This window comes from Netta rufina, assembly GCF_964035555.1.
Source record: "Netta rufina genome assembly, chromosome: 12".
Taxonomy (NCBI): domain Eukaryota; kingdom Metazoa; phylum Chordata; class Aves; order Anseriformes; family Anatidae; genus Netta; species Netta rufina.
In genome coordinates, this window is record NC_140135.1 from 11,522,341 (window position 1) to 11,664,557 (window position 142,217).

At 49.2% G+C, this 142,217-nt stretch overlaps 2 protein-coding genes across 2 annotated transcripts; both read left to right on the top strand.

Annotated features, from left to right (window-relative positions):
• Positions 1-16,216: 16,216 nt before the first annotated feature.
• Positions 16,217-67,718, top strand: LOC311213976 (gamma-aminobutyric acid receptor subunit alpha-3-like; the record flags this gene model as incomplete). The annotated part of the gene is made up of 9 exons (XM_084294330.1): positions 16,217-16,305; positions 19,643-19,764; positions 39,878-39,945; positions 43,974-44,194; positions 53,455-53,537; positions 56,430-56,573; positions 57,835-57,987; positions 60,827-61,038; positions 67,389-67,718. The coding sequence occupies 9 exons, from the start codon at positions 16,217-16,219 to the stop codon at positions 67,716-67,718; spliced, it is 1,422 nt and encodes a 473-aa protein (XP_084150456.1).
• Positions 67,719-93,455: 25,737 nt separating this feature from the next.
• Positions 93,456-121,117, top strand: LOC311213788 (gamma-aminobutyric acid receptor subunit gamma-4; the record flags this gene model as incomplete). Its single annotated transcript, XM_084294026.1, has 9 exons — positions 93,456-93,514; positions 98,129-98,277; positions 98,477-98,544; positions 114,684-114,904; positions 115,516-115,598; positions 117,118-117,255; positions 118,380-118,532; positions 119,974-120,176; positions 120,824-121,117. The coding sequence occupies 9 exons, from the start codon at positions 93,456-93,458 to the stop codon at positions 121,115-121,117; spliced, it is 1,368 nt and encodes a 455-aa protein (XP_084150152.1).
• Between the last annotated feature and the right edge of the window lie 21,100 nt (positions 121,118-142,217).

Consider the following 142,217-nt stretch of genomic DNA (forward strand, 5'->3'; position numbering starts at 1 on the left):
ACTAATTACAAATCAAGAGGGTGTTGTGTGCAGTGGCTCCCAGACAAGAGGAGCTTTCATCCTTAATGGGGGCAGGTTGGGAAAAGCAGAATGGATCCTGCTAATTCTGTTATCCTTTCCCATTCTATGCAATCAGTTGAAACAAAATAAAGCTTGCTCTGGTAAATCCTGAGAAATTTGGTGCTCAGATGCTGCAGCTGGCTCCTAACAGCTGGGATCCAAGTCAGCACTGTAGATGAAGTGTATCAGAACTGGGGACAGCTTAGAGCCAGGATTCTCGCTCAAGCTATCAGCTTTTTTTTTGAAGTCATCTTAATGCTATTTAGTCCCCTTAATAGCCAAGGACCTGGGACTAGGGGGCGTATGAAGGAAATGACTACCCTAGATCCTTGCTAGGTGTTTGACCAAGCTAATATAGGACCATTTAGTTCTGTTTCCAGCTGTTGTAGGAGGGAGAAGACTTAAAACTTGCTCTTTCAAATTTCCTGGAATTGAAGGGTGAGGTGTGGGGCTGAGTGGAAGCAGTGACCCACACTGCAGTCCCACCAACCTCAGGGCTTCCCTCTGTAGGCTCATGCAACCTCATCTCAGTACCACTGCTTTGGGGCAGTTAGAGCATTCCTTTTCTCATATCGAGTGTCCTTTGAATCCCTGGGTCCATGTGTTCCTATTTGGCTCAGGCTGACAGGCATTTCCAGAGGCTCTGCATCCCACTGCCAGACAGCTGATAGCAGCAGCACAACATCTGCCTGCCTCAGTGCCCTGTGGCTCTTCCTCCTGTGCATAGCTGCTTTGCTCTGCCGTGTCTTCCTGTCATCAAATGCACGACTCCTTTTGCTGCTTGTCTCTGATCTGTTCACACTAAAAAACCTGAAGGAGACAGGCCGTGGGAGAGCACTGCCTGTTGGTGGTACGTTTGGGAGAGCCACAGGCAGCTGGATACTCCGAAGCACTGTGCCAGGAGGAGTCCCAGCTGCCTGCCCTGGGACCTGCAGCCTGATGCTGTCTGCTGGCATGGCAGACTGGCAGGGGGTCAGGGTGAAGGGGTCCCAGAGGGCTCTGATTGACAGAACCCTGTTCTTGCAGCCCATCAGGCTTATCTAAGCCTTGGTGTTGCCCCAGTTCTTTTGGGCAACTGGTGCAGTGGTTTCTATCATGTATATACATGAAGGTATTTCTGAGAGTGAATGTTCACTGTCAGTGGTGATGTAGTTATGGACAGAGGAGACTTGAACTGGTGGCTAAGCCAGTGCTTCTGCATGCTTCCACCCCTGGCAGCAGCAGTGCAGATAGTGTATGCATGAGAAGCTGTGTGAGTGACAGGGAGACAGCCCTTGAGCATGCTTTGACTGTCCCTTTTTTGGTTTCTTCATCCCATGCCAGGAGAAGGCTATCATGCAAGCCTTTCTGAGCAGTTCTTTCTTTCACTAAGTGCTGAGCTTCTGGCTCAACATCGGCTTCCCATGTGGCTGCCTCCAGGAGGCAGAGATTGGAATGTCCTGTCTCCTGCAGCCACCACTCACCTTAATATCGTGAAGAGCTCTTATTACCTGGGTCTCTGCTGTTTTGTTTCAGCTAATTAGCACTGATGAGATCCACTCGGTGCTAGGCGGTCTCCCATCCCTCGGCTTCCTGCAGTCCTTGTAAAGTTTACCAAACATGGCAAGATATTAATCCTTTCAGGGACCATAGCACAAGCAATGTGGTGACATTTAGAGCCCTTGTTAAAATAGCAGATTCAGCTGATGTCTTTTGGAAACTTCTGCTCTCCTGCTGACAGGCTTTATCTACAACCATATCGTGTGGCTAACTATCTTGCTTGATGGAGAGGATCCTAAAATTGCTGTTTCAATGAAAGTACAGCCAGTCTCCAAATGCAGTAAGTTCTGGTGTACACAGAGTTCATACTTCCCTCGGAATTTATTGATGTAATGGCCTTTGCACCCAAAGCCCAGCCATGTCTTTCAGCCAGGAGCTTTGCTGTTTGGTGTCCAGCTGTGAAATAGCTTATTTCTATCAAGCTGTAATGAGATCAGGATTTCCTTCAAAGGAGAGGCTCAAGCTGATATACAAGGCTGAGGAAGGTACCTATGAAGGGAAGGGGAGACCTGGAATAATATTCTATGTAATACAAACATAGGGCATTTTCCAAAGACCTTAGCTGATGCTATCAACTCCTGCAATTTGGTGTGAATCTTCTGTTGTTTGGCCCTGCTTCAAGCTCCAGGTTTTGTCTTCATACCAGTCTCCAAGTTTTTTGAAACAAAAAATGAGTTCAGTTTTGTAGGTGCAGAGAGAAACAGGAATCCAGAAGGATCCAGATGAGAAAAACAAAAAAGCCAGCCCCTCCCTAAATCTAGCCTTCCCATAGAGATGATTTAGATGAGTATTTAGGTACCTAAAATGCTTAAGTAATTTGGATTTCACAAGCATGTGTGGTATTAGAAATAGAAATGCTGAAGCATCTAAAACCTCATGACTCCACAGGGGGATTTTTGAACTGATGCTGCTATTGTAACTGCAAGAGAGATGAAAGTCTGTGACTAGGTCTCTCTCCAGGTTTAGTTTTGCCCTTGCCAAGGGACTGCAGGACAAATACAGTCTCTTTCAGGCCCATTAGTTTTTATGAATTTGTTCCACTGCCAGCTTATAGTTCTTGAAATTCAAGACGGTGAGCTAGCCCTGCTAAAAGAGCTCTGGTACTTCTCCATGGAGTTGGGTCTGCCTTCTGGAGATATGGATGGGCACACTTTGTCGTAGAGACAAGAGTCTAGCTCTTTTGTTCTGTCAGCATCTGCTAGGACACAGACATGGAGTTCAACAAAGTGCTATGAAGTTTTTTGGGGTCTTTGATTTGTTGGGTGGATATACGAGCTGAGCATCTATATAAACTGAAGGTATATGGCCATCCCAACGGCCTCTTTGGATGTCTGGCCACTTCTAGGCATGTCTGAGCTTGGGTAAAACCCCAGATCTTATCTAAAGGAGCAAGGACTGTGATGCTGTGTACAAACATTGTGTTGTACCTCAAGCATCCCTTGGGATTATGGAAAAGTGAGGGGAAAAACAACCATCTTCTTGCTAAACCTATCTATTTTGTCACGGATTATCTTCAATCTCAAGTGAATCGCTAGAAAACTCTGCCCTGGCCCATTGCCCTCCTTTTTCCCACCAGCAGTGCTGCAATGCACCAACATCTACAGATGATGCTTCCTTTCTTGTCTGCTTTGCCAGTTTTCTGCAAACTAAACTCCTGGTGGTGGAAACTACCTTTGTGTTTATTTCCAAGATTTATTCCCAACATCAGGTGCTTGAGATGTATGGGTGAAGTCACAGACTGCATAATATATTATGTGGGGTGTAGAGATAGCTGTCTCCTTTCCTAAGGTCTGATATTTAGGGTTGGAGAGTTTCAGCAGCAGGGATGTGTTTTCTCTGCTAGAGAGGATGGAAAGATCAGTGTGTCCTCCAATCCCTTCTTAGGGCCACAGGGAACAAGTGTGTGGGAAAGTCTGCTTCTGGCAGGGACAAGCAAATTCCTGCCTCCCACCAACTCCTAACTGCCCAGCAGAAACAAGATGTCAGGCAGTGGGTTTGCTGGAAAAGTGGTACCCTAAGGGCAGTGCTGATGAGAGCATGCTTTGAAGGGGAGCCTCCGCTTTGCATAGGCTGCTTTTGCTCTGTTTCTGGAGACCAGAGCGAGCATAGCATTTCAGGTGGCTTTTTGTCCCCTTTGGGGGCTTTATCCTGGATATGGGGAGTTCTGTGCCCTTGCTGGCGTGGAAGAGGTAGGAGGCTTTCTTACACTGAGGGAAGGAGATGCTGCCTTTCTGCCTCAGCCCAGTGCTGTGCTTGCTTCTTCGGGAATGGCCTTCCTGCGTGCTGTAGGAACTGGACCCCAGTTCTGCATGACTGCACCTGGCCCTAACCCAAGGCTCTTCCTCCTGTCCAAAGGAGGACAAGTACCAGATCAGTGCTGGTTTGCATGGGAGGTTCCAATTTGCTTGCAAGCTGGGAAAGCCACCATCTTCTTGGTGCTGCTTTGTCTCACGGCTAGACTCTGCCTGAGGGCTGCAAACGTGGTGCAGAGCAGCTCTGCCGTGCTTGCTGCCTGCGTGGGGCAGCCCCAGCGGGGAGGCTGCGAGGGCAGCAGCGGGGCCGGGCAGCGTGCAGGGTGAGCAGTGACCCCCGTCCCCGACCGAGGCTGCAGGCGGGTGGCTGATTTATGGCTGTGGTGAGATAGGGGTCTCTCGGAGTTAAGCTGTAGGCGAGTTGCCATGGAGACAAGCTAATAAAGCACCAGGCAGCAGCTGGCTCCGATGGCGGCCCTGCTACGGGTGCAAGGAGCGGGCGAGCGGGTGGGTGGGGAGAAGGGGCAGCTGATTTGGTGGGGAAGGAGGCGAGCACTGGGATAGCAGGACACCAGGAGGGTTTTTGAGAGGGTCTTGGGTGCTTTGAGAGGGAAGGAGGTGAAGGAAGGAAGATCCTCCCTCTTCCAGCCCTTTGGGGAGGGGGATTTCAACATGGTGCTCCTTAGGGGTGTGTGGGACCGGCAGCCTTCGGTGGAGGAGCTGGCCCCATGTGCAGCTTGAGCACTCTGTTCTGGCCTCCTGCCTGCATCAGCAGCCTGCTCCCTTAGTGCCTAGGGCTGGGTGCTTCCCCCACAGCACGAGGGGGCCTCAAGGTGGCTGGGAATGTCAGCTGGTAGAGGCTGCCTGGTGCAGTGCTGGCACACAGGACTCATAGCTGTGATTAGGGTTGGGTTACGTGTGGGGTTATGTGTGGAGCCGTGTGTCACTGGGCCATGTCTCCATCACACACTGCTGCTTCTGCCTCGCAGCACTGGGGAACATCACCCGTTCCCTGGATCAGCCACCTGCCCTGGCTGCTGCAATGTGACTGCTCCCATGGGTGCTGGGCCTGGGTGTGAGCTGGGATCAATGTGGATGGCACAAGATTGCCTCCAAGGAGCTGAGGACATCTCGAATCCCTTGATCCAGCCTGCACCTACAGAAAGACCTGTCCAGTCTAACAGCTTCACTGGGCTGGCAGTTATTAAATCTGCAGCTCCATTCAGTTCAAGGGCACTGTAGCATGGACCTAAAACTAAGCACACTTTTATTCTGGCTGGTTGAGCAAGGGTGGCAGGAGGAAAAGGCTTAGCTAATTATTAGCAAGATATTCCCAGGCTGCTGTACTCCCATTTTGAGAGATTACTCTTCAGCAATATGGTGACAGCCTTAAGGTTTAACCTTGATCACTTTAAGAAGGGTTTTGCCTCAAAGCAGTCTTCTCCTGGAGTGTGCCAGAGTTCAGGTAGACATTCCGACAAGTAAAGGAGGATTTGAGGGTGTGTATAATATTTTAAGGAAATAAATAAACCAAATACTGATTATTGAGGCATGCATTAAAAGATGACTGCTTACTGTTTTCACGGGATGTTTTTATAACTCTTACATTGATGGATGCTCCCCACAGAGACTGATGCTCTCAGGTCAGGGTTACATATCTTCCAAACAGGGTGAAGATCAAGACAATTCTGGCTAGCTAAGGCCAGCTATTGATAAGGCTGCTTTCCCTCTGCCTCCCAGAAAAGGTCTCCTGTAGCTGGACTTCCTAAGCTAACTAATGGCTTCTTCCCTGTCCAGGGCCTCCTGTGATGTCCCTGCAGGGCTAGCTGGCAGGAAGGGCTGGCCAGCCCTTATCGCTGCAGCCAAACCAGAAGGGGCACAGGTCATACAAAGCTCTGGAGCCTGCCCAGGAAGGGTGATGGCTGGGATTTGGCTGGTGGAGATTTTGATTGTTGCTGTTTGGCTGGCTAGAAGCAGGCCTTGCTGTGGAGCACAAGTGCCTGCTCTGCCAAGGATTTGTGTGAGCCAATATGGCCTGAATCCAGCACATCTGGGGGAGTAGGGAGGGCTGCAGTGTGCCAATCCACTGACCTTCTAATTTAGGGTGCTTTTAGGTATGGTATCTCTTGCTCTGCTGGCAGCAGCTCACTGTTCGTATGGCTACATCCCTGTAATTTTTCAGCTTGTACTTTTGCCTGACCCAGTCACAGCCACTTCTCTCTGCCTTCGCAAGGAGAACTTGCTGCATGGTATGGCTCCAAGGGGAGGGACTTCAATTGATTTTGGACTGATAGAAAAAAAAAAAAAAACTGCAACAACTTTCACTAAAGGGCCTCATGCCCAAGACTATTTCAGGCTGCTGGCAGTGTCAGAGGAGACCTCTGAGTGAGCTGAGGAGGCATGTCAGAGTGGTGTGAGCTATGGTGTTCCTGAGGCAGTCTGTATTGCTGTTGGTTGTGGATGAACAGGCCTCAGGAGAACCATGGTTTCCATTGCCTGTGACTATTGTTAGCACTACTTAAACCTGTAAATCTTGGAATGTTCTTCAATATGAGCCATTTAAAATCCTGAGTCACTTGTCTCCGGATATGCTTGTCTCGCTGATTCTGTTTCATGCCTGTTCTCCTACCCAAGGCAGCTCATGCCAGCAGCTGAGTCAGTTTGGAAAGGAGGGAGAGCGAGTATTAGGGCCTCCTCTGCTCTGATCCCCTAGGCAATAAATGTTCTTGAGTTAGCCAGGTCCTATGCATGGTCCTACTTCTGGGCATGGTTATCTCAGCAGCGTTCTCCAATTGTTCTCCAATGGAGCCAGTAGGAAGGTGGTTGACCAGGTCCTTGGGGTTTTTTATTAAGTGAATGGCTGTGCCTTGGGTCTTCCTCTGAGCTTTCCCTGTTCCCTTGCCAACGCTTGTTTGCAAGCCTATAAATCGGGAACAGAAGGAGATGTGCCTTTGAAAAAGCCTTGAAGTAAACAGAAACTTGGTGTGAATAAGTATGGCCAGCTTGTGTTGCTCCCCGGGCTCTTCCTTCGCTGAGTGTGCTTTGAGTAGCAGATTAGACTGGATGATCTCTTGAGATCTCTTCCGATGTGAATTTTCCTGTGATCCTATGATTTGCCACAATTGTGGAGAACAGCAAAAGCGCCTCTGCTGACATGCACGCATAGCTCACTCTTCTCTGGAGTGATGCTTTAGATAATTGTAGGAGGACTCCAATGCAGAAAAAAGATTTTTTAAAATGGGAACAGCCCCGCACCATGCACTGGTTGCTGTCATTCATGCAGAAGTAGTCTAAGGACAATGAAATATTAGCTGTCTGCATGGGATCTCAAAGGCAAAGGTCCCTGCAGCTCAGACAAAATACGTATCAGACCAGAACATAAGTTGGAGGCCTATTTGCTTCAAAATTGTCTGCTTCTGTTGGCTAGGGCTGGGTGTGGTGTTGAGGGCTGGAGAAACTTGATTGCTTATGGCTTGTGGTAGCTGGAAGGCCCTGTAAGAGATCCAAGTGTTGCAATAACACTAAGGGCTCTCCATCCTCTGGTCCAAGAGGTGTCACACTTGATTGTGGGGGCACTGTGCAGGTGCAACCTGAAGTCCTTGGTCAAGATTTTGGTCTTCAGATCTGTGTCGTGAGGCTTGTCAAATCTTGCTTATGGCCCCTATCTAGTAGAGGAAAGCTGAACTCTGATGGCATTTGAACTGCTGCTAACAGATGTATAGATAGGTACAGGCATATACAGACTAGCAAAAACTGCTCAGATCACAGGGAACTGACTCTTTGCTTTAAAAGAGTCTGTTTTCTTCCTGCTGCTCAGGAGCACATAAGAACAAATGCTGCTATCTTACTAAAGTCGGGATGGTCTTTAGGAACAGGGTAAAACAGTGATTGTGTCTAACTTCTGGGTAGCAAGGGCTGGGTCACTTTCTGATACAGAAATGCAGAGAACTGACTCCTAGACTGGATTTAATTGTTCTTGTGCCCTCTTTCAGGGCTCTTGCTGTGAAGGATGTTTGCACGTTACTTTTGATATTCAAAAATAAGTGCTAGAGGTATTTCTGAGGTTGTCAGTGGTGCTTGCAGTTATGAACCTTTATCTCATCCCAGCTCCTCCGCGCTGGGTGGAGGTTATGTACCAGGCACAGCTGCGGCTGAGTCCTGCAGAGTGCTTCACAAGGAGAGCTCTGCAGGGACAATATATTTTGAGTGCGCTTTACTGTCAGCTCTTGTCTGCCCAGCTTCAGTCGCGGGGCTCCACAAAACCTCCCGAGCCCAGCCAGCCCTGGCCAGTGCGTCTTGTACCGAGCCTCCTCGGGGACTCTTGCACTGCCACCCTATTCTTTTTTTTTTTTTTTCTTTTTTTTTTTCTTTTTTTTTCCTGCCTGCTCCTTGCAGCATTTTAACCTCTCTTCCTCCTCCTCCTCCCTTCCTCTGCGTTTGTTTTCCTCCGCATGCTGTTTTATTGCGATATAAACCTCCGCAATCCCAACTTGTGCTCCAAACTTCCCTGCCCCGCCGGCAGACCGGGGCTTTTGGCCGGGCCTGGCAGCGAAGAGGCATTTTGGCAGGGTTTGGGTTGCGGTGCCCTTTGGGGTGCGGTGCCTTTTAGGGTGCCGGCCCCCTCCTCGCAGAGCAGCAGCGCCTTGGGGAGCTCCCACCCTTCAACAGGTAGACGCTGCGAGCAGCCAGCCGTGCTCTGCTCATCCGCCGGTGCAGAAAGGATGGCGGGGACCGGGGCCGTGCCGGGCTTCGGCGGAGAGCTCCGGGGCACCGCTCGGGGCAGGGAGGGCGGCAGGGTTGGGCTGGGGTGGGGGAATCCGCCGCCCGCGCCGCGGGGTGGGCAGCTCGGCACAAAGCGGGTGGTTAAACCCTCCTCCGGGGCGCGGGGAGGAGGAGGAGGAGGAAGGCGGGGGGATGCTGCTTCCCTCCCTCCATCCGTCTCTCCCTCCCTCGCCGCGGCCGGAGGAGCGCGCAGGCGGCGGCTGGCAGCCCCGGCCCGGGGGGCTCGGGGGTACGGAGCGGTGCGGAGCCGCGCGGGCTCCGTCCCCCCCCGCTGGGGCAGCCGGCGGCGGCGGTGAGTGCGTGCGGGGCGCGGCGGCTCCCCCCCCCCAAAAAAAAATCCCGGGGCTCCCCCCTTGAGATGGGTGGCAACCCCCCGGCAGGCATCGGGATGCTGGGGGCGGTGCGGAGCCCCCCAGCTGGGGGAGACCCTCGGAGCTGCACCCTCCTCCCCATCGGTTTTTGGTTTAAGGGGTGGGGGGAGAGCGATGGTGGGGGCTCGGGGGGGGTGGCTGGGGGGTCGGAGCCGCTCTGCTCCCGCAGCAAGTCCGGAGCGTGGTGGTCCGGGGCGAGCAGAGCCGAGCCGTGCCTCGGCACCCGCCTGGGGAGCGGGGAGAGGGGCAAGAGGCAGCGGGGGGAATGTCTGCAAAAGGACGGTGTCGAGCTCGGTTCGGAGAGCCGGACGGCAGATGTAGGGGAAGGGCTGATCGGGGAGGACGGCGTAGTAAAAGCAAAGTCAAATTTCCCCCTGAATCCTGCAGCCAGGCCTAATGGGTACTGATGCTGACTTGGGGTGGGGAGGGAAGGTGGGAGGGCGAAAGGAGTTTTGTGGGGCTGCGGTCTCTAAGGCTGCTACGGGAGGAAAGGGAAAAGAGCTCCAGATCCTTCCCCCTCCCCCCCGAGTTACTGGGACTGAGATACGGATCATTTAAAGGGAGTAGCGTAATGCAATTAAGCATTAGACAGTCCCCACTGCAACGTTTATCCATTGTTCTTCGCTTTGCCTTCTGCCAGAATGATTCTAGTCTGGATGAGGGAAGCATAATTGAGCAAATAGTTCATTTCCCTGGCCAATTGCATCCATAGTCTCTCTCCTGAATCCGCTGGCTGCCTGCATACACAGCAGCATCCTCGGGCAGAACGAGGGATCCGGGACCCTCTGGTGAGACTGCCACTGTCGTGGGCCAACTGGCGAGAGCAGCTCTCATCCCTGCCCACCTGAGGTGTTCTGACAGTGGCAGAAGGGCACGCTTGTTCCCTCACCTCTTGATCCTTGGGGGAGGTGTGAAGAAGAAAAATAACAGGTGGAGAGGCAGGTCCAGCCTACAACTAGGAGATGCTGCGTGTGGTTCAGGCAAGTCATCTGTTTTGTCTAGTCTTTCTTAACTTTCTCTTTACCCCAGCGGATAAAGGATCTCCGGCTGTTTTGAGGTGATGCTGTTGTTCTGGTGGAGTTTGTCTGCCTGTCCTTCAGCCTGGGTCTGTGGTGGCTGGGTGCCCTGCAACGCGTGCGCACACAAGTGCGGCGGCAAGGGAACGCAAATGCTCTGCTCCTGCTCTTTTTTTCCAGAGATGCAAGCAGCTGGAGCAGTTGTGGCTGCACCTGGGCCAATGGCACACGCTTGGCTGGGGGCTGCAACCTTTTCCCTAGAACCTCCTCCCAGTTCACAGCAGAGCTCTGTGTTAGGGGTATGCACACACGCATTTGCTGCACCGCTGCGAGACCTCCTCAGCACTGGGAGGCTGCTGCCTTTCCTCGCTTCTGGAGCTTTATCAGTCTGCATCACGCGGCTTTCCTCCTTCTGTTCTCTCCTCTCCTCTCCTTTCTTCTTTGTCTGTAGACTGCCACCTGTCCCACTTCGCTGTCAGCTTCCCCTTCGCCTTTTTCTGCTTAATCCATTCTTTCACCTACATTTCTTTTTCTTGAAGTAGACCTCGTCCTCTTCACTTTGCTCCCTCTCAACACTAGAGAAGAAGCCCAGCTCCTCATCTCAGTAGGAGCATTCCTGCCAACTGTTTACAAAAAGTAGCACAATACCCAGGCTGAATGCTGACATAATTGCATACCCAGCCAGAGAGTGTAGTAAATAATCCTGCCTTTCAAGCTTTTGCCCAGTGGTGAGTCTTTTGCCATCTCCTTCACCCCTGGGCTAAATGTATTATACTTGGCTTGCTTTTACTTATATTATGGAAACACAAAGTCAGCACAGTTAGCACACACATATGGTATCGAAGTAGACATACACTGATGTCTTGCACTGTATGCACTGTGCACGCATGCATTGTGTGTGTGTGAGCGTGCATCACACAGCTCTGCTCCTGGGTCCAGCCTTTGACAATATTGCTTGGCAAGCAGGAGGTCAGAGAGGAACGACAGAGCCGTAGATATCCTTCCACTGGGGAAGGAGAGATGGCTGTGGGGTGAAGGTCAAGAGCACCAGCAAAAAGCAAAGGGTTTGCCTAGCTCTTTGCTTTGGTTAGGGTGCGAGCTAGTTCTCCAGGGGTTTGTGTACATACAACACGATTGCTGACTGTGGATATTGTCAGCGTGGTTGTATTTCCAGTAGTGCTCGGGAGCTGGAGTCTGTCTGCAGTTGCTCTGATTGTGAGTCAGTCTGTCTGCAGTTGCAGTAGCCGTGAATCAGTGTCTGCCTGTAATTATGTGGGTGAATCAGTGTTGGCTTGTTACACTTGTGAGTGCAAGCGGTTTCCTGTAGCGGTTGTGGGTGTGAGTCACTCTACAGTCCCTCTGGATGTGTTTTCAAGCAGAGAGCTGCAACACTGGGATTAGTTTTGTTTTGAGAAATTGTCAAGCGGCTTCCCATTTTGAAAAAATTAAAGCTGGGCTGAGAGTTGGGCATGGAGCTTGCTCAACATCACCAACCTTCTGCAGGAGAGACCCAATTTAAGGCTTGCTTTCAAAATTTCCGTGTTGATTTGAACCTTTACATTTCCTTCCCTTGTGCATCTGGATTTGTGTCCTCTTAAGCTGGTGTCTCCTGCAGAGCTGCAGACAATGCGTTTGGTAACCATCACGTGTGCCTTGTACCTTGTGTGGCAGATTGATGGGAAGGTGATTTATGGCTTGTGCAGTGTGTGTTTATAGGACTGCTCAATGTGCACCTCTTGGGTGCATTTTCACGTTTGAGTCAAAGCCTGGTTCCTCTGCCATGAGCTGCCTGCTGTGTGCCAGCGCTGGCTCTCTAAGATGGCAAACAGCAAGTTTGATTCAGGTAGGCAGGGGCACCGCTGCCTTGTTCTTGTTCTCACATTCTTATAAATGCTGTGGTAGCTTTTGGTCTTCTGGTGGTATATCTATTTAGCACAGAGCTGAACTGAGAGCCAAGTTGGATGGAAGCAGAGTCCAGGCTGACAAACCAAGCCTTCCTCTGCACTAGCTGGTGCAGGTAGAGCGCGCTGCTAGTGGGGCTGGACTGCTTCCAGTACAGGCTGGCTTGGTGTCTGCACCATGCAGCACATGTGTGCATCCCAGCGAGCTCATCTTGCAACAAAGGGATGTGAAGAGCCTGTGGGACCAAGGTCTTGTGAAACACCACAGTGTTATTCTACTGTTTCCAGGCTCCAAGACAAAATATGTCTGCTCACTGCTAGCCCTGCACCCCAAAAAAGGAGAGAGTTTTATTCCAAGGAATCCTCCTTTTTAGCTGAAATGATTGAGAACTGAAGCAAACCCACCCCAGCAGGGACACAGGGCAGCATGTGCATCATCTGCATTTTTTCTGCTGCACCGAGTGCTTGCTGGCTGCCCATCGCTGCAGGAGGGCTCGGAGCTGTACCCAGAGCAGTGCTGGAAGAGGCATGGCAGCGATGATCTCAAGGCTGGGGTGTCTGCAGAGGATCAGGGACAGCACAGCCTGTGCAGGCTGGATGCTTCTGGAGTCCATAAAGGACATCAGAGGACCTCTCCTGAATACCCAGGACCTGGTCTGTGAAGGCTGCGGTGCAATGAGGGAGGGAGCAGCTCTGAGGAGCTGCTTGTGCACCTGATCTGGGGGTAAACCTGCAGGTGCTGAGGTCGCATACAGCACTATGCTCAGTTGTGCAGGTGGGTGGATGGTTCAGCACCAAGTGGGGCTGGATCACCCCCTTCCTCCTGTGCTTGTATCTGAGCCATCGAACTGCGGCTGCCTCTGCTTCCCAGCTGGCTTCCCAGCACAAGCCCTTCTCTGCTCACATGCCCCTGAGATACCTGATTTGGCAAAGATGCCGAGCAGCTGCAGGTCCTGGGGGCTGGGGGGGAGCTGTAAGCGTTCAGCACTCCTCTGGCTGATGCCACCGCTATGGGTGCGCGGCACGGCACGTGGGCACGCCAGCGGTGATGCTGCAGGCACGCTGCCTCCTGGTGTGTAACAGGGGCAGATGTGTCCTCTGGGCTGCTGCTTCACAAGTGCCACCTGCATGATGAGACTATTGCTAAGTGAATCAAATTGCTCCCTTGGCTGTGCGTGTTTCAAGGAGGCAGTAATTTGGGAGAGATACTAATGTGACTCTCATAAATGTACCCATGTGGGTTTTTGGGACCCTTTTCTTCATTTACTTTCCTTCGCCTGCATTCTCCTTCTCTGAGCTCTACTCTTTTTTTTTTTTTTTTCTCCACCTCCAGAGCTTTCTTTTCCTTGTCAGCACTAAGCCTGTGTTAATCACTCTTTCCTAGGAAGGCATTTCAGAATATTTAATGGCTCCTACAGTAAGGATTGCTGAAAGGATCAGACCTGGTATGCAACGTCAGGAGAGCCCCAATGTTAACATCAGTACTAGGGGACCTTGCTGATCCAAAAGATACCAGCATGTTTTTGATTCCCAAACCCACCTCAGGAGGAACAGGAGCTGGAGGATGTTTTGGGGAAGCTTTTCCAGTTCCTCTTTCCAAAACTGCACAGCCAGGAGGAAAGCTGTTTCCTGGGAGTCTTGTTTCGCTGTGGTGCTCTGGAGATTGGACAGACAGCATGTGCTGGAGAGGAGTGGGTATATTTACAATGCCTTTAGGTATCTGGTTGTAAAGAAACCTGCCAAAATCCAGAGTGTACTGAATTGTAAACTTCAAGTGTTGCTTAATCCCAGCTGCAAAATGTTAGCAGGGCTCCTTAGAAAATCTGCATTTGATTCAGCTGGGGAGGTTACCAGCAACTGCAGAATTAGTGATGAATGCATTTGCTAAGTGTGCCATTAAGAAATGAGCCATGGGCAGATGGAACAGAGAAATGAAGAGCAGCTTTGAGCATACACCATCCTTACAGAGGTGATGCTGGGAGCTGCAGTGCTATGGGAACCAGCAATACTGGGCTCTGGCTAAGGTGGATGTACAAAGGAGCTTTGAAAGAGCCCCAGAACCGTATGCCTTATGGAAAGGAGTGAAAACCTCCCCTGCAGTGGCTTCCTTGCATCCTCCAGAGATGGTGCTTGTCTAGTAATGGGGTGATGAGCAACAGTGCTGGGGGGAACTGCTCCTTCTGTAGCTGTCCTAGTGCTGCCTGGCCAGCCCTGGCTCTGTCTCAGTGCTACCAGGGTTCATCACCAACAGTTACAGACCCTGTGTTAGTCAGGAATGTCAGTCATGATCCTCAGGACTGGGTCTGTTTTACAATCCATCTAAGTGTAACAGACAAAGAGCAAGGAAAATGCAGCAGAGCCTCTTCTCTCCAACTCCCCCAGGCAAATATGGAACAAGAACCAAAGGAAAGAGGTAGAAAGCAGTGCCAAGCTATTTTTTATGCTGCGCAGTCCTTCCTGAGTCCATAAGAGCATCCATAGCAAAACAGGCATGTCTGGCAAAGTAGTCACTCGGAAAAGTGGTGAAAACAGAATTTGTCCCAATGCAGGTATGCAGAATTGGTCCTGATGCTTAAAATGAGACCAGAGCATGCATTTAACTTCTTTTCAGGCAGCCCTGTTATTCTTGGCTCACACCTTCAACAGAACTATCCAAAATACAAAATTAGCCATTCATCTTCACATAATAATGAAGGAAAACTGCACGAACAAGGTCTGGTGGAAACATAGCTGTCTTGAGCTTCTTGGCTCAGACACTAAGAAGTGGCTTTTGTCACTGTTCCTGGCTGGATCTCTTTCTGCATTACCTCAGTGCCTCATTTTCTGGTCCTCTTTTCTTCAGCTGCTCTGTCCCACACTTGGTGTATGATCTTCCCAGCCTGTGGTCTCACCAAATATGAGTTCCTGCAGAACCAGGAGGCACTACTGAGAAAGTGGAGGGTCCTGGTTCATGTGGATAGTACTGGTCAAAAACTGCTGGCAGTGCGAATCCTGCCAAAACAAACCATTAATTTAAATCCACATTTGAATGGGCAAGTGTTGATTTCAATGAGTCTTTTCAGTGGTGGTGTGGGGAAGGGAGGGGGAAGCGAGCACTGGATTTCTGCTTTTGGCTACTGCTTGAAGCTGTCTCAGAAAGAAGTGTTTAAATCCTATTGTATAATATGCAAGTTTAAGAAAATTGAAATGAAATCTGTTGAGCTGCTAATTTAAGGACTTCTGGATTTGCCTCGTAAGAAACATCAACATTTTAGCTGTCCTTGTTCTGACTTGGAACACGCTTCCCTAAACTGTTGGAATTTCCCACGGAGCACATGTTCAATCCCTAATTTGTGCTTCGTCAGCAAATACTTGGATTCCAAGTCCATCCCTCCCACCCTGCTCTGTCTGTATAGGATGTCTGCTGGGGGATCCCATGTCTGCACACCCCTGGTGTTCAGTACCTCTCACAGCTCAGCTGTCCCCTTCACCTTCGGGCACCTTGGCTGCTCTGGGAGCTCATGGTCGTGCCTGGCTGCTGCGGCACTGACCAGCCTGTGCCAAGTGGAGGTGTTATTTCGGGCAGGCATCACAACAAGCTGTATTTATACAGGCTGCTGCTCCAAGGTGCATCAACATAATGGGGTACATAAAAGGGGAAAGGTGGTTAAATGTGTAATAACATCACAATAAAAGGAAAACCGAGCATTAATGAAAAACCTGCGTGTGCTACGCGTGGTACAGTTGAACACTCCCACTGCTTGGGCCTCAATACCCAAACTTTATAATAGTTTCTGGTGGTGTCATTACCAGAATTAAATGAGGACCTAACTGTCCAGAAAGACATTTGGGGAAAAAATGGGTCTTAAGACTCATTTCTGCTGTACATGTGTCTCCAAGCAGCATGGGTGGAGGGAGCTGCTGGAAGGGGGCATGGTGGTTGGGTGTATGGGGTGAGGAGGGGGAAGAAATGGGTGTAAAAAGAGGTGTTGGAAGTGAAACTGTGCAGTGACTGGAAGGTGTCAAAGCCCCTAAAGCCCCTGGAGAGCTCTGTGTATGGACACCCCTGGCTCTGACCCCACACAAGGTTCTCCAGGGCCAGCAGTGCTGCAGGCAGTGCTGCTGGTCCCTGTGGGGCCTTTGGGACTTCACGTTGGAGACCCCAGAAATACTGAATTCTGGCCAACAGGCATGAACCGCTGGGAAAAAAACAGAATTAACCTGATCGTTTTCCTGCCCATAAATAACATCTTTCCTCTTCTCTCCTTCCCCTCTGTGCCCAGGTTGTGAAGACCCAGTGGCTGTGTGCTGAGGCCATGGCGCCCAGGCTCCCAGGAAGGGGGTCTGTCTGTCTCACTGGCCTTGGAGTCCTGGTCCTGCTTTCTGCTCTCCCTGCCGATGCTGGGTAAGGTGGTGAGAGCCAAGGCCCTTGGCTAAGGCTGCAGTCCTTGCTATGCTTGAATATATCTGAGTTGGTGCCTGGATGAAGCAGTCCAGGGTAAAATACTAAGAAATCTGTTTCCTTGGGTGCCCTAGTATAAATGCAGAGCCTTGCCCCTGGTTCCTCCGAGACCTCCTGACTTTGGACACTGCCACCAGCCTTTCTTCCTGGCCTCTAGGGGTGGGTGAAAGGCTGTTAGACTGTGACAAGCCTGGCAAACCTCCTCCTGTCCTTCCTGAGCCTCTGCTGAGACTTGGGGAGCCTGGAGAGCCCTTTGAGGAAGTGTGGCAGGTCCCTCCCTGGCACAGCTGAGGGGGAGAGATGCAAATAATTTGTGGCTTCTATAAAAGAATTAGAAAATTATCTTCAGAGTGCTCAGTACAGACACAAATGTCTGCTCTGTACAAGTCCAACAGCACTCAAGGACTTTCATGCAGGAACAAATGTCCTGGTTCAGTGCTCTGCCCGTGCCCCCTCTGCATGCAGCTGTTTGCCCAGCTGCAGGCTCTTACCACTTCAGCTGCTTGCACCCAATTTTGCATAAACAAATGCATCCCGTGTATGCCTGGACGTGCAGATGCTGACCTTGGTATCGTGGTGCTGGCTGCCGGGGGACAGCTGCAGTCACTGCCTCCCCCTTCCCTCCTGCTGACCTTTTGCTTCCAGTCGTCTGATGGCTGCTGCTGCTCCCTTGTCACCTGCCATCCCCGCTGCAGGATTCATTTCCTAAATCACATACGAGGGGCCCCTTCTTCAGACACTAACCTGCCAGCGTGGCAGCCAGCTCTCAAGAGAGCATGTGCACGGGGATGAGCGGTGAGGCAATGACTTTTCCTCAAGCCTCTCCTAATTAAATTTGCTGTAAAACTGTCTTCTCTGCCTAAAGGCTTTTAATTGGTTTTAAACCATGAGCCACACACCTCTGCACAGCTCCTCTGAGTTTTTCAGTGCGGCTGGTGGCTCTCCCCTGCCGGAGCCCCTCGATCCTCTCCTTGCCTGCACCGTGCTCCCACGGTGCCTCCCCAGCTGATCCCACGCTGCTCGCGTTCAAGTCAAAGCCTCAAATGTCAGGCTAAGCTAAAGTGGCTTTGAAATTTGTAAACTCACTTTTCCCATAGCTGCTGAGACTCTGCCAGGAGTTCCTTCACAAAAATCTGTCCTCTCCCTCTTTATATTATGGGTAATTTTTAAAGATAGCTTATAAAACATTAATGAATGAGCTTTCATGAGCATGCTAGCTATTCATAAGTTATAGATGGTTATACACCCATCAGCATACTCTGGTACAGATTGCTTTTAACCATGACATCTAGTGAAAGCTGACACAATTGAAACCTCACTAATTACTGTAGACGTTTGTTAAATTCCTTAAAATCCTCCTTACCTTCAGGGAGTGCAGATCCTTCAATTCTGCTTTATGATCAAGTTCAGGTGCAAAGCCAAAACTGTGTTTTGATTCAAGTGAGTCTAAAAAGGATGCGATGCAGTTCATAATAGCAGGGGTGTTTTGATGTTTCAGAACTGATTTGGGGATGTTTCCCCACCCTGCCCCATGCTTATGGGAGCTGCAGTTCGAGCACTTCACGCCTGCTTCTGGAGGCTGAGCTTCCTGGCTTGGCCACTTCTCAACATGAGAACATGAGCGAGTGGTTTGCCAAAAATTACAGACCGAGAAGCCTCAGGAGAAGAGGGATCTGGTCCCCAGAGAAATAAACCTCAAACACTTGGAAAGCAATTTCCCACAGTGTTTGGTCATTGACTGATTAATGTCAAAATCGCCCCAAATGAAATATTTCAATTAGTGACAACGTGCTGAATAACATTAATTCAGCCTGACTCTAAAATTACCCACACCCTTCCCTCCTCCATTTTCTTTTTTAAAAACATTTTTTTAGTCCCTTATCTAACAGAAGCTTGGTTTTCTGTTAGAACATTTTGACAGAGAACTCCAATCCAGCTTTGCTTCTTGTCACCCTCTCAGCCCTCTGCAGAGTATTTGCAGATGGACCCAGAGTGTCAGGGGTGGTTGGTCTAACCAGATGGGATGCTGCAGGATTAAGCTCTGAACTGGTTCACTGACATTCTCACCCCCACCCCCTTTTCTTTTCTCTCCATAATTACTTCTCGGTCCCTGCTTTTTCCTGCTTAAACCCGCGGCAGCACCCCACAAACTGCCAGGGGATGCTGAGGCAGCCTCGTGGGCTGGAGTGAGCTCTGTGCTCTGGGGCTGCTCATGCCTCCCATACAGAAAAATGGAGAGCAAAATCTATACCTGGGGGTTGGCTGGGCTTCTTCCATTGTCATGTAGGTTTCTGCCTTTTTTTTATTTCTTTTTTATTTCTTTTTTTTTTTCTTTCTTGTTTTTATTAATCGGTGTCTGTTTTATTCCCTTCTCCATCTTCCCTGCAATCTCTGCATCTCTATAGATTTTTACTTCTTTCGGTTTTCTGTTGCTAAATTTTCTGCCTTTCCATTAGTTTTAGTCCCAAAAGCTACTTCTGCTGGGAAAAGCTGTGCTTGGAGCTGCAGCACTGATACCCTGTGCTGCCCAAAATCTCTTTTAGAAGCAGCTGTTTTCACTAGGCTCCATGGGCTCCTTTTCCGTTGATTGAGAGGGAGACACAAAATGCAAATTTACTATTTGAGCCCTTTGGGCTTGCAAAATTGCATTGGATATTTTGTTTGGTGATATGAGTTTTGTTTGAGAAATTTGCTGCTTATTTTATTCCACCCGGGGCAGAAAATGCCCCAAGGAAATCATCTTATTTGGGGCTCCTGGGCTTCTTGGGCTGAGTGGAGATAGGTACATGAGAACTCATTTGATTTTATAAACAGGGAAAGTTCAACAAACTGCAGAAATGGTTCACAGTTTTAATGATGGACTCAGCCTCCCATCCTGCTTTACCGATTTCAATTTTTCTGCCTCCCTTCCCTCTTCCCAGGAGCAGAGTACTTGGAAGTGGGCTGATAGGGTAAATTACTGGCACCTCTTACTCTGCCTCCTACAAGGAGAAACCAGGACTTGGGTAACCCTGAGGTTTTGGAGCCTCTGTTCCTACAACATCCTTCTTAGGGGCAGCCTAAGGCTGGGCAGGTTGGTTTGAGGAGCCCTGCAGAGGGTCCTGTGCATGTGGTCCTATCAACAGATGTGCCACATCCTGCAATTTGGGGCTGTTGCGGTGCAGGCTGGGGAACAGATAAGTGTTTTTTCATTTCTATAAGTGCTCGGAGAATATAAAGAACGTTTCTCTTCTGATCATGGCTTTTTTCTCTCTCCTCTTTTTTTCCCCAAATGCACCAGGCTTTCTCAGAAGCATGTTTCCGACGTCATTGATGACAGCAAAGATAACATCACCATTTTCACCCGCATCCTGGACAGGCTGCTGGATGGCTACGACAACCGCCTCAGGCCTGGACTCGGAGGTTGGTTGGGTGGAGCGAAGCTGTGCTCTGCAGCCACATAGCTTTAGGACAGAGGGGCTGCCCAGGGGGCTTGAACAGGTCTGCCCCTGTTGGGAGAAGAGTCTGGTTCAGTGCTAGAGCCAGTCTGTTGCTGGTTTCCCCCATTTCGGTCTGTGCTATCTCACTGGTGTTTTGTGAGAAGAGTGGTGCGAGTCTCCATGCATGTTGTGGCCTGCTATGACATTACATTGATAGGCCTGTAGATGGAGCAAATAGGATTTTATTTATTTCCACTAATTTAATAGATATTGTAATGTCCTAAATTATGACACTACTAGTCTCTAGAACCTTTGACTCATGTTGGTATTACATTTTAGACTGTAGGCTTTGCTGCACAGCCTCTTTTGATGTCCTTTCAGGTGTTTCCTATGTAGCCACTCTAGGGAGCTCTTTGGTGTGCTGTGCTTTAGAAAGCAAAAACATTGGTGGTCAACTTCTAATGCTTATGGCACGCACCTAGCATAGCATACGGAGTGAGAAGCTATGGGAAGATGTTGCTCCCGGTGCATTGCTGGGCTGCGATTCCCACACAGAGCTGGACTTGCAATGTGTTTGCCATTCCCTGAAGGCCAGGCTGCCAAGGGGGGTTGGGAATGAGCTTTCTCTCTCCCTTGCATACTGATGGGGGCTCTGGTGATGTAGTAACAGGCTGGAATTGCACCAGCTGCTCCTCTGCCCAGTCCCCTCTCCTGCCCTTGCCTTGTCCCTCTGCTCACATCTCTCCAGGACGGCTATGGCCCCAAGCAGCAACCATGCATAATCTGGGGAAGAAGGGTTTTTTCCAGTGAGCATCCTCACCTCTGACAGGCTGCCATGCTGCAGAGCCCAGCCAGGAAAGGGTTACAGCATCTGCATAGGCCATCCATCAGCTTTATTGCTTTTGTTGCTTGTTTCTTTCCCCCAGAATTAACTGCGGTCCCACTAATAGCTTTGCTTCCTCAAGTCTCCCCGATGGCTGTATTGATTTAACTGAAACGAGTTCTGAGAGGGGACTGAGGGGGCATTTATGTTCACTGTAGGCTTGGTTGCAGACAACCCTGTGCAAAGTATTAACAAGAGGACTCCCAGGAGCCCCCTTGCTGGGAAAGTTAAAACCTTTCTTGGAATATCTCTGCTCTGTTGCTTTAGATCCTTTAATAATGTGCTTAACATAATAAATTGCCTTTGCCTGAACCAGACATTGCACGCTCAAAGAGTGCTTTCACCTCTGATTTCCCCTCACGAAGCACTCTGGCAGACCCAGGTGGGAAGTTTTGACAAAGGTTACAGGTCTGGGGGGCTCTGGAGGCCAGAAGGGCAGAAACTATCTTGCTGCAGGCTTAGGGGTCAATTGGCAGTTCTAGGGTGATTGTTAGCATGAGGTGAGTTTCTGTTGTCCAAGGTTATGTGAAAACTGGGAAAGGGACTGCTTTCCTCCAGATTAGCACAACTAGCATTGTGTTGCTGGGTGGTTTGGTGACTTGCACGGTTCCTTGGCTTGCCTGTAGATAGCAGGGGGCAACCCATGTTGACCCAGCACCAGGCTCTTGCTGTTTCCCTTGGGAATATCTTCCACTTGCTTTTCTTTGTGAGGACTTCAGGAGGAAGCATCTCTTAACACCATGCAGTCTTGCTTTGGTATTTGAAAAGGGCAGATATGGTGGGGTGGTGCCGGGGCCAGGCTAATGGAAGGAAGGACTGGCCTAAATAGCGCGTAACAGGGCAGCAGGACATGCAGGCTCACTTCTTGGCCCCATTTTCCCTGCTTCCTGTCACAGACATCCCTCTGAAAAGGTCAGGATATGAGCAGGCTGTGGGGCTGGGTGTGCCCAGGCACCTGCCCCCGCACCCAGCAGAGCCTCCTCCACACGCGCCGGGAACTGAGCAATGTTTGTTTAGGCTTTGGGAGAAGTCTGTGTAAGCAACAGAGTGTTGATGTGGTGACTTCTCCCCTCAAGATAGCCTCTTTGTATTTATTTTCCTATCCCCTCTGTTCTCACCATCTGCTGCCACCCACTCTAATAGCTGCCATGCCAGCGCTCCCCTGCCTACCGGGATGCCGCCGGCACGGAGCGCAGCGCAGCGCAGCGGCGCTGAGCCTGCTCGGAGCACCCGGGGCTGCAGGAGGGTGTCCCCGTGCCTCTGTGCTGTGCCTGGCCCTGGGATGGGGCTCAGGGCATCCTCTCGAGCCAGTAGTCCTTGCAGTCTTGATGGCACGCTGAGGTTTGTGAGCACACACTGAGGTTAGAAGAAGAGGGATGCTTTTCCTGGCCAGGAGGGAGAAGGTATCTGTCAGCCCCCTCCTTCTTCTGGACAACCCCGTAGCAGTGGGGACACCACCACTTGTGTCACCAGGAGGTCTTATATGGCTGGTAGAAAGTTTCTTCCCTGTTTCTGCCTGGTGGCTTGCTCTGATCAGGGCCGAGTCCTGTGCTGAGTTTGGTCCCACAACCACTGAACTACAGCCTGGGTTTGGGAAAGGGGCAGCTTTATAAACAGGTCACATTATGGGGCTTGGAGAGGAAGGAACTTTCAGCAGATAACCTGTCTTTCCCCTGAGAAAACACAGTGCAGATGGGCTATTAAGTCAGAAGGGGAACAGACAAGGACCCCGAGGGGATGCAGACATCTGCTGTCACGGCCAACCTTGCAGGAGAAGAAAATCTCCTGCTGAGAGAGTTTCTGTGGGCAGCCTTGGCCTCCCCTCCTGGTCCGGATCTGTGCGTTCATGTGGATCCTGTCCTGGCCCTGCGGGGCCGTGGCGAGGGGCATCTATTTATAGCCCACAAATTCTCTTTGCTGCTGGGGCTCCCTGCAGAGCCGGCGTGCAGAGAGGTCTCTGCTTTGAACCCGGAGCTCACCTTTCTTGTGGAGGGTTGGAGGCAGGAGAGGTGGCCAGGAGGAATAGGTAGAAATGGCAGACAAAGGGAGAGGCATCCTATAGCTGAAAAGAAAGGGTGCTCAGGGAGTGGGATGTGAGTGATGAGGCACTGGGTGATCCACTGAGAACGATGCACAGAAAACCCTTTATGCTCCTGTGCTGCTTTCTGCGAGGAGTGATTGATGTGCAACCCTTACACAGCCAGATGGATGCCTGGCACCATGAGAGGGGATGTAGTGCTTGTGGTTGGGTGGTTTGGGGTTCAGCGGTGGTCCCTGTGCAGCTCTTACCTCCTGCAGCCTTATTTCCTAACTGGTGGAGTTTGGGTATGCTGTGTTGTAACCTAAACACACCTACCTTTTGTGTGTCTAGCTCTTTGCAAAGCAGGGTAGGGATTTCTCTCCTCTCAGCCAGAGGATCTCTGCTTTGGAGAGGGTGTCAGTGTCTGCGGTGTTTGGTGTGAGGCTGAGGTCCTGAGGACATGTGGAGCAGCGCTGAACAAAATCTCCATACTGGTGACCAGGGAAGCCTCGACTCCAGAAAGCTGTTGGCCTTTTCCAGGGGCTGCCAAGGAGGAAAAGGTTCTGCCACAAGGAGAGAGTGGCTGGTCATTTTCTTGGAAAAGATAGGCTTCAAACTTTCTAGATGAGCCAGTTTCTTTGCTGCAATTAAACAGCAATTTTTAGCAGCTGGGCTGCTACTGATGATTGTTGTTCCTCCTGGATGCAGCATCACCTGCAGCATAACTCTCAGTATTTGCCTGAAGAAGCTTCTACATCTTTCTGGGGCCTGCAAATGGCTGGCCTGGTCCTGCTGGAGGAGCACTGGCAGGACAAGCATCCTGCTGCCCTGTGTCCCAGTGCTGTGACAAGGGTTAGGAGCCTTCTGAAGAGCGTGGGGTTTACCAGGACCAGCAAACATGGGCAACTGGATTAAAGCAATGCACCTGCAAGAAGAACAAGGCATGTGGCCCCCTTGGTCCTTTCTCTCTTGGGGACAGGGTACGGCACCCCTTCCTTGGCCTCAGGGTTGGCAGCGAGTGGGTCCCCCAGCAGAGGGGAAGCCCCACGTTGTGTCTTCACATCTGGGTATACCAGGATGAGAGAGTAGCCTGGGCTCATGGCTGCCTTCTTTTCCTTTTTCTCACCTCCACCAGGCTGCTTTTCATGGCACTGTGTCAGCATTTCCCTGCCCTTGCTGGGCTCAGCACAGACACCCTTTGGGTAAGGCAGGATTTGGGCTCTGCCAGTAGGACTCAGATCAGGGCTGCCCACCACGGGCCTCTGGTGCCTTTTATCTGGGTTTGTTTCGTCAGCTCTGCCCTGTGAGTGGTTTTGATCTGTAGCCACCTGTTAATATTTATCCTGCTGATGTATTCCCTTTATTCTTCTGTAACTGAAGTGCACTTCAACTGTTTTTTTTTTTTTCCTGTTTTCTTTCCGTGGTGTGGTGTCTTCTCTTCTTTTGATGATGGTGTAGTTTGCATGATGGCCTCTAAGCAAGCAAGAAACATCTGGATCCATGTTCTGCCACCTGTGTTTCCCTGATTCAAGTGCTGACAGCCAAAAAGTTTTGGTCTTGGGTTGAGAGTGGCTCTCTTTAGGTTGAGAGACACCTGAGTGACGTTTGGTGCTCAGTGTGTTGCATCCTCATGCCTCTGTTATTTTGTCCTGACCTGCAGGTAGGAGCTTGTCAGCTGTGTGACCATCAAAGAGGAGGGGTTGAGACAGAGTAGGAAAATTCCCAAACTGCTCCTTGTTGATGCAGAGCTGATCCCCAGTAACCAAGGCCCTCTGGCTCCTCTGCTCACCAGGATGCTGTCTTTTCACCTGTGTTGTGAACTTACATACGGTTTGCATCATAAACAGTTTCCTGATCTGCTGTTTGTGCAAGAGAAACACCAGATGTCAAACCCAGTGTGTTTCGTTGTGATTTCCAGGATTTCAGGACTGTGTTTACCCTGTTTTTCTCTCCAAGTGAGATGAGTTTTTCTCTCCGAACTTCTCATCTTTTCTCTCTGATCTGACTTCATGCCTTGCACTGATTACTCCAGGGAGGAATTTGACTCTTTCTTAGAGAAAATCCATGTCTTATCTCAGATTTTTGTCTTTGGCTGAGATTCCTTGATGAGTTTTAATTTGAAGCCAAGGCATAGCCTGAACAGCGATTTCTTCTATTTACCTTTCTGGGCAATGGGGACCCTGCTCTGTCTTGTCGAACTTCTGAAGTTAAGATCTATGAACAAATACAAAAAAAAAGAAAGGTTGTCTTCCCCTCGAGTGCAGTTCTCTGAAGGCAGCTTTGCTGTGGATTTGCGCAGCCCCTGATGCTCTCCTTTCTCATGTAGAAATCCCTGGTGCTGCTGCTTAAACCCACAGAGCAGAGGGAGAGGGAGCTCCGCGCGTAAAGGCATGTACACATCAGAGGGCGAGTGAGGAGTACGGGCTTGACAGCTATGCCTAAGGGTGAAAGTCTTCTCTTAAATAAGTTATGAATTTGCTTAGGGCAACAAGCTTGTATCAGAGCTTCAGGGATATCACAAACATTCCGGAGGGGTCAGAAATCTGTTGTGGAAAGATTGATCATTTCTAGCATGAAATGGCACCTGAGCCTCAGGTCAGCGCCGTGTCCCTCAGGGCCATCGGAGCCATGGCCAGGTGGAGGGGACAAGCACGGCATCAGGTCCCTGAAGGAGCTGTGCAGCCGAAGCTGAGCATCGTAGTGAAGCTGTCCTTGGGCTCCTGGGTTCTCCGGAGGGGAAATAACCAAGTCCTTGGGCTGCAGGGACTGGGGAGGGAAAGATGTTTATCACTCTGCTTTGTGTGCCGCTCTTTAGGTAGTGCCTTAGCTTGCTGTGTGTTTTCAGTGAGGAGTCCATCCCACTAACTCCTCCATATATCCATGTATGTGGGCAAGAAGAAAGATTTCCTCAAAGGGTGAGAATTTTATAGGAGGATGAACCCCTATGGAGGACTTCTAATGCCAGAAATTTGTACTGGAGTAACTCAGAGCTTCAGTCCTACATCAGGCACCTGCACCGAGCCATTGCCAACGTCAGGCAGCTCATCCCTGCCCTGAGGGAAGCTGGTGGGTATGTGCTGGAGACAGGATGATGCTATTTGTTTGTAATGACTCCGGAAGGCGTGAGCCGATATTTAAGCATGTTGAACATGTGTTAGATGGCTCTAAGAACATTAGTAGATGGTGTTATAGATGGCCATAAACTGCCTGCAAGGATGTCTTTATTGATCTGTTGGATTATGGCAGCAAGTCATTTATTTGAATTTCCATCCGTTTAGTCAAATGTAAAGGATTTATAATGTGTCTTTAATTCAGAGTGTGAAGTAAGGTTTTTTATTAGGTATTACTGGGTTTAAAAACAACTTTAATTGTTTTATTCAGGGAAGCTGATGGAGAAACAACTGGTCAAATATTGAGAAAACAGCAGGTATTTTATTCATTGAGCTAGAAAATAGTATGTCTGCAGCCATTCATGTACCTATACAGAGGCACTGATGGCGTCTGTTGGAGGATGTTTTGTCATTGATTGTGTTGGTGGATTTCAGACTGGTTCCATCTGGAAGGAGAGATCAAATCACATCTATGTGGGCCTCCTGTGGCGGGGGGATTAACGCTGCTGATTCAGACCAGTTTGTGGTAATGCTGTTTCATTTATTTAAAGGTTATTGTTGGATTAAATAAAAGTATTGGAACGGTCGTGAGGCTCTGGAAGATGCAGGGGACTTTGGGGAGCGCGTTGCTGTTAAGGCTGTGCAGGCTGAATGGTACAGGGTCCCTTGGCCAAACACTGCTAAAAGTCAGAGTGAAATTCTCACCTTGTTGAGGGTAAATGGCAAGCTTTACAGACTCTGGTGAAGCCAAAAATGTAATGATTTGTCTGTGCATACTAACCTGTAGTTTACTTTAAAAGCGTGTCTCTGAAAGACATACAGTTAATATTCTTTTTTTTTTTTTAAGCATGTTTTGTGGAGTACTGGGAATTACAAGCACAGAGTATAGCCTAGAGAGTTTTCAATCTACAATTTGCATTGTGAGAAAGGGACAGCCTGTTCATTTTACCTTTTGGGAGAACATAATTCAAACCAAAACGATGAGAACAACAGGCTTGGAAAAAACAAGTGATTTTTTTCCCAAGCCTACTGGAAGATCCTATTTCTGACAAAGTTCAGACTGAATCAGTGGATGGGATGATTCATGACTGGAGGAAAATAAATTGAGAATTCTGCAGACACTATTTCAACCCTGTAAAAGTCATTTCAGGTGCCTCTTTTCTAGAGGATCAGTTGCAATTCTGATAGAAGAAACTTGTCAAGGAAAGGAGCTGATGACCATAAAGAAGACACCGCAATTTGCAAAGGGGTAGGAGGCAAAGGCTTTGCACAAGGCTTACTGCACCCATCTGAACTCTTGTCAAGGAAGTTATTTGTATCCATACAGACCAGATAAGGTTTTTGCAGTCCTGAATTCCTACTTACTTGCAGACATATTGCCTGTAGAGCTGTGAATGTCACTTTAGCCAGATAAAGCCCCTGTCATGCAAAAAATGAAGGTGCAAACTTCTCTTTCCACAAGTTGCCCTTTCTGTAAAGGGACTGTGTGTATGTGTGAATTGAATTACAGGTATTTGTTTGAACGATTAGAGCCCTTTCTGTTGGACAGATTCACCTGTTCACATGTTGAGAATTTGGTAAAGTCTTTTCCTAGGAAAGGGTTCTTTCTGCTTGTAGAAGGGTTAAAGACCGAAAGCATGAAACCTTGTCTCTTCTTTCCTCATTGATCTTGCTGTCATTATGAGAGAGGCTTTCTGATTGCTTCCCTTTGTCATGTAATACTAATACCATTAAGTCCACTTTGGCAAAGAAAGGTAAGTATAATTAATTTGCAAATCAGGAAAGTAGATGTGATTTCTGTACAAATGAGATGGGCCTGAACTGCAGAAGGCACTGCCTGGGCATGGCCATAGTGCAGGTGGGACCAGGGGTTTGCAGGTGCCTGTGACTATGTGTGGAGAGAGTTGCTTGAGCCAGGTGAAGGTATTTTAAGCCTCTGCCTCCAACTGTTCCTTTTTTTTTTTTTTTTTTTTTTTTTTTTTTTGTGAGCTGCAGCTCTATCAGAATTATTATTTTGATGCACGATGCATTAAAAAGGGAAAGAATAAAACCCCTGAACCCTATCCTGACTGATTTGTTCCCAGAAAGATGTTTAATTTTGTATGTATAATTGAAAGGGGCTAAATATAGCTGTATTAATATTTATGGGCCTTCTGTTGGAGTCAATACAAGAGTTGCTGTTCAAGGCAATTAAGCTTTACCTTTTCACATCCAGGATTTCAGTGTTTAGAGATGACATTAGTTGTGTGACCTGCATCCAAGAGCGAATAAACTAAAAGCATGCCATTATCTGTTGAATATGATACCCTATATTTAATGCTGTTTGCTGACAGGCAGTTTGTCTCCAGCAAGGATGATCTCCCAGAAGAAGGACTGCTGCTTTAAAAGGGGCGAAATCAGAGAGATCGGAGGGCTCGGAGGTTTACAGGAGAGCTGTCCATGTAGCAGATGTGGTTTTGGAGGAACTAAGTGACTAGATTATCTCATGGGACTAAGTGAGTAGACTGTCTCATGCCCACCTCTGCCCCAGCTGTAGCTGCTGGGATGAGGGGAAGGGGTTGTGGTGGTTCTTCATGCGCTGTGTTCATCTTTGTGTCATCTCGAGCCTGGAGCTGGGCCATAGGAAACGTGACTGTCACTAGCTCATGAGGATGTGTACAGGGCAGGAATGCTCTCTGCACCTTTTTCTTGGTCTTAGACTTTCCGTGCACATCTCTGGGGCTAGTCACAATCTTCATGTCATTAAAGCCCAGGGAAAGCAAATCCTGTCCAGAGATCTGAGCTGCTGTAGGGAACGTGTGCGCAGGGAATTAGGTCGAGGCTGTAACGATGAAAACAAGTCAGTTTGTGTTAATAACAAAGGCAAAATGATGATCCATTTGATTTCTAAAGCACTGCCTTTCAAGAGAAGGGTATCACTAGGATAACATGACAGGAGTCCTGGCAGCGCTTGAATTGCCCTGCATTGCTGCTTTTTGGAAGCCGCAGCTCCTCACTGCTCCAGTTAACAATGAAGCTGTTAGAAGCTGTAAAATCTCTTGCTGATAAGGGCTGTCTGAATCCTGCCTTTCTACTAAATTTGATCGATGTGTCAGACTTTACTTTCTTCCGTCTGGACACTAATAGCTGCCTTTGAGGAGAACTGCAGAGAAGAGCCTTGGTCACTGCTGCTGTCCTGGCTCTGCAGGCAATGAGGGCCAAATCCAGAGCAGATGTTTCCCTCAGAGGCTGCAGAAGGGAGATCCTCTCCGTGAGGGTGAGCCTGGTGCTCAGATCTTCTCCCGGGACTCACATCCCATGCATTTCAAAGCTTTGTGTGGGTGTATTTCAGTCCTTTCACTGGCCTGTTAGATATTTTGGTTGGTGGAAGCTCCTTAATCTCCTTCAATAAGCATCAGGAAAAAGCATTTCCCATGGTGTCCATTTATTTGCTTTTGGAGCGCATGAGGTTCTTAAACAGTGAGGAAAAGCAGAAATCAGATGGTGCACATCCGGAGGTTGCCGCATACTCTTAGGGGCTGGAAGTGAGGTTTGAACTCCAGGTGGACATCTGAATTCTGCTGTGGTGCTGGGGTTGCAGTGAGCGCAGCAGACTCCTATTTCCAATTACAGATGACAGCATCTTTGCCAAAAGGTGTTGGCCAGAGAGCAAGGGATTGTTCCTTGGTGTGCTTGAGAGTGAGCCAGCGCAGGGCCGTGTCCCACCTCGCGTTATTCCTGAGCGTCCTGACCAAGGGCAAGCCAAGCTGTATAGTTTGGAACAAGGAAATTGCACAAGTTAAATTTAAAAAACTCATTTAGCTAAAGCAGCACAAGTCCCCATGAATATTTATCCGGTGTTATGGAAGCATGTGGACTCCCACCTACTTTATTAAATTGATTTCCAATAAAAACGCCAGTGGAAGACATTTGATTAATGGCTGGTGGGATGGTACAATTAACATGAAGTCTGGAGTCAGCAAGAAGTGTCCCCTGGGCCTGTGTGTCCCTTCTGGAAGCTGGGCTAAGAAAACATGTAGAAACTTCTCTGAGGGACGACGGGGCTGTTTATCTGCATGGTGTCTGCAATGGGGTGAACAGGAGGTGCAGCTTTGGTGCTCTTTGGCTTGTGTGCAGGTTCATTGAGGGCCAGTGTCTTGGCCTTGAAGCTGTTGCTCCCAGTTCTCTGCCTTATTCTGTGTTTTCCATGCAGGCTGCACCTGAGAATCAGGCAGAGCAGCGAGCTTTAGTGATCACGTAGGGTTTGAGTGAGACTCCCTGGGCCTTTGCATTTAAACATGCCTGGGATTAGCTCCATCAGCCTCCGGATCCGCTCAGCTCCCAGCAATTAGCTTGCTTGGATTTGTCTCCTGAAGGAAGGCAATTTGAAGCTGTGATGTTACAGCTCTATTAGGGAGCGCTAGCATGGTTTCCAGCCGGGGCTGGCGCTGCCTCTCTCTGATCTGGTGGGAGAGGTTCAACACGGCACAAGGGAGGTACCCAGGCAGCAGCACTGCCACCAGCTCCTCTCCCCTCTCCTATCCCTACCCCAGTGGGACAGGGATACCCCAGAGGCCCTGCAGGTACCTCCAGTGTGTGTGGAACTGGGCAGGCACCCCCCAGGCTAACAGAGAGCTGGGCTGAGCCTGGGCATGAGGAGCAAAGGGAACAAGGAATTGAGGGAGAGGAGGAAAAAAATGCAAAAGAGTATCTTCTAACTAATATTTATGTGGCAGAAAAAAAGGGAGAGTTCTGGCTGAAGACAGAGGCTGAGAAAAGGCAGCTTGGCAGCCAGCATATTCTGGAGACAGCTTCTCCTCTGTAGGCTGTGAATTGCCTAAGAAACGTGTCAGCAAAGCACACTTGTACGCTCTGACTCTAATAAATATATATTTGAGAGACATTTCTTCAAAACTTCTGCTAGGAGATGTCTAATTCCGAAGGGATGGGATGAAAGATGACATCTAAATGGAAGCAGGGAGTTGCCATGGGAACTGGAACGCTTTGAGTGCATGTCGCTGAAACAAGAAAACATTCCCCCCAGCAAAGGAAATTAAAAATCACATCTGGAGGTATCTGCCCTCTGCTCATCTCTGATGGGAGTGTCAGAGTACGGTGCAGCATGTCGTAATTCATGTAGTGGGTAGGACAGAGAACTTGCTATTTATTGCCTTGTGTAAGTGGTAAACGAAGAGCCTCCCTGTCCGTGGGACAAACAACGCTATTAGCTGGAAACTGCTGTGGAGTGAAAGATTTACAGTCGTCATAGAACTTACTTCAAGAAGGTTTTCTTCATGTGGGGATGAAGCAGCAGCCCAAGCACACAAACAAGCCTGCTGTGGAGCACCTCAGTGCTCCTTGCACAGGCAGCACTGGGAGGCAGTGGGCTGGACTCCAGCATCAGGGAAAAAGCTCCAGTGAGCAGCGCAAAGCAGTGCGAATTAGAGACTATTTGCTCTGCATATCGGCGTTGCTGCAAACTAAATGAGCAGTGACCATGCAGCCAAGTGACCCATGCATCACGGCCGGGAGACAGCTCGGTGGAGGCCTTGGCTGTGTGCACAGCCCAGCTTTCCAAATGGCACAGAAAGCATCGGGGTGCGCGCAGACAGGAGCGCACCGTCTGCCATTGCCCTGGGGGTGGTGATGGATGCCAGTGGTGTCACCAGAGGCACGCTGCTGCAGGAGCTGATAAAGTTCTCCTGCTGATGGACACGCCAGGCAGGAGCTAGCGGGCGAGATAAGGGAACCAGTGTGCAAATTACTGCATTGCTCCCTGCTATGGTTTTCTTGTATCTTCGTCTCACTACCTGGCATTGGCCTCAGGGGACAGGCTTGAGAATTAAATGGACTCTTGTTCTCAGCTGTACAGCAAGCCCCAGGAGCTGCCTTTATTTTTATGTTTTTAACTTCTTTTTGCATGCTACTGTCCATCATGCAGCCTGGCAGTCCCCAGCCTTCAGAGCAGTCTGGGACACAGTACATCCAGAGGCATGGGAAGGTGATGCTGAGGCTGAGAGACAGGGAAACTGAGGCACAGCAGAGCTGCACTGCGCTCTCAGGGCAGGTTGGCGCTGATGAGGTTGGAGCTCAGGGCTCAGCCTGCAATCCACATGCTCTAGTGGGCTTGTTTATTCTGTCTTTCTCTGCAATGACATAAAATTAATGTAATGCAGCAAGTCTCTCTGATTTTTCTTGCATTTCCCCGCTTGTTTTCCAGTGTTTCAGTGATTTTCTATGTATCAATGATTATCAGGTTAGAAACAGCAGTTTTGTATTGCACCCTAGTGTTATCTTTTCTCCTGGAGATCTGCCTTGAGCTCTGATGAATTACAGAGCTCTGTAATTGCTTTACAAAGCGAAGGATTTTGCTGGCAATGATCTGTAGCTTTGCAGCTCCTATTCAAGCATGTGAGTGGCCTGTTGGGACTTCAGAGGTGATAGTTTGTGTTAAAGAAAGATTCACTGAGACCGAGTTAGGAAGGGAGTGTGTGATAACCTGCCAGGGCTGGTCTGCACGCTCCCTGATGGAGGAACCCGAGCTGTGTCTGCACGGGGGTTGTCTTCCCCAAGCGCCTCTGGCTTAGCTGTCATGGGCAGACATCAATACTGAGTACGCTTAATTATGTATGCTAATTTATATTCACACATCTTCTCATCGTATTTATAATATATAACAAACATGTTTACGTAGCATCTCTTCCATTACCACAGGGTCTCAAAGAGCTGTAGCTCTCAAAGCACGCTCGCACATATGTATTCTTCCTCTGTCTTTACAGCATCTGAGGGTGTCCTAAGTCCTTAAAATAGTAACTACAGTAGCTTTGTTCATTCTTTTTTTCATCTCTGTCTGTAGCAAAAATAGCTCAACTAATTTGTAGTCTCTGTTTGTAGTCTGGATGTGTGAGAACGAGGGGTGTGTGTGAAGCCTCCATGACTGCACATCCTCGCGCAGTTGCTGCTTCTGACTCTCTCGTCTCCTCTGCCTGGACTTTGTTTATCAATAGCTTGCACCACATACTGCTTTTAGCCTCTGGATGTGTATTTAATGTCACTCACTTAACCCAGTAATAAGAATATGTGTATGTCTGCATGGAGCAATGAGGGAAAGCTAAATTAAATTACCTGAGCTGTAAGCATGGTTTTGTTGAGTCGTGTGGTAGATTTTTTTTTTTTTTTTCTCCTGGACTCCTAATGGGGCGAGGCTTATGTCTTTCCTTCTGCCTTTTGTATTCTAAAAGCTCTTGAGCTGGTTTCCTGATCTGAACAAAGGCTGACTGAAAAGTAGATATCAAAGATTTTAAGTCCCTGCAAGATTTGTGAAATTATGCAGATGAGTGGGAAAAGATCTAAAGTAGAGAGAGGGTTGCTGGGTGAGATCAACTGGTGTTAGGCATCAGGAAAAAACAGGCAGGAAAAGCTGATCTGCAGGCAAGCAAGGTTTGTTGGTCCCACCGCTGGTGGAGCAGAATTGCTCCTAGGCTGGTTGGAGCCCCTGTCTGTTCGGGGAGGCTGCTGGAGCTTCTCCAAACTCTGCAGCCAACACTGCACAGGTACAGAGAGAGCTCAGAGCCACGAGCATTTGGAGACCACTTCGTGATTTCTGTCCCGAAGACTGAGCTGATCCTCCCCACATAGCCTGAGGAGTTTGATCCCCAGGTGGCAGCAGGGGTTGCTTGGGAATGAGACAACCACCTAGGCATGGTGGTGTCATTAATCCCGGACAAGCCATGCTCAAGGGGTGACTGGGTCACTTCTTGGTCCCATGTCTAGCTCCTGCAGAGGACACTAGGTGCAGCTGGGTCACAAAGCTGCATACACCGTGAGCTGTGTGTGACAGGACATAAATCTCTTTGTTGCATCAGCTCTCCTCTGGCCCTGCTAAGTAGGAGAGCCAGGGCAGCAGGCTGTCTCCTTGAGGGATGTGACAGGCACCACCTCACTTCATCTGGGCTGAAAAACTGAACGCTTGTAATTGCAGGCTGCGCTGGCTTCATTGTTGTCTGTTTCTTGAGAGGTTCCCTGAAATTCTTCTTAACTTCTTGCCCCTCCTGTGCTGAAATATCTAAGCTGGGGGGTAGAAAGGAGAGAGCGCTGCTGGCAGTGGCACCACGTGCAGATCTGTGCTTACAGATGCAGTGGTTTGTCTCGAGCCTGGCTGGAGGACGTGCAGCTGCCATCGCACCCGGGCACAATTTGTCACCGCAGCTCAGGGAGCAGCATCTTTGCAAGGAGATGTGCAGGAACTGCTGGTGGTCCCGGGGGATTCGAGCAACAGCTGTGGGTGATAAGGCATCCCTGTGAGAAGATGCCTCGGCACCCCAGGACAGAGGGACAGGCCTGATGTTTTCAAGGAGAGCAGCAATTTTTCTCGTTTTCTCTACAATTGCAGTGCCTTTTTGATCACAAGGCTTCAGAAGACCCTGGGAGCGTAACGGAGGGGGGTCAGATCTGTTACGCAGGATGAGTTATCTCAGCTTGGTGAGACGGGGAGACCACTTCTGAAAACAAGCAAATAGCTGAGCAAAACTGCATTAAATAAATAGTTCATGACATATAGGCAGAGCCAGATACGGATCTGATCCAAAGGTCTCATCGGCAATCCCCTGCAGGCTCTTACTCACCCCTGCTTTTGCTGAGATAAGGCATTTGTTTCAGACATTTATATTGTTTCTTTCCTTGCTCTGTGGTTTATTCTGCAGGGTACAAATTTCCCCATGCTTGGTCCTTGGCTGACCCAGTCTGCAGTGGACAAGCATCCCATTATCTTTAACCCCATGCCCACTTGCTTTTTGCAGGTGGGAGCATGAGGCTAAGGCCAGCCTTGATCAGCAGGACCCTACTCACCCTCATGTCCCTCCCTGCTCACTAGAGAGAGGCAGATGCCACCAGAGGGTGTGAGGTCTGGGTGGCCTTCAGGATTACCATCCCTCCATGGACAACACGGAGTCAGCAGGGTCTCTGTTGTCTCTTGATGTTGTCTCCTCCACCCAAGTGAGATTTCCTGTGCGTCTGATGGTGTTTTAGGTAGTTCAGGGAATTAAACTTGACGCTGCTGTTAGCTCTGTCCGGTCAGCAAAGCATGGGCCAGCTGCCAGCCCTGCTGGTGACACTCTTGGCTGTGATGGCTGCTGTTGTGTGTGGGCTGTGCAGGCTGCGTGCTGTGCTGCTGAGCACCTTGCTGATTTCAGACGGCTCAATTCTATTGAACATCTCTTGTGATGTTCTTGTAAGAGATAATAAACCTGCCCCGTCCCCTCCATATCCCTCTGTGACCCATTGCTGGCTCTGGCCAGTGCTGGTGTCTAATGTGCTCTGCAGGGAGGGAGCCCCAGGGGACCTGCCCTGGGCTGAGGCTAAAACTGAAAGGAAATTAAATCCCTGCAGTGGGAGACTGAGAAAACGAAGTCTGAGACACCCAAAAAGCTTGCGTGCAGCTGCAAAAATTAGATAGTGTGGCAATTGCCTGGGGGAAGGCAGGCAGTGGGGGCTGGCTGTACAAACTCCTCTTCTGTGGTTCCCTTCCTGGGGATGTTGTGGTGGCTCTGATGCCCCATCCTGTCCCACATGCTCACTGAATTGCCTGATGTGGGACAGTTGTGTCCCCTCTCTCTGCATGGTGATGCTGCCCTCGCCACAGGGTGGTGGGAGTCCCTCCTGGAGGATTTTGTGTGTTTGAGGGGACACTGCACAGGTACTTGGAGGAAGATCACTGAATAAGGGACCTCATCAAGCTGAGAAAGTCTTGAGCCAAGGATAAATGCAGCCTAGGGGAGCATTAAGGGGCATTGCCAGCCTGTCACTACTTTTCAGGTTGTGGCAGTTCGTAGGAGCCTGGTGCAGAAACATCAGCATCCAGACACTGCTCTGGAGCGGATTTAGGGTTCATACCCCTGGGTGCTGCAGAGCAGGGACAGCACCATCCTCCTCTCCAGCCCCATCCGTGCCATCATGCTCAGAAACACGGCTACCGCCAGGCTCGCAGCCTCTGCAGCCCATGGAGATCCCCGTCCCCTTGCTCACCCAGCTCGGCTGCGAGACAGGGCTGCGAGCCTCCCCTACGTCAGCACCGCAGCCAGGAATCCCCGGCACGGAGCCGCAGCAGCTTTGCTTTGCCCCTGTTTCAGCAGCACGCAGCAGCAGGGAACCTCCAGTGCTCCTGCGAGCCTGCGGCACAGCCTCTGGGAAGCCCCGGCTGGGAAAACGTGACCACGTTCGGCACACCCGCAAACCTCAAGAGCTGAAACACAACCGACCGAGTCGATTATATTCCGGCCCAGAATCTTAAATAAACAGCGCTTGATGAGTGCAGCGGGATGTTTAATAAGAGCTTTCTCGGTCTCCCCCGCCCCGTGCCCCCCTGCCTCCTGTAATCACTTGTCGAGGCAGCCCTGCAATCGACAGCCGGGCTGGGAGAGGCGGCGTAATTTGTATTCCAGCACTGCCGCTGCTTCCAAGAAGAGAGTAAAAATAGCACTCGGTCGTTTTGTAAATAATAACGATCTCCTCGCAGGCCTAGGGAGTCATGAGCACTTAAAAGGGGGATTGCAGGAAGGGGGGTTCTGCCTCTCCGCTTGCAGAGGACTGCAGGGAGCCAGCGCCAGCAGGAGGGGACAGGGAACTCTGGGCAGCAGCAGAGGATAGGGGGGAGTGTGTACTGTGAAATGGGAACCCCAAAGCACCCCCGCAGCAGCCTGCACGTGAAAGGGAGGCAACCCACCCTGCTGGCATGGGGTGGCAGAATCCAGCCCTCTGTGCAATGCTAATAGGGATATTTATTGCCTGCACAAGCAGCTAGATGCGGTGTGGCAAATTCCTGGAGAAGGAGCTTTTAAGGAGCAGGCAGGTGTAGGGAATGCCATGGTAACACTGTGGGAAGGGATGTTGCAGCTTTTGTTTTACATTTGCATTGCAGATCTGTCTGGCAGTGGGGGATTTCTGCAGCAGGAATAAGCACGGTGCTTGGCAGGCAGGGGCCAGGCTTTGTGCCCTGTGAGCAAAGGGGCAGCTCCGAGGGACCTGCAGAGCCTCACTCCTGCTCACATGCTTTTGGAAACCCAGGTGTGCCAAGGCTTGGGAATAAGCCGAGCCTACAAGTGGGCAAAGGCACAAACAAGGGAACCAGCCTTGAACGGCTTGGGAACAGGATACACCACCTGGGTATCTAAACTCTGCCAATGTTCAAACGCTGAACCTGAAAATCCCTTTTTCTTCTTGTTTCTTATCTGCTTCGAGGCATTTTCTTTCATTCCCAGTCCCCAGGTGTCAGCTGCAGGGCCATCATGGGGCTTGGCCATGGGGCTTGAGGGTGCGAGTGCCAAGAGGCACAGCGCGCCCTGTGCTGGGCAGTGGTGCGGCCCCCAGGGTTCTGCTCTGTGCTCTACTCCAGCTTCCCACCTGAGCCAATCCTCTCTTTTTTTTTTTTTTTTTTGTTTCCCCAGTGATAAAATAGGGCTGGCAGCATCCACCTGCCTCCCAGCGGGCTTGAAGGCTCAATTCACCCTGCATATAAAAAACTTCAAGCGGTAAGGAACAGCAGTGCTAGGAAAGGAAAAACAGCACTTAACGTTCTGCAGCAGGCCCAGGGAATGCACCTAACTACAGCACAGCCCTTCATTATCACATCTTTGGTGGGAATTGCAAAAAGCAGCCAGGCTGGGGATTAGGGTGTCCCTGAACTGAGGCAGGTGATGCTCTTCTCTCTGCTGCCACAAAATAAGTGAGGTTTCCCCTTGTCAGGGCTGAGGGGGGAACATGCTAGGGCAAGGAGGAGAGGCTGGCTGAGCAGCTCCCCATCGCTGCAGCAGAAGGCGTCACCATCATGGGCTGAGGTGCTCAGAGCAGTGTGGGAGCTCCTGGGTTGCAGCACCACGCAGGAAGGGGAGCTCTGCTGGTGTTTTACCGATCTCAGGATTTCCCTGCTCTGTTGAAATCCCTGCTTGCTCAGGGACGATTTAATTTCAGAAATCCCTCTGGATCCTGGCCAGTCCATGCCCTGCTTTAGGAGCACATATTAATGGGGAAGTTCTGTGAGGCTTTTGCCACAAAGGGTGCAGGCATCCTGCTGGGCAGGAGAACATCCGTGACAGTCTGGGTGAGCTGTCTGTCAGTCCTAGGTAATGTTTTTTGTTTTTTTTTTTTAACACAGGATCTTAATAAATATCATCTTAGATTGGGTTTGCCAGATTGATGGGGTGGGAAAGGGTCTGTGGGCTCTGTGACAGCCAGGTTACAGTATGATAAGGACATCATCATCGTATGTAAAGGTGCCCCAAACTAGTCCTGCCTTTTCACCTCATTGTTGCTCCCCAAATCCCTTCCACAGAGCTTGGATCCTGAGGGTGCCTTTGTAGAGTGGGGATCCTTTCACCCCTCTGCCCAGCTCAGTTCCCCTTGGCTGCATGGGCAGCCACGTGTCTGCTCTGAGAGCCGTGACTACAAATTATTTATTGTAGATAAGCTGAATGCTAGGAAGGGAGGAGGGGACGGGAGGGGAGAGAGATCGAGTTTTATCTAAAATATAATTAGTTTTCTCGCTGCATGTGTTAAAGAGCCTTGCTTCACTAGAGTTTTCTTCTGTGTATCTCATTTGAGGACTTGCTTGGTGGGAGATGGAGAGAATACCCTGAGTCTTACAGAAGTAGCTCATTTTGCTCAGGATGCTGTCTCGTTGCTTTCAGAGTGTTTCAGAAAGTGTACCACATACATATTTCTCTTTAACCTTCTTTTTATCACATCGAGACAAGATCAAGGGTTACTTATATAGCACAGCAATATCAGCCACAGGCTGCATCAGATGCTTTCCAGCCATAATAACTAAGGACATGTATATGTATATTTTAGCCATTAAGGAGAAAACTCTGCCAGAATGCATTATCTTATTTTTGGATACAAAACTTTGAAGCATAAGACTAAGCTTCGTAATACTGCAAAATAACTGTCAGGGGATGGAAGGATTTCCATAACTGAATTGAGCAATGGGCCATCCAGGCTACCTGCGAACTGCTGCGGTGGCCAGAATGGGATACTACAGATAAAACATGAGCTCTTACTTGTGGCTCTAATTTGATTATTCAAAAAGCAGCTCCGAGCCAGCTAATGCCACACAAAAGGAGCACAATTGCATGATCTATCCCTAAAGCAATGGGGATTTATGGTAGCATAGTGCTAAGCTCATCTCATTCATCATTTTGCAGCATAACCCAGTGGGCAGAGAGTGTAGGGCTGTAAACCTGGAAAATGACCCACTCTCTGTGCCTTCATTTCCCTGCAAACAGAGATATTTTTTGGGGGAAACACACCGAGATCATAATGAAGGAAGCCAGAATGAGAGCTGTGTGTGCTGTTTTGGCCATGTTCTGGGCAGCACTTTGGTCCGTCTCTACCTGAAGGCATATGAGTAAGATTGCCCTGAGTTTTAGGGCTCTGGGCAGGAACTGGGGCTCAGGGCTCTTGCTGGGCAGTGTCTGGAGGTCAGCACCCATGGGGGCAGTGTGTGTCGGCATGTGGGTGTTTGTGTAATGCATGGGAGCAGCAGCTTTGCAACAGCAGCTGCTCATCAGGAAAACAAGCGCGATGGGAGCAAAAGGCAATCAGAATATTGATTCTTTTTATGTACAGATAAGCCTGGAGCTGTAACAAAACCAGGGTTTCCTAAAACCAGTGGAACATTGCTAGGCTATTTATCAGGCTGGGAGACACAAAGGGATTGCAGATTAAAAGGAGTTTCAGAACATCAGGGCTTTACCTCTACATTGAAAATGTGTGGATCTGCACCCCGTTATATACTGCATAGCTGTATGCATTTTGCAAATACACGTCGTCTGGCTGCGTGGGACCTACTCATCCTTGGTGTAAAAGTGGAAAGCAGCAGAGCTGCTCAGAGATGAATTTGCCCAATTACAAGTGATAAAATCAGCCCTTGTTCAGGGTACAGCAGAAAGTGTGATGCCAGCTCACCAAGGGCTTCGCTAGGGTGGCATTTGCCATGAAAGTGCACCATGTCAAAACCTTTCCTGGATAAATGAATTCTGTTCTCTAATTACTTTTTAAACATGCCCTTCCTCCTCCCCCCCACCCCCCCCCCTTTTTTTTTTCATTCCAGACAGCGTAACTGAAGTCAAGACAGACATTTATGTGACAAGTTTTGGCCCCGTCTCGGACACAGACATGGTAAGTGCTGCTGGCTGGTTGCCTCACATGGTTTGTCCCATCAGATGTTGATAATGGCAAATGCAAACTTGAAGAGCTGATGTCATTGCACTATTCAAGAACACTGCAAGGGTCTTTTTATCTCCTGTAAGCACAGCTTTCTTCAGCCTGACGGTGTGCGGAGGAAGGAAGGTGCTCCATGTGAAGAAGGAAGGATGCCAGAACCTTGCTTGTTTTGATGGCAATGCCAGGAGAGAACAGGTTCCACCAAGAAATGGTCCTTAGTGCTTGAACCAGAAAGGAGGCAAAATAGGAAAAAGAAAAAGAGTGAACTGATTGCAGTATTTTGACATGTTCAGGGAAAATTATTAATGAAAAGGCCTGAGGTCTGAATCTAGGCTTGTATTCCCACAACAGTTTGTCTTCTAATTAAAACAGGACTGTGGAGCATAATTAATAGTGAGCTTTCTCCACAGTGTTTCTTGCAGCTCGTACTCCACACGCGCCCAGCCGCTCAGGGAGGAGCTGGCTGTTGGTGGCTGCCCAACATTTCGGGGCTGCCCCACGAGGACGGTCTCAGGCTTGGTGCTGAGCCCCTTCTGCACGCTGGTCCCAGAGGGACTTGGTGCTGGGGTGACCCGGGTGGGAGGTGGGCAGCGCTGAGACTGGGGGGAGCCCACCACAGGAGGGGGAGCAGACAGTGCTCTCAACAGCTGGGGCAAGTAGAAGCAATGTCCTGCAGCTCTTGGAGCCCCTTGGAAGCCAGGAGGGTTTCATTTTCCGCGCCCACAAGGTTGTGAACCTGGGGCTTCCCTCACCGACTGTCCGGTGCTAGGAAGTGGAGGAGCTAGTGGAGGATTACATCTCGTTGCAGTGCTAGCCCCACCGCACAGCCTCATGTGGCTTTGGAAGGAGCACTCCTTCCAGGGTGAGAAGTTAATGTCAGTGTAGCCGAGAGTATTAATCTCATCTGAGTTCTCTCTCTATCTCACTTGCTTTTCTACTGCAGCGGAGACCCATAATATATTCAGCAATCTCAGCCCTTGGGGAGTATCTGATAATTACTTCCAAGGTGGAGCATATTTGATTAAGGGAGCGTGTATAATGAACTGTGAAGAAGAAATATGAGGTATTGGAAAGAGGACAGTATTCTCTGCAATGTGATTTGACAAAATGAATTTAAAATTAGGAAGACAGTTAAAGAATAATAAATTATTTCCCCCTTGCATGCTTTAGTTCCGTGTATTTTGCAAATGCATAGCGAATGTGTTTTAGCGTGCCATTCCGGTGTTAAATGCACTCGGATGTGTGAGAGAGAAACCCCATCTCCTAGGGAAGCGTGGGGAGAGCCTGCTCCTCTGCGGTGGTTCCTTTCATCTCGGAGTGGGGAAGTCCCTCCCTCCCTGCTCGCATCTGCCTGCTGATCTGGCTCCTGTCCCTCCCACAGCCCTTCCTCACTGCCATGGAGAGCTGCTTGTGCGTCCTGGTGCAGGCAGAGGCTGTGATGATGGTGATGGAGCAGAGGCAGGTAAAGCTGCTGTGCAGCACGGAGGAGAGCAGCTGCTTACAGAGCATGGAGGAGGACATGAGCGCCTTCTCCCTGAGATGCTCCAAGGGCCTTCTAGACTCAGTTTGGTTAGGAAAGAGCCTGATGGGACCTGACATGTTCCTGAATCTGCAGTAGTGAGCTCTTGCAGTTTTGTCTTAGTCCCCAGGAAATAAAAATAAATAAATCCCAGGAGTTTTAAGCTTTGATGGATGGACTCAGTCTTCATGTTTTCAGCCACTTCTAGAAGGTGGAGGAGAGCACAGCCTAGAACTAAGCGTGTTCCTTAGAAGGGGTGACCTGGAAATGATGCTCTCGTGGAAAGAAGGATAGAAAAGAGGGGAAGAATCTGTACACAGTTTCTCTTTTCTTTAGGAATCTTTCCTTAGCATAAAAGAAGACCTGCAGGAATGTATCAGAAAAGTAACTTATTTATTTATTTATTTATTTACTTTTATAAGTAGGAACAGAGAGTTCTGAATAAGATAGCTTTTCTCCTGATCAGGGCTTTTCCCAAACCTACCTCCTGGGACTAGACACAGGCTCATTCCTTTGGGTTTTTGTTTTTTCACTGAGCTTAAAACCACTAAGGGATAATTGCCTTCTGTGAAGGGACAGAATATCCTCACAGGGCAGAGCCTGTGGGACCACGGGGTCTTTTCTCTTTCCTTCCCCAAGCCAGGCTCCAGAAACCCCACGTTTGGGCAGAAGTGGCCCTGTGGTCAGGGAGCAGGGAGGAATTTCTTTACCGAGATGCTTTCGCTTAGCTGCCATCTGCTGCAAAACCTGCAGGAATTTCTATGACCTATAGGAAACTGATGTGCAGCAGCTTTTAAATGCTGCTGAGAAGAGCTGCAGGAAAGAAATCACTCACAATGATAAGTTTAGTTGGTTCTGCAGCCTCCAGGAGCCCATAAATAAAGACTGTGAAACTGCAACGGCAGGGGAAGAACAGCTGGGACAGCTTTTCCAAAGTCCCTGTCTCTCTCCACAAACCTTGGGAGCTAATGAGATCCTTTGTTAGCCAGATAAGGTGTGTGCCACAGAGGTGAGCAGTGGAGCAGCTCACGCTGACGGGGTCAGGCAGTTTTCTCAAGGGCCGTGAGCCCCAAGAGCACACCGAGTGGCTTGGGTCAGAGGCCCCACGTGCCAGGCACCAGAGACAAGTTTAATTTTACCTCGGGGTGGCTGTTGAGCCGCAGTGCCTTTGCTGCTCTGTCAGGTGGCTGCCGAGGCTGAGGACACTGTGAGCCTGGCCTTGGGGACGTGAGTCTGCCACCTCGGTGAGGTGATATTTGCCGGGGTGCATCCCGCTACCTTGCATAACTGCTAATAAAATGGTCACGAGGAGCATCCTTGTGAGGTGAAACCTGCTCATCACCACGGAGCCCTGCCTCCTGCACAAAGTGCCCTGCTCTGGCTTCGTATGGCTTTGCACCTCTTCCTGTCCTTCTGCACCCAACTTGAAAATAATCTCCCCAGTTTTTCCCCTCTCCTCTCAGAAGGACTTGAAGACAGTCCTTGTCTTGTGCTCAGAAGCATAGGGACAGGGCTGACCCTTCAGCCTCTGCACACTTGATTCTACCTTGCCACCGTTTCCGTGGTACAAGAGCTGCAGATAAGTGAATGCCCCGCCACTGGGAGAGGGGCTGAGGCATGGAGGTAACTGCTGAAGTTATATTTCTCCAGCACCCCCTTCAACATTACGTTGTTACTGAAGGCTGAGGTGTGTTTGGTGTTTATTTTTCTGGCTTTCTCCTTGGATGGCAAAAATCCATTTTGTCAGTAACACTGAGAAACTGTGAGCTGTCTCTAGCTGCAGGATTTCAAAGAAATAGCTTCTAATTGCCCCAGCTGGAAATAAGCCTAGGAAATGGGTTTCTACATTAGAAAGAAAAAAAGAACAAAAAAAAAAAAAAGGAAAAAAAAAAAAGGAAAGAAAGAAAACAGAAGTCACTGAATCTTGTATAATGACAAGTTTATGTGGTCTTTGATTCAATGTTTTGCTGGAGATGTTCTGGGGAACAATAGAACATTAAAATGATGTCCTGAAACTTTATTTGTATGTTTGTTTTAGGAATAGGAGTAGAATTACAGGCATCCTTGCCCACTTGCACATCATGGAACTTCATTTTTGCCTGTTCAAACTCCCACACAGCAGCACACAATGGTCCCCTCTCCTGTGACATCTAGATAGAAGTGCAGCAGTGCGTCCCCAGGACTAACTGCTTTGTGCTGCAGGCTGAATTGCAGCTTGTCTGCAGTCTGTCACAAACACTGAGACGCAGGTTTTGGCATCACATGTAAAACACTTTCCAAAACACAGCAAGCGCCTGTGATCCTTCGCAGTTTTCCCCCCTTCTCGTTGCATCAGGCTTCTTATCAACCGAGGACTGCCCAAACAGAACCTGCTCAACGATCAAAGTTGTTCACCATTTCTTGAAGCACTTCGATGAGAAGTTAAGTAAAACGAGACTTATTTTTCTCTCCTTTCTCCACAAAGGAATACACCATTGATGTCTTTTTCCGGCAGTCCTGGAGAGACGAGAGGCTGAAGTTCGACGGTCCCATGAAGATTCTCCCCCTGAACAACCTGCTGGCCAGTAAGATCTGGACCCCTGACACCTTCTTCCACAACGGGAAAAAATCTGTCGCCCACAACATGACAACACCCAACAAGCTGCTGCGCCTGGTGGACAACGGCACCCTCCTGTACACCATGAGGTAAGCTCGTGCCATGGCCTTCCAGGTCCCCGCACACACGACAGTCCCATGCAGGCAGGTTTGGATCCGTACTTTATGCAATTTCTTTGCCACCAAAGTGATTTTTGTTCCTGATCTCTGATGGGATATGAAGTCAGGTTTTTGGTAACGGCAGAAAAACTTTAGGATGGGAGAATCTGGCATTCTCCAGCAGCTTGAGAGCAGCTCTGAATTTGTTAGCATATTACTCCAGAACCCTCCGAAAGATCTAACAAGATCTAACAAGCTGGGGCCTTCCTTCCAGTCACAGGTTGCTGTTGGGGAACCATGCCTGGGGAATCATGGATTTTTCAAGAACAGCCCTGGTACATACACTTGCCACTAAACTGCAACAGGCAGAGAACATGGAGGAATAACTTTGGGTTAATTGTATGTTAATTCAGGAATTACTGAGTTGTTCCTGTATGCTTGGAAGCTATTCACCCATGTAACTAAAGTTTGCCACCTGGGGTTGATGTACTAATCTGCCTTCCAAGGTAAATGGACCTATAAATGAAACAGCAAGATACTCAGAGATGCAGAAGAATGGTACTGAGTTGTTTATGGGAAGGTGTAAATCCTTGTTTTCAAAAATTATTTTCTGTGCCTCCATCTTCAAGCCAACCCAAACTAATAACACGCTTCATTGTGGATGCTGTGTGCCGAGATGCTGCACTTTCACCTCTGCTGTTCGAGGACCAGACAGGATTTCATCTCTTCATAGCTGAGCTGGCTGTGAATCTACACAGTGTCAGCAAGTTTTACAGCCTACATTGATAAACAATGCTCTGCTCTTGTGCAGCACTTCTCAAATATGAGCTAATCCTGCCAGTGCCCTGGGGGTGGAGGTCTCTGAACATCAGTGATCTCACGTTACTGAGGCAGATGGGGTAAATGAAGGGAGAAGCCCAATTTGACTTAAGGGCTCAGCTCTGCTCCTGGCTGTCTGACCTGCATGTCAGATGACTAACACTCCCCCAGTTTGTATCCCTGTCTGACTGCAAAGCATTATAGGAGCTACTGGCATAAAGCAGCAAAAAAGGACCCAATTTCAGGGCATTTATATCATTTCACTTGCTCTTTATTTAGCAAATAACCATTACCTTCTTCAGCAAGTTTTGTGTGACTGGGGAAGTATTGAATTTGCTCTTTCGTTTAGAGCTGGGAAGGTGCCAGGGTGCCAGCATCACGAGGCTCTTGGGAATGAGCTTCTCAGAGGGAGTGGAGTCACAGGGGGTTTTACATAAATTCAACACATCCTTCAGTGTAGCCGTCTCCCAGGAAAGGAGGGGGGACAATGGTGACCACAAAGGGACCTACCTTTGTTTCTGCTTTTGCCCCCTGTAAATGTACTTCCAAGTCTTTGCAGGAGGTGAAGAGCCCACTCAGAGATACCCAAAGGTGAGGACTGGATATGTCATGTTGCATTGCTCAGTACCAGGAGGCACAGTGCATGTAGACTTTTTGCTTGTCCAGCAGAGCTTGTCACTTGCAAACTTTCCTGATAGCATGTGTGAAACTATTCCAGTGCGGCCCCAAGCAGTGTTGGACCAGCCTGGTGCTGGAGATGTGGTCAGAGCTGGCCAGAAAGGCATCTGGAAAGCACAGCTCTGTACAGGACAGTGTCTTAGGGATGAAAGAGGTTTTACATGTATATCATTTTTTGGTTTGCTGTTTGATACATGCAGGACAGGATCTCTGTCACAGCACAGCTGATGGTTGTTCTTCTCCCTGCTGCTGGAGAAAAAGCTCACTCAGGGCCACGCAGGGTCTTTTGGGTGGGAGCTCAGAAAGAAGAAGATGTAAGGGCACAGGCTGCGCAGCGTGTGATCAGGCTGAGGCTCAGAGACCAGACCTGGCTTTGCCATGGGCTTGTAGATACTCATAGGCATCTCAGTTCCTCTGTAAAATGATGGTGATGGCATTGCCCTCCCTCGTTAGGTGCTTTGAAACCTCCTCCCAGGAAAGGGCTGGAAGAAGACTCATTTTATGTTGTGCTTCCTTCATCCCAGACTAGCTCCAAGTGGCACACATGCGTGTCCTTCTGAAAGGAGGGAGCAGGAAGGCAGTCTCAGCCACAGAGAGCTGCCATCCAGCCAGGTGCAAATCCCCAAGGCCCACACTGTGCTGCTGGCTGGGGAGTGAGTTTTGACCTCCATCAGCTTTTCCCAGCACTGTCAGGGCTGCGTGCTGCCTGTCCCATGCAGTCCCTTGCAGGCTCAGTCAAGGCTGGTGCATTGCCATGCAGTTTGACTCCTGAGACGTATCTTCCTCCTTTACCTTGTACCAGACAATATCCTTGAGGGATCAGCTCTGCTGATGTGCAATTAGAGGCATGTCTCTTGCTATTTATCCTGCCGTGAAAGCCCACTTCTCTTAGTCAAGGCTTACATTTATAGATGAAGTTGCTCTGGTGGAACAGCAACTCTGACACATGCATCCAGCAAAATTACACCGGTGTGACAATATTTATGGCTCCTGGAGAGAGCCTCTTTATCACTGACCTGAGCTTCGAGGAGCTGCACACCAGCTGTAGCTGGGCGTCCAGAGATTTCCCTTAGTCACATCACAGCGCAGATCCCTTAGGCACCATGGTTCAGACATCTGATCCCTGACTCAGGCCTTGGCACCTGGGTGACAAGATGGCCTTTGTGACCGCAGCACAAAATTGTATTTCTCTCTTCCCTTCCTTCTGGCTGCTGAGCAACGGACAGGATTACTGATCCTCCTGCCTCTTCCCTGCTGCTCTGGCTGCCATAGAGAGTGCGGGGAACACAGCTTTGTCATGTAGCCCTGCCTCTGCTGTCTTGTTTTTGGAGCTCCTACAAGATCTAAGTAGCTCACAAAAGCCCAGTTAAGGCCTCAAAGCTCTGGTGTCTGAGCTGAACACAACAAACCGGGGATTGCACGTGGATTTACATAAGGTACAGACAAAAACTCAGCTGCTGCAGCAATCTCTGGATGTAATCTCTGGCTCAAATTGTGTGGGGCACATCGATAATGTTCTGGTTCTTCCTGGCCTTGAAACATGAAAATAGCAAAAGCTTGATGCTGTGCCGATGGGATTCAACTTTGTGAATCCAGGTTTTAAAGAGCTCTTCTACTTTTCACGGGCACTGTCAGAGTGGCGTGTTGAGGCTTTGTGGTTATTGTCAGAGTGTTTCCCAGACAATATGTGCTCAAGTTATGCACTCAGAGGATGTTTTCTTTAACTGCCAGGCTGACACATTCAACTGCATGCCCAAAGACTTTGCCTCAAGAACCAGTATTGCTGAAGACAATGTAAAGTCTTCAGCTGCAGTGCACGAGCACCTGGAAAGGACAAGTGCAGCCCCGTGTGAGGTGGAGGAAGAGCGTTAGGGAAAGATGGGCACAAAGGCACCCAGGGCATGTGGAGCCCCAACGAGGTGGCTGAGCCCTAGATAACAAGCCCCATACCTGCTGCAGCATGCTTAGGGGGTTGTGACTCCCAGGCTGCTGTTTGAAATTGCAGTCTTGCAGGATCTCTCCCAGCAAAAGCTTTGGGTTGCTTTACCGCCTGTTTTTTGTTTTAACCCCTGGGTAATTTGTGATAACTGGAGGCTGCATCTTGCAAAACCCTCCTGTACGGTGGAGGTGCAACCATATTTCTCCCTTCTGCAAGAGGAGCAGCTCAGGCATCCCAGAACCAGCTCCTCTGCATAGTAGAGTGCTGCAGCTATTTGGCTTCATCCTACCTTGTGCTTGGTGTAGGCAACAGCATAAAGGGACCCAGGCAGACCAAGTTACACTGCTAGCACACAAGCCCCTGAATAGATGAGGTGAGATGTTATGAGTCAGTTTGAAGCTTCTCCCTTCCATACAGTTTCCTGAGTGGATCCAAAGGCAGAAACGACCTATTTTCCAAGTTTGCTTTTATGCAGTCACACTTTCATAAGGAAGCTGTCCCAGGAGGGAGAAATCTTCAGGGATCGCCTTATCTCCCTGCATTTCTGCCATCATGGGCTGAAATCTCCGGGGTATGGCTGCAAAGTGAATTCTGTGTTTTCAGATCCAGCACAAGGATCCTAGAAAAAACTTGGCTTTCAAACTCAAACCCCAGCAATTAAACCTAACCTAGATTTGCACACAGCCCAAACCGCAAACACTACCTATTCATCCTGACTGTGGTTATTAACAAACCTCCTGGAGGAGAAATCAGGACAAAACTCAAGCAATCTCCCCGGCATAAACAAAGTTGGCTCCGCTGTGCGGGGTGCTGTCATGTTTTTGGAGCACACGTACACCGAGGGATTATTGCGTTTTGCGTCCCAGAAATTGGACCGAGGCTCTCCCTCATCCTGCAGCACGAGGCAGAGGCAGGTAGCGACGGGGGCTCTAATGACACATCAAAGGCTCTGCTAAGCTGCCGGTAACCATGAGAACGCAGCTGAAGAGGTTTGTTGTACCGCCAGCCCTGGGAGAGGTATGTTTAGCCTGATTCACGCTTCTTGCCATTGTGTTGAGCAGTTCAAAGGGCTCCCCGTGACTTTAAAGAGGAAAAACATGGCTTCTCCACTGGATGTTCTACTTTTGGTGCTGCCGTGGCAGCAAAGCAGAGGAAAGCACGAGGAGTTGGCAGTTTGATCCCAAGACAGGTCTGCAGAAGTTGTTGTTAGTGACTGGGATGGACGAGCCAAAGGATACAGCAGCTGGATGATGTGTTTGCTGGCAGTTTGGCTATTTTTTCACATGCTGACGAGGCTTTGCAATGGCATTTCAGGGCTCAGATGTCCAGACCTGAACAGGACACCAGGGCAATGAAGCAAACCTCTGTGGCTATCTGGCCATGAGCTCTCTTGTACAAGGTCAGGGGCAAAGATGAGAATTTCTGTAACAGGCTCTTTAGCACGAACGCCGCAGAGGCAGTGGTAATTGTCTGGGAAGCGAGGTACATTCCTCTTAGCCTGACATTTTGACGTTTCATTAGGCAAAGCATATGGTGCTGAGGAGCCCTCTTCCAGCAACAGGAGGCTGTGGGGAGAGCTGGGGGGATGAAAGAGGAATACAGGCACTTCCTCAGCGGTGATTGATGCCACAGCTCACCTAATGCTGCTGCTAATTAGTGCTCTGAACGATGAGTGTGTGCGAGAGAGGCTGCAGGAGAAGAGGGCACAGCAAAGGGGAGTGAAGGATAGCTGAGGGACGTGGGGGGTAAGGAGGAGCAATAGTGCGTGGGGCAGAGCACCTTGGGGCCAGCACACACGGGGCAAAGGCAAAGAGGTTTCAGGCCAAGGAGAATAGCTGTGAGGGGGAATGCCTGTGCTCCATTTCTTTTCAGCAAGGAAGCTGACTGCCTTCACGTGTTATCCGTGAATGTGCTGACTTCAGGCTGGTTGAAATTGCTGAACCACGCTCATCTCGCTGGGATGATACGGCATTTTGCTTTTATTTAATTTCAGGAGACTTAAAAAAAAAAAAAAAAAAAAAAAAAGGATAAAAAAAGACCCAGCTTCTTCAGTTGTGGGTGGAGGAGGTGGTGGATTAGGTTGCTTTTTTCAGTAGTTTGTTGATATATTTATTGTGTTCTGTTGTTGCTTACTGGCTCAGCTAATAAGACACACTTCAGATTTAAATTGTGACTGCTGCTTTCCCACACAGCCACGGAGTCATCTGGCATTGTTATAAAGTTGTGTCCTTCTCTTGATGACAGTTGCTCTTGTTGGCCATGGCCTGGAGTGGGCAGTTGGGTATGGCCAAGGCCAGCTTGTGCCCAGCTGGTCTCTGCTGCTGTCCTGGCCCCCTCTGAGGCTCTTTCTGGCTACTCTAAATGGCACTCAGCAACCAGACCCACAATCTGTGGTCCCTTGAGCTGTCCATGTTCAGCTTTATCCCTAGTAGTTGTTAATCACAGCCAAAATTTGCAGCCAGAACAGTGGACGAAAAAGGCCATTCTGGTTTGGGGGAGTTCAGGATAAATCAGAAGGAAAGCACTGACTAGGAGAAGGCTTTTGGAAAAGCCGACTTTGTGAACACCCAGCTAAGAGCTTTTTGAAATGATAAAGCAGTGAGTGAAGCCAAGGCAGCAATGGGAAGGTTAAAAGGAAGAGTCTTGTGTGGCCTCCTGAGGGAAACAGGTGGAATGCTAAATTTTGCATGCAGAGGCATCAACATTTCCTTTATGCAAGTGACAGTGACAAATACTAGAAGCAAAAAGTCCACTGCAGTTGGAAAGGAAACAGAAATAATTGAGTGGTAAAATCAGTGAGGATATGCTTGACATGCTTACAAACAACAAAGCTCCCCAGGTAAATTCCAAGCTGGAAAAAAGAAAGCATCACTCAAGAAACAGAACAGGAAGAGCAAGACTGTTTAACTTATGCCTTGCTACCAGGTTTTTATACTCACTTCTTGAAATCTTAATCTTCATCCACATTATAAAAAAGCAACATCAAAGTGAAAGAGCAGTTGGTGGTGGCATTTGGTCCCCAGCAGAAAGTCATTGCAGCAATGTGCTCATAGGCTTGTTGAAACTAGTAAGTCTTGGCTGATGTCCTAAAGCTCAGCCCTGCTTTTCTCTCATGTAAGGGCACGTATGTTCAGCGCAGAGGTGAAAATGAGATCAGCAGGTCAGAGGAAGATTTGCTTTCAAGGAAGTAATGTTGTCCACACAGTGGTTGTGGGGTAGGCTGAGGAAGCTAAGCTGGGGTCAGACAAAATGAAAGTAGGAATGTCATTATCAGCTCTTTCAGTAGAACAATTACCACAGACATGGTGTTCGCCAGCCCCTACTCAGCAAGGATTCACAGACAAGGTAAGGTCCTTGGTCTCTTGTGCACTCAAAAGCCTAAATGCAGCCTCTGAAGCATGGTAGCTGTAAACCACCAGCTCTGGGAGAGGACAGCAAGGAGAGACTTGCTCAGAACGCACACGGGTTTTGTACTTCCCCATAAGCACCTCCTGGCCTCCTCTACTAGACATGGAGTCTGTCTGTGCAGACACGTTAAACCCCTTCTGACTAACATGGCCAGAGTATGGAGCATCGTATCAGTCATGGCTGGGCTGAGAGCCCTTGAGACCCAGCAGCAAATGTGACCTTAACAATCCACACGGGGTGTATGGGGCCACATCCTGCTGAGACGTGTTTACCAGAACTGAGCCCGTCCTGCCTGTGGGAGCTGCTGCTTTTATAGTTGCCCTTGGCTGGATGTGCCTGGTGGAGATAGGGCAGTTGTACCTGGCTCTGGAAAACATCAGAAAAAAATATTTGCTGCTGTTGCATTACAGAGCAGGGAGGTATCACTGAAACACGGTGGGGATGGATGCAGAAGACCTGCAGGAAACCACTTTCCTCACCTGTTTCCTTTGCAATCTCATGCAAGAAAACCCAAAGGCTGGGTTTGCAGGGTTTGAAACCCCTGCTGTGGGGGCTTCTGGTCACACAGGAGGGTTTTGGCCACCCAGCCCTACCCCATTGAGGTTATGCCAGCTTCCAGCTCTGCTTCTTGATTTAACACCTCTGCCTGGCTGAGGATGCCAGCTTTTGCAGCTCCTCGAAAAGGAACTGAACTGATGATACTGGATGTGGCTCCAAAATCATGAGGTTCGTTCCCTCATGGTGGCAGAGCAAACTTCCTCGCTGGAGGGGAGTTTCCAGGATACAGCCGCTGAGGCGGAGCAGCTCTGCAGGAATCTGCTGCTGCTGCCCTCCCTGGCACAAAGCTCGTGTCCTGCCTGCCGCAGCACCATCTGCTGCCTGCGGCCACCATCGCCGCCGCCTCTATCCTCTCTGGAGGCCCCAAGCCATGCTGCCACTCTTATGCTTCCTTACAGAGGTACTTGGAGTGATTTGGGAAGTGTTTGCTGTCATCCAGCAGGACTCTTTGATGATAACTTTAAAAAAGTCCTTCTTTTTTTTTTTTCCTTTTTTTTTTCTTTCTTTCTTTTTTTTTTTTTATTTTTTTCCCCTAGAATCATTTAAGGCTTGCTCCTATGAAAACAAAATCCCCCCTTTTTTTTAAACTTTCTTTTTTTTCTCTCTCTCTCTTTTTTTTTTTTCCTCTCTTTTTTTCTTTTTTTCTTTTATTTTTTTGCTAGGAAAAATCTGAACCCACTATTATTTTTGAGGTTTGTCTTGCATTTGACAAATCCTTAATATTTCCTGTGGAGAATAACTGACCTGAACATATCCCATTGGTTAAAAGGCCATTTTCCAGCTAAAGGAAAATGTCTTGATAGAAGGTTTCCACCATGCCTCCTGACCTGTGTTTTCCACAAGCCACCTTCAGCCTTCAGTCTGTGCACTTGCCCTTTGCACTCACCCCTTGCTCCCATCACGGATTATTTGTTCCTTGTTATTTTTCTGAGCCATCAGAAGTGGGTCCATTTTGACAAAACTGTTCCTCCAGAGGAGATCATATTAGAAGTCCCCGGGGAAGCCATCTGTTCTGGCTCTCCCTCCTAGTCCGCAGGCTTTTTGGTACTTCAAGGAGGAAGAAGAAGAGCTCAGAGCTTCCTTTTTTAGAGACTTTTATAACAGATCCTTTCATGCCTGGCCCCATGTTCTGCAGCGTGCTGTGATTATGCCTGCGCCTCCCTGATGAAACCACTTAGTGATGAGGCATCCCGCTGGGAGTTGGTGGATGCACAGAGCACAAAAGCAGTCCAGCACTCCTGCCAGCATCCCCGGGATGGGCACTTCTACATCTGCCCGTGTGCATCCTCTGCAATGCCACTGCCACAGGAGGTGGGCTGTGGTGCCCCACACGCGCTGCGGCCTTGTGCCCTGCAGTGCCACCTGCGACCTCCTGGCTCTCACTTTGCTCAGCATGCCCCTTAATTCTTTGGCTTTGGTGAATAATCTGCCAGCCCTTGGCTCCTCCCAGCCCATCGGGAAGAAATGGACGTGTTAGGTGTCCCTGGAAGCTCTTCCTTCTGCTTTCCAGCACCATCCGTGAGGTGTCCCCTGGCACCTGGTGTTAATGAGCTCTCTGCACAACACAGAAGCAAACACACGTCCTGGCCTTTGGCAGATTTTCTGATTGCACTGAGTGGATAAAGAGGAACTCAGTCAATAGTGCTGAGTTCAAAAAATGGGAAAGGCGGCCAGATCTGCATGCCTTCTGCTCTCTCCACAGCTGATGGCCTTCTGCCTGAAGACCTAGGAGTTAGAGACCACGTTAAGGCCTTTGATGGATGCGGTGTAAAGATGTCATGGCAGAAGGGCCAGGTGGGAGCCTCTGCAGCCGTGTGTTTCTGATCATGCCCTGTGTTTTGTCTTGTAGGCTAACGATTCATGCCGAGTGCCCCATGCACCTGGAGGACTTCCCAATGGATGTGCATGCTTGCCCACTGAAATTTGGGAGCTGTAAGTACCTTGATCAGCCCCTGTAAGGTGGTAGCTTCAGAGATAAAGAACAGTCCTTTGCGTGGCCAGTGTCTTCCATGATTTTATTAATGGTGTTATTAATTGTAGCATAGTTGCTAATGGTAACATGACTAAAAATTTGTTTCTGGTATCTCAAACGCAATTCCTGCCATCGTCACAAATGAGCAGGGAGCAAATCTGTGGTTAAATCTGTGGAAAGTGGAAGAATTTGACTGACACCAGAAGAAATCATGTTTATCATGTGCATCTGCCCCTCTGTCTTCTGACAAAATGCATCCATGAAGCTGGATTGTTCAAAACTTCTAAAAAGAAGTATTTTCTTGGGTAGCTTCTATTAAATGTAGAACTCATTGCCACAAGACATAACTAAGTCCAGTAAATTAGCAAGCCTTAGAGAAGGATGAATTATTAATGTTAATTGACCTTGTGAGGAGGGATATAAAATCTCATACCTCAGGCCTAAACTTTGGGATTATTACAAGACTTTCAGGAAGGCAGATTACTCTATATCTAATTACTTTCTTGGTGAGGAAAAGAGACTAATGTGCATATTCCTGCTGGAACACCCTTTGGGGTTCTTCTGGGCATTTTTTTACTGATTTGCCCTTTAAATGATGGGAGTTTTGAAACAAGCAGCTCAGAAAGCTGCCCTTGATTAATGTTACTATGAATATTTCTAAAGCACCTATTTGCATAGCATGTGAGTTCACCTCTCTTATGTTGGAGTAGGATTAAATCACTGTTTGCACCAAAAAGCTGCCCATAGCTGGAAGCTGCTCGTTTGCAAGAAGCTTAATGTGGTTCAGATTCTGTAAGTACAAGGGCAGTGCTAGTGCCAGATGTGCTGTTCAAAGGATAGCCAAATTTGCCTTGGTGACAAGTGATCCCTCAAGCTGAATGGCTTATCAGAGGCCTCCTGTCCCTGTGCCACAGTGGCATGCACCCCGAGTGGGAAAGCAGAGAGCTTGCAGGAGAAGTAGGGTGATCAGCCACTTCAGAGAGCCACAGTTGCCCAAGTGCACACCATGTGCTCACTTCATTCCTTGGGCCAGAAGTGTAGTGAAGGTGATGGCTTTACCTCTCCCCACGCTCCCTAAAGATAGATGAGCACAGCAAAGAACAACTGTTTCTAAGCCAGTCATAGGAGATTTGTATAGCAGCTGAGACTAGGAAAGCAGAAGATGTTGCTAGACTTATCAGCTCCACTAAGTGTTACAGAACTGTCCTTGGATTGGACTAGACTGCATTGCAAGTGGGTCATTGAACAGAACTAAAACAGATTCCTGGCATTAAATAGGTTCCAATTATCCGTGCCGTGGCTACATGACAGCAGGTATCACAGGACAACTAGGTGAGAAGAAACCTGCACTTTCACGTATGAAGCAAAGTGGATGGTGCTGAAGATGTGGACAGGTTTCCTCTGCAGACTGAGAGTGGTGGTGGGAGAACCGTGACTGCCAGAGCAGAAGGTGCCGTCCACCAAGGCAGAGGAGCACTGGCAGAGCTGTACAGACCTAAGCCTGAAGGAGGAAGGTGCTCTCCAGAAGCATGTGGAGAGCTGGAAGGAGGGGCTGGAAAAGCAGTGTTGCACATCAGATGAGAAGTGCCAGTCTGCATCTGAAGTGCTTAAGCAGCACCGTGGCATGCTGAGAAACATTGGCTGATCATCAAAACCACTCCCCCTGCTTCACACAGTGCCTGCTTAGTGTTTAGCAGGTTTGCCAAAACCCACAGTGCAGGGATAACAATGGTTGTTTTTAAAAGATCAGGGAGATCTAGCTGATTTAGGACACAATCATCCACAAAGCATGAGCTGAGAAATTTCCATAGTAGACTTGACCCAATGCTTGGCCTGACCCTAGCCAGAGATGTCTTAATATCTTAATACAAGAAGCTGGTGGTAAAAATGAATGAAAAACACATGTTAAAATGGCTTTGCAGATAGTGAACATTGTTTTTGCCTAGAAAATTACTGCAGAATGGGCCTGGACAGGAAGCTTGAGCATTACGGAGAGTTGTAGCACCTAGTAGAACCTGGAGAAACTTAATTTCCAGATACTGGAGGACTGGCGACACTGAGAGAACAAGTGGGAAAGAGAGCAGTTATGGGAACAAGCAGGGTTTTGGTCACAAAGGCTTGTGATGGTGATGGTGACCATGTGTTTTAGGGAGGTGTTGGGCAAGGATGGAGAGGGGAGCTTGCAAGTCGCTGGAAGGCTGCCCTGGCCGCGAGCCCGGCACTGCCCCTTGCAGCAGCTCAGCAGCACTTGCCTGCTGTCTTCTGCAATGTGCAGGCAGGCTCTTCCCAGCACTGCCCTGCAGGCATGGGGTCGCACAGTGCACAGAACACACTGGTGGGAGGGCACACCACCTCCAGGGCTGTGAGGCTGGGGACAGCTGTGCCTGAAGGTAAAGATTTACATTTATTTATTTTAAACTAAACAACCTGAAATTCAACCCCGTTTGTGTGTAACCCCTCTTGTCAGCCGCTGACAGAGTAACTGTCCCAGCCCCTGGCATTGCAGGGTGGTGTTCGTCCTGCTGCCCCAGCACCATGCTGGCCTGGATGCCTTCCTATTTTGCCTCTGCTTGGAGCCAGCCCTTGCAGAGCCACTGTGTCAAGGCGACAGCATTTTTCAGAGACATTGCTCTGCCCCTATCTTCCTTCCAGCTCCCTTCCCAAAACCCTTGTTCCCTTTTGCTCATTCAATTAGCAGTTGCTGAGCTGTCTTTGTCTCTGGCCATGCTTGGCTGTGCTCAGCCATGTGGCTCTGAGGAATGTACAGCAAGGAGGCTGCAGGCTACAGGCTAATTTTGGTATATTTTAGGTCAGCCAGAAGCACGAACCTCATTTTTCTTTCTCCTCTGCAGATGCCTACACAAAGACAGAGGTGATCTACACCTGGACTCTGGGGAAGGATAAATCAGTGGAAGTAGCAAAGGGTGGATCTCGCCTGAACCAGTATGACCTGCTGGGCCATGTTGTTGGGACAGAGATGGTTCGATCCAGCACAGGTATGTGTGGGACCATGACGAGATGTATGGGCTGAGCACACTGTCAGGCAAGACAGACCGATGGGCTTTGAGTACCATGATTTTGCATAATTATGCAGGCAGTACATGGAGGCGACGAGGACCATGGTGCTTCTCAAGCCCTGTGATGTTGGAGAATATGGCTGAGGACATCTGGGGCTGTGACCTTCAGGCACTGAGATGTTTAGCTTCTAGTGGTTTCTACAGAGAGAGCCTTATTACCTGTACCTTCTAGAAAATTGATTTCACGCATCTAAAATGACCTGATGTGCAGAAAATTTGCCCCATCTTGCCCAGCTGGTCCTTGGTACTGTAGACTCATTTGTCTTGGATCCCTTTTCAGCCTGTCAGGACAGCATTGTGGGCAGGGGAGGTGAATGCAACATGATGTTGTGTGATTTTCACTGCATCTGCTTACACAAATATTATCACAGCTAATAGAAGATTCTTCCAAACAAATGTTTCCTCTGATTAATGACCAATATTAATCATCTTTCTCTCCCATCTGCTGCTCCTCCCTTTCTTTCTGAATTCAGGTACTGATAGCTTCTGTTATCTCGTGTGTTTCTCTCATCTTTCTTTTCTTCTTTGCTTTTTTTTTTTTTTTTTTTTTCCTTCTGTATGCACCAGTAATTCTCTCATTTGAGAATATTTCCTCTCTGGTGCACTTGATTTTAATAGTGTCTGTCTGTAACAACTCATATCACCTCCCTTGGGGAAATGTAGGGAGTCCAGAGGACTAAATGTCATAATATCTGGCCCATCTCTCTACTTAAGTTGTAGTAAAATGTACAGATGAATAACCTGAAATGGCAAGAAAGCTGCTAAAGGCTCCTGCGTGTAATGACTTAGCAGAGCAACGCTCACAACAAAAAGGCACAATAACCCAGCGAAATATCCAAAGCTTTGGTGCATTGCTTTGAGTGGAGGAATAGGGTACTGGAGGAAAATAGAGACGGCTGCTCCTTTGGTCTACAGCCCAGACCTTTAATAACAGAACTTGCCCTGATTTTTTTTTTTGAGATGGTTAAAGTGAGGAGAAGCAAAATATTGTCAGGATTGTCAGAAAAAAACAAAATCGTGCCATCCAGCACCAATACAACTCACAGACTGGAATTTCATCTTGGAGTTTGCAAATTTGCTCAGGACAGACCGTTGGTGTTTTGTAGAGGGACTGGTGCTCAGTCGGTGCCATCCTGGAGCAGAGTGGTGGCTCTGTGTCTCTAACCGGCTGTCTCTGCAGGGGAGTACGTCGTCATGACCACACACTTCCACCTCAAGAGGAAGATTGGGTACTTCGTCATCCAAACCTACCTGCCCTGCATTATGACTGTCATCCTGTCCCAGGTCTCCTTCTGGCTCAACAGGGAGTCCGTCCCTGCCCGAACGGTTTTTGGTGAGTCTGGGAGCATGTGGGGTTTGTGGTCAGGTCAGGGGAGAAAGGCAAGCAATGGGAAATTGCTGCTTTGTCCAGATTCACAGCGCAGAGCAATTTGATGTATGCAACGAGCTCTTCGCCTCCCCATCCCATCCATGCCTCCACCATCCCTTTGGTGGACAAGTTCACCATGCTCCAGAGCCAGCTCCCCTTGCCCTGGTGGCCTGGGGGTTTGCAAGGCAGCTGGCACCAGGCTGATGGAGCTGGTGAGGTCTGGGGCCCAAACACCAATGTCCATGCCCCATGCAAGGAGATGAGCTGAGGCAGTGTAGGCTGCTGCCTTACAGGGAGTTTCTGGCTCGTGACCCCAGTGGACAATTTCTCCTTTCCTGGGATGCCTTATTAATACATAGCTGGCAGAAAAAGCTAAATTATCAAGAATCCTGATCTCCAGCACACATAGGCTGCCACAAGTTGAGTCAGCGTGTCCTGCTTGGAGCACAGCTCAGAGGGGAAAATGATTCTTTGGGAAGAGAAAGGCTACAGAAAGAGGCAGGCTTCAGGGCTGGCTGGGAAACAAGGGGAGGAAGGACCAGCCATCAGAGCTGGTCTTCTCCAGCCTTGACTGGCATCAGTGAAGCCGCTGGCCATTTCCCATAATAGCTCTCAGTGTCTTTCCAGTGCTCCGATTTCCACGGAATCTCTGTAAAAATACTTCTGTCCATGTTTCTGCTACAAGCCAAGCCATAAATATTAACAGTAATCAAGGTATTGATCATCTAATTATATGCATTTGGCTGTGTCTGCTTATCTGTATGAGCTTTTGAGTTGAGGAGAGGGTGGGTACATGGGGAGGCATTTAATGCTCTACCTTTGCAGTTGCTAATGTGCCCCTGGTCAGACTCCACGGAACAGGATCCTGAGCTGCAGCAGTTTAACTGCACAGTAAATATTTTGTTATTATTTTCTTCAGCTGGTTTCAGACCCTCTCTCTGAAGCAAAGCCTCAGGCTGGCATTGCACATGTATTAATAGCTTCAGCAAATACATAATAACAGAATTTCTCCGTGCTTTCCTGCCAAGACCTGGAGTTCAGGATCTATACTCCCAAACCATCACCCCACCATACCGCACTGCCAAGGGGCAGACAGAGCCTTGGCACTGCAACAGGGAAAGGCTGGAGGGGAGGATGCAGACCTGCACATCATAAAGTGAAGGATGTGAAGCTCTGTACCACCTCAAAGAGCGTTTCTCAAAAGAAACTCCTGCACCAACTCTGGAGCACCTCTGCTCTCCTGATGCCTGGGCTGAGCCCTTCTATGAGGTTATTTGATTCCCTCTCATGTTACCCTGATATTTGCAATTAGACAGGTTTCCTCAAGTAGCAGCACAGATTCGTCATGAAAAAGCTGATTGAAAAATTAAAAGCTACCTTTGTGAAAAATGTCTTCGCTCCCAAATTGCTTTGCTTTGCTATTAAGGGAATAATGAGAACTCCAATTGTTTATTCTTTTTTTTTTTTTTCCCTCTCAGAAAGTATTACCAACGATATTACTGAAACTCTTCAATTACCAGGAGTATAGCTTAAGGGAAGTGAAAATTAGTCAATATTTTTATAATGTTTTTAATGCATTTTTAATTGAAAAGCATATTATTGAGGAAAATGGATAGCAAGGGTTGCTTGCTTTAATGAAAAAAGCTTTAATAGGCATTTTGCTACAGATTATTTTAAAAGATAAATCCTTGTGACACTTTTTCTGGCAGCATGGGCCACTGATGGGTGCCTGGCCATGCAGGCAGGGCCTGCGGTCCCACAGTTCATCCATGTAGCCCACAAAACACTTCTTCCAGAATATTCTGAGATCTGCATTGTGAGAGTGGCCAGCTCCTGCTCCTCCATTAAATCCTAACTATTTAGCTGTACCTTATTATTGTTATTGTTGTTGTTTTATTTTATCACAGTAGCAACAAGAGGCTTCTCCACACCAGCCTCCATGTGAGGGAGCTAGGCCTAGTGTCAGGGAATTCACAAATGAGGAATTAAACTCCCTGAATTAATGTGGGTGCCCAGCTTTGAGCTAGGACTCTTTTATAGTGAGCAGAAATATATTCAGTAGAGTTTGGGTCAGATTCCTCTTACCCTGATGTGTAGGCCATTGTTTATATGAATTAGAGATATTTGGAACTGGCCCACAGAAGGCCTTGCAGTTGGCCCGACTCAAGCAGGGGTTGGACTAGTTGAGTTCCCTTTCAACCCAAACTTGTTTGTTATTCTGCAAATTGCACCATGGACTGGTGTGGCTAGGGGTCCCTTAATTACAGCACATTGTGCTGGCTAGGGGTCCCTTAATTGCAGTGGGAACCTGGGCCCCATAGCTTAGAGGACAGCTCCCAAAAGTATGTGATGGAAATGCCAGCTGTGTGTTTTGTGGGGAAAGTGAAGCACAAAGATGTGAAGTGGTTCACCAAAGCCTGGTTTAACGTCAGTGGCAGAGAGGGGAGCAAATTTCACTTCTTAAGCCTGCTCTGCTCCCTGCCCTCTGGGCAGTGGGGATATTTTTCTGATATATCCCTTTTGTGGCCAAATCACTTTTGATATTGGTAGATCCATATGCAATGGAAGCACCTCGGGCAGGAGCCTGCTTTCTTCAATTCTTGTATCCCTGTCCATGTGTGTGGTGGACAAGTTGCCCCCCTTTCTCAAGGGGCCAGTACATCTGTGGGCCAGGCTGGTGTGACCCGTGACAAGGTTTCTTGCAGGCTTTTCCCCTGAAAGGGCAGGGCACAAAGATGATGGGGGTGGGTGAGTGCAAATGTACGGTCTGACAGCATCCTTGCCTCCTGCTGTGTTCCCACAGGTGTCACCACCGTCCTCACCATGACCACACTAAGCATCAGCGCAAGAAATTCATTGCCTAAGGTGGCGTACGCGACGGCCATGGACTGGTTCATAGCCGTCTGTTACGCCTTTGTGTTTTCTGCGCTGATCGAATTTGCCACCGTCAACTACTTCACCAAGCGCAGCTGGGCTTGGGATGGCAAGAAGGTGCTGGAGGCCCAAGAGATGAAGGTGAGCCCCATGGCCAAGGCCGGGGATGGTGAAGAAACGCTGCACGAGAGAGCTGCGCTGGGACCAGGAGTGGGTAGCATGCAGCCCCACAGCACTCCGGGAGGCTGGGTGCTACTTACTGGGGTTCCCAGCTCAGGTCTTAACTGCAGCGGTTCTTGGGGAACGAGGGAGGAGGGCTGGTCACTGTGCTCAGCTGGAGAAAAACACCCAGATCAGACTGCTCACCCTTTCCCATGCCTTTCTGCATGACTGTTTGCAGGTGGGAATGAGAATGTGTGCATGTTTTGCTCTTACTCTGGTGGTGGTCTCCTTTCTTCTTCTCCCTCAAACCCATAAATGCCCCGCTCCATCTTTCCTGCATGCTACCCAAGCCCAAATACACCATGGGATGCCAGCCTCACCAATGGAGATGGTTCCACCCTGCTGCAAGTACCTCCCCCAGCACGGGCAAGCATGGTGCAGCGAGGGGCAGGCCCTAGGGTTGGTGCTGTTGCCCACGGCTGCTGGCAGCTGCTGCTTTGTATGCTCGGGCAAAGAGGATGGGTGGGAAGCAAGCAAACAGAAACGGCACCTGGCAGTAAATTAGTGCCTGGCATCACCCACATTTCTCCTTCTACTCAGGATCAGCCTCTCTGGCAGCATCCTTCCTGACAGCCATCACTAGCCCTGCCTGTGCCCCCTCCCTCCTGACTGATTTAATCTGGGCTGCGCAGAGAAATCGCTTACTGTAGCATGCTGCTCCTTGTTTATATTTATTGAATCAATTTGAAAATCACATTTGTCCTTGTTCTCGGTTCTGGAGCTTCTATATTTTTCTCCTTTGCATTTCAATGTGTTGTTTAAAATTGTTGTGGGGCTCTATGCAAATACCTGGCAGAACTGCAGTAACTTTTAGGAGGACGACAGCCAGCCATTTCTCTGGTATGGAGGTCACAGCAGAAGAACGGAGGCCTTGTGGAAAACCACAGCCATCACTGGATGCTGAATGCCTCTGTCTTGTGATTCTTAGACTCTTTCTATCCATTTGCTTTTGCAGCTGTGGTCTGAGTACCAGGCTCATAGCAGAAGGGCTCCAGAGGAGGACTGTTGGTTGTCTTCCACATCCATCATGAGCAATAGCACTAGCTGGGCCTCTAGAGATGAGAGGAATCTTTCTCAGGTCATTGGCATGAACAAAAAATCAGAGCAGGTCCTCAAAGCAACCCTATCCCTTTCAGGGATGGGTAAATCAGCACAAAGTCAGGATTCACAAAGCCTTGGGCAGTTATGTGAACTGAGCACAGCCAAAGAAGCAACAAAGGCTTAAAAGCTTCAATTTATGATAAAAGAAGCAGTTTCCTCGATTTATTTATTGACCCAGCACTGCAAAACCAACCATGCTGAAGCAATAGGGTAAAAACAGGCAGAACGTTTGCACACATGGTAATTGAACAAGAAAACAAAGCAGGACTGGAAATGTTTCAGAGAAAGCGCTCCTTGGGAGAGTTTGCTGCAATTGGTGTCAGCCTGAAGAATTGCAATGGACTCCAGATTTGTGGATTCTTTTTCAAGCCAACCCTCTTCCTTATCTGATGCAAACTCAAAAGGCTAACCCACCCTGGTCTCTGCAGCTCAGAAGCTCTCACTCTCCCTCATTTTCTCTATTTTGCTTTTATATATGCTGCAAACAATCACATCTGAAATCACATATTCAAGGATAACATCCTGAACAGTCATGGACTTTCAGGGAGCTTGTGAATATGATGCGTCACCATATTTGCTTTCATCTCTATTCCACCGAATATTTCCAAGCAGTGAATTTGCTACGCAAGAAAGGTGCCACATTGGCTCAGTTCCAGCCTTTAATTAGCTCTTCTTGAAACAATTGACAAGCCAGGTGGTTGAAACCACTAAAGAAAGAGGAGGCAAAAGAATAACTATCGGCATTTTAAAGTGTTGATACCAGGAGAGTAAAACTGCCAGTGACAAGCCCAGGCTGAGCCTTGGTCTCTGGAGAGCCTTCCCCCAAGCCAAAAAGATTGTTCTTTATTGATGTGATGGCAAGGACCCTCATTCCAGGTTTGATTGTTTCCTTGCATGAACAAGAAAAAAAAAATAAATCAATAAGTGTCAGCCCTGCCCTCACCTCAAATTCAGGCAGCAGCAATGCTTCCCATCCTATTTAAAAGAAATCCCTATTTTGCAAAAGCTGCGGGTTGCTAACAGGCACTCCCAGCATGTTCACTCTCTCATGGCAGGTTCTATTCTTCCTTTGTCCCCTCCATCCATTCTACCAATTTAGATGGAGGATTCTGGGAGGCAAAGCAGTTTTTGGGTAGAACTTAACCATGATGGGTAGATCTTGGTGAAAATGTTAGGCCCAAACTTTCTATATTTTTTTTTCATATGTCTTTTTACTGAGGAAAAGTCACCAAGGAGCATCCTTCAAACCTCTGTGTTGATACTATCATCCTTGAGTTTTCTTCCTTGTTTTTTGGAGGTGTCTGACATGCTTGCCATTTGCACCAGGTAATGTATAGCATCTTAGTTTCAGTCCCCTCCTTCCAACAGAGAGGAGCTAGAACCAACCTTCATAGACCACAATTTTCAATCAAAGACTCACAGGATGATTCAGACCCTTTTTTTCTGCCTCACTATGGTAAATATGTTTTAATGTGACTCTTTCCTTTGCTGACCATGCTCTGCAACCCAGTCTTCTTTGTCCTGCTGCATTCACATTCTCCTGTGGCTCCCCGTAGCACTGCAAAGGATTTATGCTTTCAACATCTTCACTAGGTTCCATGTAACATTCATTGACTCCATTTTGCCCTCTTTCTCTCCACGCTGTCCAAATGGTGTCTGGGGGTGATACAACCTCTGAGTTTTTGTCTGGAGATACAGAGAGTGTAAAATCATTGAGGTCAGCTCCACATAAGCAGAATGAAGAAGAGATGGGAGGGGTGAGTGGTGCACCTGGAATACTGGGTTTGGTTTGGGCCTCTCACTACAAGAAAGATACTGAGCTGCCAGGGAGGAGGTGCAGAGAGCTCAGTCTCCAACAAACCATCAGCAGAACCAGTAAGTTCCCTAATTTCAGATGTTCAGCCTTTAGCACCTCAATAGAGAGTCTGGGGCACAAGAATATTTAATGAAATGCTATTGTACTCTACCATGTGTGTCTGTGGAAGAATTTGTCAGACTCCAGTATCTATCCAGGGACCATATTTATCTTCAGACCAGATTTCATAGCTTTTCCCTCGGGAGAGCAGCTCACGAAGATAACTTTCTGCAGCAGTTTCAGTCTCCCTGAGCCTAAACTGGGACATAAAAACAAGAATAGCTTTTCAACATAGACATTTTAACTAGGCCAGTTTTTCCAGTGTAAATATGGGGTTTCCTCTTGTTTTTCTGCTCCTTCTTTCTGATTCAATACAACATGGAACTCCTCATAGATAAGCGTGCTGGGTTATTAAAGCTGAGGGCTACTTTGCAGCTGACAGCAATAAGCAAGTTCTGCTTTATTTGATTGTCAAAACCTTGCCTAAAACATTTATTTATAAAGCATAGTCTAGTATCTTCAGGCTGAACCATTTTTTTTGACATTTCAGGAGCCTGTTTTCTTGCACGTGTGTGCTCTGATGAGAAACATGTACTTTGCTTGTTTAGCAAAGACTGCCCAGGCTCCCAGCACTGACCAGGGAAACTGTGGACAGCTAAAAAGTGTCTCTGGTTGTAGGCTCCCAAGCCTCAGCACTACCTGAACAGCCTGATCTGAGGTCCAGAGAAGCAGTGCAGAATCTTGGGGGCCTCTGAATCACATTAATAGGAGCAGTTGCTTGCTGTCAACACCCACAGCATTCACGTTAGCCTGAATTTCCTCAATTTCAGCCTTCTGTTTTCAAGTGCTGTTGGCTAGACAAGACAGATCCACTTTGCAAGCTCTGGGGCAGAAAAGCTAGCCAGGTTGAAAATGTCATGTCACTAATAGTCATCTTATTCACGTAACATGGCTGATTAATACTCAAATAATCACAGTGCACTTCAAATTACATTCTGCAAACAACAAACAATGTTTTTCGTTTCATTGCGTACTATTAATTATTTTATTACCTCCTGTAGCTATGTTAATAACTAATCATGCTAAAGCACATTTGAATGTTTTAGAAGGTGAAACATCTTTAGTCCTTTGTTTGCTTCTTATCAGCTCTTTAGCAGGAAAAGTTCACCTGTGCAGGGGGTACCAGTTAACATGGCTCTAATGCTTGCAGAAATCAGTCACACAGTTAATCGTTAAAGATCATAACAATCTCTCCCACATTATCCATAGAGGACTATGAATATGGTCTGATCAGTGGTTTAGTCAGATCTGGACTTTTCTAGACATTTAGACCTCCTTCTAAGAGCAGGTTAATTTCTGTAATTGCTGGAGTTGCTATGAGGCTGCATTCAGAGCACTGATGTTACTGGAGAGGGGCTGAAAGATTGTGCAGAAGTCTGTTTTTTTAACATCCCACTGAAAATTGCTGTGGAAAATGCATTTCCTAAGGTAACCAGAAATATCCCTGGTGATTGTGGGCACATTTACAACGGAAGTACAGCCTGAAATCTAAAGCCCTTGGAGTATCTCTGCAGGTCAGATGGTCAATCCAGCCTTTCTGGTTCTCAGGCTAGGATGCAGAGATGAACACATCCTGCTGGCTGTGCACTCTCCCTTTCTCCCAGCCCTTACTTTGCACGTGGTGTCTGCATGCCTACGTACATAGAAGACAGTGCCAAGCACCATTGGGAAATGACTGAATGAACATTATTTTGTGTTTCAGTTGCTTTTGAATGGAAAATGAGATAAGAAGTCACACCTTGTTCTGAGTTTAGATTTTAGATTCCCACTGTGAGTGATTGCTGTGTCTAGCTCTGACTCCTGGTGTAATTACAGCGGACACCACACAGACACACACAGGTGCTGGGCTATGCCGGGTGTCTGATAGCTGCACAGGAAGAGATTTAATTCAACAGGCATCTCCTGGTAGACCTAGATTGCTTCATACAATATGGCCTATGGTGCAGCTGGTCTCAAGTCCCTGACAACAACAGGAAGATCCCCGGGGTGGGGGAAACATCCATCATGACTCTCTAGCTCTGTCTTCCCATCCACTCATCTTCATTAACATCGGAACTGTCTGTCTTAAGCATCCTCCTTCATCCTTTAGTGCACCATGTCAAACACAAGTGTGTCTTTTCCATTTCCTGTGCAAGCTCTCCACCCTCAGCAAAGACAGCTCTGCTCTCCTTGGAGCCCTGGGGGAGGGCTGCACTTTTCTCCCTTGATTTGCAGCAACCCTTAGATATGAAGGCAAGATGAAAGGCTCCCCTCTGCCCTTATAGCATCTGGAGTTCTGAAAACCAGAGCTACTGCAAATCTTTTCTGTCTGTTCTGTATCTTACCAGGGTAGGTCATGAGATGAACTAAAATATCCCAGAGACGTTGTGGACGTTGTGACGTTAAATTCTGAGGTATTCCATGTGAGACGTTCAGGGCACTGAGGCAGTGTAAGATATGGCCTTTCAGTATCATGGTTCAAAAGCATTGCAGTGCTGTCACCCACATTCTTAAGGCCACTGGTTTTCTGCCTAAAAAAAAATATAAAAAAAATCATCTGTGATGTCTCCTCCTCTCACCTGATTCAGGAAATGGACCGGCTAAGCATAAAATCAAGTTCTTCCCCTAAGATGACCACACTGGGTCTCATGCTTTTCTAAAGAACACGTTCCTGCTTCGTCTCTCCGTGGCTGAACCTTACATACAACAGAAAACAGAACGAGCTGAGGGAGAAGTCAAGGAGTCCGTGTGTAGTTTGAGCTTGCATTCGCTTGTACTGGCCTAGTAATATACAGCACAAACTTGGCAGCACTCAGCAAGTCAAGGAGTCACCCATCTTGGGCAGCTACTGCTCAAGTGCAGCTGCACGCACCATTTTATACCTCTGCTCTCATCTAAGAGGTTGCAAGGAGGCTAAACCCAGCTGTGTGGCTTCAGTTGTTTGACTTGCAGCCATGCCTAACAACTAGCTGCCAGTCCAGGACCTCTGTGCCCCGTGCCAAGCTTACACGGAGCAGCCGGTGTACTTGAAGGAGACCCTAGACCTGCACATCCACTGCTCCAGCTGCCCTCATGTGGCGGATGTCATGGGTTCTGGCCATCTTCTCACCACATCTTCCTTCCCTTCCACAATGCTGCCTTCTCGGTCTCTTGCTCCTCGCACCCTTTTCCATCTTCTCATTCAGACAGGCAGGTAAACTCAGAGGACAAAATATTCTCTGTGCAATTCTACAGTCACTTCATCTCTGTTGTGTTTTTCTTCCACCTTCCCTAGAAAAAAGAACCGGTGGCACTAGCGAAGAAAACCAACAACACCTACAACATAGTTGGCACCACATATGCCCTCAACATTGCCAAGGACCCTGGCCTGCCCACCATCTCCAAGAGTGCTGCAGCCACCGCGACGGCCACCAACGTGCCCCCCAAGATGCCCCGCTTAGAGGAGAAGCTCCCAGAGAGTAAGAAGACATACAACAGTGTCAGCAAGGTAGACAAGATGTCCCGCATCGTCTTTCCAGTCCTCTTTGCCATTTTCAACTTAGTCTACTGGGCTACCTATGTAAACCGGGAGTCAGCTATCAAAGGAATGATCCCCAAACAATAAAACCAGTCCAATAAACCTTCCATCAGTGAGCACCACCCAGGCAGGAATTCTCCAGGGCTTTCTTCTTTCCTGTTTTGTTTAATTATTGTTCATTTGAAATTACTATTAGATCGTTCTTTTATAATGTAAACAAAACTGTGATTTTAATTTAATCCCGTATGCATTTAGTTTTGTTTTATTTTGGTTTGGTTTTTCTTTGATGATGAAAGGAAAAAAAAAGGATCATAACAAGTTGTGCCTCTAACATCGTGAATCTGATGTCCCCACCCACCCAAGTCACCCTGTGCTTCCATCTTTCCTCCTCCACGGTCTGCATGCCACTGCCATCTCACGCTCCTCTCCGCTGGGGGCTGCCTCCCTCCTCCTCCTCTGCGATGGACTGCCCTAGCGTGGTGGATACTCCTGGTGGCATGGGCTCAAGGATGTGGAGGCCTCCAGAGTCAGTCTCTGGGCTGGTCTTCAGTGCCTGGCACTTGTGCTAGGCTGTGCTCCCCTAGGGGCAGGGAGCTGCTCTGGAGAGGGAGTGGTGCTGCATGGGCCAGCTCCTAGCCCACTGCCTGCTGGGGTGAGCCCCTAGCTGCCAGGGGCTGGTAGAACCACGGCAGGTGTGGAACAGGGTGACAGCACCTTGTAGGTATCTACCAGGCTTCCTCCTCTGTCTTCACCAGCTGCTTCAACCAAGCCCAGCTGCTGGTTTCCTCCATGCTTCTCCCCAGATGAGAACAGGTGAGAAAGGTCTTGTCTGTCTGACATCCTGCACTCTTGGGGCAATTCATGTTAGAGGATGGGATATTTCCTACCAGAGAAATCATTTTTCTCAGGGTCAGTGAGTGACTGAGGTCAAGACTGGAGCTTTCTAATGCCTAGGAGGAGATAGGAGCTGTGAGGCTACATGCATTCAGCATCAGGAAGCCATAGAGCTCAGACAGATGGTTTATCACTTTCTCTTGGCCCCATCCACTTCTCCTTGACTTCTCTGCTCCCCAATTCATCTTCCTTTGGCTCCTGTGCAGCCCCCAGTAACAAAGATCTTGTTGCTTGTGGGTGGATTTAGGCAGAGAAGCCCCTGCCTCCCAGGGGAGCCATGCTGCCAGGGAGGAGCACAACCCCAGGACATCCAGCTCATGGTGTGTTCCTGCTCTCGTGCACCTAAGCAGCAGCAGTGCTGGTTCAGGCCCTTTCCTGCCCCAGCACATCGGGAACCATTCTGACACCTGTGGGGGTGCCTGGGGCTCCAGTCGGTCCCCAAGAACCCCCCTGTCCCCTGTGAATGCAGCTGAGCATCCTCATCACCAGGGGAAAACAGCAGAAGGGGATCTTTGAAATGGGGTGGTGGTGGTGATACTGCTGTCCCAGGGAGATGTGTGACCAGATGTCATCTCACAAACCCGCTGAGACACAGCTCTAATACCTGCAAACTCATCCAAGAAAGCCCTCCAGCGCCTCGGAGAGAGGCTTTTTCTCTCTTCATGGCCCTTCAGTCAGGGTCCCAAACCAGCAGCTGCCCACTTCCCAGCAGCAGCACAAGTTGGTGGCATCCAAACCCCGTGCCTCCTACCCCTCCCTGGTGCCTGGACCCCTGGACACACTGTCCTGCTGCAAGGAGCAATGTCCTCTGTCTGAGTGCTCATCCCCATCCCACGAGTGGCACTGATCCCGCCAGCAGCCCTGCTCCTGGGGCGGGATGCGCCACCTCTTTCCTTGGTCACTGGCTGCCCCCTCCACCTGCCCCCTGCACATTTTGGGCGCACGCAGCCAGCTCGGGGCCCCAGCACCCTCAGCTTGATGTCTTCAGCATTGCTTTGAGCCTCTGCGCCGAGCTTGGCACCCCCTGCCAGTGCAGGAGCGGGGCTGAGCATGAGGCACAGGACTCGCCCCACCTGGAATATCCATGGGGACGGCAGGATGGAGCGGGGCAGGGCAGGATGCTTCATCCTGCAGCGTGCGTGTTGTTGGTGCAGGTCCTGCCCGTCCCTCACCTCTCTTGCTGGCTCAGCAGCAGCGCACAAGGAGAGGAGCTCGGAGACATTCAGCTCAGCCCCCGGCGTGTCCCGTCCACCAGCAGGCAGCGTGGGGTGAGATGTGGCATATCCCCCAAACAGATGGGAAGGAAACCAGCTCTAGCCATGCCATCCGCACCCCAAACCACCTGCGACATTTCTACAGTGCCTTTCATCCCCAGGGCTCCCCGCCAGGCAGCGAGGAGGGGAAAACCCCAGCATTGTGCTGGAGGAGCGGAGGGAGGATGCACTGTCCCCAAATCTGCTGGGCAGGGGGGGCATCCCCACCACTTTTGCATTGCCCCAGCACTGCCCTGCACCCCTGTGCCCTTTTTGCTCCCCCCATGCCAGCACTGTCCCCTCCAGCAGTGGGTCCCCCTGCTGCCATCCCCCAGCTCCCCAGCTGTAACCGCTGAGCTAACCGGCCATCAGGCTGTCTGTTTGGGAGACTACTTGGATGTCATTTTCTTAAATCAGCTAGATGAAGTGTATCTCATAAAACATTCATGTCACTATAATACTCAGGCCTAAGTGAATGAAATAGAAACCCTATAAAAAGCAAAACAAACACAATAAAATGGTAACAAAGAGGATATTGTGTTTACTAACGGAATTATGTCAAAGCCAAGCTTAAATATGGGATCCAGTGACTTCGCTGACTTGAGTCTCCTCCTCAGCCCCCTCCACTAGCCTGGGCATTCCCCAAAATCCCCTCTGCCTGAGGACAGCCCTACCTGCTGCACAGTCAGGGTGAGCCTCCTGCCTGTCTTCTCCACTTCTCCTTCCCTCCTGTTGCCCCCAGACCCTTGTTCCTCTGCAGGACACAGTCCGCCAGGCTGGCTTGCCGGTGGCACCCACCTGCTGGCCCATCTTTGCTCTCCCCAGCTCTGAAAACTCTGCTCCCTGCCGGATAAAAGGCTCCCTCCCTGGATCAGTGTTAGCACGCCTTGAAAGCCAAGTCTATTCCCACCAAAGCCTGGCACTGGCCCCGAGTCTTTTTGCCAGCTGGAAGCAGAAATACCGGCATCCTTTGGTTAAAGACAACAAACCAAACAGGATTTGTAGTTTGGCTTCCAATCAGGGAAGCATTTCGGGAAGATAGTTATAAATAAGTGGTTTAGCATCTCCTGCCAGCAGACATCACAGAGAAGATAATGTTCTTTTTTTAAAATCTGTCAGAGGCTCAAACTGGGACATTTCCCTCCCAGCTAACACGAGGCTGCTCATGGGCCCTTCTTCTATGGGGCCCTTCTTTTATAACTGGGCTGTACACAGCCATCGACAGTTTACTCCACAGAAAGCCAGTTGTGCACAGAGTGGGCTCTACATTTCACTGTGAACCTCGATGCTTCAATATTTCTTTTATTTTTGCAAGGCCCAAAGCCCCCTGACTTGATGAGAGTCTCCCAGGAAGGAATTAGAAGGCGTTAACAGTGACCAGAACGATCTGTTAGCCTGTACTCCTGCTTTGTAGTCCCAGCCTGCGGTTGCAGTCCTCCTGACAATGTCAGGTGGGTGTTTTGGCACTGGCACCCTGCCCCTGCTCTCCTCTGAGACCACACATGGGCCAAATCGGTGTGTTTTTGGGATGCTCTACACGCTTGGGAAGGCAGGGGATGGTTGAGTTGAGGTCCTCCAGGTGGTCAGGGGAGCCAGCTTGTGGTGGCTGCAAGCACCAGGTCAGTGCTGCAGTGTGAGGGACAGGGAGAAGGGGTCACTGGGTGCCACCCGTGCTTCTAAAGGGCTGATGGGGCTATCCCCATATGACTTCTCTAAAAACGCTCCTTGAACATCACCAGCCAGGGCCATGACACCCAGGGCACAGCTGCCCAGCTCTTCTCCACACACCAGGCTCTCTGTGAGCAAAGGCAGCTTCACTGCTCCCTAAGTCCTACAACAAGTTGTTGAAGCCAACACAGCTCATCCCCTCCTGATCTCCACCAGCTCAGTGGCACTGGTAGGGACCCTGTTCATTTTCTGTAGGACCACCCCGTGTGAGCAGCCCCCATGCTTGCTGACCCCAGACACAAGCCCGGCATGCCAACAAGGGCCCGACCAGCCTGTTTCTGCAAGCAGCCAACCTGTGGATACAAGGTACATCCATTTCTCATCTGCTGCCTTGATTTCTTTTATCCACATCTTAGATTCCTCTCAGCTGCCCCCTGGGGGAGAGTTATAGGGCTGCATCACAGGTCAGGAAGGTATTTCTCTTGCTGCAGGTCATCCTGTCTGGGAGGACCCTCTGTTCTGCTGAGAAGCTCTCTGAGACCTTCTAAAACCCGGAGCTGTTGCCTCTCCCAGAGGCTGCTATAAAAACAGCCTCTTTGCAGTGCTCCTTTGCAACAGCTGGGGGAACAGAGCAATCTAGCACACATTAACCCACCCCGCCAAGTATACACCTGGGCTTTGCAGACCTCCTTGGTGGTGGGGAGGGCTCAGCCAGGGCGAGAGGCACACTCATGCAGTGTAAATGCTCTATTGATGCTGAAGTAGGGGGAAAAACTTTGAACGGTTCACCAAGCCTCTCTCTGTATCAAGCTAAACTACCCCTGAAGGCATTTTTGGCTAGATGCCACGGCGCAGATGAGATTGATAGCTTCAAGGTATAAATATTTACGGTTTGACCTTGTAATTGTTCAGTCAGCCAAGGTTTTTACATATATATGTGGGAGTGTGTGTATATTTATGCTCACAAAGTCTATCTAAAAGTCAAGCTTTTTCTCTTTGAAAGAGAAAATGGCAGCTTTAAATTGTTTCACTTCCCTCTCGTTCTCTTTGCTAAATCTTCTGCGAAGAGGTTCATCCACCTCTGCTGGTCCTCACATGGCTCTGGGAGATCTGGGGGGCACAGGGAACAAGAGGAACAAAGGAGAAGAGTTTCTCTCTTGCGACCTGGGACCAAGGTCACTGCTGGCAGCACCACCCAGCACCTTTTGGGAAAACTTTGTGCCACACATCACAAATTCTCCAATCCAGCCCTTTTATGCCTGCCCCAGACACTAGGATGTTCCCAGGGAGGCAGCTTTGTTTTTTCAACAGCTGAATCCCACGAGCCATTAGCCCCACACAACAGCGCAACCAGGGGGTGTGTGGCCGAGCATCGTGAGGGGTTTTGAGGTCCCCACCCTGAGCCTGCTTCAGGAGGGAACACAAAACCTGGCTGGATCCTGATGGCCAGAGGAAATATGCAGGTAGGAGCCTCTTCTGCAGAGCAGCTTTTAAGATCCTGTCTGCCTGGAGAGGGAAACCCGGTCCTCAGTTTGCTACGTGAGTCAGGATGCTCTCGCTGTCTTCGACGGCTCTTGGCTCTTCTCTCCCCTGCTCCTTGAAGGTCCTGTCAACTTTATAAGTCCATTGGCTCACGTTACACTGCTGGCAGCTCTCTGTTTCCTCTGAAAAGTCTGTCAGTTCCTCCTGTCTCTTTGCAGGGAACCCAGCAAACATAAAGGCAATCATATATAGAACAATTTTGTTTTTTGCAACCGCGAAAAATAGCAGAGCTGGGAAACCTGAGCGGCTGTCACATTGCCTTTGTGAGGATGTGTTTGGAGTCGAAGGGCTCCTCACAAGTATCCCCATGTCAAGAACTTCCCTGTCAGCTGGCTCTGGGTCAGTGAAGGTGCCTGCTGCTTCTCTTGCTGGAGCCCTGGCATCCACCGCTGGGGAGAATTGCATTAACATCACACTAGGGCAGCCCATCGAAAGAAAGAACACATTGCAACAAAATGCCAGAAAATACACTCATTTTCACTGCCTCAGGTTGAATCCATGCCCCTGGTACGTCTTCTGTTTTGTTTGCCATCTTGTGAGACTCTCTTCACTTCACTATGAGAAAGACTCTAGCTGGCAGCAGTTTGATGCATGACAATCCTGTTATTACAGCTGTAAATAATAACGACTAGAAAAAAAAAAAAAAACAGTTTTTAATTTTTTGTTGACTTTATTTTCTCTATTGACTAGCTGGTAGCCACTTTCTTAAGGGATTTCTCATGGAAACTGTGACCTTCCTCTTTCTCTCTTTCTCTCTCAGTGTTTTCCCTTTCTTTCCCTCTCTCTTTCTGAGATTTGTGTTTCAAATGCTTTTTGGTGCACTGTTCAATGCCTGTTTGTATTTTTGAATCGTATTTTTCAACCTTTGCTGGAAAAAAAAAAAAAGCCCATTCTAACTGGCAGGATTTTGAGTCCTGCAATTTTTTTCAGCTTTTAGCTTTTTCAGTGAGTTAAAGCAACAGAAAAATGTCTCAAAAATTTACAGTGAAGTTCTGAAGAGAGATTAGAAAACATCAGAAACCAGAACAACATGAACAACATCGACAAGCTGAGTGGATGAGGAGGACTCTTCTGACCACCTACCAGCCTCCTGGCCTAACACACCAGGCAGGACTAGACCTTTTCACTGAACTAAATCACTCCGCTTTTCCACTCTACCCACTCTCTTGAACTCTGATCAAAACAAATAAAAAAATCATATTTTAAAAAAGCACTGCACTATTGTTTTTTCTTCCAGGGTCTGTTTCTCAAAGGCAAGTGATGGGGAGCAAGCTCTCTGGGCGTCAGGTAGCTGCACAGCTGGAGAGTTTGTCCCAGTGGTGAGCAGGAAAGCTACCTGGGAAAAAATAAGTATTCCTGGAGAAAATATTCCCTAATTTCCATCATATCATGTTTAAAATATTTCCTTTCCAATGGCAGGGGAGCGGTGGGCACAAGATACAGCTGAGGCTGGTTGGATGGGGAGCTGGGGGTCTGCCCCAAAGCTCGGATGATGGTGTGAGAGGTGGGCAGGGGGAGAGCTGGGGGTGTGCTTCTTCCCCCCAGTGCTGCCTGTGGTTAGACTTTGTGTTTTGTTTTGTTTTTTTTTTAAGTAAAATTCTCTGGCATTTCTCTGTGTACAACATGAACAAAGCTTTCTGCCACTCTAGGGGTGACCAGAAGAGGTCTTGCCCAAAACCCAGGCTTATGCCACCCACCACGTACACTTCTTCAGCTGAATCATCCTTTACAGAGACCCTGGTGGGAAGAAGGACATGGGAGGCCCTCAACCCAAATGTCAGTGGCCATGTGGTAGAGGGAACACGTGGCAAGGACAGGTTGGGGACAGCTCAACCCACACTGCTGCGCTGCTCAGCTGCTACAACGACTGCCAGCATCGCTTTGGTCACCCACACAGCTTCCAGGCATGACTTAGGATTCACCCTGGTTCAGACACCTTTGCAGCAGGGAGTTTTGGTTGTGGCAATCCTGGTTCTGGAGATTTAATAGCACCTAGCTGACCATGCCATGGCACTCAGCCAGCAGCTGTGTGTGTCCAGGGGGCTGTGCTGTTTGCTAGAGAGGAAGTTTAAGGTGTAGGGACTTCATTTGGACCTCCAATTACCAGTGGGAAATAGCAGGAGAAGGAAATAATGCCAGTGCCATAGCCAGCTGTTTTTCACTCCTGAAGGAGTGAAACTCCTTCCCCTCTTCCCTGGGTTCCCTGAGCACCAGCTGGAAGCTGCACCAGGGACTTGCCGGCAGGACAATACCTCCAAACATACTGCAACCTTGAGCAGGAAAGTTGCACGCTTGAATTTGCTGCTTTCAGCTGAATCCTCCCTCTCGCTTAGAGACTCGGAAGACAGAGGAGGCTTGGGAGCAGCAGCTCGCAGCTGCCGTGGCAGATGGATGGTTATCACGGGTCTTGGCGGTACAGGCTGCATACTTATGTCTTCCTGAGGAAGGGGCATATTCTGTGACCTCGTCGAGAGCATGCGAGGAAGAATCCCACTATGTTTTCAATGACAAAAGCTGGGACCTGAAGCCTTCACCCCTTTCCCCGAGTCCTCCCTCCACCAGAACTGCACAGGGTTGGACCCAGCCTGAAAAGATCTTCCTGACTCAGGAGACAAAAATAAACAGCGATGTAAAAAGCTTCCCTGCATTATCACTTCTCTATTTGAACCTGGAACAAGGGCCCTGAAGAGGAACAGAGTGTAATTGCAGTGTCCACAGAAAAGAAATACTAATGAAAACAGGCAGAGCCAGGAGAATTCGCAAAGAAGAGGCATAGCAGAGCAAGTATTTATTACCCTGGCACTTAACACTCCGGCTGACAGGTGTCTTAGGGAAGCAATAGCCAGCTTTTATTATTAGGTGCTTATACCACAGCAGTGCTCAGAGGGGGAACTGTTGATGTACGGCTCCTGCAGTGAAGGACATTTGGGAGCAGATAAATGTGTCCCCTGTGCCCGGACAGCCCAGAGCCCCGCTCAGCCGGATGAAGGAAAATGTCCCCTGGGATGCAGTGCTCTTCCTCTGCCCTTCAAGGGTCCTCAGCCTCTGTAGCTATTCCAGAAGCCTCCTCCTGGGGTGGGGTAAGAGCCCCAAAGCCAGCCGGGAGTTAGCATTCATGCATTTGGGTGATGGGATCAAAAATCCCAACATCAGCTTGGGGTTCCCCCTGTGAAAGGAGCTCTCAGCTCTGCTTCCCTCTCCCCATAATGTGAGTAGGTCTGACACCGCAGGATTCCCACTCGTGGGGCTCTTCCATTGCTGTGCTGCTGCCTGCGAGTGAATGGCACTTCTTCCTGCAAAGCCCGGTTCCTCCTGACCGAGCTCATCCATCAGCAGCTTGTCAGCAGGAACATGATTTGAGACTTTGCGGTCGCCCCACTCCACGGAGAAGGTTTGCGCTTGATGGATTTGTGGCTTGCTGGGATTCACTCTCCCTTAAGCTTTCACACGTTGGCAGGCCACAGGGGCCCTGTGGGGGGTCCCGGGCTTTGGCACCTGAAGCACACGCTCCTGCGAACTGGAGGTGGCAAAAAGTGGCTGCGGTTTCTCTCCTGCCTGCCCCCAGCACCTTCCCTTTTCATGTTAGGGGTACAGGTGCAGCAGCTCGAGCAGCAAGACAGGCTGCTTCCCAGCACAGACTTGCTCAGGTCCATTTGTGGATGCTCACATCCCTTTGTCAGGTGATCTGCCCGGAGCTGTGGGCATGGGTTTCGACCACACGAAAGCTCCTGGTAGTGTGAAAGCCACCCTTTCAGCTCCCAGAGAGAAAATGCTTGAAAAACAGCACTGGGTGGTTTCCTTTGGAAGGGAAGAGGCGTTGGAGCTAGCTGAGCATTAGGCATTTTATAAAAGCACTTTGGAATCCCTGATAAATAGCAATCTAGGAATTGACAGCAGTGGTTTCAGCAGAGGTGGTATTGCAGCCGTGATAGTCTAAGGATGTAAGTGAGGCAAGGCTGGTAGGAAGAAGTATTTTTTTTATTACCCAGATAGCACAGCCAGGGAAAAGAAGCCAGGCTTTCAAGACCACAAACTCCTCTTCTGATCTGGTGCCATAAACTTCAGGCTTAGGCCTGTGAAGGGCTGGGCTGGGCTGGCTTGGTAATGAGGCAATCGGGGAGAAAAAGCTCCTTGCTCCATGCTGCCTAGCAAGCCGCTTATAGGGGAAAAGGTATTTCTTAGGCTTTTGTGAGGAATGGGGGAGAACAGGAAACATAATAGCACTGCTGAGTTTATTCAGAAAAAGAAAAAAATCGTGCAATGTTCATGATTTAAAAAAATAAATAAAAGAGGGAGATAAAAATACATAGGGTACAGACAGAAACCTCCTCTAAAGTTAATGTGCAATTTTTTCAGCACACATGGGTTTTGCATTTGCACAAGGAGCAGTAAGTCTCTGGTCGGATCCCAGCTCAGCTATACATCAGCACAGCCCTGTGCTGGAAAGGACTGTAACTCATCAGCCTATCTCTGGCACTTGAGGGCGGTTGTTTAGGCTCCTCTTACAATTCCTCCTTGCTGTTGTGAATCTTTAAGTATCTGCGCCAGACTGTAATCCCCAGTTTGACCGTAAAGCTGGCCTTTACCTTCACACTGCCTTATTACATCCAGTTTAAATTATGAGGGGCATTGAGACAGGGTTGATAAGGAGGATTTATTAAGCTTGAATGACCATCTATAGCGATGCAGCACTGAGTGACTCCCACTCCAATTCCAACTCCAATTCCTTTTTCTTCTCCCTCTCCCAGAGAACAGCTGCTGCCAGAATACACTCGTTACCAAGTGCGACCCCTCAAGCAACTGGTGTTGGAAGGCTTCACTCAGGGAGGAGAGGATTGTGTTCAGCTGACTGTGGTTATAAAGGGAGGCATCTCTCCAAGTAACTGGCTTGGGAGAGCTCTGCTCCAGAGGTGTGGGGTTTGTAAATGGTCCTGGGCAGGGGAATTCCTGGAGGTTTGTCACCTCATGGAGGTGGTGTGGTGGCCTGGGTGAGGAGTAGAGATGTGTAAAGTCTGGGTACTGGGGTAGGAACATTGGGTGGGTTATGTGGTGGTCACAGGAGCTCAGGGTGGTGAGGAGCAGCAAAACAAAAACCAGCTCCTGAGTACTGGGAACACCAGTGGCTGTCTGCTGGGATGTGCAGGTAGCTGTGCCACGTCCCAGGGTGGAAAGCAAGCCTGTGGCAGAGCAAAGCTACTCCTCTTCTGTACCCCATCAGGGGTGCTGGGAGGAGGTCGGCCTCCTTCATAGGGTTTTTAAAGAATTAATGAGTAGGATTTGGGTGACATTTCCCTTCCTGTGCTAAGTTTGGAGTGTAATTGTTCTGCTGCTTGTTTGGGCTTTTTGCAGCCCTGCTGTCTGGGGAGCTCGTTTGCGTAATTTTGTTGGGTCCCGGCTAATAATGACGTCACTTAAAAACAATTCATTTTGCTGGACCGAGAGTGGGCTTCGTTGTCATGGCAACCTTTGATTCGGAGACTTGCGGGAAGGAGACAGGTAAGTGCTTGAAATTGCCATATTTCAGCATGGTTTCAAATGCCTCAGAAGTCTAAGACCGGTTTTCCATAAATGAAATTTCAAGTCGTGTTGAAATACTTTGTAAACAAAATTCATTTATTGCCTGAGGAAAATGGGGCGGAATTTAGATGGAGAAAACACTTTTCTAAAAATGAAGGTTTCATGAAGCATTCTGCCAACTAACGGGAGTTTAATGCAATCAGGGTGTGCTAATGCTGCTTTGCTCCCCAAAACAGCTTCGTAGAGATGCCCTTTCCCCACAAGGGGTGACAGTCCCCCCTACAGCTGCCCAGGGAAAGGGATTTACCCTGTGTGCTGTGGGGGGCAGCACCTGCAGAGGTCATGGAGAGGGATGGATGCAGATCTGATGAGAGAAATCTTTAATTGCTTTCAAAAGCAACCCCATGTTTTTTGTGCATTGTATTATGTGGATCAAAGAAACAATTTGTTCCCAAAAATTGGATCAAAGTGTGTTACCTTAGCCAAAATACTTTGGAAGGCTCCCTTATAGCTAGATATCTACGTGCTTATTACATATTATTCTGATCATGAGTGCTCATGGTTTCTGTGAAAATCAGACCTGGACGATGTAAGCCCCTGTGGATATCAGAAAGCCTGAACTGGGGTTTTAGAGAGACATTTCAGCCTGGGAAGGGCTGGGCTTCTGGCGAGAGACTCCCAGTTTGGAGATGCCATGTGCCATCAGGGAAAGCTGTGTTGTGCTGACTTCATTTCAAAGTGAAAATCATGTTGGCAACTTGGTTGGGGGCTTTGATTCTGCAAACTCCTAAATATTGTCTATGGGGGCACCCAAAGGTCTGCGAGTGGAGTTGTTTGTGTAAGGAGAAGCTGGTGCACTGCCACCACCAGGATGTGGGTTGAACGCTTATCTGGACCCTGACACCTGCCTGAAATCCTGCATCCCTTTCTTTGCCTGGAATAAGGTGGTCATTTGGGGTTGACTTTCCTTCAGAGGTGAAAGAATCAATTGGCACCTAAACTCAGGCACAGAAAGTCAGCCTTTAAGGCACAGGGCAAAGGCACAAGGTGCTATTTCAGCTGGCATCCCCAGGGAGCAGAAGCCACTGAATACAATGTCAGAGCTGGATCAGCTCCTGCCTGTTCAAGACCCTTCCCCAACCAGATTGATGCTTTGATGCTCAGGGCAGCTCCAGAGAACTGCACTGGCCACAGCAGGATGAGAGCAGGTCCTGCGGCAGTGGTGAGGAGGGAGCTGTGGGGGCACGTAACCCCAGGGAGGGCAGGGAACTGGGTCTGCGCTTCTCATGCTCTCAGGGAGCCTCTTGCTGGCATATATAGACAGTGCCTGAAATAGAAGCTTTTTTGGAAATAGCAAAAAAAAAAAAAAAAAAAAAAAGGCATTTCGGAAGGACTCCAACCCTTTTCCATGTGATCTGCCCAACCCTTCAGAGCGGTGGTTGCTTTTTTTTTGGTGGTGGAAGCTATTCAGGGAATTTGACCTGGATTTTTGCATCATTTTGGGTGCCTGGAAATTGCATGTATATAAAGTAAATAAGTAATTTGCTGAGAAGTTATTGCCCAACTATGTGTGGGGAGAAGGCAGGTATTCCAAAACTTAGCTCAGCTTTAGTGCAGGTGATTCCTGTGCTCACAATTTACGGGCACAGAAGAGCTGATATACTGGGAGAGCCAAAATGCTTGTCACAAGAGTATCCAGTTTCTGATAGCAGTCAAACAGCAGATGCATGACAGTGAAAGCCTAAGATTATAGGAAGCATCTTGCAGAGCTTCCCTGGGGTTCTTTCTCAGCTTCCAGCAATCTGTGGCTCAGGGATTTGCCAGTAAAAGATGTGTCCTTGTGCTTAATAGTTCTCACTGGATTTCCTGCTGCTGTGCTGTGAGTTGGCCCAGTAGCTTTGTAAACTCGTAACAGCCATGTCCACGTCCTGCAGAAAGGAGTTTTCCTGCTGCTTTGTGGCATGAAGAACTTTCAGTTAGGCTTTGGGTCTGTTTTTCCCCCTTTCATTGCATGTCCACTGGTGAGCTTGCGTTAGAAAAGAAGGTGAGCCCTGGATCCTTGTCCATCCTTTCCCTACCTCATGCAATTATACACTTGGACTTGGGGCCCTTCATCCCCACGTAAGAGCCCTTCCAGCTGGAAGAGTCATGGCTCTGGGGGCTGAGGGAGCTGCAAAGCCATGGCTGCAGGATGTGACCTGGCATGGACAAGCTGTGCTGAGCATGGCAGGCAAAGGCACGATGTGCTTTCGTCTCTTCATACCTCCATGTACAGCTGCTCCTGAGCAGAAGCTGAGAGGTGTGGAGCAGCAACATCACGTACGTGTGCCCAGGAAGGTGGGGTTAATGTGGTACATCTGTGCCCTTCAGATGTGTGCCTGTTGCTCAGTGTCTGACTTAGGGCTTCCCGGAGAGCCCTTGGTGATGTTTGCTCCACGGGAGCACCTGGATGCTGCCATGCCAGGACCTTCTTGTGACCAGTGGGGTGTGCAGTGCACCTGAGCATGGGTTCTGTGAGCGGCAACATTTCCAAAAATCAGACTGGATGACTCCAGAGTGTACTGAGACATCTCATGTGGCACATGAGCTCAGTCCACAGGCTGCAGGAGCTGTGCCTGTAGCACCTCGGTGCTCTCCACCCCAGAAGGAGCTATAGGAGCCTGTTCTGCAGAGTGCTGCTTTTCGCAGAAGCTGACTGAGAGTGCTGTCAGGCTGCAGCTCTCAGTTAGCAGCACTTGAAGTAAATGAGATTTACATAAAGAAGGGACCGATGAAAGCTCCATGGGGGCAGCAGGGTGCTTGGAGCTGCCATCTCCGAGCCTCCCTCTGCAGCTCTGCCCTGACCCCAGCTTCCCTGCTGTCCTGGCTGGGGCTGCTAATGGTGCTGTCAGGGCTGTCAGGTCCCTCTGTCCCCATCAACACCCAGCTCTTCCCATCCTCCCTTGCCCTTGCTCTGCTCAGCGGGGGCACTTCCATCTCACACCAAAGGGTTTTTATGGTTTTGCTCCCAGCTGCTGGCTGCCAGTCGTGCCCAACAATAGCAGGGAGTTTTAATGATGTAGATAAATATTTCTTGAGAGCAGAGAATTCACTTTATTAGTGATCAGGACAGCTTTTCAGGGACAAAACATGGATTTAGAGCTTAATCCCTGGCTCTTGCTGTGTTGCGAGCGCTCTCTAAAACCTTTGTGGACACCAAGGCCATTTTGGAGTTTCAAAGTTAAACAATCCCTCTCTCTCCTCCTTGTAATCACCAGGAGGAGGATTGGAGAATCAAAGCCTCAGATGTGAATATATTCAGCTCTTAAGGTGTCTCTCTGCCTTGAACCTGCTTGTATGGCCCGTCTCCAAATCTTCCTAGCTTATTTCTGTACTGGGTCTGGCTGGAATGTTAACTTTCCCTGCAGCAGCCCATTCAGTGCCGTACTCTGTACTTGTAGCTGGAACAGCAGTGTTATCACACCAGTGTTGTGTCTACTGCTGAGCAGCAGTGGCACAGCATTGGGCCTTTCTCTAACCCTCCTAGGGGGTGGGCAAAAAAGTGAGGAGAGAAACATCACTAGGGCAGCTGACCTAAACCAATCAAAGGGATATTCCATACCATGTGGTGTCACACTCAGCAATAAAAGGTGGAAACAGGAAGAAGAGGGGAGGGGTGGGCTCTCGTTGAGAAGACGTCGGTCCTCCTCTCGAACACCGGCTGCGTGCGTTGAGGCCTTGCTTCAAGGACGTGGTCAATCATCGCTCATTTGTGGGAAGTAGAGAGTAATTTCTTTCCTCTGCACTTCCATATAGCTTTCATTTATTTTGTTTGTTTGTTTTCCTCCCTTTTCCCCTTTCCCTTTTATTTCCCCTTAGTTAAATTGTTTAGTTCATGGTAGTCTTTATTTAATTATTATAATTATTTCCCTTTAATTAAATTATCCTTATCTCAACCCGTGAGTTGTTCTTTGCTTTACTTCTCCCCCTCCTTATCTAAGGGAGGGGGAGTGAGAGAGCGGTTGTGGGGTTTAGCTGCCCAGCACGGTAAAACCACCACAATTTCCTGCGCAAAGGGCTTGAGCCGGTCAGAGAAGTTCAATCTCTCTGATGCATGGTTATGTTGCAAATAAAAGTGATGATGCATTTTAGCATAAATAAATATTAATTTGTTTTTTTCACCATTTCATTTATTTGCCATCTGTGATTCTCCTGATTAGAAAATCATAGCGTCATCTAATCAAGGACAGGAAAGGATGAGCTGGGGCTTCACTGGCCCATCCTGCGGCACAGAGATCACCTTGCAGATGGATGAACCCGGTGGCTAATCAGTGGCTGAACATCGGTTATCCCAAGTACTGGGCAAAGAGTTAAAAATTTGCCCCAATGAATTCCAGTGATGTGGTCCAGCTCCAGGGCAAAGAGAAGTGGGGGTTCAGCTCCAGAAAGCCCTGGCTTTGAATGGCCCTCTCCTGGCCAGCCCTAAAATTCTGGAAACCTCCTCAAAACGTAGTAATGAGATGCTTGGGAAGAGAAGGGAAAACACAGAAGGTAACCAATAAAGTAATCTGCAAGGAAAAAAAATAAAAATCAGTGGACAAAAGGCTTTGTTGTGCCAGCAGTGGAGCCACTCAGGCAGCTACAATAGCATGCTCCCTCCTCATTCTTTGTGCCCCAGCTCTGTACTTTTGTGGTTATTATCTCGCCTGGACCAGATGGGTGTTGACAAACAATAGACCAGGTAGCTCTGATTTTTCCTTGTATGCATGGTCAAAGGGAAGGAGTTATCTGCCCTTCGGAGTCTGATTTGTCATTGTCCTCACACTGCTTTACTCTCTCCGCTCCACAGTGCGGAACAAAGACCTGAATTATGGCAGAAGATGAATGGGGGCTTTGGGAAACTATTAGAACAATTAGGCACCAAAGCACAGCACGGAGGGAGGGCAGAGGGGTTGCCACTGCAAGAGCCTGAGTCTTTTGAGATCTGGGAAGGTTTGGAGCTGCTCCTCCAGAGGGAAAGCAGGAGAGGGAAGCAGAGGAAGGTCTGGAGAGGTGGCAGCAGCTGCCATCAGCTGTCCTATGACCAGATGGATGGATCAGGGAGTCTGAGGGCAGCCTGACTGAGCTGGGTGCTGCCCTGAGATATTTTTGGCTCTGCACCTCCATCCTGGGTGACCTGAGCCATGGTGGGAAACATGGCATGGGGGGGGAGCAGAAAGAAGGAGGCAATTTGCTGCTTGAAAAAAAAGCAGTGATGATGAAAAGCTAGAAAAGGGAATAAATCCCATCATAGCTCTGCCATTAATTTTTCTCTGATGTGACGGGAGATGGAGTGGTGTACACGTTTCCCTTCTGCGCTATCCCCAGGATGTAGCCTTCACCTACTAGTCCCAGATTGGAGAAGAGGTTTTATTCCCCCCCAAATTGAACTTTGTGACAATGGAAAATGAGCTCACGACTCTCTGGCTTGCAGGATGTTGTGAAAAAAATAGTGATATAAAAAAAAACAAAAAAAAACAGTAATCTCTTTAGAAAAGAAAGGCCTGGTCTCGCTTGGCAGGTGTTATTTATTTTTCCTAGCAGAGGGAGCAAGGAGTTGCAGCTGGAATCTCTGGTTGGCTTCCCAAGATACTGCTGTGACATTTTAATGATCCAATTCCCCTCAAAGGTGGCATTTTCACTTGTTCTCCTGACCTATCGCTGTACATTTGGTGTGAAACAAACTGCGCCGCTATCAGCCCTGACATCTCAGGCCCAGAGAAAAAAAAACTACGGCTGCGATACTAATGCGGTGGATGGACTCTTCACCCTGCTAATCCCTCCGAGGATGTCTTCTCACCGTGCTCGGCAGCCACGGGCTCTTCAGGAGCACGTCGGTGCGATGCTACTTGCCCTTGAAGCTTCCACTGGCAGGGGCTGTGGCTCGGTGCATCCAAGTGGTGTTTCCTGGCCCATTTACACCCTGCTCCTGCAGGGCTAGTGGTGATGTTTGTGCTGGTGAGACCCTTTTCTCGCTCTGTAGCATGGCTACAGAGGATGAAGATCTGGGACTTGCAGGACATCCTACAGCCAGCCTTCACTTTCCACTCTCCTGAGATAAACTGGTTCACACGGGTGTAAAGTGCGTGCAATGAATAACACAACTACAGCAAAATAGTTTATGTAAAGCACCGACGTGGGAGAAATTTCATAAGAGGTTTCATACCTCAGAAAGTCCTTTTGTCAAAAATAGAAGCATTTTCTCTAAGAAAAAAAAAAAAAAAAAACAATGCTCAAGTTTCTTGCACAGTCTTCCTGTTGTGCTGGTGCTCTTCTGACTGCTGTAGGGATCCTTTTTGGGAGTGCGAGCCACTGTCACTGCTCTTTTCTGGGAGCAAACAGGAGCACAGCAGAGCTCTAGGATGGGGTTGTGGTGCTCCCGCTCTGGAGGCATGGAGCGGTGGTGGGGACCGGGAGAATCCAGGCGGAGAATCCAGGCCATGGAAATCAATGCAAATGACTCTGCTTGCTGAGTTGCAAGCCCATTTGCTCTGTAGGAAGCACGGCTGTCAGCAGGGACAGGCGGCGAGAGGGGTGGGATCTCACAGCTTGCGAGATGAGATGGGGAAGGCAGCAGATGCAGGTTTTTCTGGCTTCAGGGAGGGCAGCAGCTCCAAGCGGGCAGGCTGGGTGCAGGGGAACATGAGCAGGGACACGATGGGTCCCGCTGTGAACAGCAGTCGGCCCTGTGGGCAGGGGGACCAGTGCCTGCAGGCGGGCTCTGTGCCCTGATAACTGTCCTGGTTGGTTCCCTTGTGCTGGGAAAAACTCTGCTTGTGTTGCAAATTAACATTTCTAGGTGTTTTTAACAATAAATCCCTTTTAGGAGGGTCTTTGTTTTCATCTGGAGATGCATGTGACGGGGTGTGTGCCTCAGTCCTCACTGTTGTTATAGGTTAATTATTGTTAGCAATCAGTGATTGCCGCTCTCAGAAAGGCTTTTCCCTGCTGGTCAGGGTGCACACGAGGCATTCACAGCTTTTTACTCAGGGACTTCTCTGGGTCCAGCAAGTGCCTTAGATTGCGGCAGGTGGTCTGAGCAGTCCTGTGTGGTGTCTTTTAAAATTTATAATCTAAATACAGCTAGCTAACATCTCTCCATACTCATGTGAAGCTTTGTGCAGGATCTTCTAGACTAAGTCTTGTGGGTTTTCTCCTTTTTGTAAGTTTCTCATGCAGGGAGGCAGCTGGAACAAGCGCAGTGAGGTGTCCAGTGGTAACACATCAGTTTTCAAAGATGCAGCTGAGAAGCCTAACACCTGTAGCTATTGCCTTTGCTATGCTTACAAAAATGAAGAAGAGGGGAAGGAGGCATCAGGAGGTCCCTGGTGAGGCCACTGCAAGGATGGAGAGCCCCCAGGAGACTTGCTGGCCTCAGAGCCAGGCAGACTTGGGCATGGCCATGAGCATCCCCTCCTGCCAGGAGACACTTCCAGCATTGGCCTCTCCACAGTATTTTTTTCCCCTTTTTTTCCTTTCCTGGCAGATCCAGTCGCCAGCTCCTAAAATGGGGTCAGGCATATGGGATCGTGGCAGGAACGAATCCGCCTGGCTCAAGTTCAAGTTCATAAGAAACTCAGTTGCCTTTTCATCTTTTTTCAAACCAAATCCCAAGCATAAATGACGTGGACTAGGCGCTTCCTGGCACCTGCAGCTGCTCCCCAAAATTGACTTTCCTGTCCCCATTCCTGCTGGTGGCGCAGAGCTGCCAGCTGAGCGCCGGCCCCCGCCGCAGCCCCGCGTTGGCACCCAACAAAAGTTCAGCCAGCTCCGAGCGCTTCAGACTCAGCGAATTATTTTCTGACAAAATGTTGGTTTATTGGGAAATTTCCGGCTGGCTCTAATTGGGACAGCTGTTGAGGCGGCAGTTTTCCCGAGAACTAAAAGTCGCTTTCAGATGAGCGCAGCTCTTAAAACGGCTGCTGCTTTGATAACTGCTCATTGCCTTTCTTGTCTGATTATTGAGCTTAGTATCTTCCTGCAAGCTTAAAAAAAAATCCACTTTGCCTGTTTGATCTTTTTTCTTTTGTAAATATTATCTTCAGCACCCCCTCCTCCTTCAAGGAGAATGTGTCAGTTCAGATTTTACCCTAAACTTGAGCTTTGCAAAAATTAATGTATGTAGCATTTCAGATTAAGAGCTTTTTTTAACCCCAAGCTTCCCAGTGTTCATAAACACTGTGGGGGGGGGGGGGGGAAGTCAAACCAAACATTTTCCTTGTAGTCTTAGCATGGGAGATCCTGCCAAGGAAATTAACGGGGCCTGTCTCCACAAGGGGAACAAGCCCATCTCTGTCTGTTGGTGGTACTGAGATGCGCAGCCTGCTAGTTTTCTGTAATGACATTTTTTTAACGTAATTGGTTTTCCTTTCTAATTCTACACGCATTTTCAACACCAAACTGAAGAAGTTGGTTAGAGCATGCGGAGGTTCCCAAATAGCTTGTACAGTCCCGGAGTCTATGAGCTGGAAACTTGGTATTCTCTGGGAGTTGGGAGGTGCAAGGCTCAATGAAAGCCCTTGATAAAAGAGTATTATGAGTCTTGCTCTGATCTGCCAGCTCTCCCCGAGCTCATGCCAGGGACCAGATTGCCCCAGGCACTCTGCCGAGTTGCTCAGCTGTCCCCTTCATTCTCACACCAAGGGGCTGCAGTGAGCGGCTCCCTGGGGAATACCCATTACGGATGTGGAAATTGCTCCAGAGCAGAGTGAGGGATGGAGTGAATTTGGTTCAGATTGATTCAAAAGCTTTTTCTTTCTTTCCTTTTTTTTTTTTTTTCCTTCCCCCCTATATGGCTTTCCAGTGAAATGGGAAAAAATGAAAAAAATTCATCTTGTCATCTTGATATTTTGTTCAAACCTAAACAGTGGTTCCTTTTCTACCCTTTTTATTTAAAGAAGGTCACGTTTTAAATGAATAATGGTGTGCTGATGTGGAAAAACTTGAAGCAATTCATTTAGAAAAAGGATTGGTGAAACGTTTTGGTATTCTTAGAATGTTTCATTTCGAAACAGATTGGGAAAAAAAAAATGTTTTGCTGCTCTTTTCTCTTGGATTGTGGTTCTGTTTGTTTTGCTTTTAGCTTAAACTAATTGCCAAATTCTGCTTAAGTTTGCTAATTGTTCAAATGCTGCAAGCCTCTGTTGTGCACCAGAGCTGTGGTTCTTTTAAAACCACGGAAATGTCTGACTGCAAACCACACGTATACAAGGAGCTAAGAGAAGCCTCCTTACTTTTGGGTCCCTTGTGTTGCTTGCACCGAGAATCATTACCTGACAGTACTGCAACCTTTAATTCCCCTACAGGCAATGCGCAGCGTCGCCCTTGTTCCTAAGCAGGCTGCTAGAAGCCCATGCGATGCCATCGCCACCTCCCTGAGCCCCATGCTGATGCCCCTGCTGCTGTGTTTCTGTTTCCCATGCGGAAAGAGCCCAGCAGCCTCCCTGGGGTCCCCAGCTGGTGGGAGACCCTTCTGCATGACCCCAGGACCTATGGGACACACGCAGTGCCTTGTGCCCAGCTGCTGAGCACCATCCCACCCTCGGTGGCAGAGGGAAAGGATTTAAATGAAGAGGAGCGAAGTTTATATTTAGAGCTGGAGGATGCTCCTTCATCAGATTACGACAGTTTTAAGTAGGTCAGGCTGGAGACCCGAGATACCCGAGTCCCCTTCAAAGGCATCCGTCCGTCACTTATTATTCCAGGCATTTCCCTTTCGCTCTGCCTTCCTTTCACAGCCCTTTGTCGCTGCTTCTGGGCTGTGCCAGCCCTTGCCGTGCGTCCCTACACTTGCTCCTTTCATTGCCTTTCCTGTCCCTGTGTCCCCCTTGGCCCTGGGGCCTGGGACTTCAATTCAACAAAGACAAGAAGGGTTTGCAGGGGTCGCATTGCAAAGCTCCTAACCCCATCCCTATTGCTCTCATTTCTTGAAAAAACTGAAATCCCCTCTGCTTTGGCAATGGCAGGTCTCACACGGGTGCATGGCTCTGACCCTTCTGTTCTGGCACCACAACCAGCAGTGAGCAGCACCCGCTTGTTTTCATTGAGCCCTTCCCTCTATCTCAGCCTGTTACATTTTTCAACTCTCGGTGGGATTTATTTTTTTTAATTTTTTTTTTTAAACTCAAGGCCTCCTTCGAGCTGATCACAAGGGAACGCTGAGTGCTTGTTTTTTAATATTCTGACAGGTGCTATTTTGCTATTTGCTTGTGATGATTCAGGACATTTGCATCTCTTTGTCCTTAATTAAAAAGCGCTTCACCCTTGCTGCAGGGATATGGCAGATTTCTCTTGATCTATTCATTTTTGGGGATTTTTAATCAACATATCCACTCCATCAGTGCGGGTGCATTTCTGACAGGGGGGTGAAGCTTAGCGCAGTGTGTGGAGAGCTGTGTGGGTGTAATTATGGCTTGCTTTTTTTTTTTTTTTTTTTTTTTTGGTGGATTTGACTGCTGTTGAAAGGCGTTCTCTAACAGCCTCCTGGAAGGCAGGAGTCCCCTGTCCACCAAACCCATGTCTGAAGACAAGGGGGAAATTTGCTGCCAAGCTCCCCCAGGAGCTGATGGTTTCCCTTCCCAGGCTTCCCAAAGTACCCGTGGCAGGTGATGAGTACCTGGCTCTGGAATCCACCTCTGCTGCAGAGCACTGGCTGTTTGGAAATGCCCAGAGGGGAGGCACCCCAACACTGCACCCCATGGGGAGCCTGCCATGTGCTCCCACACCTACTTCTCCACCCCATAACCCCACTGCCCGGCCCGGCGCGCTTGGTTCCCAGTGCTGCTTTCCCATTCCAGCCTCAAATCGTCTCTCTTACAAAATATCAGGCTAAGAAACAAGCCCTGCTAGGCTCCGGCTGCTTTTGCAGTGTTTATCTGTGCAGCTCATGCAGGTCAGGGTGTGCGGGCTCGTGGGAACCTTTGAAGATTATTTCTCTTCTTTTTTTTTTTGAAGAGACTTCAGTTTCCTCTCAAATCTTTTAACTTCACCTCCTTTCAGCGCATCGGCCCGGTTTCCCTGAGACTTAACAGCGACGAACAAGATTAAGATTGGAGCTTAGCGAGTATTAGGGGAAGATCTCTCATTGCCGACGTGCTGGCAATTACCAGGTCCAGCAGCCAGGCAGCAAAGGGCAGCCACCTCCCCGGAGAGCTTTCACGAACCCCTGTTGGGGTGGCTCTGTGAACGCCACCAACCCAAACACTGCCTTAAGGCATGACAAAATCCAGCCCCTCCTAAAAGCATCCCTCAGGTTCAGGCACTTGAGAGAAAAGGGCATCGGGACATTTCCCTCCTGCTGGTGTGATACCAGAGCTTCGCAGGGAAGGGAAGCAAAGAGACCCTGCAATCCCTCGGAGCTTCCAAGAGGAAAAGAGGTGTGAGAACATGGGCTCGCTGCGGGCAGCTGAACCCTGCCACAAGTGAGCATTATTTACTACTGGATAAATATTCCTGAGGCAGTGTGGAAAGAAATTCCCACATCTCCGGGCAGAAATGCCCTAAAGGTATTAACAAAAAATGTAACTGTGACTCCCTCTGCCTTTCTCAAAGCCTGCCAGGCTGGCGGATGATGGTGTGCCCCAGCTTCCCAGCAGGCATGGAGAGAGTTGGTTAGGGTTAGGGACTGCATGGGATTTGGTCCTGAGCACCATCTTCTGTCCTTGACCTTCCTGGTTCCTTTTCCCCTCCCCTGAACTGATGTTGACAAGGAGCTAGCTTGTCTTGATCCAGAGGCAGAAGTGTTTCTGCAGTGATGAGGAGCAATCACTCCTGTTCCTGCAGCTGCTTGTCCCCAAGGTTTGTGTCAGGAGTTGCAGACCGTTTGGAATATCCTTCCTGGGAGTGATGCTGGTGGTTGCTCATCAAACTACCAGCTCGTGGTCCTGTGCTGGACATCTGATGGATGGATGGCATAGCTGCAAATTCCTCTTTGAAACTGCATTGAGGCACCTCGTGCTCAATTTGCTGAGATTTTTTCCTTTTTTATTTTTTTGCTAAGTACTGCCAACTCTCTCCCCCTCCCCACCCTCTCCTATGTGCATTTTCTCTTCTCACGTATTGATCCCGAGGAGGAATGTAACATTTTAAGCCCTGAGCTGGGGAGCCTGCCAAAAGAGCAGAGCCATAAAGAAAAAGCAGGCAATGGCATCTTTCCCATCCAGGGATGACAGCGAGAACCGTTTTGACACCCAGGATCAGATCACATATCCATTTGGTGATCTCTTCTAACAAAGTAGCTTGAATGAGGGACTGTCCGTGGTGGAAGGGGATGTGGAGGCTCCTTCAGGCCCGGCCTGATGTAGCAGCCAAGGCTGAAAGCAAAGCTCTTGCCCCCATCAGCGCTCCCATTGCCCTCCAGGACAGCGTGCAGCAGCTCTTGCTATGACCTGGGCTGTCCTCCCACTCCTTTCATTCTCCTTGGAAAACATTCACGTCACATTTGTTCAGGATCCAAGCACTTCTTTTTTATCCGCAAGCACTGCCAGTTCACTCCTGCACCCAAAAATCAAACCGTGTCCTGTCTGCTTCATACATCATCGCTGTCCGTGTCGGTGGGAAGCCAGAGCCCAGCTGGAGCGGTTATTGATGTCGTGTGAGCCCAGATGAGCATCTGCTGCTGTGCCCGGTGAGCCTGAACAGACAAAACCTCAGCGGTGTCGAACAAATGCCCTGGTAGAGTAAACAAATGTTTCTGGTGTACAGGATGTGCCCCAGTTCAGAGGAGAGAGTTTAGGCTTATGCATGGGGTTTTATCATAGAAGTTTTCCAAAGAGGCCCTGTAGCCAGCTTCTCCTGGGACTTCTCCCATAACAGAGGGAGGAGACCCACTGGAAGTCCTGGTGTGGGAACCTGCGTGGCTCCCAGAGGACAGCACATGATGGCCAGGTCACAGCACAGCCCCGTTTTGTTACCATGAGGAGAGCGAGCACCAAGGACAGTGGCTGGGACTGTCCAACAGCACCAGAAGGGACAAAAAGTATTTTGAATGAAATATTTCATCTCCTGTTTAAGTTTGGAGAATCCTGTGACAAGACCTTGAAACAAATGTCTCTTCGAAGTGGAAAACAGGGACTCTTTCCTCCCCAAACACTGGTGTGGGACATCTTGTGCTTCTCAGTGTTCAGACTGAGGGTGGTTCGTTCCTGTTCAAAATAATTTGCTGAATTTGAAAAGGCTTTCTTCCTGCCTCAGCCTGTGCTGTTGGTAAATAAGGTGTTTGTCTGAAAAGCAGCGCCCTCCTCTTGCTCTCCTCCACGCGCCATCGATGTGTTTCCTTCTTCCCTTTGGTGCAAGTGAAAACCGAAGTGGTGCAGTGAATTTCCCCACGTGCCACTTCACATCCTGCGTCTTGAGGGGGAGCTGAGAGCACATGTACGAACCCCTGGGTTTTCTGTGATCTGTTCAGGACCACAATCTTCCAACATCTACATCCTCCCCGCGGCTACCAGTGCATCTCTCCCAACTTCAGCTTCATCCAGATCCCTGCAGAACTTCTGGGGCAATCAGGTGCCTCACTTTGAAGTTTAAAGGGTTCTTTCACCTTCGCCGTTGCTTTGATTTCGTTATTTACTCTTTTGACATGTGCTTCCTATAAACCCACCATCCCAGAGCGGCTCCTGTGCTTGCACTAAAAAGAAACATCATCTGCAGCTGCTCCGCTATGAGGAAATTCCATCTCGGAGCGGCGCTGCCTGCAGCTGGCTCCTACGGCTTTGATGCTGCTCAGATCTCATGCTCGAGGGCTTGAGGTGATCATTGCTAGAGTCGGCAAGGGAGAGCCTGTGTAGGAAGAGCCTTGAAAAATCACCCAGGTGTGCTGCTGTTATTTACTGTTTGTGCTGCTGTAGCCCCCTCGTCCCCACCGAGACCAGCCCTAGCTATTAGACACTGAATGCGTGTGGGGAAGGGACATCTCCCTGTCCTGCTGAGCAAATGAGGCAGTGGTTACAGGCACGATGCAGAGAAAAGGAAGCGATTTGCTTGTGCTTGTGTGGGAAAAGCTGTGGCAGGGCCAGGAGAGCAACTTGTCCATGGTGCCACTGCAGTACACCTCAAGTCCCAAGCTGTGATCGATGGTACCAGGTCCTCTGGGAGAGGCAGGACCATGCCCCTCAGGGGACAGGCTCCTGCAAAGCATGGGCTGTAAACAGATGGTGAAGGGCAATTCTTGCTCCTGCATGTAGCTGTAACAAAGTTGGGTCCCAGTAACTCTCACCCAAAACGTGCCAAGGAGGAATCTGCTATCCCTGTTTACAAGCCGGATGCCAGCAGTGAAAAGAACTGCCCAAGGCTGCTTGGCAAACCGGGGAAAGCAGCAGCAGAGAGCTCAAAAACTCACAACCCACCCTCAGCCCCCTGCAGCCCCAGCCACCCCCTGCTCCTACCCACACATTCCCACCCTTTTCCCACGGGCCAGCGGCCCTACAGGTGGGAGAGGACCCGCTGCCGGCTGCAGCTCCTCGGCAGCTCAACGGGGACCGCTGCCTTGCGTGCTGTAACAATAATTACCCTCAATTATTTCTTTAATTAGCCTTATTTCGTACGTATCGATGGCAAGCGACGACTCCTGGCTCCGCAGAGGGGCAGGGCGAGCACCGTGCCACCCGCCGCTGCTCGCTCCCGGGGGCGCAGCGCTGGCAGATTTTTTGGGAGGGGGAGGCTCAGCGCTGCGCACCCCCCCCCTCTAAGCTGCTGCCCGGCCCTCCGGGGGCGGGCACGGGCCCCCGAGCGTGGAGCTAGGACCCTGCACGGAGCCCCTCCTCCCCTCGCCGAAGAGATGCCCAACTTTCCCCTGCCTCCCCGGCGGCGCCGAGCGCGGAGCCGGGCGGGAGGCGGCGGGGCTGGAGCGCGGCGCAGCGGGCACAGGGGGGGCCCCGCCGCCGCCTCCGCCGCTCCCCCCCCCCCGCCCGGGACCGGCCTTTTCCTCGCCGAGATGTCCGGGACGGTGCTGCTGCTCTGCCTGGCCCTCGGGCCGGCTCTGCGCCCCTCCAGGTGAGCACCCCGCCGGCCGCGGTGCGCCCCGCTCCCTGCCTCAGTTTCCCCGTCGCGGAGATTTGGGGGGGGGTCTCCGGGCTCCGTGCCCCCGGCCGCTCCATCCTGCCCGCCCCCGAGGCTCTGCGCCTCGCCCGGGGGATGCTTTGCACTTCGGGTCCCCGCTTTGCGTGCCCAGAAGCGAGGGGACGCCCCGTTTCCAGCACCCCGTTTCCAGCACCCCGCCGCCCCCTCGCCGGCCCAATGCTGCCGGGGGCTGAGCCCCGTCTGGGGGCAGCCGGGGCACGGCCGGGGGCGGCTCGGCACCGCGCACCGCCGGGGCATCCCCACGCGGAGCTGCGCTGGGTGGGAAGGAGCCCGTAGCCCCCCACTCGCGGCACCCAAGCCCTCGACACCCCAAAAGCCCACCCCAAAGCCCAGGCTCCTGCCCTGCTCCACAGGTTGGCCCCGGGGCGAGCGGCGGCGTGGGGCTGGCACGTTACGGTGCTCGCCCAGGGCCAGTGGCTCGGAGCGCTGTAATGCAACCGGTGATGAAGGGCCCCACGCACAAGGGTTTTTTTTCAAGTTTCGGTGTTGGTTTTTTTTTTATATATATTTTATTTATTTTTTTTTAACAATTGCCAGCCCTGCTGGTGAGTTTAATGGCTGGATCGGGGAAAGAACATGTTGTCAGCAGATTGTTGCCCCCGGGGCTCCGCGAAAGAGGGATTTCACTAGCTGAAGCTAATTGGCAGAATAAGCCGCCTTAAAGCCGATCAAATCCCATTACAAATGCAGGCAGGGGCAGGGAGCATGAATCCTGCTACTAACGGTCTGCTCTGCCAAGGCTTCCCCGAACTCGGGTGCGAGCAGCCCCGTCCCTACCACTGTCCTCCAGGGCACAGCCTCACCAGCGTGGAGGCAGCGAGAGCTGCCCTGTGGCTCACACCCTGGTCCCCAGCCTCTCTGGCATGCAGGATTTGGGGGACTGAGGGCTGTTAGGGGCTCATGGTGGTCCCGGCTCCTGTGCCCTGCTGTCCCTGCAGCACAGTGCCACCTGCACTGTGTTTTGATGGGGTGAGTTGTAAGCGGTAAAATCACCTGGAGGTGCCCTTAAGTTCTGGGTTCGCACGCCTTTGAGTGGGAAGCTTTGCCCCATAACCAGCCCAGGTTCCCTTCTGCCCTGTCCCTTGTGCCTGCTTCTTCACTGAGCTGCCAGGAGCAGCGTCTGTGTGTGGCGTGGTGGTGATGGAGCAGCAGAGGAAGCCTGGGGGAGAAAAAGGAGAAAAGGAGCGAGTTGTACCAGGGTCCTGTCCTGGATTCGCTGCCTTTTCCTGCGTGCAGGCTGCTCTGCACTTGGGTGGGTGCCTGGGTGAGGAGCACGGTGCAGGTGCCACACCAAAGCAGTGTGTGCAAGCTCTTCTCCAGCATGTGCTGCAAGACCTGTCCCTGGTGCTGGGGTGGGCTGCATGCTCTGTGCTGGGTGACTCAGCACTCCCCAGACGATTTCCCCACCACAGAGGCTAATTCACCAGTGTTTCCCAGAGCTCTGCCTCGGCTGGGACCCAGGCACCCAGCTCAGAGCCCTGAAGGCAGGATCCTGCACAGCATCACACCACCAAAAAGCTGGGCTTGATGGATGGCTGGAGCTGTGCAGACTTGACCAACAGGGCTTCACTGAGCGAGCTGTGGAAGGAGAGGTACACTGACATGTGAAACAGGTAGAGTACTCTTTAGTGAGCCCTCTGTCCCTAATTTTTCTGCCTGCTTCTAATTTAGATTAATTTGCCTGAGCATTCCTGTGTCTGCAAGCCCTCGGAGGCATTCGTATGGGTGACAAGGACACATTAGCATGCGGTAATTGGGATTGAGCACCGTGCTTTTCACCCAGGTGAAATGTCCTTGCTTTTTGTCGCTGTCTGTTCCTGTGGAGCAGGTGAGGCTTTGAGCTGTTTGCAGAGGGGCGGCACAGTCACAGCCCGAGGTCAGCATCTCCTCCCAGACCTTCCTGCCAGGAGGAGGCTGCCAGCAGGGACAACTTCTCTGGCCCTGCTTTTAATCTGCCCATCGGTGTGCTCGAAGCCCTCAGTAAAACAGGGGCCTGCTCGAGTGAAACACAGTTCGGGAGGCAAGGCAAACAGTGATGTCTTGTAGAAAAGCCCAGGGCTGCCCAAGGAGGGTTGTCCAACCCCATCTGTGTACCTGGGCACATCCAAAAGGACACCTCTGTGCCACGCTGCCTCGGCCAGAGGCAGTCCCCAGCCCTGCCCTGCGGTGCCCCAGCCCTCCCGTACCTGCTCTCCTCCCAGCTGCATCCCAGCCCTGGGGCTGCGTGCAGCAGCAATGCAAGGTGTCTGTTTTGACATTTCCACAAGCAGAGGTGAGGAAACACTGCTCTGCCTCGCCTCCTGACTGCGTGGAGACATATGGAAGCTGGCTTTCCCCTGTCACCTAGCCAGTTGCTTTGTGCAAGGGGACAGAGCCACCCAGACAGCAAGTGTTCACAGGGCATCGCTGTGGGTTTGCAGTGTGACATTCCCAGATGCAGCTGGAGAGGCATGCACAGCCCTCTGTCCCTCACTTCTCTTCTCTGCAATAGCTCCTGGACTCTTCCCTTCCTGATTTGAACTGGGGAGGAGGCAGGGGACTGTGTAGGGTGGCACGAGAGTCGCTCCTGACCATCAAGAGTTGCTCTCTGTGTGTCTGTGCGTACACCCAGAAAAGCATATCTTCTCCAGCAAAAGCTGGCTTGCTTATGCTAAAATGGCTTAGTGTGGTTTAGTAGCCCAGGATTAGCTGCATTAGCAAAAAAAAAAAAAAAAAAAAAAAAAAAGCATATCTTTGGTAGTGTCACTGCATCTGTAATGGGGATGTGACTCCCTGAAAATGCTACTTCAAACCTCAGGGTGTTCAGCAGCAACGAGAAATTGAGGGAAATCCAGAAGGCTGAGGTCGGAGTAACCAGTGCATTTTTTTTTCAGTTCCAGGGGATATTTAGAGCTCTGCCACCGCCTTAGGGCTGCAGGAGCTGGATTTTGGTGGGACGGCAGGACAGGCAGAGTTCAGTGCTGGCAGGTAACATGCCCTGGGCTGGCTTCCAGTAGGGTCAAGCAACCATTAAAATGAGGTTTAGTTGTAATTGTTCCCACTCTTCTAGAGGCAGCGAGGAAAAGGAGCTAGGCTGGCTTTCCCCTGCTGGGCTGGGGGCAGAGACGTGTCCCTCCCTGTCCCTCCTGTCCCTGGAAGCCAGCTCTGGCCAGGTTTGGGGTGGGCACAGCAGTGGTCCCTGTGCCTCCTGCTGCCCCTTGGCACAACGGAGCTGCTGGCTCGGCTGCATCCTGAAGGCAGCGAGCCCGCACTGCCACTCGGATAGGGAAGTGCATCCTGACAGCCTTGCTTAAGACTCCTTAAGCCTCGTTAGGAAGTGCAGCACGCAATCAGAGGGGAAACAAGAGGCTGATGTACCAACACCTAACATGCAGCGGCGGGCGGGCAGCTGTGCGCAGCCCAGCCCTTGCCAGGAGCCATGTCCCAGTGCCTGAAAGCTGGGGAGATGCAAAGAGTCTTAAAGTGGCTGTGAAAGCAACTTCCATCTGGGGGTTTAGAAGAGGAGCTTCTGATAAATTAACTGCAACGTGTCAATTTAATGCTCGCTTCCTCTCTCCCAGCGCCTTTGCCAGGCTCTGCCTCCCCTGGTGCCAAAGGGAGCCGTGCACCCGCGGTGCCTGCTCGATGCTGCGAGGCTCCAGCTGGGACGTGGCAGCTCCCGCTGCCAGCCCCTTGCAGGCACTGCAGCAGGCGACACGTCGGCACAGCAGACGTTGAGGGGGGTGCCGGGTGCAGGATTGCTCGGCATCCTCTGCCCCATATGGCTGTGTCTTTCCAGGGACGATCCTGTGAATGAGCTGCCCAGATCGGCGGCAGGTGGTTGGAGTTTCCCCTGTGACCATGTGGACCTAATTTAATTAGGGGGTGTAGGAAGACTTCTTTAGGAAAACTGGAGGCACAAACGGCTTGGAGAGGGTGTGTTTAAAAGGCAGTGGGAGAAGCTGTTGCTCAGTATGTTGCATCCGAAGGAGGACGCAATTTTTCTGGCCTGGAACTGGATGATCAGAAAGGTGGAGCATCTTTAATTGGGAGCTCGCTGGGGAGGAAGGGTTGGTGAGCACGGGAATGGGTTGTGGCAGATCATGGCCCAAGGGCAGAGAAGTTTGCATAAGGCTTTAATTTCCCAGGATCTGTGCAGGGCAGATGGCTGGGTGCCTGGCGAGCCAGACGTGCCTGCTGTCTGCTTGGTAGTTTTAGGACCCCTTTTCTCTGAAGTGCCTCTATTATAAACGCTTTGCTCCCCCAAAATGCTATTTGGTCACTGACAAGAATCCCGCTTCAGGTGCAGCAGCAGTGCGAGCAGCTGAGGTTTTGGAGCTAACAGGCAGCCCCTGTCTGGGGGCTGTGAAGTGAGCAAAGGTGCCAGGTAAGGTCTTAGAGCATCGCTGTGAGGAGATCCCTGAGCTCCTCACGCTCAGCTCCTCCTCCCCCCTTCAGGATCTCTGAAAGCCAGCTGTGCCCCCACTCCCACAGTGCACCGCAGAGATGTCACGGTGATGTCTCTCTCCTTTTGTCTCTCTGCTCCAGGTGTGAGAGCACAGAGGAGTATGATTACGATTACCTCAGCATCAATAAAACCTGGGTCCTCACCCCCAAGACACAGGAGACTGATGCCACGCAGATCCTCAACTCGCTGCTGAAGAACTATGACAACAAGCTGAGGCCCGACATTGGCAGTAAGTGTCCCCACTGATGGCCTGGCCAGGCTTTGTCCCACATTTTCCATACTTTTGTGGCTCCTGTAGGTGGGATTTTTGGTCAGGTGGAGCCCCTCTGCTCCCTGATGCTCACCTCCATCTCCCCTGGCCCTCCACCCTTCACTAGCCAGCGATCCTGGCCCTGAACTCATCCACATCTTTCTTATTTTCTCTGCAGTCAAGCCCACGTTCATCGATGTGGATATCTACGTGAACAGCATCGGGCCAGTTTCTGTCATCCAGATGGTGAGTGGTGGCACCCCTGCTGCGGGGTCGGAGCGCGGGCTGTGGGGGCAGCTGGCCCGCCGTTGGTGCCGTGTCCTGGTGGTGCAAAGGTGGTGGTGTTGCGAGAAAAGGTGGATATATTTGCTTCCCTTGGGAAGAGGCTGGAGCTAGGAAGGCTTGGTGGCCATCCCAGGTTAGGAACAAGGTTTATGGGTGCCCTCAGTGACCCTGACATCATCACAGGCCTGGGGAAGAGATGCTCTGTGTCCTCCCCCAGCGACACGTGGATGGACACCTCTGCCTGCTGGCTCTGTGCTGCCCAGGGAGTGCACTGGGTGATGCTGTGATAATTGGGAGAGAGGGAGCAGTGGTTGCTGTGGCAATGGTCGGAAGGTGCAATATTTGGGTGTCCAGGCCAGCCCGTAGTGCTGGGAGGTGCAGGCAGGGTGCCTCAGGTGCAAGAGCTCTGCTTCTGCTCCTGCTACCCTAGACTGATGCCACCATGCCTGTGATGGCTTCTGCGTGTGGCTCAGGCCCCTGCTGCACTGGGAGCACTGGAAATAACCAACAGAGGCACTCTTTGCTCTGCAGAGCCTCCAGGCCATGACAGCAACTATTGTTTGCCTTTTTTTTTTTTTCTTTTTTTACAGGAAACTTCCATTATTGTTTTCAGTGTGAAGTCATTTTTCATGTTTTCTAGCGGGAAACAAAGCTGACTTCTGTCAGCTTTGGCTCACAGGACAGTGGGGTAGGGAGGCTCTCTTTCCTAGCAAGATGGAGCAGAAAAAAAAACAGCCTCTGTTAAGCCAAAAAAAAAAAAAAAAAAAAAGAAAGAAAAAGTGAAAATCTGATAGGTATATCTTTGTTTATTTTACTTTCCCAAGTAGAAAATTTCCACTGAGCAAAGTTCTCTGGGGACGGAGAAATGGTGCTGTAGACGTAGTGCCACTTTTGCTCCAAAAAGCATTTGAAGCAGCCCTTGTTGTCTTTGTTCCTGGGGGCCTGGTCTCTGAGAGAAGACCCACAGCATGCGGGTGTAGCACCATGTGGGTGCCATCCCTGGTGCCCGCAGACACCTGCTTTGCACTGCCCAAGGATGTGCTGAGAAAACCAAGCCAAAGCACAGTGCACATCCTCATGCCTCCTCTTTCCTCCTCATCTGTTTCCCTTCCCCTCTTCCACCCGTCCTGGAAACTCCGCTCCTCCTGGAGCTCCTCACGACTGTGCAGGGGGGCAGAGAGTGGCTTAGAAATCCCATCCTTGCATCTGGAGCTTATCCCTTCTCCTAAGCAGGGCTACCAGACACTGCTGCTATGCTGGTTTCCTAAGAAACAAAGCTTATGCCATGGTGATGCATATGTGAGAACGTATGTACATCCATCCCAGCCCTTCAGTGGTTTTTGATCCACCAGGCTAATACCAGTCGTATGTGGCAGCGGGGTTTTCAAGCATATTCAGTTTCTCCAGTATTTTGTGAAAACAGGTGGAGAGAGCAGCCATTCCCTCCGAGGACTCAACCCTTACTAGACACCAGAGAATCGCAGCAGAGTGCTGCTGCCCAGATTTACCCAATTTACCCAGCCGCAGCCTCCCCACCTGGGGAAGGTGTCAGTGCACCCAGCACGGCGAGGAGCTGCTGGGCAGGGCAGGAAACTGCTGGGCACGGGTGTTGAGGGCTTGTGGGGTCCTGTGGTGCTGGTCACAACTGGCTGCAGTCGTGGCAATGCACATTTCCATGGGAAGGGAACCCGAATTTGACTCGGAGCTATATCTCTCCAGAGCCCACGGTGAGATTTCTTTTAGGTGCGTTGCCTGAGCATCTGTGGTGCCTTCCCCAGGTACAGAGCCTTGGGAAAGCTGCAGGTCCATTGGAGGGCACGTGTCCCATTGATCTTTTTCAGGTCACACTTAGCCAGGCCATGTAAAAGTTTAAAAAAAAAAAAAAAAAAAAAAAAAAAGTTCTCCATTTAAGAAATACAGCACCATGGTTGTGGCTACTAGTTTTGGTTAGTGTAGTCCAAAGCTGAATGCTGCGGGAGAGTCCTGATGCCCAGGTGAAGGGAAGGCTCCAATCCAAGCAGTGTAGTTTAGATATTGGTGTCCTGCCATCTTCTGCTCACCCCTCAAACAGTTAACCACTCGCGGCTGCCTTCGTGCTGGTGATGCTCTGTCGGTGCTTGGAAGCTGGTCCTGCGTAGCCACTGCTCAACCTCCCCATGATAAATCACGTCAGGATGCAAAACTGATTCCAGTCCTTAAAAATGAATAGGTGATTTGAAAATGTCCTGTGCCGGGTGTGGATTCTGCATCCCCATCATCAATCACTTGTCATAAATAACATTAACATTCAGGAGTCAGCAGAACACGGGCAGGTTTGGAGGGGGGAGAAACATAAAGTGATTTCCTGGTATCTCTTGTAGATGAGAACAGTAGTCTTGTTCCCCATTTAGGTAGCCAAGTAAATTTTACGTTCCCTCCTCCCTGTGTAAAGGACTTTCTGTGCCAGCCCTGGGGCGGTTATCAGATAGAAGGCACGGAAATGGTTAAATGGCAGGAGAGTGGTTTAGGAGCTTGTGGTCTATGGAGGGACAGGGCTTGGCTGAGCAGAGAGGATGGGCTGAGAGCAAAGGGCTGTAGAAAAGCTGATGTTTCCTCCAGGTTCCAGTCACTGCATGGGCTGGGGCTTGCAAAGGGGCATACACAGCTTTCCTGTGCCCTTGAACCCGCTGTGGTTGGGTGGCACTGGGGAACCTGGGGATACTTGGGGCGATGGGGAGCTGTACTTGTGCCCTTGGGGAAAGGAGGTGCGTGGCCACGAGCTCTTCCAGGGCTGCCTGCAGCCTCTGGGTGCCGGCCAGCAGCACCTCAAGCCAAATGAGTTATCCCCCACAGCGCCGCAGCTTTCCAAGCTGTGCCGCGGGTTTGGATGCCCAATTAGATTCCCATTAATGCAGGCAGGTTTTAGGTGTCCTTGGTGTATCGCTAAGCCTGGTACAAAAACCCGCCGTGGTTCTCCGAGCGTGTTTGCGGGAAGAGGCGCCAGGGAGGGCTGCGGTAGCAGGGACCGAGGGAGGAGGCTCTGGGTTCAGGTTTTTCGCTGACTGGTTGTTTGCTGGAGGGATTTACTCCTGGTTTTGTTTTGTGATGGCATTATGGCCGTGTCAAGGGCACCTAGAGTTCTTCCTCTGGGGATGACTCTCAGGAAATGACTCTGTAGAAACAGGGCAGTTGCCAAATGCTGGGGCTGTGTCTTTCAGTCCCGAGGACGTCCGTGAAGTGTCCGTGAGAGTCAGCATGGGTGGGATTGATGAAGTGCCTCTGTTCCTAGCTTGAGGATGGAGCAAGTCCTGCTCGGAGCTTCTCCCATTCCTCCCAGAGCCCTGACTGCAGTTGTCCTTTTCTTCCTTTCTTGCACAAATCCAAGTGTGAGGCTCAAGGACTGCAACACAGAGAAGCGTGGTGCCTCCTAGCCCATGCGAAGGGACACGTGCTTCTCAGCTAGGGACTGGCCTTTGTCACTGCTTCGAGTGTCCAGGATCAGAGGTAGTTTCAGGACTAGAAACTCTTCTGTGGTATGTGTGGGGGTGTTAGAAGCAGAGGAGATGCCCTAGTGTGCCAAATCCTGTAGCCAGACTTGATGACAGCCCCTCTGCTGGGGTTGTGCACCACCTCAATCCCATTACTTGGTGATACCAAAGACAGAAAAGTCTCTGGCATTCACCAAGGGCCAGGTTCTGTTGCCCTGTGATTTCCACAGGGTTAGACTAAGCTCCTGTCCCCACTACTGCAACACACGACCTTCACAGCCCCCCCTCCGAGGGGGTGCCTGGAGCCCAAGGAGGGCGAGACGTCCAAGTGCACGTGTTGAACATCCCCCCCCTTCCTTCCCCGGGAAGGAGAAGCTGCGCACTGCTAAATTCATGCTGCTGAGCCTGGCTGCAGTAGTTACCATGCAACACGCTAACGAAATCGAGAACGAAGAATGTATTTTCCCGTGACTGAAGTATCGCAGGGTAGATTTAACAGATGTGCATGTGTGGTGCAGTTGTGAAAACCCTGGGAAATAAGGGCGAGGAGGGGGCGAGGAAAGGGGGAATGTTTACTCGTTATCAGCTGATGAATAATTAATTTACAAACGTTGTCTTGTTAAATATAAATTAAACCCTCGTTTGACACACTTTATAATTTAGAAGTGTAAGCACAGCGTGAATGAGGAGAACTCCCCACTGACTGCTTTCATGTAAATCCCGAGGAGCCGGCGAGGGGCAGCGCTGTGCGGGGGGCTGCTGCCACCGTGCCTCCCTGGGGACCCGGGGCTCTTTGTCGAGGTGCTCTCCATGCAGGGCTGCTTTAGCGGAGTGGGAAGGCTGGGGCTGTCCACACAACCCCTTCCAAGGACGGCTCCCTCCCCGCTTGGAGCTGCGGGTGGTTGAGAGGCTGGCTCGCGGCTCTTTGAGCAAAATCCCCGGCGGTGCCGCGTTATCGGAGCGTGCAGCACGTTGGCAGCTGCCTGTGAGCGGCTGAGCTGTCCCAGCAAAGATCTCCGAGAGGGGAGCTGGGCTCTGCAGGGCTAAGCCACCCTCGCTGAGAGCCCTTAGGCACTTAGCAGCAGCTCCACGCCAAAGCAGAGCCGCATCCCGAGGAGTGGCAGCCGGGCTTTGTTGGAAGGCAGCGAGGGTAGGAGCTGCTGTGGGAAGCCCCGGGTTACAGCCCTGCTGTCCCGCTGCAAGGCTTGGGTTAATATCTTCATTTCTTCTTAATAGATGGGGAAACCGAGACCGGTAATAATTGTCTGGCTCTGAGGAACACTTAAGTCTTGATTATACTTAGCTTCGGCTGCTTTGGAATAAGTAGGGAGGAAATGAAATGAAAATGGCTCACTTTTTAAGATGCTTGAATGTGTTGCTCTGGAGCACGAGATAAGCCTATAGGTAAAGGAAACTTGTTACCTCCCCCCTCCTTCCTCGATAATAATAGACTCCAGCAGTTGCACAGCACTTCTCAACTGAAAGGACTTAAACACGCTTCGCAATTCATCTGTTTAGGAGGCAATAGCCCAGAAGCACCCACGTCTGGGATGGATGGCAATGCCTGAAGCACGCAGCAGTGTTTTGCCAAGGTCTGTGCGCTCCCCTCGGCCTGCCCAGCACACAGCGAGGGCCGGGTGTCAGCATAAATCCCCCGGAGTCGCACGGGATGTGCACTCGTGTAATGAGCAAGGTCGGGTTTTGGTCCGTGATGAAGATGTATATCACGGAAATTTAAAGTGGTGGGAAATGGCTGTGAAGGGCCCCGGGGCTTTTTCTGGCCATTGGTTTCCATGCCTGAGTGATGGCCCCGCGCAGCTCCCAGCCAGAGCTGGAGGAACATTTATAGCAGCTCCACAAATACTCGTGCTTGGAGAGGGCTCGTCTCTCTTGACTCCTTGACATTTGGGAACGGTCACCTGAGCCCAATCCTGCATGCCCAGCTGTCAGGAGAAGGGACCATTCCCCATGTAGCTGCTCATATTCACGTCGTGAGGCCAGGCATGCAGAGAAGGGCAGCATCCCTCCTGTAGCCAGCGTTTGGCATTGCCTTCAGAAAAAGAAAAAAACAAACAACCATGAGGCCAGTGAGGAATAGCACTGATCATGTATGACCTGTGGGACAAACCAAGAGCCACACAGCAGGTCTAATGAAATAAATGAGTTTCTCCCATCCTGAATGTACCCCAAGAGCTTCCACAAGTTTCAGGGTCTGCTCCCAAACCAGAGAAGGGCTGATTTATTCACTATGAATAATTCAACTGGCTCCATTTATTATCCAGAACATACACTAATCCCCTCCAGATATTTTCTGTGTGACATCCATGTTGGTATTTTATTTATAGGCTGTTTATTGTGCAGAAGACACAAGGAGTCTGTTATCAGGAAGATGAACAAAAAGCTATTTTTTTCCCCTCTAAAATTTGGAGCAAAATAAAATAAGAGAATGTGGACAGCTTGCTCCTGGGGGGAAAAGTGCTGTTCTTCAGAGGCGTTTCTGGAGAGCAAAGCCCCAAAGTTAATTAACATCTGTGCTCCCCAAGCAGGTGCTAAATGGGGATGGTGGCTGTTCTCAGCCAGGTTCCTTACACTGCAGCATCAGCCCTGGCAAAGAGGTGCCTCGCACAGCCCCTCGCTCCAGTGGCCTCCGGACCTCGGGCAATGTGGGGTAACTCAACACATGTAATTAAGTGAGTGGCTTCTGTAAAGTCTTCCATGGATATGATTTCTGGCCTTCTGCTGGCAGCAATGGCTCATTTCCACATTTATTCAGTGCCAGCCTCTGGATGAAACTCCCATTTCTTCCGCCAGTCTTAATATAAGTTTTTTTTTTGCCCGGAGCCCTCGCAGGCAGGGAAGGATGCTCGCTGCGGTCAGCCTGAGTGCTCACAGGCACGACCTGGGAGTGTTGTGATATGTGATTCCTCACCCTTTCCCCCAGAAAACCTTTCTAACTGAGGTTGTGACTGCAGCAGCTGCATCTGGGTCTTCTTTTCCAGAGGTCCCCACCAGCACTTTGGTTTCTCTTCTTACTGTAGCCAGGGAGGGGGGCTGCAGGGACATCCCCTGTGCTGGCACCCGAGCTGCAGTGTGACCTGTCTCTCGGTTCAGTAGGAGCTTTGCCCTCTGCCAGAACATCAGAAGAGGCTTTGCCAGGCTGCACAGGCATGGGTGATGGCCCCCATGTCTGGGAGGTGGGAATGCCACCTGCATGTGCCTGGGGGACATGGGCTCAGGGCAGCCACGCAGCCGCAGCTCATGGAGGAGAGCACAGACGCAGCCATCATCATTGCAAACACACCAGTGTCAGCTGATGGAGTTGCTCTTCAGCATCTCAGCACCGAGACGTGTATTTGTGACCAGGCCAGGAAGGATGTGTTTGATTCTGGTACTGATCTGTGCTCTGAACCTCATTAAATTGATTCCTCCAAGTCAAAGGGAAAGTGCTACTGCGTCAAATCTGAAAGATATAGGCTCTGAGCTGTACCAATAGTTGTCACTTGGTGGGCTGAATTATTTTTAAGGCAGGGTTGATTTATCTGAGCTGAAGGCTTTAGATCTCTGCACAGGAGAGCTCTGGGTATTTAAGGTGTAGGAGGTAAGAGCAAAGTCAGAGTGCTGCTGAGAGGCCAGGGTTTCTGGTAGGGGGTGCACAGCCACCATCTGGGGAGTATCACTTGCTTTCTTCCCCCAGTTGGGACAAATGACCAAAGCTCCTCAGCATTTCTGAGGGAAAATGGGTTTATGGACAATCAAAACATTTACGTCGTATCATCAGATTGTTCTGATTTGATCTCCGTATATTGATAAATGGTGTCCTCTAACTAAAGCATCAAAATGAGTGTTTGAAAATAGAAGTTGACATGAACCAGGTAAGGGCAAAATATTAGTTTACTGAAGGGGAAAAAAAAAAAAAAAAAAAAAAAAAAAAGCTTCTAAATGAAATGATACAGTTGAGGTAATTCATTTTAGGTTTTGACGCTTTTAGTTTATTTTCAGCAAAACTTTTTTCAGTAGATGAAGCCGTCCTACCATCTCCCCTAAAAGGCTGGTGTGAAATCTGCCTGCAAGAAACGTGCAGGAGAGGCTGTTCCTCGGGATTCAGTGTCTGTGGGTGACCAGAGGCAACACGCATCAAGAACCTCTCTGTGCCTTGGTGCCAAACACTGAATATTGTGCCTGTTACATCCCATCTCCGTGCGCAGGAAGGGCTGTGATTCTGCGGTAGCTTGAAAAGAAGAACTGAGAAAGGACAAACTAAATGAAGCAGGGAGAAGGAGCTAAATCGAGGAACTGGCAGGGCCAGAAGAGAAAGCTGGCAAGCACAGCAAGGGGGCATGAGAGACAACATGAAACAGGTTTCCTTGAAAGAGTCAGTGGAGCAGAACACGCTGCCTCTTCATCCTGGGTCAGCAGAGAACAGCGTCAGGAGTGACGCTCTGTGCAGAGGGCACAACCCCTCCCGTTTTGTGAAAGCAGAACTTCCACAGATATTTTTTTGATTTATTTATTTTTACCTGGAGGGTGAGGGGTAGGAAGGGATTTTTACAAGCCAACACTGTTTTTCCTCCTGGCCAGCACAGGCGTTTCTGTACAAAGAACAGCATCCCAGGGACGTGGGCAGCAGGGGTGCACGGTGCTCTCCAAGACCCCTTTTGGTGAGAGGACAGTGCAGCATCAGGGTTTGGGACATGCACCTCTCTCTTGGGTGCCTGACATTGCCCACCCATCCTTACCCCCTCTGGTTTTGCACCCTACTGTGCCATGCCATGCAACTCCTGTGCTGGGAGAATGTTCCCAGCTCTGATCCACAAAGCCCTTACAGCTCCCTTTCCCTGCCACCCTTTCCTTCTGTATTGGCCTCAAAGCACGGCTTCTGTAGGGATTTCTCATAGCTAAGCCTGGAGTGGGAGGGACTGCTCTCTTTGCATGACAATTGGCATCCAGCTGAGATCATTAGGCATGTTTCAGTCCACAGAGAGAGCTGTCCCTGCTCTGGAGAGCCTGCGGCCTTACGAGATGAAGCAAAGTCCCATAAGAAGATAGGAAGGGGGTGGGAAATTGTGTGATGCTTGAATAGGACCGTTATAATTTGTGCTGTTTCTGCTCGTGGTGGAGCACGGGCAGGGTGAAAATGCCTCTTGCTGAGGCAGGGTGGTGAGCTACTGGCTGAGGGGGGCCTGGAGAGGAGGAAGGAGCAAGAAGAGCAGGATGGGGCATAAAGGGACAAGAGGGAAAACCCAAGAAGCCCTGGGAAGATGAAATAACAGCAATGGGAACTGGACAGCAGGTTTGGGCCACTAAGTCTCTGACCAGACAAGGGAAAGGTGCTGAGACCTTTACAGAGGTCTGTAGTGGACTTCTCCACCTCTATAAATTTTTAAGACAGGACACCCCGGAGGATTCACGGGACCTCCGCCCTTCCTTGGCTTGGGGAGGCAGCGCTGCAGCAGCTGCTCCCCCATCCTGGGCAGTACCAGGCAGCTGGTTGGGTGTTTCTTTTTTATCATGGTAGGTGGCATGAGGATAGGAGGTGCTGTTAAAGGAATTCCAGCTTCTCGGCTGAATTTTGCCAAGCTGTGCTGAAGGAGCAGCCTCGGGGAGTCGATAGCATGCAGTGAGGTTTCTCTTCTAGCCCTTTCAAAGGAAATGTTTTTGTCTTGTCAAACACCTCATCAGCATAAAGGACAAATAAACAGGAGCACTTGCTCAAAGTGCTAGGTATTCTCTTCCCATTATCCTAGCTGCCTCTGTCCTCACCTCTTCTCCCCCCACACCTGCTTTCTTCTCTGGCACGCAGTTGCCTCAAGCAACCTCATCGTGGGGAACATTTCAGCATTTATCAGCAAGGTTTGATGGGCAGACAAGACTTTGGGTATGTGTGGCATTGCTTTGCAAGCAGCCCAGGCATTTTCTGGAGATCACAGTAACTGGACTGCGTCCTGGTGTGCATCAGGAGGTGTTCACACAGAACTTTCCACCCAGACCATGTTCTGTCCTGAGGGTGGTGGGAGAAAATTGAAAGGAGGCAGCTCCTTCCCTGTGGTGCTTTGCATAATACTTCACTGAAGTGTTCAGTATCTTCCCCTGTAATTAATTCTGCCCCATCTGCATACAGCATCCCGTGTCTGTGCCTCTGCCTTTTCAATAATAACCTCGTCAGGGACAGTGCAGACAGACCGTGCTTCTATAAACCCGAGTCTGGCTGATGTCATGTCTCGACTCAAGGACTTTCCTTGATCCTTTGGGTAATGACTGTTAATCAGATGCTAAAACGCACACGTCTAGGTCACACGCCCCTGGGGCTCACGGTGCCGGGCTCTGTGTGCCAGGCTGTGCTCCCACAAAAAGAGGAACAGGCACCACAGAGATCAGCAGTTGTCCTGGGGGTTTCATGTGAGGAGACAGCATTGCTGAAGGGCAGTAAGTGGCGTTACAGGGGAACAGCTCAGGAGGAAGGGTTTGGGGGAAGGAAAAACGCTGGGGTTGTTGGCTGTTGTCGGTACAAAAGCCTGCTTTTCTGGTTAGCACTCCAAAGCAGGATGGCCAGCAAGCAGCTAGCGTTCAAACATGCTCAGAGCACTCTGTGCCAGGGAAACGGTTAATCTGCCAGCCCTGGATGCCCTACAGCACCATAGAATGTCAGAACCCCAGCTACATGTTGTGGAGTTGGTACCTCTATGGTTCATCCTCACCTTCTTTGCCAGTTTTATGTGAAGGAAGCTTTAACAGGACAGGGAGCTGTGCCATGGAAAGGGTGTCTCAAAGTGTAGGTCTCTCAGTGTCGAGCAGTGACTGGGAATGCTGTCCCTGCCTGCATGTGTGTGGGAGCAGCACGAGCAGAGGTGTCGGGGGCCTGGCAGGCAGAAATCTCAGACGGCAGCCCTTGGATGTGAGAGCCCGGTCCGGTTCCCATCTGCAGAGACTCCAAGGGTGAGCAAGCCATGACCAGGGAGTATGCAGTCAGCAGCATAGCATGTGCAGCAAGTCCTGTTTGAAGGCTCCTGGCAAGAGCGCAGGATATGGTGATGTTTTTTTAACAGCAAGTAGGTATTATAAAAAGAACAGTGTCTCAACTGAGATTCCCTGGGCAGAGGCGAAAGACATTCAGACAAGGACAGCACTGCCGGTGTTGCTGCAGAAGTGAAACAGATGGGAAGTTCAGCGTGTCACCTTGAAAACACAGACCAGCAGAGCTCTGCTCCTTTTGTCCTTGTGAGCTCCCCCAGTCACCACGGCGTCACGGTCAGAAAGCTCTCCGGGGTGTCACTTGGAGGGAGGAGGATCTTGCAGGCATAATGGAACTTCGACTCTCATTCTTTTGCTCTTTGTGTTGGGAAGACAAAACTCAGCCTCCCTGCACGCTGAGGTTTGTACAGCCCTGTTGCCCCGGAGGCTAATTCCTTCCTTTCCAGCACACCCTGCCTTGAGGAGCAGCACCTGTCCCAGAGCAGGGAAAGGGATGCTTTCTAGGGTGTCCTACATCTCTGGCGGGTCTGTGGCAGGACTGAGAGAAGCCTGACACTGCCTCTTGCTGAAGAGCTCAGTGGCAGGCATTACTTGTGCTGTTAGCACATGTATTTTGTGCTCACTGCCTTTTACCAGTGCTTGCGTGTGTCATGCCAGAAGCACGCGTCTGCCCACACCCTGCATGGACAAGAAGTTGTGCACCAGATTTGAAGAGTTTTCTGAAGTGAGGTTATTTTATTTAGTTCTCAGGGCGTGGAGAGTTTCTCTAGACCATTTGAGTGTTCCCTGTGACGTGGAGCTGGCTGCGGTGAGCAGCCCAGGTGCCGTTAGATCTGTTTGCAGGCAGGGAGGGATGCGTGGGATGTCGTGGAGAGGAAAACGCTCGCCTGCACAAGGCTGTGTGGGTGGGGAGCTGCTCAGTGTGGTTCGGCCCAAAAGAGAAGCTTCCTCGCTTGCCTTGAGCTGCTCAGGGACACCCACCAGCCCTTGAAGGAAATATATCCCATTCCTGGGTCTCCTCCAGTAACTCCTGAGATATCACTGAACTGCAGCATCCCGAGGGGTTTACATGAAATAGTTGCTTTGTTTAGCAAGTGTTTTATCAAGTGACAGCACGGACCCACCAGGTTCACATCAGCCCACCGAAACACTCGCCGTGCTTCCCAGGCAAGCAGCCTGCTTTATTGCACTGCAACCAGGGATTTGCTTGGAGGTGCAGAGGGAACTGGGTGCCGTGAACAGAGAAAAATATCAGAACAATAAAAGCTAGAATGAGACTGGCTAGGGTATTAATCTCTCATCCTGGCTGGTATTTAGGATTTTTTCAAGGTTTCTCTCAAGTAGAGGAAAATGAAAGAACCTGTTTCCGGATTTCTGTCTCCTCTATTTGGAGGTTTTCTTGTTGCTATTAAACGAAAGTACAGTAGAAAAAAAAAAATCTTTAAATCCTTAACTTTATCCTTATTTAGGAAGACATCTTCATCTTGTGGCTTTCCTGTTCTCTTTGGCATTTCTCATAAAGTTGAGCTCTTAAAGAAAACAGAAGAATCTGATAGATTAATACAGGGGGACTTTGTGGTGCCAATTTCTCTGCACCCCATTAATTGCACCCTTGAGGGGTGGCAGCTGGATCACACACACAAACTTCCTTTGAGCCATTTGCAAATTACACAACACAGGGATCTTCTGGCACTGTGCAGCTCTGTTTATTTGGTGTACGAGGTAACCTGAAAAAACAAAACACGGATTTCAGGTTGTGTCGTGCTAACCCTGTGAGTTGAAGCTCTTAGTCTGAAACTGGATGGCCTTAACTCACATCATCCCTGAACGCAGGGTGGGACTTGATCCCAAGTAAAACTGCTGGGAATGAAAATGTCAGGTTTTTCTCTTAAATGGCTTTTCACAATTAAATTCCATAGCTTTTCACTTAGACTTTTTTTTTTTTCTTTCCCAGATTAAATATTCCTGTATTTATGTGACACCCCCTTATGTCCCCAAATGCTCTTTTTCAGGACTGATTTTTTCCGTTGAATGTTTTTGAAATTTTACCTTTTAGTTTTGAAACTGGGCTTCCATCAGCATCTGTGCCATCCACATGAGGAAAACGAGGACTGATCAGTGATGTGCGGCAGTGCCAGGTGATGAGGGTGCCCAAGATCCAGCAGGGACATGCTGTAAGGCTGAGCTGGATCCAGGCCCGCACAACCAGCAATGCTGATGCTGCAGGGTGTTCCTTGGCTTCAGATAAACTCACGTGATAGTATTCAGGGTAGGCAGTCTTCAGTGTTTGCCTTACTGGCAATTTGTGTTATTTATGACTGAAGTTTGGTGTAAGATGGCATGCATGCCAACGTGTGCATGCTACTACACACGTGATCCATATGGCACAGCCTAACTCCGAAAATGATCCCTCTTCTTTCTCTAGTTCCTTCTGTTGAAAGAACTAAAAAGCCCATGCTGTTACAGAGAAGTTAACAGCCTCCATGTGCCACACAGCAGATGGTATGGTAATGTTGGGGGCGTATTTTACAATAACCTTTTTCCACATGGGGAAATTGAGGCATAGAAAAGTGTCCTTCTGATGCCTGAGAATGAAGCAGTGCCAGAGAGAACTCGCAGGTGCAGGAGTTCAACAAACAGCACCTCTGTAAGTTTTAGGGCTGAGCTCATCCTGCCCTCGAGTCCCTGGGGGAGCAGCAGGTTGCTTTCTGGATGCGTAGCTCTGTGGAGTGCATCTCACCGACAGAGTGTGCAAGATCTCTGAGGCAGGATCTGTGCAAAGGAAAAGCATCTCTCCAAACTGTTTTTGTTGCCCAGGGCTGGTGCTTTGGGCAGTTTGCAGCCAGCCATGTAAGTGATAGACTTCTGATAACACGGAGATAAAGTCAGAAGGTCCTCATACGACCGTAGAGTGCCCCCCTCACTAGCCAAGGTGTCCACGGAGGCCTCTTCGGAAGGAGGAGGAATATGGCAAGCACATTATCCGTGGGTCAGAGATCTGGCCATCCAGGGAAGGCAATGAATTATGAATAATAATAGCTAGAAGGAATTACTGCCAAAAGCCAGGGCATGCATGTATAAATTTTGCCTCGGCTAATTCTGAATGAAAATCCATTTGTAAATACCAACATCTCCCAAAGGATTCCTCGCATAAAGGCAAGGCACCTACCTCAGCCAATAACTTCTTCCTCGTGTATAACTGTGCTTATAATAGCCACCAAAATTAGATCAAACGACAGGACAGTGACAATAACAGCTCAGATTTTACAGAGGAGCTGAATGACTTGTGTGCTGTGCTTTTTGCAAAGGCAGGCTATCAATGGCACAAGAGGAGCTCTTTAATGCTGATCCCTTCTGAAAGCCTGGGCTTGACAGCAAGTGCTAAAACCCTGGGATATCTGACCCTCAGCTCTCCCAGGACTTTAGCACTGGTTATCCTGGACCTGACTACTGAATTTCACAGCAGGGCCTCTGACCTGAGCAGCCAGCTCTGAATTGAGCTCTCACAGGTTGTTCCAGTTAAGAGGTGAAAATGATGGTGGCGTCTAACCTGGATTTATCGTTGCAGTTTTCGATGCTTTCTCCTACACCAGAGGTGTTCCTGAGGAGGAGTGATGTAAGCTTATACTGGCTCAAGCAGGGTTTGCCCAGGTAGGGGAGAATATGTCAGGTGTTGTGTTATTTTGGCCCCCACAGCTGGCAAGAAAAAGAAAATGCCCATAAGCAGAATGAAGTCAGGTTTCACCTTCAATGTCATGCTCTTGGGCTCCTACTATGCGATCTTGTCCCTGCTGTTCCAGTGTTTCTTTGCCCACCTTTGGGCTCTATCTCACTGTTTCACATCTTAAGACATTCCTCCGTGTCCAAGTAGCACCCAGGACAACCCAGAGCACTCAAATGCAGGAGTGGGCTCTCCCCACCTCCTGTGTTTGGAGGGTGGATGTGCGCCTGGCTTTGAGGGCTGCCGTTATCCTAGCTCTGTGCCTCAGAAAGGGAGTGCTGTGCCTCCTCACGTCTGTTTTGAATCATTTGTGGAGACAATGCCGTCACTTTTATTATGCTTTAGCTTAATGTGCAGCATCTGTCCCTGTTTAGAGCTACATTAGGACCTCATCCCCATCACCTTGGCTCATCCCTATGTCTAACCAGGGTGAAGTATCAGCCTAGAGAGTGAATTGACCGCCTGATGGCAAATATTATTTTCTCATGATCTCATTTCTATGCAAGGGACGTTTTTGGTAGCAATCACTCATCACCGGTTGGCTGACAGTGGAACGAGGGCAAGGAAAATGAAGCAGGAGTCGTGCGCTGCCCTGCTCTGCCTCCCCCAAGCAGGATACGATGTCCAGGGGAGCGTCCTAAGAGCACCACATCTATTTTAATGGCATGGTTTGAGAAAGCCAGCTCCGAACCAGCAGTGAGGGCAGCGGAGGGAGGACATGCTGCAGTCATAAAAATTCCGCGGAGATAAATCAATAGAGGGTCGAGGAGAGTGGGAGGGAGATGGCAAGTCAGGCTTTGTTCGTCTTTGCACACAGGAGAGAGGAAAATGATGCCTCTGTGGTCATGGCTGTTTAACAGGGGTGAAAGGGAGCAAAGTCCAAGTCAGAGAGGAGCTGGCAGAAGCAGGTGAAAACCTTCAGTATGGGCTGGTGGACCTGGATTTGGGGGTCTGCTTCAGACAGCCACTGAGTGCCAGACATGCTCCTGCACGGCACTAATTAGCACCTTCTCAGGCAGGCTGGAAAAGAGGGGAAGGAGCAAATTGACTCGCAGCGGCCGCAAGCAGCAGAACAGTGGGCTAATGATGTGGACCAGTGCCAGTCCAATCCAGACGGGAACTAGTGAGCCAGTGCTAGCTAGGTGAGCTCAGACACCCTGCCTCTCACCAAAACCAAAGGTTCTCAGTTTGGTGGAAACTCTCTTTTCTGCCTGCAAAATACTCAAGCAAATTTTGAACTGGTTGCACCAAAAAAAAAAGAGCTGGGTCCATAGCAGCTCCTCCCCAGCTTTCTTTTCTAATCTTTAGCAAGGGGTATCTGCCCAGGAACCCTTAGTGCTTCAGATTTATATAAAAATGATTTACACTATAAACTCTGTAAGTTTTTATATAAATGATTTACACTATAAGTTCTGTATTCAAAGGTTTGATTTTCAGCAGGTTTATGTACACCAGTACTATTGCTACATGTACTGCTGAGCTACTAACAAATAATTATTGTATCTTATCTTGGATAAGCTGGCAAGCAGCTTTCCTTGCCTATGCGTGAGATGTGTAGCCTAATTTAGGACTGGGTTCAGCCACTGTACACCCTGCCCCTCCGTGCCTGTGCTCAGGAGTGTTCTCCTTGTGTTATCTAGCAAGAGGAAACCCAAACCCTTGCTCATATTGTCTGGGCTATCCGTGGGTCAGACCAAACATGTTACAGCTCAGCCCACCAGCCGAAAGAGTGCTTGGGCCTGCCTAAGTGTGCTGTGCGTGTCCTAACCCTGAGGTAGAGGTGAGTTAGGAAAGCTGTTGGTGGTTGCCAACACCAGCTCCCAAATTTAAGAGGCAAATGCTCTGGCTGTGACTCAAAACCAGTGGCCTCCAGACCAGGGGACAGGGCTCTGCTTTGCCTGAATCCCTCTCAGAAATGTGTTTTTTTTCCTTCTCTTCCACAGGAATACACCATTGATATATTCTTTGCTCAGACATGGTACGACCGGCGTCTCCGTTTCAACAGCACCCTGAAGGCCCTCACGCTGAACACCAACATGGTGAGCCGCATCTGGATCCCAGACACCTTTTTTAGGAACTCCAAGCGGGCTGATTCCCACTGGATAACCACTCCTAATCAGCTCCTCCGCATTTGGAACGATGGCAAAGTGCTCTACACGCTCAGGTAGGTGCAGCAGGCACCTCATCTGGCTGTGGAGGTGAGGAACCAGGGAGATGATCAAGGCAGAGGAGAGATCCAGCTGTCCTGGGGCAGAGTAGTGGAGATGCCTCCCAGGGCTGATGTTCTCATACATTTAGCACTGCTCACAGAATGGGCCTCCTCTTCCAAGACAAAGGGTCCCCCCCAAAAAAATCAAACTATTTTTCTGTATCGTACCAACAAAGAGGTCAAAAGTATTACAGGTTTCCCAAACCAAACTCCTTTAAATATATGTGTTGGTCACTCCAGCTATTTTGGTTTGATGATAAACTTTTGGCTTTAGTTCCCATAATTTTCCACTCTTGTAAATGAATCTGAAAAGCTCACTAAACAAAAAGCCTTTTTGAATGTGAAAATTGGATGTTTTTCCTCACTTTGAAAATATCCAAACATATGCTTGGTTTTGCTGCTGTTTTGAAATGTTCCTGCAAACAGACTGATCTTCAACAAATTAGTGTCTCTCTTTCAAGGAAGCGAGAATCCCTTTGTCACATTATGGTGTTGAAATCAAACCACCTTCACCAGCACGAAATCTCAGCCTTCTTCTCCCTCTCTCTCCTTCTTTTCTCTCTCAGGCTGACAATCGAGGCTGAATGCCTGCTCCAGCTGCAGAATTTCCCAATGGACACTCACTCCTGCCCTTTGGTTTTCTCTAGTTGTGAGTATCCATACTTCAGAAATAGTTTTAGAAGGCAAGTAGAGAAATTTGAGTAGAGTAAAACTCTCGTCAGAGGAAACCAACTTCCCTTTTAGCTACATTTTCACCTGATCTCTATGTCCCTCTTCCTAGGCCATTACCCACCTTTCCCTGGAGCATCCCCACAGTCCTGGGCCAGCAGTTATTCAGGTGCAAATTCACAGACCTCTGAGTTTCTTCTTAATTAGGGCAGACAGTTGGAGGTGTTTATTTCACTGACCTTCTGGTCACTCTGACCTCCTAAACGTGATATATCCCTTCAGCTGGCAGACCAACAACACAAGTGCTACATTGCATCATCACTCCTCTGCTCCCCAAGGGAACAGCTTGGCTTTCCAGACCAAGGGAGACACCACCCTCAGAGAGAAGCCCACTTGCTGTACCAAAGGCAATTAAAAGGAGGAGTGCTCACACACACACACACCCCCTCAGTCCCCATTTGTACGTTCTCATCAGTAGACAGGGCTGCTGATGTTGGCGCTTCTCCACTGGTAATTTTGCCTTTCTGCACCAAGAGATTCCTGCCTTCATGCGTTGGCTGGAAATCTGATTTAGTCACTGTGGCCCTGTTTTGGCCGCTCCCACTTCCCCTGCCACCGAAGCGATGTAGCTCACATGGCACTGAGGTGCTTCAGAGGGAGGCAGCATGCTGAGGAGATAACACCACCGCATCTCCCGCCACCCCTCATTCTTCGCTAATTAACAGTGCATGCCATCCATTCTTGATAATTAGAAACACACTTTTAGTTAGCTGCCAAGCTTTGCTCCTTCCCTCCTCTGAGGAGCTTGCTTGTAGGTGTTGAGGTCCCTGCCTGACAGTAGGCTCATGTCTTTGCCAAGAAAGCCAAAGCTAGGAGAAGCCAAGCTCCAGCCCACAGGAGTCAGGTCTCTTTCCCCATGGAGCAAATCCAGGGTGCATTACCTCTTCTTCACCTTACAAAGATCAGCTCCCAGGGTGAGAGGTGCAGAGACTGTTGGAGCAGACCCAGCCATGCTTCTTCTCATGTTGGCAGCTTTGTATTCTTGGTGTGCTCATGCCTGGGAAGGAAGGGTAGCCATGAGGACTGGCAGCCCCTTGCTGCCTCAAGATGCAGAAACTCTTAAAGATCTCAGGCTGGGAGTCCTTTTACACAGCCCGAGTCTACTTCCCACCACCGCAGTCCTTAGAAAGGCTCAGTTTCTAGCATTGCTTTACTCTTAGGAGTAACCTAGGACTCAAACTGGCCCCCAAAGGGAGCTGCAGTCCCTGCTCCCATTGCATGTGTGGATGCCTAAGGTAATCTGACCAAAGAAACACCTGCCTGAAAACTTAATGTTAGCAAAACATCTGGAATGAGATGCAAGTGCTTGTGTAATCAGGGTTTGACTCGAACTTTGAACTTCTATGATTGGACTCGAAGATCTTAGACGTCTTTTCCAACCTACGTGATTCTATTCTATGATTCTATAATGCACTCTGTGTCCTTGCCCCTTTTCCCAGACGGCTACCCACGGGAGGAGATAGTCTATCGCTGGCGGCGCTATTCCATTGAGGTCTCTGACCAGCGCACCTGGAGGCTCTACCAGTTTGACTTCACGGGGCTGAGGAACACCTCGGAAGTTCTCCGGACTGGGGCAGGTGAGGCAAAGGGAGACAGCCCACAGAAACAGCACTGTGTTGGAGACCTCGTGGGATGCAGAGGAGTCACCAGACAGCTCCGTGGGTGGGAAGAGAGGTCACAAGAGCACAGTTAGAGGAACATGGGAATGAAAAGACGGACCTTTGCTAGAAGGAGCAGAAGTAATGGAGATGAAAGGAGAGGGGAAGCTGAAGCAAGTGTAGGTCGGAACTACAGACGTCTGTGAACTGTAGGGTGACAATGCTGATGTGAATGGATCCCTAATCAAAGGGTCAGAATGGAGAGGAGATGGAGTTCAGGTCCCCTCTAGCTGGAGTATGGGCATGCTATGTTCCTTCAGGTGGGCTCGTATTTTGGCTTATATTTTTCAGCCTTCTGAAGGAGCAACTTCAAGCAGTGTTTCTCCCATCCAGAGAATGTTGCTATTGCCAACACTGGCAGCCAGCCTTTAACTTGGGCAGTACAAACTGAGAATAGGAGTGGTGCAGTGAAAGCGTCTTGAATGCATTAGTGTTTGTCTGATGTTTGTAATTCTCTTTCTTGGTAATTGCTTGCAAGCTCCATCTTAACTCCAGAGCTGTCGGGTTGCTTTCTTTCAATACACACTATGAGCCTCTGAAAAAGAGGAAGAACCTCAGCTGTAAGTTGCCAAATGAGCAATTAGGCACCATATGTCTTTTCCAAGGGTAGAACCAGAGTCAGTGGAAGTGATTGAAGGACATCTCCTTTGTTGCAGCTCAGGTAGTTAGTTGACAAGTCAGGCCATGTAGTCTGCTACAGCTAAATAGCTTTCTATAAAAGAAGAAGCCCTTGCAGCGATCAGCTGAGGTTGAGTACTCTCTTCAATTTCTTCCCTGAAACTTTCCCAGACGGTGTGCTGTTCAGTGTGCTTGGATACACAGCAAGGCCAGTACAAATGCAGCCTTGTGGCCACTTAACCAGACAGTTAGGCAAGCACAAAATCAGTTCTTAAACCGGTCACAAAGCCAGAAAGTCAGGCAGGCACAGAGCCAGCCTGCCAGACAGGTGGCTACAGAAACACTGCAAATTCTGAAGTGTTCTTATTCCTGTGTTTTAGGAAGCCACATGGTATGATTCCAATGTCTCTGTCACTTTTTCCTAGGGGAGTACATGGTGATGACAGTTTCTTTTGACCTAAGTAGACGTATGGGTTATTTTGCCATTCAGACCTATATTCCCTGCATCCTGACTGTTGTTCTCTCCTGGGTTTCCTTCTGGATCAAGAGAGACTCTACACCAGCCAGGACATCTCTGGGTAAGAGACAGACTTTTGCATGCTGACTGCTGCAAGGCTAGCAGACTGACAGTGTTGGAGTACGGAAACTCCTAAAACACTTGAGCATTATTCAGCTTAATAAAGGGTACCGCTCCTGCATCTTTCTGTTTGTAGCAATGTCCTCTAATTATATATTAAATAATGACTCCCATTTCTCGATCTGAGACCTGAGCACAGCCTTTTCCAAGCTGACAACGTGGTGTTCTCATGCTCCAAAAGGGAGAGGGAAGGAGTGCGCTGTGGCATTGCAATGCTGGCCCCTGACACATGCATGTGTTCTGTGTCTCCTTGTGACTTCCCAAGGGCTCAGTAGGTCCAGTGACATGAAGGTTGTAGGGTAATGAGCAAAGCTGCTCTGCCATATCCACGGAGTCCCAAGCTCTGGCATGAGCTGCAAGCCTGGTAGGAAGATCTACCTATTGCTTAAATCTGCTCTGCAATCTGCTCTTTGAGGTAGAATAAAGCTTATGTTGATTGAATCCTGCTCTGATAGGAGCTAGAGAGGGCTTTACAAATCTTTAAAGCGCTTTGGCTGTATCTGAATTTTGCAGCAAGCTCTGCTTCCCAGCGCTGCCCTTCCCACCAGCCCTGCTGACTTTCCCTTTAATTGGAGGTTGTATTCCCATCCCGCCTGCAGGCTTCTGCAGGGAGGGAGAGGGGCTGTCAGCATCAGGCAGGGCTATTCAGAGTCCATCCGTTCTGACCAGCCCTCCCCACCTCCCCATCAAAACCAATTCATTTTGTGTCCATGAATAGGGCAGGAGAGGATCTGGGGTGTTGTTTCCAATGGAGGTCAAGGTATGCCATGGTCCTTGGCTGGGGAAGGAACGAACAGCAAGAGGCAAAAAGACACCACTGTGGTGCCCGTCTCAAAAATCAGAGGCAGGCTCCCCCAGAAAGCAGGCCCTCTCAGTGGGAAGTGACCTCCGCACATCAAGAGTAATGTATTCTCTCAGCAGCCCCTGTTGTACTTTATACAAATGATCTCCAGCACATTTGAAGCCCGTCAGCCTGCATTAGGGAGACATAAACCGGACCAGTTCCATTGGCATTTCAAATGTATGGGAAGTCACAGCGCAGCTGCTAATGCAAATACCTCAGGAAAATACAGAAAGCTCTTGCTGTGCTCCGACACATAGCCATTGGGGTGAGCACAGAAGTGGGTGGCAGATGGATTTAGAGGAGTGCTAGAGTGCAGTTACTGCTGCTCCTCCACATCCTAAAAACAGTGGAGCCTGGTCAGAGGTCACTGCAGGACCACAGTCTGGCTAAGCAGAGCAAAAAAAAAAAAGGGACAAGATAACCAGAAGCATTTCTCTCCCCCAGGAGAAGGGAAACAGAGGTGTCCTGGGGACTGGGTGCATGCAGAAGACAGAAGTGCTCTTCTTCATTACCCAAACCAGCTTGTTTTTCCCCTTAGGTATTACCACTGTGCTAACGATGACCACTCTGAGCACCATCTCCCGCAAGCACCTTCCCCGTGTTTCCTACATCACAGCCATGGACCTCTTTGTCTCTGTGTGCTTCATCTTCGTCTTCGCAGCTCTCATGGAGTACGCTACACTCAACTACTTGGTGGGAAACAAGAAACCACTGGAGCACAACAGCAGGAAAGCCAGGCTGGTAGGTTGAAGGGGCTAGCAGAGCTGCTTATTGTTACAACCCCAAGCCATTTAGCAATATCTCTCCTGAGCCTGTGCTGGAAACTGATGAAGTTGTTTGGTGCGTGGGCTCTGTTGTGTTCATAGAGTCCTCAGACCAACCTGTGTGCGGGGTCAGAGCCCCTGAAAGTGAGACACAACAACAACAAAAAGCAACACCAAAACAACACTGAGGCTCCCAAAAAACAAGGAGGTACCCCAAGCAGGTGAGAGCAACCAGAAGACATCTGCACTGTGTGCTCTGCCTTCAGAGATAGCTGAGATCAGAGGAATGAAGGAGGAGGCTAGCACAGCTGAAAACAAACAGCCCCTTTGCTGACTATCAGTGGCAGAGCTGGGGAATCAGAGCAAGTAGCTCTTTGCTGTCTAAAGCCATGCCCTAGGATGCCAGGAAGGAAACTCCTGTTCATGCAGGGAGCTGCCAAGTCTTCACAGCATGCCAAGGTGGTTATCTGCAACCAGGTGCGGAGATGGGGGGTGATCAGTCACCTCCCTCCATTGAACTGTGCCTATGTTATGAACTGACTAATTGCGAGTTGGATAAATTTGGGTGTCTAAAATGTGATCTCTTGCCTTTTTCTTTAACCCACTTATCTGTCTTCATTACAGCCACCTGCTGGCGCACAGGTGATGCCATCCTTCACTGCCATCAACATCAACAACATCATGCACTGGCCCCCAGAGATAGAGGATGATGAAGATGAAGACCCTGGCTCCCCGTGCCTGGAAGGGAAGGAATGTGAGAGGTTCTTCTGCTGCATTGAGGACTGTCAGACAGGGATGTGGCGGGAGGGGAGGGTCCGCATCCATATCTCCCGCCTGGACTCCTATTCCCGTGTCTTCTTCCCCACCGCCTTCCTGCTCTTCAACATTGTCTACTGGATTGCATATCTCTATCTCTAGCTGTCCTTTCTTCTCAGCTGGGATGGACTGGAAGCCAGAAGACAGGCTTTTCAAGGAGCATAGAGAACAGTGTCTCTTCCATGTAGTCGATTGTCATTCTGAACAATCCAACCTGGTGAATTCCTTCATCCTGCTCTCTCATCTCTTCTGAGAAGAACCAGATGGCTTTTTTTTTTTAGCCCCCGATTATATCTTTTTAGATAATCTTCCCTTCCCCAAAACCCTCTCTCCAGCACCACCAGCATTTTACTCCTTGTAAGATTGCCCAGAAAGTTCTATTCCCCAAAACAGTAGGGATTTTGTCAAGAACTAAATCCTTAATGTTTAATTTTTTCATCCACTCCCACTGCAAAAAATCATGGGAAATGATTATAAATGGAGTTTTCTGCATAGCTAAGTCTGCAAAGGAAATAAAGCAGATTTTACAACTTCTGAACCATCTCAACCAGAATAGACTTTGTGTTAGAGGCTTGCCTGAGGGCTTCTAGGTCAGAAGGAGAGAAGGGTGAACAAGGGTGGCAACACAGCTTTCCCACAGTAGCTGGGCTTGGTGAAAATGTTTTGAACCTGCCCATAAAGCTGACAGTGGCACAGACAAGAATGGAGTAGCTGAAAGCCTCCACCAGCTCCCCAGAGGATATCTGTGGAGCATTGCTCGTGGATTGCTTCACTTGTTGTACCAAGTGGCAACCAAGGCATCCACTTGGTGAGGCATTTTTCCTCAGACAGTGGTGAAAAGCACCTTGTAAGTTTGGAGTGCCTATCTGCCTTACTGGAGCAGACTTTTACTGGGCCCGTGGTGGTATTCTGCTTTGTGATCAGGACTTTGAGTATGCCACTTACGTTCAGCGTAGCCAAAACATGTAGAAAATTCCTTATGCTGTGAAGACCAGAAGCCGTCTCATAAGTCCATTGAGTGGTAGCTGTCTTTGGCCTGTCTCGTGTGAGCAGGGCCCTATTCTACCATGCATCACAGAGAGGCAGTGCTCTCTTTCACAAGGACACTTGTTGAAACCATCAGATCTGTGCATGATAATAGGTGCTAACCTGAGAAAGCGGTACTAGAGAAGGGAATGCTATCAGCAGTGCTGCACCTACTAGTGGTGGGGAGAGAGAGTTCCTGCAGCTCAGATATCTTCTTTTTTCTCTCTCTCTCTCTTTTTTTAAAATATATATATTTAAAAGAAAAGATAGACTTCAATAAAACTATATGGCTCCTTCCACTTGGAGGGTTACCAATTCCTACACCTTTTTTTTCCCAAAGTCAGGAAGGGGAGCAAGTGTTAATGTGGTAGTTCTCAGGAAGGTCAGACAGAAAGAGATGGTTCCTAGTGGTCTTGCTTGCTTGTCAGGACCCTGTCCACTGCAATAGGATTCATCAGCAACCCTGAGGAAAAGGGCTAGAAAAATGCAAAATACTGACTCAACTGTATTTTGAAGCTGTATAATGTGGAAAGGCAAATCCAGGTCCAAGGTCCATAATGTGTACATCAGCTGCCTCCCCATTGATACCAACTGCTGATGTGGCCCACAGCATGATTGTAAAAAGCAATGTGACATTAATATTTACTTACTGTGTAAACAAAGTAAAAGAATGTTTTTGCAAACAAAAACATTCTTTTTAAAACACACATATTAGAAACAATTGCTACTTAAAAAGCTTGTCGTGAGAAGAAAGCAGGCATGGCTGCAGAGAAAAGTTAGGAGTGGCTCGCTTGCAGGACATCTAACAGGGGCAGGAGGTTTTATGTATTCTTAGACAGCAATTTGATCTGTTTTAAAGATGGATTTTGACACTGTTAAATCTGATCTGAATAATGAAGTGTCATGTTTAATTCATTCATAAATACAGCTTTACCTTGGTTGCAGAGGAACAGCTAGAACGCCTAATTAAGTATACAATAGTACAACACTCAGCTAAGTATAACCTAATGGGGTCAGACCAGCATAGCTCTGGAAAGGGAAATTGTGCCTGTCTAACCTGTTACAGTTCTTTTAAAATACCAAGTAAGAGATAAAGGTTACCCAGAAGCATAATTTGCTTAGCTACTCCGACAGCTTTTGAAAGGATGGAAAGAAATTATGGCGGGTGGTTCTAACTGAGGAAATTGATTTAGCAAAAGAATTATTAAGGAGGTTCTAATTAGAGGAAATTAACTGAGGAGAGGGGGAAAAAGAATTGTTAAGGAGGTTCTAATTAGAGGAAATTAATGTTTTAGAGAGAGAGACACAGAGAGGGAGAAGTCTAAGAAAAGAATCAAAACAACTTCCAGACAAGGAGGGCTGCTGGGTGACAGTGCCGACTCCCAGCCAGGCGGGTTGATGTTCTGCTCCTGATAGCAAAGTGCTATTAGATGTGGCAATAGAAAAGCCTCCTATGACTCAACTGTACACTGACAGGGAGCTGGATTAGACAGGGACCTGTGATCTCTATGGGGAGCCAAAAGGAAAGAGCATCCTAGATTAAAATTGGCTCACATGACAGCCTCTGAGTGAAGCGTGTCTCCACATGTCAGAAGGCAGCTGCTGGTGTGTGTGTGGGAGGGGACGCCCTGGCGGTAAACCAGGGCCTGTGCCAAGTATGCTCATTAACAGTACTATGGCATAAAAGGTGTGCAGGCAATGTAGGCTGCAGTGAATGCAGACAGCAAAATCTGGAAAGGTAACATGCAAGAAGGGACTGCTGTAGGGGAAATTCAATGTACATGTCCAAAAGAGTCCAAACATCTCCAATTCGTTGGAGCCTTAGAGCACTTGGGAGCCTTGATGGATAGAGATGATCATCGTGGACACCAGAGGAAAGACTTCAGCCTTGAGAGCAGCCTCACGTTGAAATTAGACCTTTAACAAAATGAGTCAGGAGAGAAGCACAGTGTACAAGCAACCTAAGAGGATGACAGGGACTTGGGCAAAGTAGACTTGAAAGATTATAAGATTTCACCCAAAAAAAAGATAAAGCCAACACACACCTAGGTAATTTAACCAATGATGGAGGCTTTGACAGAGGAAAATAGCCTAGCGTGGGCTGAAGCACAAGGAAGCTGATTACTAAGGCTGAGGAAGGAGGAGGGAGGGGGCTTTTTGGCTTAGGGAAATCTGTGCCCATCATAAATAGCTCAATAAATAAAGGCATGCACAAATTCAAGCATGTTGTTAAGTTTTAACAATATCTCAAAAAAGGAAAGCCAAGAAAAGACAGAAAGAAAAATCCACCATTTTTTGAAATTACTTTGCAAAGCTCCAGTCTTCTGAAAACAGGTGTAGGGAATTCAGGGCACAGAGACACTCAGCAGCCACACATGACCCTGCTCAGCCAGGCAGGGGGAGCCGAGCTCCACTGCTGCCTTCCCAAAACTGCATCAGCCACCTGCCTTTCCCTGCATGCTGTAGCTTCTGCCATCACAGTGGGATGGGTTGTGGTATTGTAGCATCTTTCAGACCGGGACAGATGTTGCCTTTTTACCAGAGTCTGACTAGCTCGCTCCAGGGGACACAGCCTGAGAACATCTGGCTAATGAGGGGAACTGGAAATGATTATCTCAGCATTTATGTTTTATGGCTTTTGTTTAGAAGAAGAAATAAGTCAGGGAAAAAAAAAAAAAAAAAAAAAAGTTGATTTCTCACATCTCTGTCTTCAATTCTTATCCTTCCCTCCAAATTATACCAGATAAGGGACCATTTTTAGACTGTAAGCTCTTCAGGGCAGGGACTCTCTTATTGTATGTTTGTACAGGGCCTAGTACTCTAGGGCTTGATCCTTAACTGAGTTTTTGGGATGATATTTATTATAGATAATAAACAACAGTATGGACTATCTGTCTCCAAGAATACTGTCTATCCACATGGTGCAAGAAGACTACAGGTTGTTCCCCATTCCCTCCCATTGTGATTACAGGAGCTGATTAATATTTTAATTTCCCCGGGTGTGGGGGTGTAGGGGGATAAAAAAAAAATAATTAAAAAAAAAAAAGTTCTTACTCTAAATTGGGGAAAAATGTTGGGTTTGGGGGGAATTTTGAAAGAAAGGGAGTGTTGATGCTAATCGAAAAGCTCTCCCCCCAAAACACTACAGTAAAATCATCCTAACACAGAAAGCATCACATGGGGCCTGCCTAGGGATGGGTCTTGTTTTCTGGCTTCCTTCCTGCCCCACACCGCTCCCGGGCTGCCCGGAGTTTTCCCGGTACATCAGTGTGCATTTTGCCATCCCCAGGACAATTTCTCCCACGCATGGAGCAGGGCCGCGGCAGGGCCTCCCCATCGTCATGGAAACCATTAGGCCCAGGAGCTGCTGCCAGTGCTCAAACTATAAAATCATTGTGTTTCTAACGTGTTTTTTTTTTAATTCTTTTTTTTTTTTTTTTTTTCCACCTTTTGAGTGCTAACAGGAGGTGTTGTTATTTTTACTTGAATTGCAGCAAGGGAGTGCTGAGTCTCTGAGCAAGGCCAGGCTGCCCACGTGCCCTGGCACTTGCCAGCGGCCTGCTTGCCCCAGCCAGGCCCACGTAGGACAAAGGGTCCCACAGCTCTTGGCCACTTCTCAAGTGAATTTCTTTTTCCCCTTAATGCCAGGCCAGCATGGCAGGGCTGCACAGACGGTGCCTCATACAAAGGGAGGTCAATGATAAAACAAGATGTTCTTCCCTTTCTGCTGAAATGCACCATTTCTCTGCCCAGCCCTAGAAAAAGTAGAGCAGGCACAGCACATGGTCCTTACTTGCCAGTGGTCTTTAGTTACGTCTGTTCATGATCTAGCAGGACTGAGAAGAAGGGGAGAAACTCTCTGCAACCTCAGTTCTCACCATCCCAGAAGGGGAAAACCTTCTTTCTCTCACTCTGGCACACATTACATGACTTCAGAACTTCAAGCTTTGACAGTTCTCTAAATGTTAAAAACATGAGATTATGGGGGGAATCTATATTAAGTCGTTACTTTTTATATTGCTAAAATATATTCGTAATGTCTTCCTCTTAATATCTCAGATTTATGGGCTCTGGGAAGATTGGATTTAGGAGAATGAGCACAGCCAAAATTTTTCAAGCTCTGTACTGCAGGGCAAGAAGGCAGACAGAAACAATTCCACCTCTGCAATCCCAGCAGGGTTTGGGATGGGTGCTGCCAACCCAGACCTGTGTCCAGATGACTGTTACACCAAAGCATTATATTGGTTTTCTCTGCTGCTATGTGTCAGTGGAGAGAGGTGGCATGACCTCTTCTTCCCAGCAAGAGGAACTCCTCTTGGAGAAATGGCATTCATTGCCTGACAGCACCACACAACCTACACCAGCCCATTAGGAGCAGGAGGTGCACTCTGAAGTTGCAGGGAACATGTCCAAGCTCCCAGTGTTCCCATCACACTGGGTGAAGAAACCAGGAGGAATGCTTTATTGCCTGCATAACTTCAGTGAAGATGTGCATTTAGGAAAAAAAAATGTTTTTTTGAAAAACTTGTGCATGAGAAAATTGACCCATTTTTTTTTTCCAGAGGAATCTCAGTTCTATGCAGCTTTTTTTTTTTTCCTCCTCCTGTTGCAGATTCTTTATCTCATTGTCTGCCATGACTTTACGCCTCTTACTTTTTTTGTCCCACTTTCTCCCCACATCTTCCCCCAAAAAAAAAGTAAATAACAGAGGCCAGGTCTCATCCATCCCAGCCACACTTCTGGCATCATCTGAGCCCATATGACAGTAACAACACTCCAGGATGGGAGAGAGCAACCGAAACCTTAATAGTCGCTGTAAGCAGGTCGGCATAGCAACATCTCCAGAGAGAGCTCTCCATGGGGTCATTTCCATTCACTTTAAAGCCCACTTGGGCTGCTAGAGTGGTATAAAATGGACTCAGAAAAGCTGTTAATTAGGATTAGCAGCTTCAGGAACATCAAGCCACAGTGCTCCAAGCTGAGCCATTTATCTGAGAGGACTAAGGCCTCTTGAGTGCCTTCTAAATCAAGGCACAGGACACCACGTGTCAAGGCAGACAACTTTGGCATGAAATGGCAGAGCCATCTGGTTAACCACAGCAGAAGGTTCCTACCTTGGCTCCTGAATGACACTGCAGCACATCTGCAATCAGATCATTTTGCTGAAGGCCATCAGGTCTAAGATGTTCCAGCTAGCTGTACAGGGGCAGGGGGAAAAGCATGGGCTCTTATCAATGCATATTGCACAAGGTGTGAAATCCACAGGGCATATGGTGGGTAACCCCAAATGAAGTTTCTAGATGATACATATGTCATAACAGGTCTGTAGGGCTCCAAGAGAAAGCAACCACTGTGGACAAGAGAGTGCACCCATGGTTGTCAGCATGTTCTTTCAAGCCCAGTCACAGACTCCAGGGAGAAACCAGGTAGTGACTTGTGTTTCACAACTGCTGGAAAATGTCTTTTTTTTTTTTCCATAAGCTTCTTGCTCTTCATCAATCTGCACCAGGAAAGGCCCAAGGAAGGTGATACGTGCCTTATGTGCAACGATAACACAGAAAGCCAGCTTTGCAATAGCTTCTGTCACACATCACACACACGAGTAAAACAGGTTGTGGGGAAAGTGAGCCATTCCCAGGCTGTCGCTGGGCTGGTTTGTGCCTCTTATGTGTTACTGGCCCTGACAAACATCCTAAGGCATTCTATTCTGACACTTCCTCTTTCCAGATGCAAGGTGAAACACAGACATTTCCCTCACATTATTCTGCTTTTCTTGGTGTTTACATCCCCTGCAGGGTAAATCACTACCTAAGTCAGAGCTGAGCTGGAGACAAAACTTCCCAATTGGGAGAGCAGTACCAGCTGCCTTGCATACGTCACTCTTCCCAGAGAAATACATGAGGTCTGGTCAAAGACATACCCATGGCACCAAGTCAGGCATTCACACTGCAACCTGTCCTTGCCATAATGGAGATCTTCTGTTGTTCCTCTCACGTAAATGTCCTTCACCAATCATTTTATCACAGTTTCAGCCAGCCCCCAGCAGCATCCAACAGAGATCAACAGCTCAGGGAAGAAAGCCAAGGCAAGGTGTAAGAACAAAAAGCTGCAGGAGGAGTTTTGTGAGCTAGAACTATCACACCTTAAAAAAGGAACATGTACAATGCAAGGTGACTACATCTGTGAGTCAGACCAGGTGTGAGTGCTTTGGCCAAGTGGGTACTAAACCAAAAAGCAAAACAAACCACATAACTCTTGTGGAACCATCTCAAAGTCCCTGCATGCTTCCTCTGACACCTCTGACACTGTGATACAAAAGCCTACAGCCCAATGGAGAAACATGCTAAGCTTATTCAGGTATTTCCCATTAGTTTCTCAAGATCTCTCGATATTCTGTTTTCAATATATTAATCTAGCAACAAATTATAGATGAGGGAAAAGCATCTCTCCCTAAACCATCCAGAGAACACAAAACAACAAAACAAAATTAGATAGGGAAACCTTTGTGAGTCATCAGCTTTCCTTTCCCTCTCCCATTCCAACACTGCTGATAGCCCCAGGACTCTTGCATGCAGCCTAGAGCCAGAAGGTACCTATTTCTGCTGCAGGCACAAGCCATTTCATTCCAGAGGAGAAAAGAGATATAAAAAAAAAAAAAAAAAAAAAAAAAAAAAAAAAAAAAAAAGTTAGAATTTACTTTCATTTTATGTAAGTAACAGAAGAAAAGAGCAATTGCATACTTGTATCTCTCTACTTATCCACCTTGTATATGCTCTTCTGAGTTTGATGGCCCACTTATGCCAAGTGCATGAATTAAAATAACTATCCCTTTCCCTAAACATTTGCTGTTGTGCCCAATGTTAAACAGACAAACACCACACAAGTGAATACAGCAAAGAGAATACAAAAGCAGTTGTCAGCAGTGCAAAGCAAGCCAGGGTGGCTACATATATATGAAGTCAAATGAAGAACAGTGCAATATCTGCAGAACAGACAGCATGCTTTTGTCAGAACTTCAGATCCATGTGTCTAAACTGCAAGGCATTTTCTGCAGCATTGATTTTACTATACCCTATCATATATTTCAAATTTTGGCTTGGTCACCATGTTTTACTGATCAAAAAGGAAGATAAAAACTTACTCTGGGCTGATACATTTTAAAGAAATATTTCTGATTTCTTTAGCCAAGTTTTTGGAACAAATACATTTGTCCTTGAGGTAAGTTTTATTTGATCTGCATTGATATTCACAAAGTAGCCCACTTCTCTCTGGCTGAAGAGACTGAATTGTTTGCCACGGAGACTGCAGATAAGTCATTAATTCATGTTGCTGGTTTCAGGGGTTACAGAGTCACCATTCTATGTGGACTATACATAGCCAATATTTTTTCAGTGCTTAGGAGTTGAATTTAAATTCAGCACCTGTCCACATGTTTATATTAGGGGAAAACTTGGCAAGCTGAAATATAGTTCAGCATATTTCTAACGTGGTTTCCTCACTAGGTTTATTGTCTCCCAGGAAACCTCCGACTTTGGTCTAAGGGCAGGATGAATGTACCTCATCTGAGGAAGTTCTGCTATTCCACTTCCACTGAGTGCATAGAGACTTCAGGCCCATGTTAAGGAATTACTTGGTGGCTCCTACAGCTCCCCAAGTCATTATAGGTGTTGGTATTCAAGAATCAGATAAAAACAGATTTTATATTGGATTAATTTCAGTGATAGGTCTGTGTGCCAACATCATTATCAGACTCAATAGCATGAGTCTCCACAGCCATAAAAAGCAAGATCATGAACTGTCACCTTGTAAGCTGAGCTAGCGGTATGAAGCCCTGCCACTTTATGTTATAAAGTCTCATAACCAAACTTTTATTGACTTTGTAGGATCACAGCTCCAGGTGTGACACACAGTGATCCCTTTTCTTCATTAGCTCAAGCAATAGACACAACTAGTTTGGAAGTCTTGGCTTCCAAATGTACAGAAAACTGGGTCCACATACACTGTCCCACTAGTGAAAAGATAGGAAAAAGCCACAGGTTCCATGCACAGCATTCCAGATAAGGAAGCCCATAAATTCAGCTTGTCCCTAGTGCCTGTCTTCTTTCTCAAGGGAGCAGAAATGTATATAACTTAGACATTAATTTACAGGAAGAGCAAAATATGAGTTCAGAAGTTTTACCCCAAAAGGCCTCTGGTAAAAGCAGTTAAAGAATCTGCTCTTACAGGTAGTCTATGACTTTGGGTGAAGCACACACACACAAAAAAATCCCAAAGTAATGTAAAATTTTAACTGTCTAAAAACATGTCAGAAGAGAAGCAATTTCTCACTGTAATCTGATTCTAGGGCAAATCCAGGCCTCCCTTTGGAAGACCAAACTCTTTGTAGGCTTCTTAAAACAGACTTGTGAGTGTGAAGAATGGGGACCTCACTTTCAAGCAAGTAAAGAGCCTGCTGACCCTAGGCTGCACAAACTAGCATGCTGTGATATTTCCTGGACACCTGGCCAGAAGAAGGCAGCAAATCCTACCCCATCCCACTGCACGCAGGCAATTGAAATTTGTTCCAGAGACCACAAGCACCTCAGAGCAGGTGTTTTGTTTTGTTTTGTTTTGTTTTTTCCCCAGCAATAGTAGCACAGGTCCACACTGTGCTCCAGGGCAAATCTCTTAATCTGTACACTGTATTCAGGCAACCTGACCCAAAGCAATTAGATTGTCTGCAAAGGGTCTAGATTGAAGAGAACATATTAGATTTGGGCTTTGAGACCCTGCGTTAGGTCATCCAGGCATAGTACTTCCCCCTCCTCCATACAAATAGCATCTAACTTCTGTCGGGCAGCCAGAGGTGGGACACGGTCCTTAGCAGGACCTGCTCAGTGCCTTCTCTCCTCATCCCAGTGACTGCTGCATCGTAAAGGCAGATTATTATATTGCAAAATTTATTTTAGCTATAACTGGGAAAAAGTAATCAAAGCAAATGCAACAGCTCAGGAGGAATCAGAGTAGGATTAGACATTTGTATGAATAAGAATAGCTTCTGTACTTTGACTTGCTGTGATAAAAATAATAAGAACCTCAGTGTTCATGCTGCAGGGCAAAAACCTGATCTCTGAACAACATGTTAGAAAGAAATTAAAGAAAATTCCTCTCCCAGTAGTAGTTCCCAACTGCCCAGGCCACTGCACTGGCTGCTGCCTCACTAGCCACTGTTAGTGGCCATGGCTAGGGACAAAGCTGGCTGGGTAGCCAGCCTCCCCACCAGTGAGTCTTCAGTGGATTGCACGGATCTCCTTGCTTTGTTTGGTTTGTTTCTGTGTGGAGATGGATCACTGCTGCCCCTCTGCCCCTTTGCAAGCTGAGCCATTAGGCTATAATGGCCTTAGCCCCAGCTGATTAATAAACTGGCTTGAGACTGCTGATCTCTTTGGACCATTAAACCTTTCCCCAGCGACTAGTCATTAATCCCCCAAAGAGTCGTCCTAGATGAGGTTGTTGTTAGCCCCATCAATCCTTTTTAAGGCTTCAATTTGCAGCAGAAAGGAGCAGGGAAGAGGGGGGGACAGTCTGCATTTGTCAGGCCATGCCATCTGTTCCCTCAGGTTTCAGACAGCTACACCAGCCCCTGCATGCCGGAGCTTAGCAGTTCCACTGGGGCGAGGGCTGTCACTGTGCAGCACAGACCATCTACCAAAGAGCAAGACACAGCCGCACCAGACATCTGGAGTATTAAGGAAGACCAGGAGAAAAAGACAGCATTTGTTTCCTTAATTGCAATGCCTCTGGCTGAGGCCAGAAGGCACCATAACATATGGTTACCGTAGGAATACCTGCCGTATCAATTTTAGCAGAGTTGCTTTCCAACAAACAGGTTTAGGACACGAATTACCCAGAGCATTGCTACTTATAGTCATGAGCAAGTCCTCTTGCTTTCCCAGCTTCTGTTTCTAATCCCAGTGTCTTCATTATAAAACAGCTCACATCTTCAGTCGGAAGACTGGATTTGCTTTATTGATGACTCTGGAAGTGGCACTTCCTCCATCCTGGGCATAGTCCCTGCACACTTTTTCAGCCTCATCCCTGAGTGTCAGCACAGTGTCCACAATTATCTTTCCTTACCTCTTCTGGGACTTTTTGCTATCCCCAAATGTTGTTACCACAAGCCATGCTTGCAAGTTTGGTAAGGGAGTAGTAGGAGCAGAGGCGTCAAACTTCACATTGCAACCTCCAATGCTCATCCTGGATGCAGCACAGAAATCACACCTGCAAAACCACAGTCAAATGTTTTTGGCTTTTCACCTACAAAATCACAGCTGTTTTTTCCTCTCCTGTCTTTGGGAAATCACGGCTCTTGAACTCTGGATTTTATGTCATTGTGGGATTTTGAATAAATGAATGGAGTATGCTTAAGATCAGATTTTACAGAGATGCAGGTGGAACCAAGCTCCATTTGTAGGACCCCAAACAGAGCAAACCATGCCCCAGTCTGGTAAGTGCTACTGCACATCGTGCTGCTGTTAATGGCCTGCAGGAGCAATCACAGAAGTGGAGGGAGGGAGGGATGGTGCTGGTACAAAATTTATTCTCTGCAACTAGTTGTGTCAAGGATGGGAGCTGCTGAAGCCTAGCATTCAGGCAACATCAGAGAGGACAGATTGACAGAAGAGAGAAGAAAGTTTAGAATGGCAGCTTGAGTTAACCATGCCAGTTCTGTCATTTCAGTATCAAACTTCTTAGGCTGTGAAATACATCTTACCATCAGCAAGCAAAACCTTTACATGTTCTCATCAGAGGTCTCGGTATGCTCCTTTACTACCAGCACAGACTATGATTTGGCTCTCTAGCCAGCACTCACCAGCTTAATGTGAACACGAGTCTGCAGAAATCGTTTGGGCTTTAGCAATGACTTGGCTGGTGCTAAGTGCACCATACACAGCCAGCAACAGCTGGGCTCCGTGGGGAGTGAGGAGAAAAGAAAAATAACCACACACACATGTAAAAACCATCAGTTGAGCTCCTGTTAAATGATTAATGCGGTGCACAGAGGAAAGCTTTTCAGCTCTCAGTTCTTCACATGGTTATATAAACCTTAACTCATCCAGCTACCGAGGGCCTGTGTGTGTTTGTGGGCATTAATAGCTGCCGTGGTGCTACAATTAGACCAGGGAATGAAGAGTCCCACAGGAAAATGGATGAAACCCCACATTGCTCAAATCATTTAGACATTCACAGAGATAAAACACCATGGAGAAGTTCTGAAGGGAGGGAGCAGTGCTTGGGGGAGGGAGGACTTACAGCCACCACAAAAATTGTTTCCACCCCTCTTGTGTCCATGCAATTAACTGTGGCCATTAATTATTTAGGATGCTACAGTAATAATAAGTGCAAAATAATCTTCTCAGCCACTGAAATAGCCTCTGAAGATCTTACAGGGCCTCACAGATTTCCCATGCAGGACAGAGGGACCCTGAGGGACTGCGAAACCAAAGCCCCTCTGGGAGCAATGGGGAGCTGTGGCCTGGTCCTGCCAGCCCTGTCCCCCAGCCCTCTGTTGGGCACCTGTCCAGAAGATCTTGCCTGTGATCCCAAAATCATCCCCGGAGAGTGGCTCTCCCCAAATCCACCATCCATTTTTATGCTGGTGACTCCCATGGCCTGTCCTAGGAGGGCTCACATCGGTAGCATGTTGCTGTGAGCTCTCGCTCTGACCCCCCTAGCCATGGGCCAGGGAATGCCAGTGGGCATTGTGCTGATGAGAGTTTTTGCACCATCTCAGGGCCTTGTCAGCAGCTGTATTCCTCAGCAGGCAGCCAAGGGCTGGAGGTCATGTCCCAGCCCCAAACCTCCCACCCAGAGGGTGAACCCCTCATGCCCCAACTTCCCTCCAGCCCAGCTTCCATTAACTGGGCCCTACAAGTACAGATTTAACTCCACACAAAATTAAAAAAGAATCACAACGCCCACACCCTGAAGAAACACTGGTGGGCCCACAGCATCAAAGAAAGAACTCTGAAAACCAAGAATCCCCTCTTTTTCTCCACATCCAGCCTCTCCATCCTCCCCCAGGACAGGTCCCAGCTGCTGCTCAGAGCACCCGCAGTGCTCGGAGCGAGCCCACAGGCCTCCTTGCCCAGCCTCCCCGGGACTTGCGTAATGGGAAAGTGTCAGAGATTAGAGACAAGAGAGCAGCGACTGCAATATAAAAGCAAACTGAATAATTAAAGAGAGGAGCTGTTCCTCGCAGAGAACAAAATGAAAGAGTTGTGTGATTTGAGCAGAAGTGACCTTTACACTTCATTACAAGGAGGTGGCGTCCTTATAGGGTTATTAATATTTCCAGCTGAATTAGCTTAGGTTAAAAATGGCTCAAAGGAATGAAGAGGGAGAGGGAGAGTGTGCACAAAAATACATCATTCTGTCTTTTTCTCCTCCTCTTTGCTTTTTACCTCTTTTGTAATTTGTTGGATTGAAAGCAGAAGGGCTGAGTGGCCATCAGGAACAAGGGTTCATTAGTAAGGGTGAGAGCCACAGGATGACCTGGCTGAGAGCTTTTCCCTCCCTGCTGGCTGTGCTCCAGCAAGCAGTCTGTGCGATGCCTCTTGGCTGTTTCCCCACATTCTCACCTAGGTTGCAGAGCACATCTTCATTTACCAAGGCGCAAACATCGTGGGCCTGATGGCCAGGGTTCTTCTGAGCCACTGGTGGACCTTGGTGCTGCTGCGGTTGGGTCCATGTGGAAGATCCCCAGGATCATCTAGGGCATTGCAGGTCTCTTGCCTGCTCTCAAGGTTACTGTTCACTTCCCTCTGGACCAACTGATTTACCATATTGCTGTCCCATGAGACACCTTCCCACCTTCATCAGTGGGGAAACAGACAACTCTGCTGCGCAAGCTTTACCTCATCAGACTCTGGGGGTATTTACACTCTGACATAAGGAAGGGACACATATTCTCCCTCCCAAATGGAGATGCTATAGCTGACGGAAGGTCACACACACACACAGACACTTTTTCTCCCCAGTGTGAGCACAGAAAAGGACCTTTTCTTCAACACATCCCAGCAGACACAGGCCCATACAGCTTTACAAAAGCGTGACTGTCAATAATGTCCCAAAGCACTGAGTGAATTAGATAAGCAAAGCTGAGCTCAGCAATCTGAACTTAAATCCAAGCTGCAATTTTGCTGCTTGGAGCCTCGAGGTGTACACAGTTCTGCTTTTTGCTCAGATCACTCGCTTTCGCACTAAACCCATCCTTGTCATTGCAGACACAACAGTGCTGCTACCTCCAAAGCCCATCCAGATACCTGTTTGCTCCTCCCCAAGCCTGACCTAAATAATTTCTTTTAGTGCCTTTCTCTGCCCAGCGATCAGAGGCATCAGGAAAATCCATCTTGGCAAACAAGAAGAAAGAAACATGAAAGCAGGTGCACATCAATAAGGAATGAGGATGCTGTGGTGGGCCTGCAATCAGTCCCATGGGCTGCGTCGTTATGTCAGTGGTTACCTCCACACCGTCCTCCCTGGAGTCACAGCAGACTGCCTTCCCTGCCCCACATCAAAAAAATCATTTAGGGTTTTGAAGTAATCATGAAACGGACATGGTGGCAGCTGCTGCTTCTCCAGCTGCTGAATCACAGCCCCTCACTTATTTATAGGTCTCCCCTGGGTGCTTGCAGCGGAGTAGATGACAAATGCCAATGAACATCTACTTTCACCCCCACAAGGTGTTGTGATCCTGGCTGTAAGAGAGATGCAGAGCGACTAAATGGCACGCTGTCAGACACACCAGACAGGTGTAGCAGAGGCAGGCAGCAGACCCAAGACAGACCAGGCAGTCCTTCCAGCATCATCTGAGTGATGCACAGCAAATGCTTAGGCTCTGGTCTCTCACACCACAAGATTTAGCTGGTGCCAGTTCCTGCAGCTAAGCCCCACAGTTTTTAAAATTAATTTCATTCTGATGAAGAGCAATGTATTTGCAGCAAGGGAAAAGAGGACACAGAACAAGCAGAGAACTTACATGAGCTCTGAACCAAGCAGGGAAAAATCCCAGGGATGGAGACCAAGATGCTGATGATGCAGAGGGACAAGCAGAAGGAGATACTGAAGCCCCAAAACAGCCAAAGTTTTCCACTTTTTGCTTGAGACAATTGCACTTAGGCCAGGCAGTGAACACTTCTGAAGGCAAGAGGGGAGAAAAATCAGCTGGTCTTGGCACCAGGAGAAAGCATGAATGTTTAAGAAGGGAAAGAGAGAGGCCAATTACTCCCCAGGCTGGGACAGGGAGGCAGGAATGCCTTCCAGGCACAGGAAAGGGAGTTGTACCACCCTGCTGTCCATAAGAGCATCCCTCCAGCAATCTGTGCTCCACAAGGAAGAGACCTTTTCCATTGCCTGAGCACCAGGGAGCTCTCCCTGCCTCACTCTTCCTCAGGCTGTTCTTGCAGCCTTGAGCATACGGGGAGCACAGCATCCATGTAAAAACAGCCTCATCTTCTTCAGAAGCTGTGCCCCCAGCACAAGCATGGGTGGATCCCCAGCTCCTGCTGGTAGCAGCATACTACATACGCCCATATTCCCACTATTTGCCTGCCCTACATATATTAAAAGAGGAAGGTAAATGCTCTCCAGACTCCTGCCACAGCCCCAGAACTGTTATCCAGACCCCAGTTAGAGGAGAAGTAGGTGTGAGGTGTATCCACCATCTCTGGTGCTGTGCAGTTGGCAAAAGTCGGAGTCAGCCAGCAGGATCGCCATTATCAGTGATGATTCACAGGACATGGAGATCACAGCTTGACTTGGAGATGTCACTGGGACATAGCAGTCAAGGAAAAATATCTTATTTGTAAACTGGGGTGAACTGAGATTGCTGAGGTATAGCCCACATGGGCGCTGGTACCTGCTTCTCAGAGCAGAATGACTCTGAACCACACAGGAGGCTGCAGGACCCCTCTGTAGGGTTGAGAGCTGGCACAGGGCCACCGGGGCAGGGTGTGCAGAGCCCCATCTCCCAGACTAGGCTTCTCTGATCAGCTCCCTGGGGTTGGCTGGGATGTGCTTCTATAGCTGGTGTTTGTCTGCCTTCTCTCGTGTAATAAAACTGAAGTGGCTATTTGGACTAGGCATGTTTTCTGTAAGAACTTTCTTGAGGGCTGAAAAAGCAATGGGTTCTATAGGAAAAACCCATGGACTTGTTCCAGGGAAACATAACTGTGGAGCACTGGGGAGAAAAAAAGAAGAAAGGGTTAGGATAGGGAGATATGAGGTGCAGAAGACCCCTTGTTCATCTCAATATCCAAGCCAATAACTTTAACTCCACTAACAGAGAAAATATTAACAGCAGTAGCTCATCATCTGAAAAAAATGTGACATGAAACTTATCTTTTCTCCTTGCTTTCACAGCAATTTTGCACAATGTTTGATAGCTGATGTGCTTACCCAAATTCATGCAGCCCTCCCATCCCTCTCTCTCTGCCTACTCACACTCACCCACACGCCTTCCATGTGTGAATCAGGATGAAAAGGGATTTAGAAAAACGCAGGGAACGTTTACAAGCCACCCACTACCTCACCCTTAACCTGGATGGCCACATTAGCACCTCCAGTTTGCATTTAGAGGCCAGGCTGGCCAGCATTTGGGATGAGACCCTGGGACAGGCATTTCTCCTCTCCCCAACCCCGGCAGGCACAGAGCAAAGACACACAAACTGTGTTTGCTGGGCATTGCAAGGTTGGATTTGCTTCCAGACAAGGCAAGTGTTGTGACTTCTGGCTGCACTGTCCATAGGCTGCATTGCAATACTCATTCAAGAGTGGCCACTGCAGCAGACCCAGTACATCTCCTGAATATGGTCTCAGGATAAGGAGGTACCTCTGTCACCCTGGGAACTGTAGGAGGGTGAGAGACATACAGCTCTGGAGAGCCACAGCCTGTGCCTTTCAGTAAAGCTGGGATTGTGTAAACATCTGCAGTTTTTTTCTGGGCTGCCTGAGCGAGGTGTGAAGACCCGATTCTGTGAACTCACCAGGAAAATACCTGCAGCACAGGAGCTTGGTGCAGGTGTCACCGGCACAGAACAGGCAGCAAAAACTCCCCTGGCAGCAGCCGTCAGGGGCTGACAGGGGACAAGCTAATCAGATTTGGGTGAAAAACTAAAGCAAGGCTCCCCCCTCTCAGAGGGCTGCCAAGCAGCCGTGCAGGGGAGCGCGTCACCGCTAACATCACCGTGTTTCCATGGGGACCAGATTAACAGCACGGCGAGAGAAACCGCACGCCTAATCTCTTCCAGAGAAAAGAGCTTGCTGATACAAGAGATTTTCAAATGTCTTTAATCCAAACTCGGGGTTCTCACTTCCATGTTCTCTTTGATCCTGCTGGAGGTTACCACCCCCTTGCAGCTCCCAGCCCAGCTCAATGGCACCAAGCAGCCCAAGTATCCCCAGCCTCCACAGTCCCATGCTACAGTAAAATCTGCCCGCCATCTCTGCAGAAGTTCAGCTGTCTTAAAAAATGGCACATAAGTACCCCAGCTCATCATGGACAAGTGGCCTGCAAAAAGATGTGTGTGTTGGTGCACTCAGTGCGCATTCTGGTGACGGGATAAGGCACTGAGGGCAAAGAGATGAATGCACCACCTCCATCAACAAAAAGAAAAGAAAAAAAAAGGAAAAGGAAACAAAAAAAAAAAAAAAAAAAAAAAAGGAAAAGGGAAAGAAAGAAAAAAAAAGAAGAAAAAAAAAAAAAAAGGAAAGAAAAAGAAAGATCTAGCTCCTGTCTTCTGTATAGCATCAGGCACCTTTTATTGACTTTCTTCCCCTGAGCTTTAGCCCTAGCTGTGCAGCATCCCAGGTAAGAGCAGATCCCACCAGAGTGCCAGACAGTTTGCCCAGTGTAGTTTGCCCAGTGCAATGGTACACAGCAATTTTAGACTCATAAAATCAAGTAGGTTGGAAAAGACCTCTAAGATCATCAAGTCTAACCTTCTAGCTAAAGACTTGCTGATAATGACTTCCACAAAGCTACGTTTGATCGGTGTCTCTACAAAAAAGCACCCTACTATACCTATAGTTACACATGCGCTTTGGTTGTGTTTTCTGGGGGACTGGAGCGGTTCCCAGCCCAAGCATTAAGAAGACAAAGCCTCTGATGAGATGTCAGGGCTGGAATAGTGAGGGCTCCTAGGCCCAGCCTACATGGGCCAGGAAATCCTCCTTCCTAAGCCCTAACCTTCCCCAGAGGAACACCCACACCCCAAATTTAATTCCAGTTTGGGAGGTTGGAAGATAGTTACCGTGTCCTCTTCTTCTAGTGGCCCTTCAAATTTAAGTACAGCAGAATGAGGTCTGCTTCCCTTCATCTCTTTTTGGTTTGGTCCAACCTTTTCCTGACAGATAGCTTCATATCTCCAAATTCTTTGGGAGTTCTTCCCAGCCCTCCCTCCCCAGCCAAGGCAGGCACCCACATTTTCAAGCCACCAGGAAGGGTCTTTGCCACACAGGTTTTGATGATTTTATTTATTTTTTTTCCAATGGGTTACATGGTGTTTTAGCCTCAGCTACTTCTCTAAAACCCCACGCAGGTAGGACGTTGCACACCTTTTTGCTTTTCATCATGGGCTGCACTGAGCAGATGTGGCCCATACTCTGCTCCAGCTGTGTTCAGTCAGAGCCGTGCAGAACAGCTCTGGCTGCTGAGCTGACCAAGACACTGAAGGCTCTGCCACCTTCCTATTGCCTTCAGAAGTTAAGAGGAATTTGACTACTTGCTTTCTCTTTCCTTCACCCCGGTACCTTGTCAGAAAGTTCCTGACAAAGTCTGACGGTGACAGAAAGAGATAAAGGAGGGAGTGTGACCAGGAAAGTTCAGTTCAATCTCAATTTCATTGTCATTCCCCTCACCAGAGGGGTTGATGGTGTTCTGCACATCCAGAGGTATCGTCATGGTTATGTGTTTACACAGCCTTGTCCCAGAGGGCTGGAGCTTGTAAGTCAGCTGTAATACAAGGTCTCACCTGAGTCAGCCCTCTGGCCTTCCCCTGAGATCCCGTAGGTGCTGAGGTTTCTCTTTGCAGACAACCTATAAGCAAGCCCAAAGCTTCCCCAAAGCAGAGCTCTGACACAGGCACAATGCCTTTGGAAAGGGCCAGGCATCAGCAGCTGTGTCCTACAGCTGTGGGCAATGAAGGCTTGTTTTCCTCTCCAGCCTCAGTGGTAGCACATCACAGAAGCACCAGACTACTTCTGATGAGCATCTTTGATTACAGATGAGAGCTGCTGTGGGGCACCGCTGACTTGCAGGACATGAGGGAGCAAAGTTAAATGCAGTATATTTTGGGGCAGGGTTTAATCTTTCTAATTCTACAAATCCTTTGACTTAATGGCCCCTGCAGTTTAGCTTATGCCTGGGCATGGTGGCTGGAGTGCAGCAGATGTGGAAGCAAGGGGCGAGTCAACGCAGACAGCTGCAAAGGCTGTGTTTGTGGCAGCTACATCCACAGGTGATTCTTATTTTTGGCTGGCCAGATGATGGGCCCCTGGGCTCTGCCTTGTATCCGCAGCCCCTCTGGGTCTGACAACCAAGACTATTTCATCTGAACATGGCTTCAAACTCCTCCAGCTCATCCCCTTGGCCAGTCTCTGGCAAAAGCCCTGATGCCCAGCACAGAAGACAAAAATGCAAAATGTTCCTGTTTGTGTACAAACGGGTTGTACCGTCACCACCAAGGCCGCGTGTAGAGGCCCATGGGCCACAACTGAGGACTTCCAGGAGGATGATCTGCAGCCTGATGGTGTCCAGCGTGGCCAGCACCACCCTGTGATCTGCCCCTTCAATCCTTCAGTGCAGGCAGGACATCTGATGTGTCCAGGGAGCTGGCAGGGGCCGGGCACCTCGGAGCTCCCTCCCATGCCCCGTCCGGGTGCTGGGGGAGCGTGAGCGGGGACCGGCTTTGCTGACTCGGTCCCGGCTGTCGGGCCCGATGTGTCTCCAGCGGGGTCTGTCACGCTCCGCCGCCGAGGCTTGTTTTTGCTGGCGGGCAGGAGCTCAGCAACGGACAGGCAACCAGAGGCAGGAAAGCGGGGAGAGGAGGGGGCAGATGAGATAAATAGGTACTGTGAGGATAATAAAGGAGGACAGCTGGCCTAGAAAGCTCAAAAGAGAAATCAGCAAGAAAAAAAAAAAAAAAAACGAAGCTAATTCCGTAGTGCGAGGCTCCTGCTGAGCCCACAGGAGAGAGGCTCCCGCTGTGCCTCCCTGCTGCCCAGCGGAACCACGGCCTGTGCCTGGCCATGGCTGGCAGCTGCCGAAGCCCCTCATGTCAGCATGGTTTGCAGCCAAGGGAAGCAGGTGGCTGCACGGCCTTCCTCACGAGCAGGGGACCTTCTCTGCAGGACAGAGGTGGCTGCTGGACAGGCAACGTGCTCCCATCCCAGGGCACGCTCAGGGATCTGGGCTGTACCAAGCCTCTGCATGCCAGCAAACAAGGCGAAATTGGGCTTCAGGGTCTTGTGGCTTCTGTACTCCAGCCCTTTCCTTACAGTGTCATTATCTGAGACACTCGGCTCCTCCAAAGGAGATAGGATGGAGTCTTGGTACTACCTCAGTGCAGCACTAAGCCCCACAAAGCCCCACAGAGGCCAGAGATGAAGGCGTGCCACCCTCATCAGGGCCGGTGTGGCTGCATGAAGCACTGAAGCAATTCACCAGCAGTCACCCAAACAATTTGGGCTAAAGGATTTATTATCACTCAGGCCCCCTGATGCACCACAGCACCAGAGGCAGGCACCAGAGGCTGTGGTGCCGAGACAGCCGTGTCAGTGCTCCCTAGGATCCCACAGGGAGGTGAGCCCACATCTCAGCCTAGTGATTTTCCTGTCCAGGTGAGTTTTGCTCATAAACACAGAGCACTGGCACTTTCACCGATGGCATCGGCAAGCTAGGTCGTTTTGCAAGGTTCCAGACAAAGACGAGGGAAAGTTAGGGAAGAAACAAGGGAGCAGGGAACAGGCTGTGCTCCCCAGATTGGTGGAAAAGGGGCGGAGGGGCTAACAAAGCAACCAGAGCCTTGCTTTAATTCCCTGCCAGCCACCACGTCCACAAGCCTTTCTCTCCCAGCACAGGAAAGGCTGCTCACACTTAATCCTCCCCACACGTATTCACACCCCTCCCCTCAGAGCC